This window comes from Aedes albopictus, chromosome 3 (genome assembly GCF_035046485.1).
Source record: "Aedes albopictus strain Foshan chromosome 3, AalbF5, whole genome shotgun sequence".
In the NCBI taxonomy this organism is placed as follows: domain Eukaryota; kingdom Metazoa; phylum Arthropoda; class Insecta; order Diptera; family Culicidae; genus Aedes; species Aedes albopictus.
The window spans coordinates 402977031-403121209 of record NC_085138.1 but is presented as its reverse complement, the minus strand read 5'-3'; the positions used below and the strand labels follow the sequence as shown (position 1 = coordinate 403121209).

Genomic DNA, 144179 nt, shown 5'->3' with positions numbered 1-144179 from the left:
TCTTGAAGGTATTCATAAAGTAATTTCTAGAGGATTTATCGAATATATTCTTGAAGGAATTTCCTTAAAAAACCCCTGGAGGTATTTCTGGCGAAATTTCTGAAATATTTTGGCCACGAGTCCTTCACCCCTGGTGAAATTCTTAGAGAAATCCTTGTAGGAAGTTTTGGAGGAATTCCTGGAGGAATTCTTGGAAGAATTCTAGGCAGATGTCTTGAAGGATTTTTTTTTTGTCTGTATTAACGAGATTTTTAACCCTAGGCTAGTTCATCTCGGGACCCACGTTTTACTTCCCTTCCGAAGGAAGCACCCACATTTTGTGAATATGTCGGAAGTGGGATTCAATCCCAGGTCCTCGGCGTGATAGTCAAGTGTTCTAACCACCACACCAGGTCCGCTCTTGAAGGAATTCCTGGATGAATTCTAAGAGAAATTTTTTGAGGAATTCTTGGTGAAATTCCTGGAGGAACTTCTGAAGACATCTGTTGAGCAATAGCAGTTGTGAATATTTTTTTCCATCTGTTTAGTCTTTGTTTTATATGAACTTTTGTTTACGTTGCATGTGAAATTTACCTAAACAAGTTAACCAAAAAGTGGTCGAAAATCATAAAACATGAAAAAAGTTTTTTCTTGCCGCATTTTTTTCATTTCTGATTCTAGGAAGTCAAAGCTAGAAATTGAAAGATGAACAGTAGTTCTTCCAAATGAGGAACGACAATTGTTGTTTTTTTTTTTTGGAAATTTAAGAGTTCTGTAGAGCCAAAGATGAGCAATTTGTATGGAGACTTCATACTCCAGATTTTAATTTTTAGGTAATTTCTGAAAGTTATCTCGGATTAATCCGTAGAGTAATTTTTGAAAGAATTTCTGGAGGATTTCATACAGAAATTTCTTTGGGGGAATTCTTCGAAGAATTTCTGAACAAATTCCTGAAGAGATTCTTTGAAAATTCTTGGAGCAATTCCTTGAGGAATGCTTGGAGAATTTCTTGGCAGAAGCATTATAGGAACTCTTGGAGAAATACCTAGTGGGGTTCTTTAAGAAATTATTGGCAAAAGTCTTGGAGGAATTCCTGAAGACCGATGATGTGAAGAGATACAAGAGTAGTGTTACAAGCTCTACTCTTATAGGTCTTAGTTCCAGAATAGTTTGTATGACCTAGATCACCAAGTGAATGCAATTCTGATAACTTAGAATTGCACTCTGAGGCTCCAGAATAGGTTGGATGACCAAGATCGCCAAGAGGCTCCAGAATTGGTGAAGGTTATATTCCGCAAGCATTCGTTACATTAAAAATATTCTAAGATTTACAGATTTTGCGACCCAGAAGTAGATAGAACCTGTAAACCTTGAAGGTTCTAATTCCAGAATAGTTTGGAAAGCCTGGAATATCCCCTGAATGTACCAAAAGCGCCCATCGCGGTGAACGCTGTTACAAGCTCGCGTGTGTTGCCGCAGCTTTGGTAGATGGTATGATTACCTCTAAACGATCGTTTCATGGATCTACACACACCTCGTGCAGTGTTACGATTATTAGCCCTCGGTCCTTCAGTCGATCGGCGAGTATGTGGATTGCGGGTGCTCCCAATGAAGTTCAAAGAACGGTGGTAGCTACATCCACCTACCGACTTTCCAATTACAAGTCCTTTATGTTCTCTGAGGTCATTGCCATTGGTTTTGGTTTGTATTTCTCTGGTGCTGATTTTTCGCTACAATTCTTTTTAACGGCTGCTTCGCAGGACTGGACATCTACCCCCTACATCATTGACAACCACAGTGCACAGAATTGAACTTAGAACCCATCCCTAGCACTCGGGCGTCTAACATGACAAAATACGCTGACGTGAGCTGCTCCTCCTGGATAACCAAAGTTCCCACTATGGTTAGTTAGCCCACCTTCCCTTAGTTGCCGACTGGTAAAGGTAATAACGGTAACTACGGCAACGGCGGCTAGAGGGTGTTTATAGGGGAGAGCAAAAGAAGGTGGCAGGGGCGTTACATAGGCGGGGGGGGGGGGGGGGGTGGTGGGTGGTTCAGGGGTGTTCCAGGGGGACTCATGAGGGTTTTAGGAAGTCTCAGCGGCGTTTTAGTGGATCCTAGAGGGTTGGAGGTTTGTGGAGTACTAAATACGAAAAACCCTGAAAAAAAATCCGCCAGACTGAAACATTATCAAGTGGCGGATCAAATTATATCCAATGTTGGCCCACTGTTAGGCCCACATAGGAAAACTGTTGGATCATTGGGTTTGGAGGCCAAAATGAAAACATATCGGGCTATACGTCTTCAATGACGAACAAAGATTTAAACCTGCGACACCACAAATTATGCTTGCAAGCTGGGGTTCCATTGAATGATATGTGCCGTTCAACAGTCGTCGGAAAGCCTCGGTTATTACATACTGGTGATGGTTTCAATTGAATGTTCAGAGGCCAGTGAAAAGATAGTTCGATAGAAAATAGAAAAATGAGCGGTTGCTTGTCTCAACTTCGGTTTGGAATATCGATTGATATGAAACTTCGCAATACCGCTTCAGTGGTCTTGGGGGTTTCAAGGGATCTCACGGGGATTAAGGGCTCTCATGGGGTGTTTCAGAGGGTCCCAGGGGTACTCTGGGGTTTTCCAAGGGAACTTTGAGACACTTTAAGGGGTTTCAGGGACGTTTCAGGGTGTCTCAGAGGGGTTCCAGGAGCTCTCATGGACACTTCAGGGGATCTCAGGGAACTCCAGTGGTTCTCAGGGGCGTTTTAGGGAGTAACAGGTGAGTTTCAGGGGCTCTTAAGAGGTTTCGAAGGGGTACCTGGAGGTCTCGAGAGCGTTACAGTGAGTCTCAAGGGCGTTTCAATGAGTTTTAGGGAGTACCAGGGGGTCTCTATTGCGGGGGTTTTGTTTTGTAAACTAATGTAACAAGCAAATTAGCCTGATTTTTTGTAAGTAATGAATGCACTTAGCAATACGAACACCCAAAAATTTTTAAGTAGGACATTCCAAAGGGCATGAATTGCAAACTTTTCTACTAGATATTTGGTTAGAGGTTTGGATAATGTTCACGAATATTCACTATTTACTGAATCTTCCTAAAACGACAAACTAGGGGAGACTGGGGAGACTTGATCCCTTTTTCTTAATTTGCCTGTAACTTTAAGAAAAACCACAAAACTAGATCCATTTTTCGTACAGAATGGCAGGTAAACATGTATTGCAAGCTTACACACAACAGAAGGACTTTAAATTATTGTTAAAGTTTTCAAAACTGAGTTTTTATGGAGGCATGTCTTATGATGTATTTTTCAAAAATGGGTTACAATTGATCCCCTTTTGAGCACATGGTTATTTTAAAGGGAAAATAACTCCAGAAGCTTCCTATTCGTTTTCTTTTCAAGTTTTCTTGCATTTTTGATGAATACGGTGTATTTGAAATTATAAGATTTACTTAAATTGTTAAGGATATGCCGTATTTTGAAAATGGGGAGACTTGATTCCCCTTTTGATGGTGTGTAATAAAATAATAATTATCTGACACGTTTTATCATTGAATATACTAGAATTCCGAGTAAATAGAGGCTTCCAAATAGAATTTTATTTTTCACATGTATAATGTGTGTGTAATCCTCGAGGGATCAAGTCTCCCCATGTCACTGTTGAGTATACTAAGCTGAATTAATTAAAATGTGTTAACAACAGCCTTATTTGGATAAATAAGTTTGAAAGTATTTTATTCAAACTATGTGCTGTGAAATTTTGACACGATTTGGTTCAATTTTCACAAAGTTATTGAGATTTTTCGGAATCGCCTAGAAGATTTCTGAAGGACTGAAAACAAACCATCAGCCATTAAAAAATAATGCAATACATAATTAAAATCAATTTTGGCCAAAAAGTTGTCGTCTGTCCAGATGTTGTTTTAAAAAAAATATGCTAGAAGAAAACTGTTTTCGATTCCGAGAAAATATGGGGGGAACAAGTCTCCCCAGGGATCAAGTCTCCTAAGTCTCCCCTACTATCGAATAGCTGATATCGGATATACATACAAGAAAATGATTGATAAAAGCCACGTAGTTATCTTCGACGTTTTTTTACAATTTCATTATAGATTTCAATACACTAATAGTTCGATTCCCATTTAGACCGGATGAAAATTGAAACGTACTGAAGCCGCTCTTTAAAAAAACTTAACCTCGCAATTATATTAACCTCGCGTTCCAAACCGTCATTTCTCAACTTGGCGGCGGTCCCACCAATCAGCAAACCGACAATCACACATCGGGACACGTGGAGCGCACGTACCCTCCTTCCCAAGGTACGTGGCCCGAATGGCATAAAGTACTACATACGAACGTGTTTGTGTGCCTTGGTCCTCGGATCGGCCCTCGGAGGAGCAACGAAACCAAAAAGATAGCCTTTCCGCTGCCTGTGGGGAAGCAGCAGCATACTACAAAGAGATGCCACTTGAATCCGGAAACGTTCAACTCTTGCCATTTGCCCAGGGTACTTTAAGACACTGGGTGCACCACACTGTTACCCGAGATAAGTGGGTCAGGGGTGACCAAACGATCAGGTACAGAGTTAGTTTGGAGTTCATGATTGAACGAGACAAATATGTCCTCGAACTTGGGTACGAATTTGCATCGTCATATGCGCTAATTTCCGTCATATCAGGCGGAAAATAGGCAATAATTACACTCAACTTACGAATTGAATTTTTTTCTTGTTTTGCGTACGATGAAGGCAACCCCACCGAAGTAGCAACTAGCCGGATTATTCTTCATAACTGTTCAATTTTCACTTCGCCGCATTCACTTGTTGAACTAACCTTCAATTCGCATTCCACAAAAGCTCTGTGGCATTTCAAAGTAGGATTCCACTGCTGGAGTATGCAGCAAAAGCTGACAAAATATTCAAATCAATCGCTTTTTCCCGTCGGTAAAGTGTTTGTTTACAATCGTCTTCGTTTAGGGAGGATGCAAGGAAATGTGTGCGTGGATTTTCTGCATACGAAACATCGTATTTCACAATCACAGAGAAAGATTTGTTCGTTGCACTGTGATGGTGTTTTATGACTTAGTGGGCAAAAATATTGATTAAAAAATTTTGGTCATTATCCTAAAACTACTACCATCACAATTCAAAACTTTCTGCTCAATCGTACTTTGAACACATGAAGTGATTTGGATTGCGATGAATTTGTACAACTTTTAGAATAAACACCTACGGTCAAATCATAATTTTTGACCATCCCATCACGTAGAAGGTGTGCTGGGAATTGAATTCAGGTTGTGCCCGGAATAGACGTGAACTGGACGGGAACAGAATTCGTGGAACAATTATTCAATTATGTTATAATTTTAAGGAAACTGTAGTCGTTTTACAATATTTTTTACATGTTATTTATAAACTAGTAATTGACTAGGTATTCGATACCAATTGGCCATGAGGCGTTAGACGAGGTGCAAGAATAAATTCGACCATTATTGCTAGGTGCTTGGATAGACGGGAATTAGATAAAACCCGACTGAAATAACCTTGAGAACCACACAACGTTTATGGATGCAAAGATTGACTTTCGTTGATAGATGTAAGAGTTTTTGAAAGGCGGCTTGAGTTTCAGCGTGATTCTGAAAGCCTGATTTTGATTAACATGAGGGGCCGTTCATAAACCACGTAGACTTTTTGGGGGGGGGGGCGGTCTGGCCAAAGTCTACGCTCCATACAAATTTCAAAATTTTTGTATGAACAAAAGTCTACGAGGGGGGAGGGGGGGGTCTGAGATTTCCAAATTTTGGTCTACGTGGTTTATGAACAGTCCCTGAGGAAACCAGGAAAAAATGGTGCCTGTCTGACAAAATACTTGTGGATGTGGAAATGGGTAAGGAAGTGATGATGCAACCGCTCGCCCACGACAGGCCATACATATTACTTTAACCCGTAGACACCCGGTACGATCTTCTTTTGGTAGAAATGCAATATCTTCTTTGTTTTAAAACATTTTATAGTCAAGTGGAATAGTTGTGCTAAGAAGTGCATGGTACCTCCCCCTTGCACCCTCCTCCCTTCTGCTGGTAGCCAAAAATACGCGGCTTTTTATGTTGTTTTGTACATGATTTTGCTCAAATTTCTTCGTTTTGCTAGTCATTAATAGTTTCAACTGATCCTTCACAATGCAATGCATTATTACCCATCATAGTCTGTTGAAGTTTTGATTCCAGAACTATTTTAAGGTCTCCAAAGTACTCCGAAGTTTGTGTCACAAATCCAACAATCTAAACCAAATTTTATACACGATGAATGATTACAAAACATAGTCCACGGTAATCAAAAAGCTTCAAAGCACCCCTAGAAAATTCATGGTACATGAATTGGGTGGTCTAGGTCATCCAAAGTACACTGGCATTCATTTTCTTAAGATCATAACATCTACCATCATATTGTGGATTGTGGATATTGTGGAAGCTGGACATTCCGTGAAATACAAATGGCCTCTAAATTATTTTGAAGATTAGGTTACAATATCTACATACTGTATCATGCTTGAATAGTTAAATACATTCGTGAAATAGACTACAACTGCTGATGCAGCCTCAGTGCACAACTATAATGCTTTTGGTACATTCAGGGGATATTCCAGGCTTTCCAAACTATTCTGGAATTAGAACCTTCAAGGTTTACAGGTTCTATCTACTTCTGGGTCGCAAAATCTGTAAATCTTAGAATATTTTTAATGTAACGAATGCTTGCGGAATATAACCTTCACCAATTCTGGAGCCTCTTGGCGATCTTGGTCATCCAACCTATTCTGGAGCCTCAGAGTGCAATTCTAAGTTATCAGAATTGCATTCACTTGGTGATCTAGGTCATCCAAACTATTCTGGAACTAAGACCTATAAGAGTAGAGCTTGTAACACTACTCTTGTATCTCTTCACATCATCGGTCTTCAGGAATTCCTCCAAGACTTTTGCCAATAATTTCTTAAAGAACCCCACTAGGTATTTCTCCAAGAGTTCCTATAATGCTTCTGCCAAGAAATTCTCCAAGCATTCCTCAAGGAATTGCTCCAAGAATTTTCAAAGAATCTCTTCAGGAATTTGTTCAGAAATTCTTCGAAGAATTTCTGAACAAATTCCTGAAGAGATTCTTTGAAAATTCTTGGAGCAATTCCTTGAGGAATGCTTGGAGAATTTCTTGGCAGAAGCATTATAGGAACTCTTGGAGAAATACCTAGTGGGGTTCTTTAAGAAATTATTGGCAAAAGTCTTGGAGGAATTCCTGAAGACCGATGATGTGAAGAGATACAAGAGTAGTGTTACAAGCTCTACTCTTATAGGTCTTAGTTCCAGAATAGTTTGGATGACCTAGATCACCAAGTGAATGCAATTCTGATAACTTAGAATTGCACTCTGAGGCTCCAGAATAGGTTGGATGACCAAGATCGCCAAGAGGCTCCAGAATTGGTGAAGGTTATATTCCGCAAGCATTCGTTACATTAAAAATATTCTAAGATTTACAGATTTTGCGACCCAGAAGTAGATAGAACCTGTAAACCTTGAAGGTTCTAATTCCAGAATAGTTTGGAAAGCCTGGAATATCCCCTGAATGTACCAAAAGCATTATAGTTGTGCACTGAGGCTGCATCAGCAGTTGTAGTCTATTTCACGAATGTATTTAACTATTCAAGCATGATACAGTATGTAGATATTGTAACCTAATCTTCAAAATGTTTTAGAGGCCATTTGTATTTCACGGAATATCCAACTTCCACAATATCCACAATCCACAATATGATGGTAGATGTTAAGATCTTAAGAAAACGAATTCCAGAGTAGTTTGGATGACCTAGACCACCCAATTCATGTGCCATGAATTTTCTAGGGGTGCTTTGAAGCTTTTTGATTACCGTGGACTATGTTTTGTGATCATTCATCATGTATAAAATTTGGTTGAGAATGTTGGATTTGTTACACAAACTTCGGAGTACTTTGGAGGCCTTAGAATAGTTTTGGGATCAAACCTTCTACAGACTATGATGGGTAGTAATGCATTGCATGTCAAAGATCAGTTGAAACTAATAATGATTAGCAAAACGAAGAAATTTGAGCAAAAACATGTAGAATTTAAAAAAAAAGTACATTAAAAAGCCACGTATTTTCGGCTACCAGCAAAAGGAAGGAGGGTGAAATGGGGGAGGTACCATACACTTCTTAACACAACTATTCCCCTTGACTATAAAAAAAGACTCCAGGAAAAAAAGTTTTAAAATAAAGAAGATATTGCATTTCTACCAATAGAAGATCGTCCCGGGTGTTAACGGATTAAAGTTATATGTGAGCGATTCCAAGCAACAGCATCAAAATTAAGGAAATTTTTTAATTCATGATTTTCTATTGAACTGAAACTTTGCACAGTTTTTCAGTTCCATCTAAATCGCCATTTTTCGATATCAAATTTTTATTTTGAATCACGACTAACTTTTCGAAAGGGTGTATGTGAAAATGGTTCAATAATATTCAAAAATCTGTACAGCCAAAATGGTTCGTTCGATTGCTATGAATTTTTCAGCAAAGTTAGATAACTAAATGGTGATTCCTATGAAAATATACACTGTGAAAAAAACATCTTTTTTAACATTAAAAATATCATTTTTGTCACAAAAACTCAAATATCTCAAAACCCTATCTTTTTACCAACGCAATTTTTTTAGGGAAGACGGTCCATTGTATTAGCAATCTACCATAAAAATTTGGTGATGGTAAACTAATAAACAAAAAAGTTATAACATTTCAAACATTTCACAATTTTCACATTTGGTAAATATTTTTTTCTGTGTAAATTATTTCGGTCAGAAATCGCAGTTTGATGCTGATTTTATTGTTCAGCAAAGTTAGATAACTAAATGGTGATTCCTAAGAAAATATACACTGTGAAAAAAAATCTTTTTTAACATTAAAAAATATCATTTTTGTCACAAAAACTCAAATATTTCAAAACCCTATCTTTTTACCAACGCAATTTTTTTAGGGAAAACGGTCCATTGTATTAGCAATCTACCATAAAAATTTGGTGATGATAAACTAATAAACAAAAAAGTTATGACAATTCAAACATTTCACAATTTTCACATTTAGTAATAATTTTTTTTTAGTGTAAATTAGGCTAATACAAATTTCGATTTTCTCTTATGTCACCGCCCCCTCGGAAAATTTTGGTCGGAATTCAACATTTTGAGGGGGCCACAAATAAAATGTTCAAGAAAATCAACAAATTTAAGGTGTAATTCGAGTTCCACAGAAACTTTCTTAATAAATCCGATGAGTTTATCTATGTTGCCTAATTGTTTGGATATTTTTCCATCGAATACATTTATTATTTATCATCCTCCCCCTTAACGAGTCAACGAGCGCTGTGACAAAAGAAGAAAATGAGATTTGTTCCTGCCTTTATTTCGGCCGGAAATCGCAGCTTGATGCTGATTTTATTGTTAATGGCCTTGCGTGAGTAAAACAAGCTGTTTTTATTATGTATTATGTATATTATATGTACAGTAATGTTCCGATTTTATCACGCCCTCCGCGCATTAGTCGTTTATTCATTATTTGCTGTTACATTTGAGGACAAGTGTTTTCCCTCTTCTTCAAAATGAATGTTGAAAGCGTGTTTTGCAACGTTAAAAATATTGAAATGGGTATAGATGTTGAAGTATATATCAAAGCATTTTTGAAAAGGGGCGTGATTAATTGTTTAAACTGATGTCGCTGATGGTACGGTGACATGACTCTCTGCACTTAGCACTTCTGGCAATTTCTCAGTTGTTGTCGTTTTCGAACTTCCTACGCCCTGCTTTACCGATGATATACAGATGGCTCGTTTGTCAAAGTCTAGACGGCAGGACGTGCAAATGCGTAAATTTGGATTCAATTTGGGCATAACCAGTCTCTTTCAGATTATCTATGGTGCTTTCGGTGAGATTTCGTAACTCCTTTGATCATTTTTTTTCATCAAACGGTCTACAAGAGAGAGTTGAGTTGAAGACCTTTGAGAAAGCGACTGTTCATGTTGTTCGTTAGATTATAATAAACAAAATCACTTATTAGTTTTAACTGACTAGTTTGGTGTTGTTTGCTTGGCTGAAGAAAAAATTTACTATTTAATATCCATAGCGGTAGTATTTTTTTTTTGCTTTTTCGTGAACATTGTCATGGTATGTATAAAGACAAACAAACGTAACACTGACGAAATTTTCATTGACCACGCCTTTAACGATCATTTTGAACCTTGGTTGTGGCTTTCATAACCAGAAGAGTGCCCATCATTTTTCTTTGCGCTTGACGTTTCACACTAGCGCCTTCTGATGACGATATTGCACATCGCAGTATTTCGTGAAACATTTCCACCAGGTGGGGGTAGTGTGAACTGGGCGATGGATTTTCACGTGGTAGGTAACTCTCATGCATTTGTTGTTGTTGAAGTTACTCGCATTCTTCCGATCATAAAGTCTGTTCTCTAAGAGGTATTTTTTTGAAGATAAACTAGACGTATACGCGTATATAAAACTTTTATTATACAGCTTTTGTCTTAAAAATAAGTTTTATTCCATTTTTCTTATAATCAACAGCTTTTCAACACTATCAAGGGATTTTTTCACCAGTCACGTACAATAAAAAGTATGACACTCTCAATATTTTTGATCAAAACACTGGATCGCGTCTAAGTTTCAAATAGATACTATAGAAATTATGAATAATCAAACAAAAGTATCATGAAAACAACTTGTTTAATTCAGGCGGTAGCCTTTACAATAAAATCAGCATCAAAAAATAATTCTCAAAATAATTTACACAGAAAAAAAATTTTTTTTGTTACTAAATGTAAAAATTGTGAAATGTTTGAAATGTCATAACTTTTTTGTTTATCAGTTTACCATCACCAAAATTTTATGGTAGATAGCTGATATAAAGGGCCATTTCCCCTAAAAAATCAACGTTGGTAAAAAGATAGGGTTTTGAGATATTTGAGTTTTTGTGACAAAAATCATATTTTTTTTAAGTAAAAAAATAAATTTTTTACAGTGTATATTTTCTAAGGAATCATCATTTAGTTATCTAACTTTGCTGAAAAATTCATAACAATCGAAAAATCCGTTTTTGCTGTACAGCTTTTAGAATATTTTTGAGCTGTTTTAGCATACACCCTTCTGAAAAGTTAGTCGTGAGTGAATATGAAGGTTTGATATCGAAAAATGACGATTTAGATGAAATTGAAAAACTGTGCAAAGTTTCAGATATTTTTGAAATGGTCGCTCAGGATCGACTGACATGACTCCGTGGAATTCCTCATGTATGGCATATCGTGGGCAAGCGGTTGCATTATCACTTCCTTACCCATTTCCACATCCATAAGTATTTTGTCAGACAGGCACCATTTTTTCCTGGTTTCCTTATGTCAATCAAACTCAGGCTTTCAGAATCTCGCTGAAACTCAAGCTGCCTTTCAAATACTCTTACATCTATCAACGAAAGTCAATCTTTGCATCCATAAACGTTGTGTGGTCCTCAAGATTATTTCGGTCGGGTTTTAGCTAATTCCCGTCTATCCAAGCACCGACCAATAATGGTCGAATTTATTCTTGCACCTCGCCTAACGCCTCATGGTCAATTGGTATCGAATACCTAGTCAATTACTAGTTTATAAATAACATGTAAAAAATATTGTTAAAGGACTACAGTTTTCTTAAAATTATAACATTATTGAATAACTGTTCCACGAATTCTGTTCCCGTCCAGTTCACGTCTATTTCGGGCACAACCTGAATTCAATTCCCAGCACACCTTCTACGTGACACTATGGTCGATAGGATGGTCAAAAATTATGATTTGACGGTAGATGTTTATTCAAAAAGTTGGTCAAATTCATCGCAATCCAAATCACATCTTGGGTTCAAAGTACGATTGAGCAGAAAGTTTTGAATTGTGATGGTTGTAGTTTTAGGATAATGACCAGAATTTTCTAATTAATATTTTTGCCCACTAAGCTTTTGTGGGGTATGAATTGAAGGTTCGTTCAACAAGAGCATCCGGCGAAGTGAAAATTGAACAGTGATGAATAACAATTCGGCTAGCTGCTGCTTTGGTACGGTTGCCTTCGTCATACGCAAAACAAGAAAAAATTTCAACTCGTAATTATTGGCTATTTTCCATCTGATATGACGGGAAGCAGTGCATATGGCGAAGCAAATTCGTACCCAAGTTCGAGGACTTATTTGTGTCGTTTAATTCTGAACCCCCAGCTGATACCGCAAATAACGGTTTGCTCACCCCTGACCCACTTATCTCGGGTAACAGTGTGGTGCGCCTAGTGTCTTAAAGTACCCTGGGCAAATGGCAAGAGTTGAACGTTTTCGGATTCAAGTGGCATCTTTTTGAAGTGCTGCAGCTTCTCCATCCCACAGGCAGCGGAAAGGCTATCTTTTCGGTTTCGTTGCTCCTCCGAGGGCCGATCCGAGAGGCACACAAACACGTTCGTATGCTGTACTTTATACCATTCGGGCCACGTACCTTGGGAAGGGGACACGTGCGCTCCACGTGTCCCGATGTGTGATTGTCGGTTTGCTGATTGGGGCCGCCGCCGTCAGGTTGAGAAATGACGGTTTGGAACGCGAGGTTAATAAAATTGCGAGGTGAAGTTTTTAAAAGAGGGGTTTCTCAGTACGTTTCAATTTTCATCCGGTCTGTATGGGAATCGAACTATATTAGTATATTGGAATCTATAGTAAATTGTAAAAATCATTGAAGATAACTGCGTGGCTATTATTATTCATTTTCTTGTACATTCGATATCAGCTTTTCGATAGTAGTTTGTCGTTTTAGGGATGCTCAGTAAAAAAATGAATGTTCGTGAACGAACATCATCCAAACCGCTACACCAAAACCTCCATTTAGGTAACGAGCCGGGGCTGCCTAAATAGACTTTTAACCTAAATGGATTCATTACCTAAATAGATTCTGTTTATTATTTACAGGGGATACTCAAAATAACTGGGACAGGTAAAATTTCCACTTTCCAAAAAATGTTCAACCTGCTATAACTTTTCGAAAAGGGCATCAAATATTATCAAATTTTTATTGTAAGTTCATCAACTAGTTGTGTATCAGTTGTCCAATTTTGGAAAAGATCGGGCTATTCTACACGAAGTTAGAAATATTCTAGAAAAGGGTATATATATATCCGATAGCCAAATTTGAACCGAATGCAATAATGCCCACATAGCCGAGGCGGTAAACGCACGGGTATTCAGCATGACCATGCTGAGGGTGACGGGTTCGATTCCCGGTCGGTCCAGGATCTTTTCGTAAAGGAAATTTCCTTGACTTCCTTGGGCATAGAGTATCTTTGTGCCTGCCACACGATATACACATGCAAAATGGTCATTGGCAGAGGAAGCTCTCAGTTAAAAACTGTGGAAGTGCTCATAGAACACTCTAAGCTGAGAAGCAGGCTTTGTCCCAGTGAGGACGTTACGCCAAGAAGAGAAGAGGAGTGGAGGAGCAATAAAATTTTGATCATTTATGACTAATACCTATAATGAACTTTGAAAAACATTTGACTTAGTTTGAAATTAATAATAAGAAAAAAAAGTTATAGCAGTTTATTTTTTTCTATGTTTTTTTAGTAAATTTATCTATTTATGCAATTCAGTATCATAATTTAAATTTTATCTATCTCATTTTGATATCATAATGGCCAATTTTTCCACACTGGTTCATTATGCAACTGTAATGAGTTGCATAATGAAAAATAGTTGTATAATTTTCATAATGCAACTCATTTGAGTTGCATTATGAACATTATGCAACTCAAATGAGTTGCATTATGAAAAAAAATCATTGCATAAAATTTTGTATGGAACTCGTTGCAAAACTCGATTTTTTCAGCACTCTTCGTATTTATCCAACTCGGCGAGCCTCGTTGGATAAATGTACAACTCGTGCTGAAAAAATCAACTTTTTGCAACTCGTTACATAAATAACTATTATCATATGCATCCCATTACTTTTTCAATTCAATGTCGGCCATTTAGTTGCTTCCCTTCGAAACATAAGTATATTCAAGTCAATTAGAGGAAATTTAAATGAACTATAATTACTATCCCGAATTTTGAAACGATGATGAAGTTTTTTTTATAAATTGGTGTTATATTAGAAAAATAAACTAATCGTTATAATTTTCTTTCGTGTAAAGAATTTTAAGTTTAGTCAAAAGTTTTTAATAGCTCATTATATTAGTCAGAAATGATCAAAATTTCATTGCATTCGGTTTGTTGAATCCAGAGATGTAACGGCTCAAAGTTAGCTATCGTATAATTTTTCTAGAATCTATCTAAATTCGTGTAGAATAGCCCGATCTTTTCCAAATTTGGACCACTGATACACAACTAGTTGATGATCTTACAGTAAAAATTTGAGCCTTTTCGAAAAGTTACAGCTAGTTGAACCTTTTTTGGAAAGTGAAAATGTTACCTGTCTCAGTTATTTTATGTAAGTATCCCCTGTAAATGGATTTGAATATTGCAGAGAAGGTTAAGAAGGGCGAGGGCCTGGAGATTTAAAGGGGGTCTTGCGGGGTTTCAAAGGGCTTTCTAGGTAGTTTCAGAAGGGGGGTTTGGAGTGGCGTTTTCGGATGATTTCAAAGGGTCTCAGATGCGTTACATGGGATCTGAGGGGGTTTCAGGGGGATTTTGAAGGCATTTTTGAAACCTTCAGAAGATATTAGGGCCTTTTCAGAGGCATACGTAGGCGTTTTTGGAGGATTCTGTGGGTCTCAGGTGCGTTACATGAGGTCCGGAGAGTTTAAGGGGGATTTCGAAGGCATTTCAGCAATCTTCAGATGATTTTTGGCGAGTTTCAGAGGCGTTACTCATATGTTACGTAGGCGTTTTCGGAGATTTCTGAGGGTCTTAGCTGCGTTACCAGGGGTCCGAGGCACAATGGTCCAGATTTGAAAATACCAGGCAAAAATTGCCAAATCATAGTAGTCTGCTGGTTTTAGCCTAAATGAATGTATTAGAACATGATTTAGTGCTCAATATCATATTAATGGCATTTTCATTATTTTTCGATTTCTTCGAACGAAATCGGAACAAAATGGATGTTTTTCATACAATTTGACTATACACATATCATCATGGCACAATTGTTTTGGCAGCTCTTGGCAGTTTGTGACATTGTTTCCTCATCGATTCTGCATACATATAAAAGCATTTGAACGGGATATCCCCGCGGGGAGTAGCGGGGAGCGATTTGTAAGACAATTCGAATTCAAAGTGTAAGAATTTTTCGTACTAATGACATGTAATGTCATTTTCGAAGCCAGAAGTGCTATTTTGATCTCTTGATCCATTGCAGAAATCTGATATACACAAGCAGTTACTAATAAACTTTCGAAATGATTTATATTAAATGGAATTTCTAGTGGTTGAACTTGTTTATGTTCTTTACCATCACCAGCTATTCAGTGCTGTAACAAAATACAAATCATACAGTCGAGACTCTTATAAGATCACTGGTCGGGGGGCGCAATAGGAATCCGCTTAATAGGAGACTAAGAGCATATGGGATTTCGGCATTTTGGGGGTGTGGCCTATTATCTCGGGTGTGTTAAGAGTTAACGCAATACTTTCTTCGGCAAAGTTTTAGGGCTTGATAAGATCTACCATTTAGAACTTTGGTTCATATGATTAGTTAGCAATTTGGCCGCTAGAGGGACCATCAACAATTTGATGCTAAATTGCACTGCAGGAACCATATCAGGTTGTCAAGCAAACGTTACGATATGCGACAGCTCAAGACCCTGATCATTTGGAAGGATAGTGTCTTCGGGAAAGTTGTTGGGTACGCCAATAACTTACTGACGATGAGTTGCGAAGTTCGAAATTTCTCCACTGGGCGGCGCTAGTGAGCAAGTAAATTTTCAAAACCTCATATCTCAGAATCCCGATAACTTAGGAAGTTGGTGTCTTCGGCAAAGTTGATCAGTATGACATAAACTTACATAAAAATAAACACTAGTTTCGCAATTCTGCCACTATGCGGCGCCAGTGAACATGCAAATTTTAGAAATCCCATAGCTCAGAATCCTGATAACTTAGAAAGTTGGTGTTTTCGGCAAAGTTGATCAGTATGACATAAACCTTCATAAAAATAAATACTTGTTTCAAAATTCTGCCACTAGGAGGCGCTAGTGAACTTGCAAATTTTAGAAATCTCATAGCTCAGAATTCTGATAACTTAGAAAGTTGGTGTTTTCAGCAAAGTTGATCAGTATGATATAAACTTACATAAAAATAAACATTTGTTTCGCAATTCGGCCACTAGGCGGCGTTTACCGGTTTTTTTCGTCTTTTTTCGACTTTTTTGGTGGTTTTTCGGCTTGGCAAAACTACTGTCGCTCCCCTCGATAACTTAGAAAGTCGTTGTCTTTGGAAAAGTTGATCAGAGTGACATAAACTTATATAAAAATAAACACTTGTTTCGCAATTCTGCCACTAGGCGGCGCTAGTGAGCATACAAATTTTAGAAATCTCATAGCTCAGAATCCTGATAACTTAGAAAGTTGGTGTCTTCGGCAAAGTTGATCAGTATGATATAGACTTGCACAAAATGGGACACTTGTGTCAGAATTCTGCCTCTAGGTGGCACCAGAAATCACGCTAATTTTGAAAATCTCATAGCTCAGAACTCTGCAATCTTGGAGAGACTGTATTCTTCATTGATGATATACTTGGTTTGAAATCCTGCTCCTGGGCAGGATGCATATTTTATGAGTTGTATACCTTGATGTCAGTCGGACTCAAAAGGAATCCTCCGTGGAATTTTTAAGAGTATGCCAGCTAAAACTACTAGACGAATTAAAAGAATTAAAAAATTAAAGAATTGCGAAACAATTGTTTATTTTTTATGTAAGTTTATGTCATTCTGATCAACTTTGCCAAAGCCACCATCTTATTAAGTTATCGGGGGGAGCGACACTAGTTTTCCTGAGCCGAAAACCCCCCAAAAAAGTCGAAAAAATACGAAAAAAGCAGTAAACGCCGCCTAGTGGCAGAATTTTGAAACAAGTGTTTATTTTTATGTAAGTTTATGTCATACTGATCAACTTTGCCGAAAACACCAACTTCCTAAGTTATCAGGATTCTGATCTATGAGATTTCTAAAATTTGGAAGTTCACTAGCGCCTCCTAGTGGCAGAATTTTGAAACAAGTGTTCATTTTTATGTATGTTTATGTCATACTGATCTACTTTGCCGAAGACACCAACTTCCTAAATTATCATAATTCTGAGCTATGAGATTTCTAAAATTTGCAAGTTCACTAGCGCCTCCTAGTGGCAGAATTTTGAACCAAGTGTTTATTTTTATGTAAGTTTATATCATACTGATCAACTTTGCCGAAGACACCAACTTTCTAAGTTATCAGGGTTCTGAGCTAAGATTTCTAAAATTTGTATGTTCACTAGCGCCGCCTAGTGGCAGAATTGCGAAACAAGTGTTTATTTGTATATAAGTTTATGTCACTCTGATCAACTTTTCCAAAGACAACAACTTTCTAAGATATCGAGGGGAGCGACAGTAGTTTTGCCAAGCCGAAAAACCACCAAAAAAGTCTAAAAAAGACGAAAAAACCCGGTAAACGCCGCCTAGTGGCAGAATTGCGAAACAAACGTTTATTTTTATGTAAATTTATGTCATACTGATCAACTTTGCCGAAAACACCAACTTTCTAAGTTATCAGAATTCTGAGCTATGAGATTTCTAAAATTTGCAAGTTCACTAGCGCCTCCTAGTGGCAGAATTTTGAAACAAGTGTTTATTTTTATGTAAGTTTATGTCATACTGATCAACTTTGCCGAAGACACCAAATTCCTAAGTTATCGGGATTCTGAGATATGAGGTTTTGAAAATTTACTTGCTCACTAGCGCCGCCCAGTGGAGGAATTTCGAACTTCGCAACTCATCGTCAGTAAGTTATTGGCGTACCCAACCACTTTCCCGAAGACACTATCCTTCCAAATGATCAGGGTCTTGAGCTGTCGCATATCGTAACGTTTGCTTGACAACCTGATATGGTTCCTGTAGTGCAATTTAGCATCAAATTGTTGATGGTCCCTCTAGCGGCCAAATTGCTAACTAATCATATGAACCAATGTTCTAAATGGTAGATCTTATCAAGCCCTACAACTTTGCCGAAGAAAGTATTGCGTTAACTCTTAACACACCCGAGATAATAGGCCACACCCCCAAAATGCCGAAATCCCATATGCTCTTAGTCTCCTATAACGCTCACCCCTGTCTAGTAGGAGTTCGTTTAATAGGAGTCCGTTTAATATGAATTCGTTGAGTAAGAGACTCGACTGTATATAGGCCAATCAGTGCTCCTGGTATTATGAGTTTAAAATTGAGTTTCTGCCAGCTTTTCTCAAAATTGGACCTCTGTGCGAGGGGGTTTTAGGGGAATTTCGAAGGCATTTCAGAAACCATCAGATGATTTTTGGCGAGTTTCAGAGGCGTTACTCAGGCCTACATCGCACAGCACACATCGACCACGTTCTGATTGACGGACGGCCCTTCTGCGACATTATCGACGTCAGGACAGGACCTATCGCGGCGCTAACATCGACTCCAACCACTACCTGCTGATGGTCAAACTGCGCCCAAAACCTTTCGTCACCATTTATGTACGATACCGGCGACCGCCACGGTACATCTTTGAGCGGCTGAAGCTACAGGATGTTGCTTCAGCATACGCTTTGAATCTCGAGGCAGCGTTGCCAGACCAGAGCGAGCCCGATGTGCCCCCACTAAAGAACTGCTGGAGTACAGCCAATGGAGCCATCAACGAGCCGAAAGCGCCATCAGTAACGTGTAAAGGAGTAGATGGAACGAATGATTCGAATAAGAGTGCAGAGCGACTTTGGAGGAGAAGAATGCAGTGTGGGTGGTAATACTGCAGTATAGAACGTGGAACGATACAAGCAGAAGCGGAGACAGCAGACCCGCCTCTTTCGAGAGAATAGAACGCCGCCTGGAAGCGAAAGCGGATTGAGAGCAATTGGAATCTATCAAGCCTGTTTCATGGACGGCCGGTCGAAAACAGATCAGCTCATCACCCTTCGGCAAATTCTCCAGAAATATTTCGTGGGGTCCTAGGGGGATTCAGGGGGTTTTCAGCGGCATTTCAGGATATTTCAGAAGATTCTCAGCAAGTTTCCGAGGCGTTACAGAGAAGTTTTCGGGGGTGTATGAGGGTTTAAAGGGGCGCTACAGGGGGTCCGACGGGTTTTCGGTGGCATTTTTGGAAGCTCCAGAAGATTTTCAGCGGTTTTCAGAGACGTTACCGGGGCGTTTTCGGGGGCTCAAGAGGGTCTCAGGTGCGTTACAGGGGTCCAAGGGTGTTGCAGAGGTTTTTAGAGGCATTTCAGTAAAATTCAGAGGAATTTCATGAGATTTAGAAGGTGTTACAGAAGCATTTTCGGAAGTTTCAGAGGTTTGTCAAGTACGTTACAGGTGGTTTCAGGGGTTTTCAGACCCATTTTAGGATGTTTGGGGGTTTTTCGGTGGATTTCAGAGGCGTATTGGAGGACTCTGGTGGGTCTTAGGGGCGTTACAGGAGGCTTAGGGGGGGCTAGAGTTTTTGAAAATACCTTCCGGATCACTGTTCTCAGGTGAGTTACAGGCAGATTTAGAGGCGCTTAGAAGCGGTTCATAAACGTTTCAGTCGGTTCCAGAAGCGATTCAGAAGACGTTCCAGACTGATTTCTCTTGTAGATCCAAAGACCTATATTCAAGGGAGCTGTTGAAGACTCTAACCTACTCTAACCACTTGACAGCACATAATTGCATGAGGCTGTGCTGTGCAAGCACAGACAAACAGACGTAACACTTCGAACATTTTTCGATTCAAATCATAGTCACGGAAACATATTCGCCCAATGCTAACAGGACTAAGTTTTGCCGACCATCAACTAGGTGGCGGTAGTGAGCAAACGTCAAACTCGAACAAAAACTAAGCCAGCGCCACGGGTGGGCAGTTGGCCAACTATCATATTTTGAAAAAGACCGATAAATCGGTTTACGATGGGAATTATCAGAGTGTTACGTCTGTTTACTGCGTCTGTTTATTGCCCACAAGTTATGCATGTAGATCGATATTTTATGCTCAATGAAGTTTCTAGGGAACCTTAAACAGCCTCTCGCCCCTGAACACGCCCTAAAATCCCTTTGACACCACACGCAACTTCTTTCCCGTTAACCAACCTTACCCCTGATCTTGAGTACTCCAACTGCTCTGAACACAATCACATTCCAATGGATTATAAATGGTGATACCTAAATAGATTTTACCCAAATAAAGGTTTAGGTACACCAGGTCCGAACGCATCACCTGTTCATCGACTTCTTGACAGCATACGACAGTATACAGAGCTATGAAAAATCAGGGTCAAAAATGACTTTCCTGGGAAGCTGAGCATCGTTGCGGACGGTGTGAACAGCTGCGTAAGGGTTGTGGGCGTGAATTTATTAAGTTCATTCAGATCTCCCCGCGAATTGGGACAACATGACGGATCTCACACTTACTGTTCAGCATCGCTCTGAAAGGTGTAATTTGACGAGCTGTGCTCAACAGCCGGGGTACGATTTTACGTCAATTTGTGTGTCTTGCGGATGACATGGATATTATTGACATTCATTGTTGGTCATTCATGACCAACTGAACACTGGCATAACCTAAACTGTAAGAATGAGTGCCATTTCCAGGGGTTTCAGGGGCGTTCTGGGGATGTTCCAGGGGGTTCCAGAGGGTTTCAGCAACGTTTCAGGGGGTGTCAAGGACTTTCCAGAGAGATTCAGAGGGTTAAGTGGGTCATAGGTGTTCTAGGGGTTTCAGGAGTGATCCAGGGAATTTCAAGTGGTTTTAGGGGCGTTCCAGGGGTGTTCCAAGGGGTTAAGGGCGTCCTATAGGTTTCCAGAAGTGTTTCAGGGGCTGTCAAAGGTTTAAGACTTTCGATACAAATGTTCTATTTTCTCTTTTAAAATTGAGCTTGAGGGAATTCAAATTCAATGGGACGTATAATCAATGTGTGGATCTAGACGTTCACTGGATAGGGTAACCGATATAATTTGGACCCCCATATATTTTGGACCCCCTGTGTCCTATTATCACAACTTACACAGGTTTAATGATGAGATGACGGAAATTTTTAGAATCATTCGCTAAATAAGATCGCTTTCCACGGGCAGCAATCATTTCCTCACTGTAAATATCCTTATTTGCCTTGAAATTTGTTTTTTGCCAATCTCGTCATCCGTGCGAGTGTCGCATCATGTTTACAAAAAGAGATTGCGATGCTGAGGAAACTTGCATATGTGAACAAAAACGTTTATCATTCTAGCGCATTAAATTCGGCAAAGTTCGTCTAATCAGCCTTTGTCAATCAAGTAATTAGGATGTGATTCAGCATATTCAAGCGACAAATTCTTCCAAAATAGTTTCAAACGAGTTTAAACACCGGGTGTCCAAAATATATACTGAAGAGGGTCCAAAATATATTGGGGTGTCCAAAACAGTGAAAACTGATGCTTCAAAAATCAGCTATTTTCATCAAATTTTCAGCCAGAAATGACCTTGTGGGTATTTTTAACGGACAGTGGAGGCTTTTACGAACATACTAACATCATCATTATGTGTAGGGTGCCTGTACCAGTTATCGCACCACCTAAGAAAAACTATTTCTAAAAAAATTAGAAGAAGACCGACGAATGTTTCCAATATGTCAAATGATTGTGTGGTTTCCATATTTTACATGAAAAATAAACTGATGGAGCCAAAACTTCTTTTAGTATATTTTACGGCTTGTGCCAATGATAGGAACCCTGTACCAGTTATGGACACATTTGTTAATTTGGGTTCCACTTCGCACTATTTACATGCATTCCTTATGGGATTTGTCATAACTGGTACACTATGGCGAAATAGGGTGCAAGGAGGCCGAAAAGTTAAGGAAAATTTTTTATTTCTACCATAATTTGAGCAAATTGTGAAGTTTGAATGATTACAATCATCTTTTGTGATCGTGATCTGTTGTTCACGAAATTTTTCTTGTTGATTTGTATCTTTAAAGGTTGAAAATCAACTATGGCGAATTTGAGGTACTATAGCCATAACTGGTACACTGAGCCTAAATATCCTCTGAATCTGTTTGATTTTGAATTAAATTCAAACCAATGTCCTCTAGGGGTCCAAAATTCAACCGTTACCCTATGTTTCAACTACCGTCAAGGCACCATTCACCGTGGATCTAACAGGATTCGGGGCAAATAAGGGCTGTCATTTGACACCAGTCTTATAAACATTGTTGGTGCCGCTTTTAATTGCCTTCATTATAGGTTAGAGTTAAAGCAATATCCACAGAAGTAGAAAATATTTCACAAAATTTGGTGATATAGTACAATTAGTAAAGGGTAGTAGGGTCGCCTAATTCCGTGGTAAGTCACCATTCACCGTGGTAGTAGGGACCCATTCACCGTGTATGAGACATTTTATTCTACTTTGTTTAAAAATGATCAAAACAACCCAACCAAGGGAATTTTCTTCGTTTAAACTCATTTCAAGTAATAACTTGCAAGATTTTATTAGAAAAACGAATGTTCAAATTTTCGATTTTTTCTAGATATATGGGACAGTATGGGGCACGGTGAATGGAGACCATTGATTTTTAGGGTACCCATTTACCGTGCCTTTTTGTTTCAATTAAAAAGTACGAGTAATCGTACTTTCTTGTTAAACTTACTTCGGTAATGCAAAATACATACCTGATATGTGAATTTAATGGCTTCTTGGTGGAATAAAAACGTTACTACATTTAGTTTACCGCTTAAATCACCTTAGCGCAGTTTTCGTATTTTCACTATGAATGCAGTGAACGAGCAGAAACCCGCTTCATGTAAACACACTTTAGTGTCAAAATGATACTTTTAAATGTTTCTAATGAGCGTTTTGACATGGTAACAATGCATTAGTGTTGTATTGGTGAAATTGAAGGGAAATTGTCATATCATTCAATCATAATATGGAAATAATGAAAAAATATTCGAAGGCACACGGTGAATGGAGCCCCCACGGTGAATGGCGCCTTGACGGTACAATGGAATTATGCACTGAAATCAAATGAAAACAAAAGTTTTAGTACTAACCATTCAACAATTGGCGACCTTAGTGTAGACCTTAGTCTTATGATAATATTCATGACTTTCTTATAACTATGTTTAATGAATGAATTACGAAGATAGTTTTTATGTACGGTTTTAAATCTATAAGTAACCTAAAAGCACGCCTTAGTTTAGAGATAGCTATAGCAACATTTGTGACTTCAGACAGCCGATCCTTTTAGCTGCAAATAGCATTTCACCTTGTCTTGATTCCCACACGTGTGTTGTGTATACCTTGCCTACGTATCGTCTCTTACCATATTGCATCTTCAACTGACTGGTTGGCCGTCTGCCGCCGCTGTCTATTATCTCTAATGAATTATTAGACCATAATCCTTCATAATACACTCATCGTCCCTTGTGTTAGCTCCTTCCCTTTCGCATTCCATCCGCCCGCGCGCATCATACATACATGGCAGATTAATGCTCTCATATTTCAACGTAAATTAAATTGAAAGTGCAAATCCCTCTTCATCCGAAACGGGGAATGGCAACGGAGGAGGTCGACGACGACGAACGAAGTCGTTGGTTGGCTAGCTGCTCTGCCTGACCACAAGCTAATGCTCCGGATAACTTGGGTTGAACGCGTCGGATAGGAAGAAAAAAATCCGGATGATGGTGACCAGCAAGCGGCCAGGACGTGTGCCAAGTTTCGCCACCTCGCTGTGTCCCCTACGGGGACGGACACCACTGGACGGCAGCGGTAGCTGCGGTGTGGCGTAGCGCGACGGCGGTGGCATATGTGTGCGGATGGGACTTAAGATAGCTCCTGGGTATCCATATCTATATGCGCTACCCGGTCTGGTCTGGTGAACCTGTGCATCAGCCATTATCCAGTAGAGATAGTAGCTTGTGGCAATATGGCAAGCAACATTGTTTTTTCCGCTTCCCGGGAAGAAGAAAATAAAGCGTGAAGAAAGGGTTGATAACTTTTTTTTTAAATCAAGCCTTCAGTTCAAATGTGGTCGGGCCTCATATTTTTTTTGTATTTTTACCATCATATTGATATGTTAAAGTACAAATTTGTCTATATTTTTAATTTTCTTCTAAAAAAAAAATCTAAAACCAAAAGGAATCAAGGAATTTTTATTTACTTTAAAGTTCCAAAAGTTACTTTTTTAATGTAACTTTAAAGTTCTTCAAAGCTACGAAGAGCTCACGCTGAGCCTTCTTGGAACTTCTGCCCGAAGTTGCGGCCTAATTCACTGTGATCATCTTATAACTCCTAATGCTACTCCTAACTTTATATAGCCAGAAGTTACTTATTAGTGTGTTTTTGTTAAAAGAGAGTCAGACCTCAATCTGAACTTCATGGAACTCGAAAGTGTATTTGGCAAGGGAAGTGGAACTTTTGGTTACCCGGGTATACACAATCAGGATCTCCTTTTTTCTCGGGTTCGCACCACCCAGTCCATGACATCTGCCAGAGGCAGGTGGTGACCCGGACGCAATAGTAGAACAAAGATATCGCCACGAGCCCGAGGGTGGTTGTGTGTGGGCTGCCGTTGTTGGAGTGTGCTGCCAAATGCTAAATGTGGAATGGAAAACTCGACGATGATGACGATTCAATATTCCAAGCCAAGTGTAAATTGATATTTCCATTATGTTGATTGTGGCTATTTATATATGCATGCACACCGCACCGTTGGCGTTGTTGTCTCCAAAGTCCAAAGGGAGAAGGCAGATTGAGGACCATTGTCGTCGCTGAGCTGCCAGCAGCGCTGCTCGGCCAGCCACGTAATAATGGCGTGTGTTTTCCATTCGATAAGGTGAGGTGGGAAAGTGACCTACCTTTTCCAGGATAATGGGCGCAAGGAATGAGCTATGCGGTGTGGAACGGTGATGGAGGGTCTTTTAAGTTCCGTTCTCTATCTTTATAAAACAATAGAGTAGATGGAATATATGAATAAATGATCTGTCCATTGGGGTTTGTTTGATGATTTTTTCAACAAGAAGAAAATGTGTATATAAAGGTGAAAAACCAATTCAGGAGAAGAAAGTTATAGATAGAAATGGTAAAAATTTTAAAAATTTATGTGAGAATTGCAGCAAACGGAAAGAAGATCCAGAAATGTTGACAGATTTTGCACATTCACGTAATCACGAAATTGCCAATCAAACTAGAGCGTAGATCGTCAACATGATTCACAACTAGGTAAAGGGTGGTATGGTCAAAATTTGGTCATACATTTTTTTTTCATAACGTCCGACTGCGTTCACTAAAACAGCTGATTTTTGGACCAGTAATGGTACATTATGTGTAGCTTATGCCATAAAATTTTCATCAAAATCCATTAAGTATTGGTTGATATATACATAAAACCATCGACCTGCCTTTTTAGAATTTTGTACAAAGTCGCTCCATAATAAATCTTTGACAATTTAAGATCAGTAGAGCACCCTTTTGGTTATAAAACAACTAATACTGCTCCGACTCATATGAAAATTTTACAGTATTATACTGCCGTGTGCAGCATAGTTGTCCCATGTTACATTTTGTCGATTTTGACTTTTTTTCGCCAAACGGTCTATTTTTACGTATTCTTTTAGAAACTGCCCTCGGTTAGTACACTTTGTTCGGAAAATCTATAAAAACAACATCAAGTCAATTTGTCCCATGTTCATTTTTGTCATCATAAGCTGTCCCATGTTCCAATTTTCAGCATAAGCTGTCCCATGTTCAATTGTCCAGCATAAGCTGTCCCATGTTCAATTTTGCAGTAGTCCCATGTTCTATTTTGCAGCATAAGCTGTCCCATGTTTTTTTTCTCAGCTTTTAAAGCTAAATTGGAGTAAGCTATGAGTAACCAGTGGAGGGTATAATCAGTAACCAGTCTAAAGATGGCGACCAGAATATCCAAGATGGCGGTCTACAATCCAAGATGGCGGCTCAAAATTCAAGATGGCGACTGTTTAATGGAGTTTTAGGCTCTAAACCATGCAATCTATATATATAAAAGTCAATGTATGTATGTTTGTATGTTAAATTGTATGTTAATGTGTATGTAAATTTGTATGTTTGTTTATTTGTTTGTTAAAGAGGTGGTTATAAGGGTATTGGAATTCAAGATGGCGGCTTAGGTTCCAAGATGGCGGTCAAAACGTCAGAGTGCTTGCTATTTAACGGTGAATCTGTTACGGATACTATGCAATATGGGTATCTATCGATCGGGTTTGATGAGTAGAAGTCAAAAATCAATATCCGACCCCATTTTGAAATCCAAGATGGCGGACCATCATCTAAGATAGCGGTCACGGAATGGTCTTTTGAGCAATGTTTCCATGAAATATGGGTATCTATCGATCGGACTTGATAAGTAGAACTCAAAAATGGATATTTGACACCATTTTGAAATCCAAGATGGCGGACCATAATCCAAGATGGCGGCCACGGATTGGTGTTTTGAGCTATGATACCATGCAATATGGGTATCTATCGATCGGACTTGATGAGTAGAACTTAATAATCGATATTTGACGCCATTTTGAAATCCAAGATGGCAGACCATAATCCAATATGGCGGCCATGTAATGGTGGTATGAGCTATGATACCATGCAATATGGGTATCTATCGATCGGACTTGATGAGTAGAACTTAATAATCGATATTTAAAGCCATTTTGAAATCCAAGATGGCGGACCATAATCCAAGATGGCGGCCATGTAATGGTGGTATGAGCTATGATACCATGCAATATGGGTATCTATCGATCGGACTTGATGAGTAGAACTTAATAATCGATATTTAACGCCATTTTGAAATCCAAGATGGCGGACCATAATCCAAGATGGCGGCCATGTAATGGTGGTATGAGCTATGATGCCATGCAATATGGGTATCTATCGATCGGACTTGATGAGTAGAATTCAAAAATCGATTTTTGACGCCATTTTGAAATCCAAGATGGCGGACCATCATCCAAAATGTCGGCCACGGTATGGTGTTTTGAGCTATGATACAATGAAAAATGGATATCTATCGATCGGATTTGATGAGTAGAAGTCAAAAATCGATATTTGCGCCATTTTGAAATCCAAGATGGCGGACCATAATCCATGATGGCGGCCATGGAATGGTGTTTTGAGCTATGATACCATGCAATATGAGGATCTATCGATTGGACTTGATGAGTATATGTTAAAAATCGATATTTGACGCCATTTTGAAACCCAAGATGGCGCACCATAATCCAATATGGCGGCCATGTAATGGTGGTATGAGCTATGATACCATGCAATATGGGTATATATCGATCGGACTTGATGAGTAGAACTCAAAAATCGATATTTGACGCCATTTTGAAATCCAAGATGGTGGACCATAATCCAAGATGGCGGCCACGGAATGGTGTTTTGAGCTATGATACCATGCAATATGAGGATCTATCGATTGGACTTGATGAGTATATGTTAAAAATCGATATTTGACGCCATTTTGAAACCCAAGATGGCGGACCATAATCCAATATGGCGGCCATGTAATGATGGTATGTGCTATGATACCATGCAATATGGGTATCTATCGATTGGACTTGATGAGTAGAACTCAAAAATCGATATTTGACGCCATTTTGAAATCCAAGATGGCGAATTATCATCCAAGACGGCGGCCACGGAATGGTGTTTTGAGCTATGATACCATGCAATATGGGTATTTATCGATCGGACTTGATAAGTAGAACTCAAAAATCAATTTTTGACGGCATTTTGAAATCCAAGATGGCGGCCACGGAATGGTGTTAAGAGCTATGATACCATGAAATATGGGTATCTATCAATCGGACTCGATGGGTAGAAGTCGAAAATCGATATATGACGCCGTTTTGAAATCCAAGATGGCGGATTACAATTCAATATGGCGGTGGAATGGTGGTACAAGCTATGATACAACAGTCGAACCTCCATGAGTCGATGTTCCTTGACTCGATATCGACTCATGGAGGTAAATTTTTCCATACTGAATTTTTTTTTTTTTTGATTGCTATGATGGTCCCTTCAAACGGCTTCCTAAAGAATATCGTAGGACTTGGAAAGATATACGAAGCTTATTTGAAATTCAAGATGGCGGACCATAATCCAAGATGGCGGCCGTAATTTCAATGCTGACATCCGATAACATTTTGTAATACATGCAATGCTGCTGTATAATAAAGGTTTTCATCGATCGGATTTGATGCGAAGAACATAAATCGATATCCGATGAGGTTTGGAACACTAAGATGGTGAACCGAAATCGGTAACGGTTGCTCAACATCATTTTAAAATCTAAAAAGGAAGAAAACTATCCCAAAGAAGTATGTAGTAGTTTTACCCATGTTATCATGCAATATTAATATTTTTTTGATCAAAATGTTTTGAAATAACAAACCAGTACTGGATCAGATTACAAATACATATTTTATGTGGAATAGTCGATATTTACTTATGAGTATTGTGTTGTTCTTTGCTGTGCATGCATCGCTTCTGTAAGGGGTGAGTATGGCAGCATAATCGATCGCGTTCGCTATTGTCTCGAGTGAAAATCAAAACAATAGATGCGCGGGTGTTTAGTGTTCAGTATTGTGTTGTTCTTTGCTGAGTATTGTGTTGTTCTTTACAGAGAAGAACATTAATCATAACAATTAGATGATCGGCATTGAACCACAAAACCCCCACAACAATTGGTAAGATCTTTCCAATACTATTTATTTATAAATAATTCTACTTCAGTATATTTAACTGCATATAAGTTGAAAATTCGCTATTTTCAACATCCTTTCATCTATTGGAAGATGCTTCAGTTCTGGGCTCTTTCTAAGTTGATGAAGGGATTTATAAATGCTTGCAAGGACTTGGCCAGGTGTGTGGAGCTGAGTGAATCTATGACATTGAAGATAGTAGCGACATCAGCAATGTCAATGGAAATATTCAACTTTGCAACTCCATCCAAGATTTGTGCAAGTATTCATGCTATGCTATGCTATGCTATGCTAATAGTCGATATTTACTTATGTTTATGGGTTCTTCAACAAAATAAAAAAAAAAACATTTTTATTGTTTCTTCTACCACTTTACATCATTCAATTTGATTTTTATTTAAAAACGTTTTGTAACACTTTTACATAAAGTTTTGATTTTTAATTTATAAACTTTTTCTAACACTATTACATCAGTAAGTCTTGACTTTTAATTTATAAACTTTTTGGGTGGGTTAGGGGTGTTGAAAAATCGTGAAAATTCCCTTACGTAATAAATGGATAGCCCCTTACAGTAGGTACTTCGTCCAGAAGCGACCAAATGGAAACTACCCCCCTCAATATCGACCTAATCAACTCAAAATTAGTTTCCCGCACGCACCTCTAAGTTGGGTGGTACTTTCTTTCTCCGTGTATGCAATGTGATACCAGTGACGTCATACTCGATTGGCTGTAGTGGTAATCACGTCTAAATGTGTTAGTGTCAGCTGAATATATGTGGTTGTGCAATGTCATGTAAAAGCTGTTTATGTTTTCCCCACGATACCCTTAAAATTCCACGCGTCGATTGTTTACATCGTTTTCTTCTTTCGGATAGTTTGTATGGACGCTGCAATGCGTTTCAGAAGTGGATGGGTGAAAAACATTTAGGGTCGGATAGTAGATCGCGCCCGGAACTAGAAAACTATGAAAAAATCTATTGATACGGGTTGATTTTTTAGGTTATCGTGGGGAAAACATAAACAGCGTTTACACGGCATTGTATATGTTAGTGTGCGTACGCCAAAACGTCACTCATCTCTATACACTGGGAAAAAAATCTTCATTCCTTCTATGTACCCGGGACATGGATATTTGCAATGGGGGTAAATCAATGCTTTCCATATTGCGTGGGTTTCCATGGATTTCCAGAAACCGGAAGCCGCCATCTTGGATTTCAAAATGGCGTCGGACATCGATTTTCAACATCTGCTCGGCGAGCCCGTTCTGGAAATATCCATATTGCGTGGGATTCCATGGATTTGCAGAAACCGGAAGCCGCCATCTTGGATTTCAAAATGGCGTCGGACATCGATTTTCAACATCAACTCGTCGAGCCCGGTTCGATAATACTCACATGGATTTTTAAAAATTATTTTGGCAATTTCATGAAATGGTACGTTTCACCCCTCCCTCCTCAAAGTCCTCCAGAAATCCTAACAATACTACAGGGGCTAATCTAATCTCTAATCTAATCTCATACTAACGCAGCCATTACTTGAATGCATCCTGGAAAATGAAGACTTTTCAGGTCTATCATTTTTCTTGTCTAACGGCCAGGCCAACTGCGCAGCATGTACCGCAGAGAAGATTTCAAGGGATAGAAAGATTTCAACATAGTCAATATTTGAAAACATTCTACACCTTGAAATCGAGGGGAAAGATGGAAGCGTGGACCTCCCGTACCAAACGCTTCCATATAACGATATAGATATTTAAACATGTTCGCTTGTATTAATACGGTGATATATACGGTGATTTGCTAAAAAAATATTGATTAGTGCGCCAGGAATGGTGGTAAGATTCTTCACTGAAAAGAGAATAAAGGATTAAGTAATATATACTGAATAAGGCATAAGTGATACGCTCGTTACAGTTACTATTTTTTAAAACATGGTATTATTATACAATAAAATTACCTGAATCCTCCTGAAACAAAAAGGTTTATTAGCTGTTAAAAACAAAACATAAATTGAAACATGACCGTTACAAAAATACATCAAATTTTAATCTGGTGCTACCACTTTAGGCAAAAAATAGCAAGATTAAAATTTGATGCAATGTGGTAGATCTTACACCGTAACGCACCGTTCTAAGGTGATCTACTCACGTTACGGGAATCGGAGAGAACATAATCCTTTTTCCATGTTTTTAGAAAATATTGCCCTCAACATTTCCACAATCCTCGCGTATTTTTTTCAAGTGGCGGTAATTAGCGCCATGTCTGTTGTTTTTTTAAATATTAATTCGCGCAACTGTATCACTGATGGTTTGTGATAGCCATTAAAGGTTGAATAAAATAGCCCTAATGCTAAACCTTCAATATTGAAGGTAAGCTGAATAAAGAAATGTAAAGTAGATGGATAATCTTCTATTGAGTATCATATTCATCATACGATGGCAGGCTGTACAAGAGATGCGTTATACACTCAAAAAGCTACCATTCAGCTTTATATTCAGCTTTCATCTTATTCAGCTATTGACACCATTAACCCTCAGAGCCCCAGGACAAACTTTTAATTTTTGATCGGCTGATACTCAAAATCTGTAAAATATAAAAATAAGCGGTTTTCAGTATGATCGATGGGAAGAGTTGTACTTCATGCGAGGGTAGTTGTCAAACCGGAAGTCACACAATACTACAGGGGCTGTTCATAAACCACGTAGACCAAAATTTAGCCAACTCAGACCCCTCCTCCCCCCTCGTAGACTTTTGTCCATACAAAAATTTTGTAATTTGTATGGAGCGTAGACTTTGGCCAGACCCCTCCCTCCCCCCAAAAAGTCTACGTGGTTTATGAACGGCCCCACATGAATTCCAAAAATTCGCCGGGAATGCCGAGAATGTCTGTGTGAATCCTGGACATTCTCCGGGAATCCTGATAACATCCAACATGGGACAGCTTATGCTGAAAAATTCGACATGGGACAGCTTATGCTGTAAACTGAAACATGGGACAGCTTATGCTGAAAATCTCGCATAACATGGGACAGCTTATGCCGATAAAATCCCGAAATTTGCTAGATTTATCGGCATTACAGTCCCACCAGAGTTTTTATTTAAAAAGTTAAAGTAAATCTAATACCTATGAAATTTTTGGTTCATACTTCAATGATAAATACCAATTCTAACGCTCTCCTGATGAATTCACTTTGATTTTTTATTACACTTGTTCGTAGAGAGGGAAACAAGGCTGGAACTTAAAACGCGTTTTTCTCGGTTTGCTGTTTTGTAACATGGGACAACTGGTCGGGGTTCTGCTAAACCGAACCAAAGACCATTTTTTGAAAAAATGAGTTTTCTTAACCATTGGATGAAGAATATGATGATCTACCTTCAGTGTAAAAATCCAGCAATTCTTACAGCTCTTTGTGGAGTAAATTCAAAATTTCTGTTTGGCAGAACATACAAAAAATCAAATTGCACCCAGCCAGAGTGAACTGTAAACCATTTCATAGAATCAGCGAAATATTTTAGTATTGATCTAGATGATGAACATTTCAAGTTTTCTTCATCGCCGTCAGATTTCTAACTTCTAACCGACTCATAGTAACAATCTGTGAGAGAATTGAACACGTAATTAGAAATACGGGTGTTGGAGGATCCAATTATATGTCGATAAACCTGATCGCCGTTTTTCCAAATCACATTCAGCCAGAGTGAACCAAATCCACTGTATTTTAGAATCAATTTATTCTCAACAATTCAAAAATCAACTGGTTTTGAATACCTGCGTTATGTCGATACACCTTATACTGATACTTTAACACAGAAGCCGTCATTGAACAACAAGGATAATAAGAACAATAAAGGTTGAAAAAAAAATCAAACACTTGGTTCGCTTTGGCTGATCGAAAAATGGCGTTTTCACGAAAACCATCCTTGAGAAGAATGTTTAGAACTTGATTCTGACTTAACGACTGACCTACAGCCAGTGCTGAAAAATTCATTTCGTCATATCTAAATTCAATCATCTACAGCTCGTTTTAGAAGCTGAACCTGAGAATATGGTATATGAGAAACTTGTGCGGCTAGACCAGTTCTGCAAGAAAGTCACGGAAAAAACGATATTTTTCGAATATTTAAGATAAATGTCACGGACTAGCTTCGAAAAATACCAATGATATTCACGGTGAATATCATTTGGCAAAGGTAGTCCGTGACATTTACCTTAAATATTCGAAAAATAGCGGGTTTTCCGTGACCTTCTTGCAGAACTGGTCTAGCCGCACAAGTTTCTCATATACCATATTCTCAGGTTCAGCTTCTGAAATGAGCTGTGGGTGATTGAATTTAGATATGACGTAATGAAATTTTCAGCACTGCCTACAGCTAGGTAAAATGACCTAGAGGTAACGCGCTTGGTTATCACTCAAATGATCCAAGTTCGAATCTCTTTCGTATTTTTGAAATTTGTTTTGTCTTGGTTCACTTTGGCAGAACATTTTCATGGTTTTCTTCGACCAGCATAATAATTTAAAGTACACAAATTGCTCCACTTTTGTGAATGCCGGGCAACTCACTGGAACAATCCGTTCCCAGCCATCTTAGCAAACTGCAGTAGAATCACTTGGCATAATACGGAACCTCACGGTGATGGCGACTTGCTCCGCCAACAGTCCACTCGTCAAAGAGGCAGCATCACACTGACGACGACCCCGTCATGGTGCTGGCTGTCACTGATGCTTGCTAGGGGAAATACACGCATGGGGAATGCTACTCAGCTTTGTTCATACCCCACAAGTTTCACATCTTAGGACCTCAGGACATGCAAGGCATCATTTGACATAATCACTCTTGCTCTGTGCCTGCACAATGAAAAAAAAAACATGGGTGGCAATTGCTGAGCTGGGAGGGCTTCCGCCGTTCATATTTCAAACTATTTCGAGACCTCCGTGCTACTATACTATACGAGTCCTCTCTGATTCATGTTAAGGATTGTGAGTGATATCGACTTCAACTTCAGACGATGAAAAATCGAGATTTTTTTCACAATCCGATTGGTTTTCTCTAAAACGCAGAAACACAGTCAGCCACACTGAACTATATACCATATTCCAATGTTTTTGTTCAGCCAGAGTGAACTGAGTGCAAAGTACTGAGAAATTAAATGTAATTATATCAATGATTTCAAATAATTTACATGTATTCTTCATCTCTTATGGGTAATAAAGGCTTGTAAGCTACATGTGTGCGGAAAAGTTTCAAATTATCTTAGCTGTTGTTTATTTGTGAGTTGTTGAACTTTAAACTCAATTATCTCAGAATAAACTTTTTGGCGCTTAGTTCGGTTTAGCAGAACCCCGGCCAACTATGCTGCACACGGCAGTATACTATTATACAAATCAGGCCAAACATTTCAATAGGTCCTATCTGTATTTGAGAGGCTCTCTTTGTTCACTTTCTCTTTCAATTAAGGCAATCTAATGGTACACTTTTCAACTATTTTTGCAGTACAAATCAAAAGGCGATTGTTTTGACCATCGTTCAATGCTAGGAGACAATCATAATATAAATAAACAGCTGAGATAATAACGAAAGAGAGGAAAACCAAAGAGAGCCTCTCTTCTGCAGATAGGACCTTTAGACATGTTTGGCCTGAATATGCTCTAAGTAAAATTTTGAGCCATTATGTATGAATACTTCCAAAGTTGTGGCAGTTTGAATATGAAAAAAACTAACTTTGAATATGAAAAAAATATAACTTTGAAACGGCAAAATCAAAGTGAATGAAATTTTTACACAACATTCGGACATGCATTTTTTATATACAGAAAAAAAATCATTGAATTCGGTTCAGTATTTCTGGCTCTATAAATAAAACAGTAAAAATGTGTTCTTATTTTTGAAGCCTCTTTGTACAAAATTTTAAAATTGCAGATCTCAGGATTCAACAATATCTCCGCAAAAACTAAACCGATTTTGATGAAAATTTTATGGCATTAGCTACATATAATACACCATTACTGGTCCAAAAATCAGCTATTTTGGTGTACGCAGTCCAAAGTTATGAAAAAAATTGTTTGACCAAATTTTGACCGTACCACCCTTTACATCAGCAAGACAAAAATTGTAACACTGACTCTCAAGCGCAGTTCTGCAAAAAGGCAGCAGCTTCCTGAAAACTTCCTCTGCCAATGACCATTTTGCATGTGTACAGTGTATCAACCAATTGTCCGTACAGCAAATTATTGGTCAAAATAATTTTTCATTCAAATGTTTAGAACTTTTTTATACGTCAATCAAAAACGCTAAAATCATAAACCATATATTGAAGCTCCATTGGTAATTTTTTTTTAGTAAAACTTATAAGATTTTTGAACACATTTTTAAAACATTGTATCTCAATATGTACTGGATGAAACTTTTTCAATCTTTTTTGTGTTAGAGCTTTTCATATGCTATATGGCTTTCATATGCAGCTTCGCTTGAGGTTTTATATTCACTAAAAAAAATATGAAAAATCTGTACATGTTCAGAGTATTTTTTGGAAATTTATCATATTTTGATCAATAAAAGTGCCGAGTGTTTTCAACTTTTTTAAACTCTCTTAATGTAATATTTTTATACAGGACCTACTAAACTACATATCAAGAGTAGGTCCTATGCATTTTTCGTTCAGATAATAAAAAATATGGAAATTTTTTCAAATATCGTCAACTGCATAAGCATATTTTTCTTTTTTTTGTAGTGAATATAAAGCCTCAAGCATAGCTGCATATGAAAGCCTTAGGTTTAAGCTGTAATGAAAAAGTTTCATCAAGTACATATTGAGATATAATGTTTTAAAAATGTGTTTATAAATCTTATAAATTTTACTAAAAGTTGTATAACTTTCAAAAAACTTATTCGATCTGGCTCAAAATTTCACCATATATGATTCATGATTGGTCAAAATTTCAGCGATTTTTATTGACGTATAAAAAAGTTATAAACATTTGAATGAAAAACTATTTTGACCAAAAATTTTCTGTACGGACAATTGTTTGATACACTGTATATCGTTTGACAAGCACGAAGATACTCGAAACCGTCACCCTCAGCATGGTCATGCTTCATGCTGGATACCCAGGCCTTTACAGCTGTGGTTAATGTACCCGAAAATATCGGAAACTTTAGAATATTTATTCAAAATTATGATGCCATTCAAGTGAGAATTCCGGTGAATTTTCGATAGGTTTACAGATAGACGGTGTTGATGTTTCGGTTAGAATTTGGACCGAAATTTAAAAACAAATTGTCATGAATATTATTTGACTGGTGGCTCATCCTGGACCTTTAAGAAAAATCAAGAATATGTCAATTACTGTTATTTTTTTTTTTTTTTTTGTTCTAATACAAGCAAAGACTACTTCCATCTGTAACTAAGGTTCCAAGAGAAATTATTTTAAGATTTTTTTTCAGTATACTCAGAAGGTGGGCAAAGCTGGAAAAATATAGTGTGTTGGGCATGCTTTAAAAATGCAAGACGTGGCCACTGATGTACATCCAACAAAATTCTGTAAATTTCGATATATCGGACGGCACAAAAATAAAATAAATCGAGAATGACAACCTGCTCCGGGACCACCACGTGGACAATGTTGTTTCCAGTTGCTGGCTTGATTACTGATGGATTCTCTTTGAAATCCTACGAATTTTGATGTGTCACACCCGCACTGCATTGTCAGACAAAATGTGAGAATTTGCCACATTCCAATGTTCCAGGGAGCCGTCTAGTCTAGTGGCAAATCCTGTTTTTGACATTTGACATGACCACTGATTTATTCGCCTTAAAATTTTGCAAATTTTGATATATTGCATGGCATAATCATAGACAATACGAGAATTGACCACATTTGCGAGTTCCGGGAATCGATTCTAGAACCACCATTTGAACAATGTTGTTTCCAACATTCTGCTTGCTAAGTTTGATGTATCGGACGGTATGTACATTGAAAACGTGAGTTTTTTCCGCACTCCAGGAGCCCAGGGAATTGATGCCGGAACCGTCTGTTTGCCAATTCTGTTTTTACCATGACCAGTGATGTATTTATTCCATAAAACCTACAAAATTTGATATATCACACGGCATGATTATCGGCAAAATGAGAATTAACAAAATTTCCAGGGTTCTGGGAACTAGTTCGAGGACCACCAGGTGAACAAAGTTATTTCCAAATCTTGGCTTGATAACTGGTGAATTGTCGATGAAGTTCTGCGAATTAAGATGTGCCGCACTGCATGGTCATACAAAATGTGAGAATTCGCCACAATTCGCCATTTGACATGCCAATGATGTATTTGTCTCAAAATTCTGCAAATTTCGATACACCGCACGGCAAGATCTTCGACAATGTAAGAATTGACCACATTTCCAGGATCCTAGGAACCGGACCAGGGACCCAGTTACGCGACCACCGAGTGAACAATCGTGTTTCCAGTACCAAACTGGAAAACTGATAAATTCTTTATACAATTCTACGAGTTTTGATGTTCCAGATGGCAAGGTCATGCAAAACGCGAGAATTGGCCACATCTCCGGGTCATCGAGAACCGATTCCGGGACCACTAAGTGGCTAATCCTGCTTTTGGTATTTGACGTGACCACTACTTATTCTTCTTCTTGATGGCTCTACGTCCACAGTGGGACTTGGCCTGCCTCGTTTCAGCTTAGTGGTTCTGCGAGTACTTCCACAGTTATTAATTGAAGGGTTTTCTTTGTCTGCCATTGCATGAATCTGTATATTGTGAGGCAAGTACAATGATACTTTATGCCCAGGAAGTCGAGAAACTTTTCCCGTCTGGAACGAGAATCGAACCCGTCGTCTCCGGATTGTCGATCCATAGCCTTAATCACTAGGCAAACTGGAGACCACTATAATTCTGCAAATTCCTGTGTATCGCATGATCATAGAAAATGCGGAAATTGACCACATCTCCGGGGGCTGGAACCTGGTCCCGGGAAGTAGCTCTGGGACCACCAGGTGGATAATGTCGTTTCCAGGTGCTGGTATGATAACTAATTAGCTATCTATGAATTTCTGCGAATTTTGATGTGCCACACGGCAAGGTTATACAGAATGCCAGAATTGGCCACACTTCAGGGGTTCCAAGACCACCAAGTGACCAATCTTGCCTTTGACGTCTAACATGATCGCTGGTGTATTGTCTAAAAAAATCTGCAACTTTTAATACGTCGGACGGCATGAATTCAACAAATTGGTAAAATGGCCACCTCTTGGAAGACTCCGGGAATCCATTTCGGGCACTCAAGATTAAGTCCCGTGGCCACCTGAGGGCCAAAACTCATCCACTCAGTTTACTTAGTGATTGGGTCACTTTACTACTGGTTTTTAAGGTGCTCAGCACTTCAAAGTTTCAAATCAGCAGCATTTTGCAAAATTTATTGCGAAAAATACGCTCCTGGAAAAAAGGACCCTTTGGCGTCGGTTCCAAGTGGTCCCATCCGATCAAACCTTAGTGTTTTGAGTCGGATCTACAAAATTTAAGCCATAACGATAATTTTGAGTACATAAACTTTATTATTATTTTTTTTTTTTGCTAGGTTTCTAGCTGCACTCTGAATAGAGTTGAAACCTCTACACTAGACCCGAAGATAGGAAAGAGTACGTAATCTTTCAGAAGCAGTTTGCCAGCCGTACGCGGAAAATGATATCCATTAAGACACTGTTGCAACTGACTCAGAAAGATACGGTAGAAGATTGGAAAGTTTTCAATTGGTCAGTCAGTCAGGATTTGCCTATGTAGTGTTATGGTCACACGGTTTATGTTTGTCTACTTGTTTGATTTTGTGGTATGGTTAAATAGGTTTTTCTCCTCGTTAAGTCAGTTGTCGTATGTGGTTTTTTTTTCATCGAATCAATCGAACCCTGTATGTTAAAATATAGTCGATCTTGTATCAAATTGTTTTCTTGATTTCGCTAATCGTTTTCTACTTGTGTTCATCTCTTGTGTCCTTAAATTGTCATCGGTCCAAAATCCACAGAAACATGTAACTGAACTTCTGAACATCTAAGAGATAATCAAAAATACGCCAAGTTGGTCAGTTGATTGCAATAAAATTTTAAAATAATAAAGATTTCATGTCAACTTTCATCCCGCTACAAATAGTATTAAAAATATTCAAATTCGTTCAATTGTCCTTTCGGTCCTACCTAGATGAACCATGTCATTTTCTCAAGCGTAGCCTAGAAATGTCAACCTAGTCATACACAAGTAACGTTGTTCAGTTAATATAAAGCAGTCAGTTTTTGTCCAAAATGTCACGTCGAACGCATTGACGTCAACAATGCGTTTAAGTGTTCGCACGTTAGCTTCGAATCTATCAGCACAATTAAGTGCTACAAATCTCCTTCCCAGTATTGATTCTTCGTTCGATTTTTATTGCTTTATTTAAAGAAAATATGACGAAAAAGCGACTATGACATTAATAAATTACTATGTAATAAAATCAACCGAGAAACGTGGGAAATAGAGCCCAAACAACATTTTGAAGTCAGATGGCTGTAAAAGGTTCCAAAACCTGTCACAAATCCTATAATACTTTTATTAGGATTTGTAACGATCATCAAAACCTTCTCAAATCCAACTGACTTGGAACTATTGCTTGGGAATAGACTCTACTGAGCCCCGGCGGTTCCTCCTGTTTATCGAGCATGTCTGATGCATATGATCAGCCATACTCCATCTGCAGCAGCCGGTTCGTGATGAACCGTTGGAGGCGCATTAAAGTGTTAAAAAGGTGATATGTTTCACTAAAGAACACTACATTACAATAATCAAAATGAAACTCCTTCACTTTAATACCGTCAACCCCTGCGAACTTGGCCAGGGTCATAAACTTTATTATTATTATTATTTTTTTAGAAATGATTGTGAAATCGTTGTGCTAAATCCGAATCAATCTGACTCGAACACCTTAAGGAGAAACATCAGAGAGTACAAATATGCTTGCTACTCACGTTTTCAAGAGCACCAACCTTTAAAGTTCGTGAACAAATGCGCTCGATTTGATAAAGCTGCCTCTTTTTGCAAGTGAGCAAAGCCAGGATAAACAAGTGCGGCTTGGTTCGAAGCTTTGTTCGTCAGATTTGTGCCTCTAAAGTTTGTATGCAACATTGCAATCAGATTTCTTGACGTTTCAACTTAAACGTAACTTTTTTTTTCAGGATATGATATATTCATTTCCAATTCAAACGAGCATTCTCTTAAAAGGATTTACAAATCAAACCTTCAAAAGTTTCTTCAGGTATTCTTGCAGAACTTTGTTCTAAGATTTTTTCTGGACTTCTTCAGAAATGTCTCTAAGCTTATTTAATAGTTATTCTGAAAGATCTTCAAGATAGTTCAAGACTACTAACTGTTGAACTGACTATAGTTATACCAGGAGTGAGTTTAATAATATATTCCGGTAAGTCTTTCCAATGTTCTTTCGAGGAATTCCTCAAAGATTTTTCCATTTTATAATAGACATTTTCGAAAATTCCATCGGAAATTTCTCCAAGAATTCTCAGAAAATAACTTTGGAGTTTGTCTCAGAAAGTCTTCTGAAGATTTCTCCAAGAATACCTTCCAATATGTTATAACCAACCCCTCCAAGCAATCTACCTGGAATCCCTTCTAATATAGTTCCTGGAATTTGCTCTAAGAATTCTCAAAAATATGTTCCAACAATTTTTTTTTTCAGATGATCTTGAAATAATGGAAGCCTTCATTTCCATAAAGTAATTTTGCAAAATAATGGAGGCAAATTCTTAATAAATCAGAAAAAAATAATTCATGTAAAAATCAGAAGAAACCGAAAAGATTCGTGGAGCTTTTCTGGCTAAATTCTTGAAATAATTCCTGGAAAATAACCAAGAATAATTTCAGAATAAATCCCAACAAAATACAAATAGTAAATGAATTTGATAAAACAATGCTCGAACAAATAGGCAATATCATAAAACTCATCAGATTTGTTAGGAATATTTCTGAGTAACTCACATTTCACCCTAAATTTTTCAAATTTCAGCATACTTATTTTTGTCCCCCATCAAAATGCTAGAATCCGACCAAACATTGCTGTCACATAAGAGAAATTCAAAATTTGTGCCTAAAGTGGGGATATTGGGAGAAAAGTAATTACATGGTAGCTGTTTTGGAGGGCCTCATTTGTCATTTTACAAAAACGAATAGACTAAAATGCGCCAATTACCAAAAAAGATCACTCCTCAAGGTGGTGTACAAAATCATGTCACATATTCTGTTCTACAGGAAGAAGGAGTCCCAGACAACCAGGAGTCGTATAGAGAAGAAATACATGCATTACATCATATAAAGAATTGTTTTAAATTCATATCACAGATATGTACAGCGGAAGGATAATTTGCATCGTATATAATGTTTTTTTTTTTAACTTATTGAGATGTATCTAGTGAAGTTGTATAAGAATACAAATCAACTATTATAAGGTATAACTTCAACGTAGTAAACGATATTCTGAGGTTTAATTGCGATAAACTTTTGGAATTTTCGACTCTCAGTCTAATAAAATGCGTTGATTACTCTTCTACATATCATCGCCGACGTTTCGGTCCGGCTATTGGACCATCTTCAGGGTTCGATACACAAATCAGCAGGTCACAAAAATTTTGCAAATGTTCAAACAGTCGGGTTGTAAAGGGTCACGCCGTCTGGTACACTTTTGGGCCATTCCACAATGGTCGGAAAAAGATAAAGTTCGGCCAAAACTCTTTTTATGTGTTTAATCGAAGTTATAGGTTGCCTAGATATGGTATATAGTGTTTTTAGTGTTTAAAAAGGGGTATTCAAAAATTACGTAATTTCAATAATTTCAAAAACGGTAAAAAACAGTGAACCCCATATTTTTTGCGTTTTTTGTTAGAAAATCAATTCAGATTTAAATAAATGATCATCTTTCGATCAAATCCAATCAAATTTGTTCAAAACGTGTGAAAAATGTGGAAAGATAATTTTTATTTCAGTAAAAAATGGAAAAATATCGTAAAATATATGAAAAAACATGACTTTTTTAAATAGCTCTAAATTGAAAAACAGCAAATTTCTGCAAAATATTTAAACGTTTTTAGGCAGCTCTAAGCATGATGTTTCAGATGTACTATTCGAAATTGCGGCGACACGTGACGACACGAACCGTTTTTTAACTTAAAAAATCCCAAAATTTCTAAGGTACAATATATGAAAATTTGAAAAGTTTTGTGACATATTAATGTTGCTCCATACGTGCATTCAAACAGTCCAATAACAAGCTTTCATATGCCTGATAACTTAAAACATTTATTACATTCTCAAAATATTATTATTTTACTTTTTTCGAATAATTCATTTTTCAATATTATGACTTGGGTCACTTTGGCAGTGAAAATGTCATTGAAATACAAAAGCTGGTATTCTTTTAATTAAGAATCATAAAAGTACAGTACATTAACTTTGTTATAAGGTGAAATAAAGTTTAAAATTATCAATTTCGTTTTTCGAGAGTTTTGGCCGCCCCTTTGTATGGAGCCCGACCAATGTGCATTCGTTCCGGTTTGGTTTAGGGATTCCCTAGCTGGTGTACGGATACTACCTACTATCAGCCGGTCGGTACAGAATATTTCCGTAAATATTCTGTACCGACCGGCTGATAGCAGGTTGTATCACAATAATCACAATAAAGCACACTGCACATCTCATAAAATACCGTTTCAAGACATAAAGCGTTGTTGTCCCGCCAATGCACGTATATCTCCTCCAGTTTTGTATGCATAAGACACATCGTACGCGATGTAACTTCACCGTACAAAAAATGATATTTGTTTGTTTGTTTGTTTGTTTATTTTCGACATTTGACACAAGGGTGCAATCGTGTCGCAGCAAAAGATGATGATTGTGTTGATCATAAATTTCATTATATGTCAAATTGGCAATCCAAAGCCTTATCCACAAGGCCCCTTGCAGATCCATTGTTGATCCATTTGTGTGTTGATATCATAGCGGCGTAAGATTCAGTGAAAGATAAGTTATGGTAGAAGCTGGTAGAACACGGTTCCGACAAAACTTCGTTGATCAAAATCCAATGTACATGTAAGGACAGGCGAAGATAACATTCAGTGGAGAAACAGGGAGAAACCGGCTTCTTTGTGGCAGGCCACGCACAAGATACTTGTTTGCGATTGAAGAAGACCTATAAACGAATGCTCAGCGTTCAGGGAACTAAAACCGATTGACCCAGGACTGGATCCCGTGGAGAAGAATACTTCATTCGGCGTATATTGAACGGAGTGAGTTTTAATCCACGAAATATTCGAGGTAGTAACTTGTTGTAAAACTTTGCATGCGCCTTTGATAGTTAGTTCAGAGACGCGTGTTGACAAGCATACATGTTCGAAGCATATCATGCAAGACATTCACAGAAGTTCTTATAACCAAAGCAAAGTTATTGGGTGGATTAAACGCTGTACCATTTTGCGTAAATCTGGGAATAATGATCTCAACTGCCCTTTTATATTGCACATTGATCAAAGTTATCGTAATGTTAGCCCTTGCCAATATAAGTCAGATTTGAATAGCAAAAGTATTCATAATTACAGCACAAGAACAAAAAAAAAGAATCGATTTAACCCTGTGGAGCCGGATAATTTCTTCACTGCTGCTACAACCTCGCAAGCCTCGAATACGTTTGTTATGCTCGGTTTCATCGCCGGGGTCATATCGACCCCTTCGGCTCCTAAGGGTTAAACTAAAGATTCTTGCGTAGTTTACCCAAGTTCAGCAGATTAACTCGGTTAAGTCTGCACACTTCAACTCAGTGCTCCATGCAATGTTCCGCAGTATGTGTTCACTATCGAGTTACAAACTTCAACAAGGCCAACCTCGAAAGCTTCCATCCACAAGTAGATTTTCGCTGTATCAGCTACTTACGAAGACAATGTATACATCTCAGTCTCACAGCTGTGCAGCAAGTCTTACATCACAATAGGATCACTATTTAATATTAAATCTTCATAATGCAATATCGGTAAGTATGCAATCCTCCCTTTTGTTGGAAACGGTATAGCAACACTTGAGAAGTGCCATATTGATACAAAACACTCCACATCCATCCCACATCCAATTAGCATTTAAAGCCTCACCCACCCACCGCCACGAAGCGAAATGAACAGGCAGGAAGGCGGAAATTGCTATTAAATTAAATTCCTCCTCTTGCAACACGCGCATACCGTAGTCGCTATCGAAACGGCTTTCTTCTTCTTGTTGTTGGTTGTAGTATCCAACTGGAACTCGGCCTGTCTCGTAAAATTGGTGTTCTTACGAATCAAGGAAATATCCAAGATGGAATCAGCAAACGAACTCGTCACTTCCAAGTTGGCAATCTCACGCCCATCTCACTAGCCCACCCCCAACACTCCTGAAACGATACAATCCCCGTACAAAGGATCGAATCCCGATCCCGCTTCAATGCACCGTATCCAATATCGATAAACTAGTACACACACATGTGAATGGGTTGGCTATTTGCAGCCCCGATCGAAGTACTCTCCTTCGCAACTTGCAATCACAGCATAATTCAGACTTTGTCCATTTACCTGCACAACGCAGCAGCATGGAGAAGCATCAAAAGCGTTATTAATTTGTTTCGCTATTTGGCAAACACAGTAGCGCCACTCGCCACCGTCGTCGTCGTCGTCGACGATGATAGTGAATTACATACCTCTACCCTAAACCCTACTGGTTGAAGGGCCTTTATTAAAAGTTACTCGAACGTGTTCCCTAATACCTACAGCTAAGAGAGGCAAACAACAATCTTGAGATGCAGAACTTGGCGAACACTGTATGTATGTAGGTACGTGATTACTGTTACTGCTTACTCTCGGTGGTGCGCTGCTAGCAGCCAGATTACAGAACTCCAGCTTCTTGAGAATATAATGGAAACTTGGAATGCGTGCAGGACTTCATATTATATGGTCGGCAAGGCTGACTGAGGGTTTATCATCATCGTTCTCGTGTGGGTCAAGATAAACGAATGTAAAGTGTAGAACACGTGTACAGTAATTATAAGCCAGCCGGCACACTCTACGGACTGGATGCTGGACGCTTACTGGCAGGATGGGGGTTCAGTGAAGTTATATGATGCAGCAAACGAAACAGTCTTCTCCGATGGTTGTTGCTTCATTGAGAAGAAAATTTCAGAACGGCAGACAAGGTTGCCAAGTAGATTGGACGATTACGTGGAACTTCTTAATCTTTTGATCGTACTCAAGGTTGTATACATATATTGAACTTGGAACTATAAATGTCACATGATCATTTATAAACTGCTTCATATGAAAGGTTAAATTTATTTATTTTAATTTTTTTTATATAGTTAATATTTGCTACATACTGTGTAAATAACCAGAACAATCGATAAGACTGTACAAGGTACCAATACTTAGAGCTGTATAATAGTTTGCCATCCTCAATGTAAACTTCTTAGAATCCCATTTTTTTTCTTAGTCAATTACAATGTCGGCCATGGGATGGAGTTTTTGTAAGTGGAAAGAGGAAAACAACCAGATAATCTAGATTAACCTTAACGCAACTCACGTAACCTCAATTATTGAAATTGCAGTTTACAAAAACCTGAAAGAGTTCGACACGTGGGATGACGTTTATTCATAGATTTGTAAATTAAATGGAAAGAGCTCACCAAGTTATATCAGTGGTGTCATCGAGGTCACTCCAAGTTGGAGGCTCGACTGTGAAGCATCAACTTTCACTTAAAACCGGGTACCTACACAGTCTTTTTCATTTTGAAACTATGTTATTTATTTTCCCAACGTTTCGACACTGAGTTGGTGCCTTCTTTAGGGGGTAAATTAATGTGAATTTTAATCTTTGTTTCCTGTCCTGTAAGAAAACCGCCTCTATGACTTTGAAACAAAAGTGTGACACTGTTATAGCAGGAAATATCTCCACGTAACAGAACAATCTCAATCAAGGTATTTAAAATTTTGTATTCACCTCCTTTAAAAATAAATAATAAAAACCTTTTTAAATAATAGATAATCGAATTGAGTTCTGAAGGAGTTCCGGAAAGAATTCTAAAGAATTCTCGTAAGGAATTCCGGAAAGAATTCTAAAGAATTCTCGTAAGGAATGCCGGAAGAAATCCTGAAAAGAATGTTTGAAGTTGTTGGAAGGAATTTCAGAAGAAATCTGAGGAAGAATTTCTTATTGAACTCCAGAATGAACTCTTAAAGCAATCTAGCAAAGGACTGCTAATGAATTTCGGAAGAAATCCCTGGTGAAATTATTGAAGAGATCCCAAAAGGAATTACTTATGGTAAGAACCCGTAAAGGAACTCCTTGAGGAGAATTACCGGATCGAGTAATGGAGAAATACCAGAAGAAGTTCCAGGAGGAATCCCAGAAAATTTCATAGAGAATTTCCAAAAGGAACTCCAAGAGTAAGCACAGAAGGAATCAAGGGTAATCAAGGAAAGAATCCAAAACAGGACTTTTCAAGGAACCTCCTCCATGAATTTGAAAAGCAACTCGCGGTGGAATGACTGAAAGATATCCTGGACGAATCTTAGACAGAATAATTGTAGAAATTCCTTCAGGAATGCCTGAAGGGGTGGGATCTCTAGAAGGAACTTCTGGTTAGTCTTAAAGGAAAACCAGTGGAGGGACTTTCAGAAGAACCTCGGAAAAAGCTCTTGAGATAATCTTAGAAGAAGGAATCCTCAAAAGGAGGATTCCCAAAACAAACTCTTTGGAGAGTTCCAGATGGAAATCTTATAAAAATCCAAAGGGAACTCCCAAGAAAGAAGTCCTAGAGGAATCTTAGAAGAAACTCCTTGTTAGTCTTAGAAAAACAACCTGGAGCAATCTCCTGAGGGAATCCTCAGAATCTCAAAAGGTGAATTCCGGAAGAAACTCCTAGACCAGGTTCTGGAGAAATTCAGGGGGAATAATGAAAGAACTCGAAGATGGCTCTGGAAGGAAATCCTAGAGGAAACTCTGGAAAACTCATGGGAAAATCCTAGAAGCGATTCCTATAAGAATTTCAACTGAGGGAATTCTCAGGGATTCCCGGAAGGAATTCCTGAAGGAATCCCGAAAAGAATGTCTGAAATAATCTTGAATAAAATTCTTGAAGCAATGTTGGAAGGAATTCTAGAAGAAATATGGGAAAGAATTTCTGAAGGCACCCCATAATGAATTTCAGAAACAACCTAGGAAACAAATTCTGAATGAAATCCGGAAGAAATGCCGGGTGATTTTTTTTTTTTTGAATGATCCCAAAAGGAGTTATGAGAAGACCCCGTGAAGGAACTCTTTGAGGAGAAGGAGGTCCTGGAGAATTCCCGGAAGGAGTTAAAGAGTAATCCCAGAAGAAGTTCCAGGAGGAATCCCGAAAAATTCCATGAAGAAATTGTGAAAGAAACTCCCAGAGTAAGCACAGAAGAAATGCGTAGAGGAATCAAGGACGGAATCCAAAAGAAGACTTCTAGAATCCCCGAAGAAATTAATGTATGAATCTAAGAAACAACTTCTGATGGAATGACTGAAAGATCTCCATGACGAATCGGGAGTCCCAGAAGGGATCCCAGAAGGGACTTCTGGTTAATCTCAAAAATCCTGGAAGAATACCAGAAGGAGCTCCATAAGGAATCGGTGTTTGAACTTCTGGAGTGAGCTCAGAAAAAGCTCCTGCAGTAATCTCAGAAGTAGGAATCCTCTAAAAAATTTCGGAAGAAACTCCTATGGAAATCCAACAGGAACTTTAATATCAGTACTCGAAAGAAGTCCTGGAGAAATTCCAGATTCTCTGAAGAGGGAATACCAGAAGGATATATTTGAGAAATTCCAGATGAAACTCCTTGAGGGATTTTAGAAGAAACTTTTGGATAATTTACAGAAGAAACAACTAGGGGAATCCAGGAAGAATTATGAGAATGGAATTCGGGAGGAATCACAGAGGAAATTATGAAGGAATCCTGGAAAGGTTTGCCAGACGAATCTTACTGAGAATTCCTGGTGGAGCACTACAAGGAACTTTTAAGGAAATTTTGAATTGAATACCGAATAACCCCGACGTTTTTGGAGGAATACTGGAATTCCTCAAGCAAATAATTCATTTAAGATTTTCGAAGAAGTTTTTTTTTCAGAAATAACTTAAAATTTTTGAGAATTTCTCTAAGAGTGCCTTGCGAGGTTTCTCCAAAAAATCTTTCTAAGATTCCTACAGAAGTTGCCACGATGAGTTCCTTCTGAGACTCCCTCTTTTGAGGATTCCTTCAGCCGAGATTCTTCCAGGAGATTTACAGGGTTTTCTCCAGGAATTTCTTGCGAGAATCCTCCAGTAACTCCTTCCGGAATTTCTCCTAAGTTCCTCCAGATTTTTTTTTTCATTTTTCCAGGAATTGTTAGTGGGATTCAGCTACGATTTTATTTTACAAGATTCTTTCTATGATTTGTTTGGGTGTTCCGATAGTAATTCCTACATGAGTTTTTTTTTTTTCGAGAGAGAGTCATCCAGGAGCTCAGTTTGGAAAACATTTCTGGGATTTCTTCAAAAACTTCTCCTCAGGATTCCTCTAAGAATTCCTTCTGTAATTTCTGCTGATTTTTATGGAATACCTCTGGAAGTACATTTTGGAAGTGTCTCAGATGTTCCTTAAGTGATGATTCTAATAGAATGATTGCAGGAGTGCCTAATGAAATTCTGCGCTTTTTCAAAAAAAAAATTCTTCAGAATCATTCAATGATTCTTTCAAAAAAAATTTAAAAAACTTTTCATGGATTACTTCAGAAACTCCTCCGTGGATTCATTTAGAAAATTCTCAAGACGTTCATTAATAAATTTCTCTAGAATGGCTGTTATGAAGTTTTCCAGGGATTTCTTTGGAAATTAGGCTTAGGATTCCTCCGTGAACTTATCCAAGGATTTCATCCAGGACAATTTTCCATATTCCTTAAGAATTTTCTAGAAGGGATTCTTTCAGAAATTTTCTTCAGAATTTTTTGATATTTTTTACAAGGTATACTTTTAAAAACTCGTTCAGGGGTTCATTCGGAAATTTCTCGTTAAAGTTAACTTAGAAAATTGACGATTGATTGCTTCAAAAATGCCTCCAACGATTCTTCCAAAAGCTCTTTCAGGGATTCATTCAAGTTTCTCGATGGCTTCTATAAGAAAATTTTCCACAAAATGCTTCAGAGGTTTCTGCATAATTTCTTCGAAAATTCCTTCAGAGCTAAATCCTGGAATACTTCTGAACATTCTTTCAGAAGTTTTTCCTGCCTTCCTGAAATCTGCTACATATACATCCAGAAAATGTGTTGATGAAGAAATTGCTCCATGAATTTCATCAGCAATTTCTCCAGATTCAGAGTTTTTTTCAGAAATTTCTTTCAGAAGTTTCCATTAGATATTGCTCTATAGATTCTTTCATAAATTTCTCCAATGATTAAACTAGAAAAGCTTTCATGGATCTCTTCAAAAAGTCCTTAAGCGGTTCTTTCAGAAATCTCTACAGCTTCTATAAGAAATTAGTGACTTTTTTTCAAAGATTAGTTTGGAAACTGATCCAAAATTTGAGAAATTCCTGCAAAATGTTCGTTTCAAATTTTTCTGTGGAAATTCCTCCAGCGATAAAATCAGAAAATCTGCCCCAGAATCCTTCAGAAATTTCTCCAGAGGTTCTTCCAAAACTCTGTCAGGGATTCATTCGGAAATTTCTCGATAACTTCTTTTAGAACATCTTCAATGCTCCTCTTCAGAAGTTCCTGAATGAAATTATTGGGAAATTCCTTTAGAACTTCCTACAAATACTTCAGAAATATTACCAAAGAAAGCTTTTAGAGATGATTTTAAAGATTTCTTCAGTAATTCCTTTATGGATTACTTTAGTAGAATATCTTCAAGGAATTCCTGAGCATTAGGCCGTCCCTTATTTTGCAAAAATTGGAAATGTTATAAGTTCGTTAGTGGAAAATGATCGTTTTAGCTGAGAAATGATCGTGTCAAAATTTGAAGTCCATATCTCAAGGCTAAGTGGTCCCTCAAGGGGCGTAAAGTTGTCAAAAATGGTATGGGACCAAAAAACATGATTTTTTTTTTCGACGAAAGAATACGCTATTCTACTAAAACCGGACCCAAAAGGACCGAAAATGCGCTTAGAATTGCGATATCTCTACTCGTTTTTGAGTTATTGAACAAAATAGGGTAAGTTTCCTTCGGGATCTAAAAAAAGGGTAAAAATGCTGATTGGACTTCAAATTTTGACACGGTCATTTCTTAGCTAAAACTATCATTTTTCACTAACGAACTTATAACATTTCTAATTTTTGCAAAATAAGGGACGGCCTACTGAGCATTCAAGCAATTTCTGAGCTTAAAAAAATTCTTCAGAAATTCTCTCTGAATTTATAAAATCTAACACAGATTTCTTTGGGAATTTCCCCAAAGTATGCATCCGGAACTCTTTCTTTACGAAAGTCTCCCTGGGATTTATGTTAAGATATCATCCTTGGATTCTTTCAGAAATTTTAAGAATTTTGAGAAAATTGTAAATAGATTGCTGAAGAAATTCCTCCGCATTTTTTTAGAATTTCCTCTGGCTTCGGAGTTTTCTGTAGATTTTTTTCCAAGAATTTGCCTAGAAAATCTTCTTTGAATTTCCTCAGAAAAAAGTTTTCCAACATTTTTTTCAAAAATCTCTCCGGGGTTTCTATGGGAAAATATTCTCCGGATTCCATTAGAAATTTCTACAGCAATTTCTTCAAACAGTCAGAAATTTAGGAAGCCATTATGAATTCCTGAAATAATTGCTTTAAAAAGTATTTCAAAATTCCTTTGGAACTTTCTCCCAAGTTCTAAATATTTCTAGAATATGTCCGTTTTAAATTTTCCTTCAGCGATATTATTAGAAAATTTTCCTCGGACTTCCTTCAGAAATTCTACCAGGGGCTCTTTCAAAATTCTTTCAGGGATTCATTCCGAAATTTCTCGATGACTAGATAACAATCTACCATGGATTACTTCATAAATTCCTGAATTAATTTCGTCGGAAATTCCTTCAGACTTTCCTTCACAAATTACACCAGAAATTTCTTCAAAAAAAACTTTTAGAAATGCTTTCTAAGGTTTCCTCAATAATTCCTTCATGGTTTCTTATTGTAGAAAATCCTCCAGGGAATCTTTCAGAAATTCCTTCAGGAAAACTTCCTAGGATATGATCCTTTATTAAATCTTCCACAGATTCCTTTGGAAATTTCTCCGAAGTATCCTTCCGAATCTCTTTCATGTATTCTTTGAGAAATTCCTTCAGTAATTACTGTCATTATTCTAAGCATTCCTTTAGAAATTTCTCCGCAAATTCTTTTGGAAAATAGCTAAAAAGGATTGCTAAGGAAATTCCTCCAGATTCCGAGTTTGCTTCAGAAACTCCTCTATAGATTCTTCCATAAATTTCTCTAGAAAATCTTTCATGGATTTCTTCAAACAGTGCTCCAATGATTCTTTTAGAAGTCTCTGATTTGAAAAATCAGAAATTCAGAAAGTCAGCAGAAATTTCTCAAATCATTCCTTTAGAAAATCTTCCATAGAGTCCTTTGGGAATTTCTCCCATGTTTGAGAAATTCTTACAAAATGTCCGTTTAAAATCTGTCAAGGATTCTTTGAGAAACTTCTCCAACGGTTTCGTTATAAATTTATCCAGAAATTATTTGAGAAGATTCTTCACGGAATTGTTCAGACATTTTGGGAATTTTTTACAGAAAATCCATCTAGAATGTGTTAGAAATTTTACAGAAATTCATACGAATATTAGTTCACGAGATCTCTAGGAATCTCTTCACAGACTTTTTAAAAGTTTCAGAAATTTCCACAGGAGTTCCTCTACTAATTTCCCACGAGGCGCTCAAGGAATCTTTACCAGGTTGTTCTCCAGATATTCCTCTGAGAATTCTTCCAGAAATAGGTCCATGGATTTATGTAAAAATGTGTTTCAAGATTTATAAAATAATTTCTCCAGGAATTCTTCTATAAAATTCTCAAAAGTTCTTTTTGGAATTTTCCAAAATCAGTTTCTTATCTGAAATTTCAGTAATTTTTGATGGTTTTTTATCTTCGATAGATTTCCTCAGTCATTCCTTTTGAAAAACTCTCAATGACTTCTTTTGAACTTTCCCCAAGAATTATTTTGGAAAATCTTCCTGGAATTCGTTTAAAAATTCCGATTCCATAAGAAAGTTTGTCAGGATTGTTTAAAGATATTTATCCAGAGATTCCTTCAAAATTTTCTCTAGGAATTTATTTGGAAATTTCTCAAAAGCTTCCATGGAAGAAAATCTGCTTCAGAATTTCCAGCATAAATATCCTCGGAAATTCTTACACAAATGACTTTAGAAATTTCTTCATATCAAATTAACTTTTATAAAAGCCTTTGAGGATTTTCTGAGTAGTTCTGATAGGATTTCTTTAATAGAAAATCCTCCGGGGATTCCTACAGAAATTCAGAACTTCTTCCTGGGATTCCTTTATAAAATATTCTATAGATACTTGGGGAAATTTCTCCAAAGTTAACTTCCGATATTCTTTCAGGGATTTTTTAGTAAAGTCCGGAGATTCCTTTCAGAATTTTTCCATGGATTCATTCATATTTTTTCCAGGAACTCTTATAGATTTCCCAAGAAATTAGTCCATGAATATCTTCAGAATTCCCTCAAGATTCATAATTTCTGCGAAAATTTCTAAAAAGTGTTTTTCAAAACATCTCTATAGATACTTCTATATTTTTTCCAAGGATTTTTCTTCCATGGATTTCGAAAAATATTCTACGGCATTCATTAAAAGTTTGTATTTTTTCCAAAGAAACAGAAATAAATAAAACTGAATTCAGAATGTCATCAGAAATTTCTCAATTTATTCTTTTAGAATATCTTCTAATGATTCCTTTGGAAATTCCGCCTTAGTTTGATAACTAATGATACTACATTCATTTCATTTTTTTTTTCAGAAATTCATAACAAGCTTTAAGAAAATTCTTCAATGGATTATTGAGAAATCCTTCTAGGGGTTATTTTAAGAAGTTCCTTCAAACTTCTTAATAAAATTTTTAGTAAGCCATTTAGAAAATCCATCAGGAATTCGTTCATATATTCAGAAATTCATACAAAGATAGCTCAAGGATTTCTCCACGAATTCTTGCAGGAATGCATTCAGACATTTCTAGAGGAATTGTTTTACAGTTTTCTCAAAAGGTTATCAAGGGATCTCAACCAGTTGTTTCTCCAGATATTCCTCGAACGATTCCTCCAAAAATACGTTCACGGATTTTTGCAAGAATTTGTTCAGAAAATGTTTCAGGATTTTTTTAGAAATTTCTTCAGAAATACTTCTAGAAATTTCTGAAAAGATTCTTTTAACAATACAACCGGAATTTCTCCAAGTATACCTTTAGGATTTTCTTCTGAATTTAGAAATGATTATAACACAAAAACATCACGTCATAAATAAGTCTAGTCTAGTCACGTCATAAATAAGTCTAGTCTAGTCTAGTCTAGTCTAGTCTAGTCTAGTCTAGTCTAGTCTAGTCTAGTCTAGTCTAGTCTAGTCTAGTCTAGTCTAGTCTAGTCTAGTCTAGTCTAGTCTAGTCTAGTCTAGTCTAGTCTAGTCTAGTCTAGTCTAGTCTAGTCTAGTCTAGTCTAGTCTAGTCTAGTCTAGTCTAGTCTAGTCTAGTCTAGTCTAGTCTAGTCTAGTCTAGTCTAGTCTAGTCTAGTCTAGTCTAGTCTAGTCTAGTCTAGTCTAGTCTAGTCTAGTCTAGTCTAGTCTAGTCTAGTCTAGTCTAGTCTAGTCTAGTCTAGTCTAGTCTAGTCTAGTCTAGTCTAGTCTAGTCTAGTCTAGTCTAGTCTAGTCTAGTCTAGTCTAGTCTAGTCTAGTCTAGTCTAGTCTAGTCTAGTCTAGTCTAGTCTAGTCTAGTCTAGTCTAGTCTAGTCTAGTCTAGTCTAGTCTAGTCTAGTCTAGTCTAGTCTAGTCTAGTCTAGTCTAGTCTAGTCTAGTCTAGTCTAGTCTAGTCTAGTCTAGTCTAGTCTAGTCTAGTCTAGTCTAGTCTAGTCTAGTCTAGTCTAGTCTAGTCTAGTCTAGTCTAGTCTAGTCTAGTCTAGTCTAGTCTAGTCTAGTCTAGTCTAGTCTAGTCTAGTCTAGTCTAGTCTAGTCTAGTCTAGTCTAGTCTAGTCTAGTCTAGTCTAGTCTAGTCTAGTCTAGTCTAGTCTAGTCTAGTCTAGTCTAGTCTAGTCTAGTCTAGTCTAGTCTAGTCTAGTCTAGTCTAGTCTAGTCTAGTCTAGTCTAGTCTAGTCTAGTCTAGTCTAGTCTAGTCTAGTCTAGTCTAGTCTAGTCTAGTCTAGTCTAGTCTAGTCTAGTCTAGTCTAGTCTAGTCTAGTCTAGTCTAGTCTAGTCTAGTCTAGTCTAGTCTAGTCTAGTCTAGTCTAGTCTAGTCTAGTCTAGTCTAGTCTAGTCTAGTCTAGTCTAGTCTAGTCTAGTCTAGTCTAGTCTAGTCTAGTCTAGTCTAGTCTAGTCTAGTCTAGTCTAGTCTAGTCTAGTCTAGTCTAGTCTAGTCTAGTCTAGTCTAGTCTAGTCTAGTCTAGTCTAGTCTAGTCTAGTCTAGTCTAGACTTTGTAGAATACAGTTATCCGATCTAGCATAAGTGTTTTCAGTACCATGAATAGTAATGGCAACTCTTCTCGAAGTATTCCTCAGCTCAAACCGAGATAGTACTGTTTGTATCCACTACCCCAAAGCCTCTCGCTTATCCTGCTTCGAGTCTTTAAATCCATCACACACGTTCTTCCTGCGGCCTCCTGTTCGTACTCAACCAAACGTGTATGCACAACAAGTGAGCATACACACACCGCTCACATTTCGTTTTGCTTGCCTACTAGTAGAAGGCCAAGGAGAAACTTTAATGAAACTTTACTGCATAATGTGGAAATTTTCTCTGCTTCATCTCGTTTCGTTATAATTTAATTAATTACGCTCTCGTTCTCGTTTCTGCCTGAACGTACCTACCTACCTAGTGCCTTGCTGCAGCAGCAGAGAGAGACTTCTGCTTGGCTTTCTCGGGTCCTGTTTCCTGTCACTACTGTACGTGTACACTAGGGTTCCCTTTCTGCATCATCGGATCCCCTTCTCGATCCCCTGTCCGATGAAGCGCTCCTTTTAGGTGTCATATGACAGGACGGAATGCAATACACCCACTCTAGGCTCATATCGCACAAACTCGGCTCGAAATATCAACAGTGTCGTGCAAAAAATCCTTTCTAGATTTTTTTTTTAAACATGACTAAAATACTGAGTGGGTTTCCAATTCGTAGGCGCAAGATGATGCAGCTCAGTTCACTAGTAGCCTAGTTTTAGGCTTAAAATTCAGATAGTTTGAACAGTTTAAGAATCTTAACTACGGTGGAGCGGACCTGGTGTGATGGTTAGACCTCTTCACTATCACGCCGAGGACCTGGGATCGAATCCCACTCCCGACAAACTCGCAAAATGTGAGTTCTTCCTTCGGAAGGGAAGTAAAGCGTGGGTCCCGAGATAAACTAGCCTAGGGCTAAAAATCTCGTTAATACAGATAAAAAAAAATCTTAACTACGTATTTGGTCTTATCGGATTCCTATAATACTGATGCTGAAGAATTCCTACAGTACGGATGCTTACTATGGAAATACAGGTGACATATGATATTTGAGATAATTGAAAGGCATGCCTACAGTATGGATTCCCTCTGTATGGAACCAATAAACCTCCTCCTCTCTCTCTCCTCTTCTCGGCGTAACGTCCTCCCTGGGACAAAGCCTGCTTCTCAGCTTAGTGTTCTATGAGCACTTCCACAGTTATTAACTGAGAGCTTCCTCTGCCAATGACCATTTTGCATGTGTATATCGTGTGGCAGGCACGAAGATACTCTATGCCCAAGGAAGTCAAGGAAATTTCCTTTACGAAAAGATCCTGGACCGACCGGGAATCGAACCCGTCACCCTCAGCATGGTCATGCTGAATACCCGTGCGTTTACCGCCTCGGCCCTTGGTACCAATAAACCGTACTATATGAATCGTGACTGTACTACGCTGTGGTGAAGTTAAAAAGAAAGAAAAACAACTTATTCAATGCGTTTCTGATTCCAACGAATATATAGAGAATGGGGAGATATCATATAGAAAGTTACAAAGTAGGAGAAAAGGATTTGTCCAGGGATCGAGCCTAGAGCCTTTGCGTGCGTCTGTCCTTGAAAAAAACACTCTTAGTAATTAAAAAAGAAGATTCCCATCTTTAAAATACTAACTTGTAACTTGGTGATCGAAGCATGGACATCGAGACAAATCAGCAGTTTATTATTAAACAGGAAGAAAGATAAAGTATTGTTAACCAGATTCTGAACGCAACTGTACCTTCCAACGACCGGACATAGCTAACTGACTAATGCCTTTGCACATTCTTATCCTTTCTTTCCTCCTTCCACACAGGTCCGGGGCAACAAGCACAGTCTCATAATCCGGAATGTGACCCGCTCCGATCTCGGCAACTACACCTGCCAGGCCTCCAACAGCCTCGGCAAGGACCGTGGCACCCTGAACCTGAGCGGTCTGCCGACGGTTTGCTACTTTGATTCGGTATGTGGTTTTAATTAAAATTTAATGTGCTCTCGTGTGGTTACTCTTTCTCTCTCTCTCTCTCCGTGTTCGTCATAATCATCGAGAATCGTGACTCGGTATCAATCTTGTATCCTTTGTACTTTCAAGTTGTGTTTTTTCATCGATAGTTTTTTTGTTGTTTTTCTAACCGATTTTTAACTTTCCACCACCGCTGCAGCCAACGCTGAGCAGCTACCGGGACCAGTACAACATCTCCTGGACGGTGCAGAGCTACTCGCCCATCGAGGAGTACCGTCTGTTCTATCGGTTGCAGTCCGGATCGAAACACAACCTGCTCCACTCGCCCGTTCACGATAAACCGCTGGACAACCACATCTACTCCCACCAGGGCTATGGGATGCACAGTGGGGGCAGCGGGTACAATCCGAGTGGCAGCCACCACGGCAGTGAACAGTGGGAGAACGTAGTCATTCCGGAGATGTTGGGCAACTACCATGGGATGCGTGGCGGAGGCAGCATGTACTATAACAGTCCGTACAGCTATCAGCCCGGAATTCGGCACCGGACGAGCTTCCAGCTGAAGAACCTTCAACCGGGAAGCAACTACGAGGCACGGGTTCAGGCGCGGAATGAACACGGCTGGAACCGGCTGTCGAGCATATTCCATTTCAGCACGCGATCGGAAGGTGAGTTATTTATGGAACTTGGCATTGCATGAATTTGTATATTGTGAGGCAAGTACAATAATACACTATGCCCAGGGAGTATAGAAAATTTTCCTGACCGGGACGGGAATCGAACCCGCCGTCTCCGGATTGGCGATCCATAGCCTTAACCACTAGGCTAACTGGAGACCCCATATTGGATTCTATGACATTTTTGAACTCCAAACAGGTGTTCAAAAATATATCCATATTCCATAGTTTTTTAGCTCAAAACTCCATAAAACAGGTGCCATCTTAAAATTTGTGCCACCATATTGGAGACCAAAAATTCCATTATTGGACTCCGATTACTTTCCCCATACCATAGATATCCATATTGCAGAGTTTTAGAGCTCAAAACTCCATAAAACAGCCGCCATCTTGAATTTAAAACTGCCATATTTAATTCTCTTGTCAAAATGTTTCGGCTCCAAACATCTGTCCTCCATACCATGGTAGCTTTTAGCTTAATTCTAAGAAAGTTTCGAAATAAATATTTAAAAGATATTTTATTAGAATTTTCAAGGTATAGGATAGAAATTCACTCCGTCATATGCGTTTATTCCCATCATATCAGACAGGAATTTGCCAATAATTACAGATATTCTAGCTTACCTTTGCCAATGGCTCATCAGATAGAAGCAAATAGTGTAGACTATTAATAACCAATCCCTAAAGCACTGGAAATCGAATAATTACGGGAAATTTCACGTTTCAAGCGAGGTGTTTTTCTTTTCTCGTTTTGCATACGATGAAAGCATCATCATCAAATCAGCAGCTAGCCAAATCGTTCTTCGTCACCGTTTAGTTTTCACTTCATCAAATTCACTTGTTGAACCAACCTTCAATTCACATCCCACAAAAGCTATATGGCACGTCAAAGTTGGATTCCACTGCAGCAGAATGCAGCAAAACCTGTGCAATTATTTGAATAAATCATTTTTTTTTCGGTGGTAAAATGTAATCAACAAGTTGTCTTCGTCTAGGGAGAATGCGAGCAAATGTGTGCGTGAATTATTCGTATACGAAACATCGTATTTCACAACCACGGAGAAAGATTTCTCCGTTGCACTCTGATGCCGTATCATGATCTGGTAGGCAAAAATATTACAAAGTACGTTGAAAAACTAAAAAGTACGTTGAATACATGATTTGATTTCGAACGCTTCTTTGACATTTTGATACGACGTTCCTGAAGGTGTTCCACTGAGGCAGCCCATTATTTTGCCAAAATCTGCTGTGAGGTAGCACTATAGGCGCATATACGGCCAATTAGCATTAAGTGCCTTGTCGTAAGGACTACTATAATGCTGGAGTAATGCTATTTTAAATGCTTACTGTTTACTTGGGCACCTACAGTGTCGGACAAAACAATAACACCACCGGTCTTACTTCATACAAAATAGCCAAGTTTGACGATATGGTACTCGGAATCTAGTACACCGATATGGCCGGAATCTTGATAGCTGACTTGGAATTATGGGAATATTGATTTTTATTAAATTGATTGAGTTCTGTTCACTACTTCCAAAGTTATAGATATACGGTGCGACAAAATTCTAACACCAGATTTTCATGATGGTTATTTATAGTCAATTCAATAAAAAATGTCCCCAAATTTAAATGGCATCCTTAATTTTAGTACTTGTTTATCAATCATCAAGTATCAGATACTCTCATATATCCTTTGATCATGACAATCAGAAAGTGGTCCTATTATTGTGTCGTTTCGTATATCTGTAACTTTTGATGTAGTGAACAGAACTAAATCAATTAAATACAAATCGAAATTCACATAACTCCATGGGCACTGCCAAAATTTCAGCCAAATCGATTCCCTAAAAACCGAGCATCACATCGTCAAACTTGGCCATTTTGTATTAAAAATGGCTGGTGATCTTATTGTTTTGTCCGACACTGTATGTGCCTGAGCCTTTATTTGCACAAAATTTAAAAACTGTAAAATTGTTGTTTTCAGCCTTTTTCAAAGAAAATTTGTGAAGTTTTGACAGTTGATCACAAAATTCTTCTGGAAACGGAATCAAGATTACGTATTTTACCTTTATTTCGTATTTATGACCAGGGTTCTGGGGTAACCTCCTTAACAGATATAGAGGTGTAACCTATAAATCACCTCCGAAAACTAGCTTGCGACATTCCAAACTTCATGATTTATAAAACAAGAGTATTGGAACATGTTTGTAGAGACTTTGGAAATATTGGTAATTTTTCTATATAAATTCACCAAACAACTTACGATATTATGATATTTTATTTTGAATTCCTCCTAAAAACATCACAATTTCCCCGCTTTTATGCCAGACCACACTCCAACAATTCAACCCTAAGCCGTTAGAATGCACTAGTTATTCCATCTAATACGCATTCATATTTAATGAATTTCAATCATGATTTGTGTTTACCTCCTTTTTCTTGTTTTTGTTTTGAATATTTTTCCCACTCTCGTCCGTCAATGAAACATTAGTGGAGACTGGGAGACACTACTACTCGACCGCTGCTGATCGCGCGTAGGACCGGTCATACTGTACAGCGTTGTCGAAACAGGAGTCTTTTAGTATTACATGCAGTGGTGGAAAGCATCATGCGCTTGACGTGTTTTTTGGTTCGCATCAAACACAATCTTTGCTCACGCGCTCGCGAACTCAAAAAGAGAGAACGGTTCACGATTTCCCGGATCGACGAACCAACACGAAACAAATGTCGAACGAGCAGAATCGCAGTTGGTTCGCCAGAAGGATCACAATGTAGAAAACTTGGTTTGATGCCATTTTTTGTACACTTAAAGGTAATTAGTTGGGTGTTTTTTGATTATACTGGTCAGGTACCATTCCAATAAATTATATCGACGAAAAAGTTTACCAACATTTGATTTCATTACAGAAATATCGGCCGCGAACCTCTAAAATTAAAAAGCATTGCGCTTGCAAAAGATGCGATGTACTCGTTGGCGTTCGTGTCGTACGAGCGCGAGCCACAGACGTACGAACACCATCGCACAGCAAAGGTTTGCGATGCCATGGCATTTTTTTGTAGCGCGTAAGCACACGTTCGCGATCAATTTCCACCACTGATTACATGGCGACCGTGACAACACGTATGAAAAAAAGGAAACCATATCTGGGTCATTCGAATTTGGGGTGCCTGTACCAATGAAAAGTAGACCATTTCAGCATACTTCAGCCAACTGAAATGTTCACCTTTTCACAAAATAATTGCAAAAAAATCCTTTCCGTAAAAATTTTACTTTTAAAATCACTTTTGAAATCATTTTTGTATCCCTCTCCCATTCGCCATTTTAACTGTTGTCAGAGACAACTCAACTTTGACAGATCGATGCGGAAAGCTAAAATTGAGTAAGTGGCATAGTATCAAAAGTTGAGTTGGATTGATGGTTGGATAAAAAAAAATTTCGACTCTAAGTACTTTGTCTGCGTCCGCGCTAATGGAAATCGCCACCTCAACATCGATTCCATTAACTCGCACTCATCCACGAAGTTGAGTGGATTGAACTCGCTTTTGGGTACTTTCATTCATCCATGAAAGTTCAAAATAACGGATAACGCTTAGAAAAGAGCATAACTGATAGCAGAACTTGTTTCGAGTTTCCACAATGTCAGTTTGATTCCTTTTTTTTACATAGATTCAAAAGTCTTTAATAGCGACTTGCACACCAAGCCATAACATAACATGCCAAAGCTTTTTCGTAACTCCGAACTAAGAATAAATCTCAGTGAAGAATTAGCTTTACCTCTGCCTTTATTAAAGGTTTGTCCGGAGAATAAAAAGAAGCAAAACTAACAAGGCTCAGTGTTGCCAAATGTAATAGAATTATAAAAAGGGAATTTACGACTCTTGCTTGATAATTTGAATTGAGAATGAAATTCGATAACTGCAACAAAGTGTCAGTTGCTGAAGATGGGAACACTTCAACTATATGGCGACCGTGATAGCACATATTAAAAAATGAAATCATGTTTTCTATGATGGTCCGACTGTAAATGGAGATTGAATGTAGTTTCGGATTTGTTGTCTAGTAGAACAAAGAATTTGATTCTGTCCGACGTTTCAACACTGGATTCGGTGTTTTCTTCAGAGAAAAATAAACATTTTTTTTTCTTGAAGATGGAAGTGAGTCCTTTGTTGAAACGTCGCACAATGGGAAAAAATAGGGATAAAACGCGAATAAATTCAATATCTCTGCTCGGAGTGGATGGATTTGAATGAATTTTTGACACAAACTGTAAAATTATCTATAGTTTCAGATAAGGAACGTGTCATTTGCCGCACGATACTGGAAGTCAATGTATTTAGCTCGTTTTACCCCAATCTCTCTCCTTTTCGCCTTTTTCGAAAATTTCTGAATTGCAAAATAAATTATTTTTTTAAAGTCGTGATTGTGTAAAAACTTCCGTAGTATCGAATGGAGCTGATTTGGCTCACCGCACGGCTTTAAAAATTGAAATATCTTCAAATAACCCCGATATCCCCTATTTCTTTGAAATTTCACATGTATCTCCGCCAGGAGTGGAACGCAATCGATAAGAGCAGGACCAACCCTATGTTAAATTGTCGATACTATGGAAGTTTTTACACAAATACGAGTTGAATGATTTATTTATTTTGTGCTCCAGTCGGGAATAGATGAGGATTTTCTCAAAAAGATGTATGATAGAGAGAGTGGGGTAAAACGAGCTAAATTCACTGATTTCCAGCATCGTGCGGTGAATGCAGTTTGTTTCAAAAATTCATTCGAATCCATCCACTCCGAGCAGAGATATTGAATTTATTCGCGTTTTATACCTATTTTTTTCCACTGTGCGTCGGACAAAATTAAACAGTTTGTTCTACTAAAACAAGAAATAATATCTTTAATCTGTACACAGTAGACGTTCGAAAACTGCAACATGTTTACGTTTCACTTATCGAATGAAATACGAAACTGCAACAACTGGCATACGCCAAGAAACTGTCGGATGCTGCAGAATGCAGCTAATATGTACTTGGGAAACATCACACTGCAACTAAAGTGCATACAAAAATCATTGCTTTGTTGTAGACGTTTTGTTTTGACAAATAGTGGGGCGATAACTGCAAAGTTGTTTCATTTAGCAAACTTTCCGTTAAGAAGCATTGTAGTTAAAGCGTACATGTACATGTACAGTAATGAAAACACGAACCCAAAGTTAAATATGGAAACACTTCAATATTACATGGCGACCGTGATAGCACATATGAACAAATGAAACCATGGTACTATAAATAGAGATTGAAGATAGTTTCATGTTTGTAGTCTAGTAGAACAAACTATTCAATCCTGTCCGAGGTTTCAACACCGGATTTAGCGTTTTCTTCATAAAAAAAAAAAAACAAATTTTTGTTTCCTTAAAGAAGAGGCCGATTTAAAGCCTGTATCGGGACACAGAAATGCAGCAGTAACTCTGAAACAGATACATTAAAAATGCTCATACTCGGCCTAATACCATCTTAAGATGTGTGCATTTCATCTACAAAATTTCATGTGAATCGGTGCAGTACTTTTTGTTGTACCAATTAAAGAGTAGAATGTGTGCCTTTGAATTTTGTACAGTCCCCAGTTTTGCTTGGCAGCGCTGTAACTAATGAATTTGGCAAAGGAAGTAGCTGACATTTTGAATACAAACCTCTCAATCTACGTTTGTTTTATAGGCAAAATTTCAAAAACATCGATGCACTATCAACAATTTTATAGTCGAAACATGTATTGGGACTGAACGTTATTTTAGCCCCTCAGACAGCAATTAGTCACCACCCTTTATTGTTTCGATTGTACTGTTGAAAGTACTATACCAATAATCATAAAATTTTGCAGACATAATATACACATAATCAACTACCTTCTGTGAAAATTTTATGAAGATTGGCAGAGAAATTCAAAAGTTATGAATAGGCAAACATCGTACATGAATAACACGAAAGTTTTTCACTAACACTCACCCCTATCAACACCAGTAGCTTTCAAACCAATGGATAAAAGTTGATGAAATTTTGCAAGAAAGTGTCTCTATAAGTATCATAACTGCTAACGAAATTTCATAATTATCATCACAGAACTTTGAACTGTAGCGTAAAAGAATAATTTACTATGCGAATGAAAATTGGTCATGATTGTACAAAATACTTAAAACCACGTCTGTTTGTTTTTCATCCACAGTTAAAAGTACTGTATCGATTTTTAAGAAATTTGGCACAAATAATAAACATACACCAAATAGTTCTCAGTCAATTATTTGGCTAATTTTACCGATTTATTGCAGAGCTACAGCCTTACTTCTGTGTCCCGATTATTACGGATACAAGCTTTAGGTGTCGAAACGTCAGATAAAATTTTACAGTATACTCTACTACAACATGAAATAATATCTTTATTCTGTACACAGTAGACGTTCGAAAACTGCAACATGTTTACGATTCACTTATCGAACAAAATTCGATATTTGCAACAATGCGAATGTGTACTGCAACTCTCATCAACTAAACGATGATTACCAAGAATGCAAGCGTACCATTAAATACAGTAGACGTTCGGTCGGTGCAAACGGTTTAACTGCAATGCTTTTTAACTGCAAGTCCGGTAAGTGCAGCAAATTTGCAGTTATCGCACTGCTATCCGTCAAAACGGTGCACCAAGTTAGCCCAAATGAACAGTCGAATGAATTTTGTGTTCATTTAATGTCAATGGATTACCGGCAGGGAGTGCGTTCAATGTTGCTCAACTGGAGTGAAATCATTTTATTTTGTATGGCGAAAAGCATCTAAACTCGAATTTCTCGAAATAAAAAGCTTTTATCGAAAAAATATTTGGTAGGCATCAAACCGGTCATCATTGTGCACAACCGCTACCAAATATTTTTTCGACTAATGTGTTTCACTTCGATAAATACGCCATTAGGTGCTATTCGCCATACAATGTTTTTGCGATTTACTTTTAGCGATCTTTTGCGCATAGAAGCTAGCGCTACATTGGTCGATGCGGAGAGTAGGAAAACAGTCAAAGCATTTAATTCATTGATGGGTTGTTGGCGTCTATCTGACGTTGCAGTTATCGAATTTTGTTCGCTAAGTGAAACGTAAACATGTTGCAGTTATCGAACGTCTACTGTACATGCATGAGAATGTAGCATGTGGGAACTTACGATATTTTGAGTCACATTCAATCTAGTTGTACTGAGAATATATTCGATCGTATTTCAATCATCAACCAATGTAGAGAGTCACCTTATATGGCGACCGTGACAGAGCATATGAGAAAACGTTGTCAAATCTTCAATCTACACATTCCGAAGCCTGTTTAAAGATATTTGAAGACTTTCACATTAAGTTCTGAAAACTTATTTTCTGAAATTCAATCAATCGAAAACGTTGTTCGGAGTTCTAGGTAAATTTTTGGTAAAATTCTTGCATTTTCTACACTTTTCATAGTAGTTAAATACCAGTTCCATTTTGAAGCAATTTCAGATAATTTGAAATTAATACCCATTACACATAACAAACATTTGCCCAAAAATAAATAAACCATGGCAGCCTGGGATAAATGTCGACTTACTATGTTGAACATTTGTCCATTACTGGTATAGAATGCAATAAAAGATTTTTGACAGGTTAATAAAGCAAAACTACATTCAGAAACTCTTCTTATGGCGATGATTTCTAACAAACAATCGAATATGATACAATCAGAATAATTAAGAAACATTAGTCTTGTCAAAAACCGCTTTCCAATCACACAATCAGCCTACTTTGCTAATTCTAGCTTTTCCCTTCTTCTCTATTTTCGCCCCCACACTAGACATGGAACTGGAACCGTCAGCCCAGCCGGCCGTCCACGGTGCCGGTCTACTGGACAAGGGCCTACTGGGCCTCGGTAGTAGCGACGCGGCAGCGCCTTATTTTCATAAATCATCCACTGGCGGCGCTTTGCTGCTGGTCCTACTTGCTTCGGTCGTGATGGCGATGTCGGCGGCATTGCAGCAACCTCCATTAACTGGCGGCAGCGGCTTATCGGCATGATTTGCATTGTTTCCGTTTTCCATTCCAATAAATCACTAGGCGATCTACGCACCTAATTAAGGCTAAGAATATAGTGGCAGGCAGAAAACATACCAGCTGCCGAACAAACTCGATTTTCCGAAATAAGAAATGACCAGCACCACCACCATTTTACCTAAATATTCCAGCTCCTTTAGTTTATCGTCGAATTTCCCGGTCAGTCACATTTATGAAGCCAACCATGCACGACACGGCATCATATTCGTTTGAAACAACTACTTATGATCGCACATTCAGTCATTATCTACCTTTTATTCTACTTTTTAACTTGTGGACAATTTTTACCACTTAAACATTTCAGAATCTCTTACATAACACCGACGAAGCGTTTCTTTTGACGATTTTGAGGTTACATTTTCTTGATTTTATCAATCAAGTAGCCATATATTTTGTACCAAAGAAATGAGAGAAAATGCGAAGGAAAAGTATGAAAAAATATGAGACTTTAAGGACAAGGTATTTGGAGTACATTGCTCAAAATTTCTAGAGCACCGTTTTTTAGAACCGTTGAACGGATTTGGATTAAAATGCATCACGCTGTTGACAACCACTGAACAATTAGCGTGATGCATTTTCATCTAAATTCGTTCAACGGTTCTAAAAAACGGTACTCCAGAAATTTTGAGCTATGTACTCCAAATACCTGGTCCTTAATGGAAAAGAAAAATGCTAGCTTTGGACAAGAAACCCATATTTATTGCGTAGAAGAAAGATAGGAGGAAACAATTATTTTTAAAATTGTAAAAGCACTCATGCATAGAATGTAAACATTCAATAGTGACAAAAATGGAAGTGTAAACCGAAACCGATGTAAAAATTGTTTCACGATCAGTCTAATACTGGGCGTTATTCTTATTTTCTTAAAAAAAGAAGATCACAACTATTGCAAGGTTTTTTAGATTTAAGTTCAACTAATTTAAGTATGCACAACTCATAAGTCCTCAAAAATAGAGTTCCACGCGAGCATTATTATATCATTCCAAACAGAGAGCAAAGAAATTGCTATGATTTATTCAAAGCGATTCATTGAATGTTATCACATAACAATCACTGAAAACCACATGAAAATATAAGATAAGTAAAGAAATTTTATAGCTGGGTAAGATCAACAAAGAAATCATCAAAATAAGCGAAACTTAAACATAGGCCTTTCTAATCACACAAGAAACATCAAACAAAGCATGCCATGACAGAAAAACGGCAACACGCACCAAATGTCAGATTTGTCCGCTTGATGATATAAAAAAAAAACAAAATCTATGTGTGTTTGTGCCCAGCAAGTTTTAAACTCAAAAACAAAATCAACTATTTTACCGCCGATTAGTCACAAATTGATATTTTCTGTACATAGCAAATGTCACCTGACCATATGAGAACAATTACGGTTAGGGCAACTATAAACGATCAGATTATCACCGAACCGTTAAAAAAAAGAACGTCGAGTGCATTGCCAAAACCTCACTATCAAGTTGTACTTAAGGCTCAAGCATTCGTCATCATTTTTCGCAAAATAAAAAGCAGTTTTCTCGTTGCAAATCAAAACAAGGATCATGAAAATATATTCACTGCATTATATTCCTCATGTGGAGTACAGTGAATATATTTTCATAGTAAACACTTTTGTTTTGAACGAAAAAACTGCTCTCAAATGTTTGATGATGACGATGATTTCAATGACGAAAAGTTCAACGTTAACTCAAATAATCAATCCACCAGTGAATCAACGCCACGCTTGACAGATGTAGAGAACCAACATACGCAAATCTGATTGATTTCCATTGGTTTGTTTTGTGGGACCATATAAAAAAGAAAACATAATAAACTGATGTGAGTACAGAATAGCAGGCAAGCACCAAAGAAAGAAACAATGGCGGTTGCCGCCATTTTCAGTCTCCCCGATTTTCCCTCCGTTGATACCCTGCCATATGCGATGTTTGCTGTCGGTGAAATGATGCATGGCGAACAAATTGATAATTGATGAATAATTACCACTTGTTCATCAATGCACAAACATGCAAACACAACATCAAGACGAGGCGTCGCCGCCAGATCGGGATCCCATGCATAAACCAACCTATTATCGTCATCAGGCAGCAAGCCATGCCACCACAACAATTAAATCTGATTTTCCACTGTGCGCCGGTAGATGTCCGTCACCTTTCTTCCGTGCACCGCCTACTATGTAAACATTTTGCCTGTCAGTTTCCACTCCATATCAGCTCCATCTGGAGTGCAGTAAAAACCGAAAATTCTCTTCACAGTCGAAAAAAATAAAAGAACAACATAATGAAGTAATAAAACAGCGGGAAGAGTATAAAATTTTAAAACAAAACCCATTATCGAAAACATGCGAGAAATGATCCGAAATCCGGATTCAATGCTGGCAATGCTGGCGAGTGCGTACGTACTTGCCAATAAGCATTCTTCCCTGCTGTATGACAACAAAAAACGAACAAATTGATTTTATTGCGAATGTTCGATGCTGCCTCCCTGTGCCCTGGAAACAAGGGATTTTCCTCTCCCAACTTTTCTGCATATTACTTTCATTCCCGAAATCCTGCACCGAAACGGCAATAATCCATGCTTTAAACCGAAAATAAAATAAAACGAAAAAAATGAGGACAACCAACGGAAACGAAAATCCGAATGCAACTCTCAATTAATTGTCAGATTGAGATTTTTCCCGTTTATTTACTCAGCCAGCAAATATATTTTAGCCGATGACATTCAGGTGAACGCGATAGCGAGCGAGAAAAAGAGCGCACTTCAGTAAACAAAAGGCAACAATGCATGAACGTGTACATACAAACATACATACGGAAAACAATTACTCTGTCATATTTTTTTCGTCCTTGCCGAACAAACGAACACACGAATGCACGAACGGGGAGTACCTAAATAGCTGAAATACAAACAAATGAGATGAAATTAAAGCAACGGAAACCAAGAAATTACCATTTATGGCTTTAGGAGAAAATTTAAGACAAAAACCAGAGATGAATATGTAGTAGCGATCGAGTAGAGATAGTGTGATGCGGTTAGATCAAACAAACAGCATCACGGAAAAGATCAGAACAAGAAGAAAGTATGGCGGATAGTTTAAGAAACAGATCAAAGCTATCTACAAGTAAGTAAGCCTATTAGTAAGTCATATAAGGATGAAGGAACACAGAAAGTATTGTAAAATATATATTAAAGAGGTGATTAATAAAAAAAACTGGGAAATGTGAAATAAACAGTGACGGTGGTGTATTTGATTTACCGAAAGAATCACACTTGGCGACCGTCAAATGGGCCGTGACTTGGAAAATGCTGAGAACCCTTGAAAAAAGACCATTATGTTGGTTACTTCCTTTTGACAGTAAAGAATATAAATGAATTTCTTTGTTGTTTCAACTGCCATAGGCCGTTTGTTTTTAACAAATTTTGGTTTATTTTCTACCTCCATTTACAATTTAAAACAAACCAAACAATTACTTGAAACTGCAAACCCCTCCGGTCGAAACTATCTTCTATGCTTCTATCAACGACCAAAATTTATGATGTATAATTACGTGCTGATTTTGAGGCCGTGTTATAAAAAATAAGTAGAATAATTTTTGAGGTTTACATAACGATCAGGCTAAAACGTCATTCTGTTCATGGAACGGGGTGAAACGGAACGCAGAATCAAAACAAAAAGTTCAGCAAAAATGGTATCCACCCGTATGTTTTTCGATGCTAATAAGGGGTCGTACACAAATTACGTCACGCTTTTATGGGGAGGGGGGGGGTGTAGGGTTGCAGAACGTGACGACCCTTACAAAAAATATTGAGGTCCCATACAAAAAGTGTGACATAGGGGGGAGGGGGGGGGGGGTTGAAAAAGGTCAATTTTTGCGTGACATAATTTGTGTATCACCCCTAAGGTTACTAAAAGTTCAAATTAAAAATGAACCCCGATGGCTTGCATGAGGTTGCGTTCAAACCAACGGGGGTAGACGGTAGAATATTCGATTCGACCATCTGAACATATTTTTTCCGTCAGCGTTATGAAAGTCCACCCAAATGAAAAATACAGTAGAAAAACCGAACGTTGTATTGTAACAGTACTATTTAAAACCATATTTTTACTGTAAAAATAAAAATACAAAAACAATAAAATGTAATGTAGACACCATACAGTAAATTGTAAATAAGATTTTTACAATATACTATACGGGTTGTTAAGTATCGTAACAATATAAAAAAATATTTTTCTCCATATACATATTTTTGAAAAACCATACATTATATTGTAAATGAATTGTTCTAAAAACTGATACGTGGGTTTTAATTTAATATACCGTACATTGTATGGTACACGTACGGTTTCAAACAGTAAAATGTATCGTAAATATATTGTTTTTAATTGTAATTTCACTACTGGTTATACATTTAATTAAATGGTTTTGGAATGGTTCTCTTTTGTTATGTTGTATTGTTTTACATTACATAAACCATATAATGTTATATCAGTATTAAGTCTATGGTTATATTATCTTGTCATTTTCCTCCTGTTAATGGCATCTTAGGCTTACTAACATTATGAGAATGAGCTTTAGGAATTCTCCAGAGCGTTTTGGATAACTCTTCATATATTGGATCGCCCGCGTCTAAGTCTGAGTAGTCTCTGATTGCATTAACAGTTGAAGCCAGGGCCGGATTTAAGGGGGGGCCAGGGGGGCCATGGCCCTGGGCCCCCACAATTCAGGGGCCCCCACAAAATGTTACTTTTAATGGGAACCGAAAAAAAGTAGAAACATCTTGATTTAATTTTTATCACAAGTACTTGATGATGTGTTTGAAATATTGTGCTTCAAATGAGGAAGAAGCAGATATCTGCCTTTTAATAAAATTTTAAACTTTTCCAGAAAGTTGATTTTTATTGTTTGAATTGATCACTCTCGTGAATTGCACAAGTTATTTTAACGAAAATACATGAGAAAATCTTCACCTGAGTTCTAAATGAAATCTTAAACGCTATGGAATAGGGAGTCGAAAAGTTTCTGCTGAAAATTCGTGTTTATTTCTGTCGAAAATTATTGGTGTTATTTTTAAAAATTTCCTACATAGTTCTTTGAAGATTTGCGTGTGATTCTATCAGAATAAAGAAAAGTTTTTAGAATTGTAGAGTTTGATTTCGCTTACCAAACTTATAAATTATTCAAATCGAACCCCAGAATTGTTGAAATATTTCTTTGAAGGAACAAGCAAGAATTTAAGGTCGGATTTAGGCGGAGATCTGATCCTATTTTCTTCAATGTGATTAAATCCATGATGAATTTTTCTTCCTGGCTTGAATGTGTGATTTAAGGCGAACTCTTAGCAAATCCATAGGTTCCTTATGAAAATTGCAGTAGATATTTGTGGAGAAATTATTGAAAAATTCTGAAATATTTAAAATTTTCCAACCTTTTTTTGTTTAAATTGGCTAAAAATTCGTCCACCAAAGATTATTATAAAATTTAACTTATAATTCTATTCAGAGTAAAACAGAAACTCCACCAGGAACTCATTATGGATTTTCGATAAAATTTCTTCAGCAGCTTTTAGTAGAATTTCCGCTAAAAATTCCACTATGGATTTTTTTGCCTCTTGAAGTTTCACAAGCAGTTTTTCACAATTATTCTGCGCGTTCACCAGAAACTACTCTCGTTAAGTGGCGTTTGGAATGTTTATGCTTAAGTTCCACAAAAAAAGGAAACCTGGTAATCGGTCAGCAACTCTATAGATTTCATCAATGATACCGCAAGAAATTCTATTTGAAGGTTTTGCAATAACGGCCCCAAAGATAGCGCAATTTTTATCTGGAATTTATCAAAAATGTCTCCTGTAAAATCTATTTTTGAATTTCTTGAAAGACTTTCTCATGAATTTCAACTTGATCAATGGAATCTAATATTTTGAACACTCTCGGATAAAGCGTTATTTACTTGATTAAACTTCTTTTACAATCCTCTTTAGACTTCGTATCTAGACTTCATAGCTAGATTAAGTCTTTAACATATCCGATGAGTTTTAAATATTGATCAAATTAAATACTTTATTATTTTTATCCGACCAGCCAAACAGTGGTGGGACAAAAAGTATTTGTATCGGCCTAATTTCTTCAATAACAACCCTAATTTTTGGAAGAATTTACCATATTTTCTGGATTTTTCTACAATGGAAAAAATATCCTCTAAAAGAGGGCCCCCACAATACTGTGGCCCCGGGCCCCCACATTTGTAAATCCAGCCCTGGTTGAAGCTTAGGCTCCCATGCCCCACCAGCCAGATAACCGGGTTTCGCAAACTAAGCATAATTTGTGGCAACACTTTGAGCGGCATGATGGAACTATGCCGAGCGCGCTAAGTATTATTAGACCACTAATGTAGTTGCATGAAGTGGGTGACGAGGTACATAAGTATCATTACAGCGTGCTTAACCGTGATTGCCGAGGTTATTGCAATATTGAGGCTCCAGTTTGACTAAAGTTTGAAATACACGGGGAAATACATAACAACTCATGAGAAAACTGTCAAGTTCGATTCAAGTATAAGTTAGGTTGAAAAGCGAACCCACAGACGAACCTATATTAGAATTTCTTTCAGTATTCAGTCCAGTCCATATGTTAAAGATGGTTCTACGTCTTTGGAAATCACTTTTGATTCGAAAATTCCGATACGATTATTGCTGACTGCACCCCAAATAGGATATATGTACCATTCCTTGGCCTAATTTGCAAGCCGCATTGACAATTTTGACCATAACTCATGAATTAATAGCACTAGAAATAATATGTTGACCCTATTACACACTCTAGGTAATTCATGATTCCCCAATTGGAAGTAAACGAACGTAAATATTCAAGAATTTACTTTATTAAGTTTAAAAGACTCGATGCGATGGTATGCAACGTTGGTCTATGGTACAAAAATTGGCCTATTAGTGGATACAACGTTGGCCTATTGCTTTCCATGCACTAGAACCACTGATTATCTCATTTTTTCAATATTTCTGCTGAAGTATTATCTCTGTTTGTTCACCAATCTTACTTGTACATTACATTTTTGGAGACAAATTTTCAAAAAACTGTAAATAAATTACTTAAACTTAAGTTCTTTCTTAATTTTTTAACGAAAACAACGCAACCCTATTATTGTGTTATATTTTTACAGTCACCGTACACAAAATCTTTCTTCCTGTTCGTTCTGTCTGGTTCTTACGCAAGCAATGTTGTTGACGTCACTTTATCGGTGTTGTTGACGTCACTTTACTGATGGGCCAAGATTTGGGTACATAGTGAAAAAAATGTCCCCAATATTCGGCCCACATTTAATTTGTAAAATATTTATTATTCGTTGAAAACAAATATACAAGTTCAAAATAGCGTCTTTGACCGTCGCATCAAATGTCCAGTTATTGAAAAGTCAGTTCGAAATGTTCCAGAATCATGTCATTTATGATCATGTGTATAGACTACCCACTAAAACGAAGAATCATGGCGCCTACAAAAGCTAAACAAAGTGACATTTTCATTCATTTTTAATGCTCAAAAGTGCTAAAATTGAAACGAAATGTTACAGTTGTTTGCCGCATAGCTTTTCCGATATCCAGTTATGCGTGTTTGTTTGATTTTTGGTTAACGTTGAGATAGGCCGAACGAGGGGGCTAAGCCAACGAAGCATCCCGATACCCTAGATCGACATTCCAAACAAAAAATATAACAGATGGCACTTTTTTTGTGTGGTAGTAAAATCGAATTTTCTCGAGGAAGAAGTTGTTCCGGAACATGAAGTAAACACTAAAAGTTGCCTTTTCAAACCATTCTTGAGTTCTTTTCACTAACTTTTCACAAAACTATCCCGTTTTCTAACAATTAACGTTTTTCGCGATTTTTCCATACGATTTGACAGTTCTTGACTACCATGCTTCCGTGAGCTTGAGGTGAGAATTCGAGAAAGTTGAAAACCGAGAGTAGCACGGACGATGCATTGAGTACAAGTGATGGTGTCGCCACCGGGCTGTCAGCGCTGGAAACTAGATGCAATAAAAGTTCTTGCATGCAATTTTCACTACTGGCGTCAACTGAGAGCAATCAATAAAAATGTAAACAACAATCATTCTATTGGACTGACATAACAGAATAGAAATTCACTAGAACTCCAATGGCGCTGTAGTCACTTTTCCTAATTAATTATTTTAATAACTTTAATTGTTATAATTGACTATTTTTAAGTGTCCATCTTATAGAGGATCTTTTGTTTTGATAAACACTTCTAGTACCGCTAGTAACGATGTAAGGGCGAGGCAAACTATAGATGTTAGTCACACGAACAGTCGCGACATTGGACTTCTGTGGTTAGTTATTCTAATCACAATAGTGTGCACACACCTTCAAAGTGTGATTACAGCGCAGGGATACGTCGGGTCGAATTTAGGTCTTCGGTGCACTTATTCTTTGTTAATGGAGGAATAAGTGCACCGAAGACGTCGAGACGATCCGAGGCAAATGTGCACTTTTATCACACTTTTTAGGCGTACCAAAAAAAGTGTGATACAGGCATACCTCGATAGTACGTACACCCCCGCTTCGTTAAGTGTAGGGTAACCAATATAATTTGGACCCCCATATATTTTGGACCCCCTGTGTCCTTTGATCACAACTTACACAGGTTTAATGATGAGATGACGGAAATTTTTATAATCATTCGCTAAATAAGATCGCTCTGCACGGGCAGCAATCATTTCCTCACTAGAAATACCCTTATCTATTTAACTTGAAATTATTTTTTGTCAATCTCGTCATCCGAGCGAGTGTCGCATCATGTTTACAAAAAGAGATTGCGGTGCTGAGGAAACTTGCAGTTGTAAACAAAAACGTTTATCATTCTAGCGCATTAAATTCGCAAAGTTCGTCTAATCAGCCTTTGTCAATCAAGTAATTAGGATGTGATCCAGCATATTCAAGTGGCAAATTCTTCCAAAATAGTTTCAAACGAGTTTAAACACCGGGTGTCCAAAATATATTGGGGTGTCCAAAACAGTGAAAACTGATGATTCAAAAATCAGTTATTTTCATCAAATTTTAAGCCAGAAATGACCTTGTGGGTATTTTTAACGGACAGTAGAGACTTTCACGAACATACTAACATCATCAATATGTGTAAATACTCTCTGAATCTGTTTGATTTTGAATTAAATTCAAACCAATGTCCTCTAGGGGTCCAAAATTCAACCGTTACCCTACGTACTATTGAAACGTACGTACTATCGAATCACAAATTTTTCATCCACATTTCATTTTCAAATCAAAGAATGTTATTTCTAGAACGTCAGGATTGTCAAAAAATTACATGTGGCCTAAGGGTCCGTTTATTAATTACGTAATTTTGCTTGTTTAGGATCCTATCTTTATTGGAAAAATCTCCTTGTGCTCTGGGAATGCTTCGTAGAGGCATCTCGTGTCTGGGAATTTTTATTGATTTTTTTTTTTTTTGAATTATCTTTTAGAACCATCCAAACTGATCTAGATATAATTAAATCGATCTAGATCAGTTATACCTTGTTATAGAAACATTCTAGAATTATTTTCTCCTGCAATATTTATTGCCGTCATATTTTCAAAATCTTCTGAACATTGCTCCTTCTAGGACACCTCCAAGAGTTCAAATTTTTCACGAGAAGGGATTCCTAGAGGTATCCCGGAGCTCTTGGAGGAATCCCGGAATTCTTGGAGGAATTCAAGGAAAAATATTTGATGAATCTTAGAAAGAATTCCTGTAGGAATCTCGGAATGAATTTCTGGAGGAATCTTGGAATGAAAACACTAGTTTACAGCATTTTTGAACTCGGTAAGCTGATGATCATTTTTGGTGTAGAATCATGCCCTGAGTTCGAAAACGCGAAGGAAAAAAATTACAGTAGAGCGGAATTTTTTTCGACTTTCCATACAAGGATGATGATTTGAAATCGATTTTTGTTCTATTTTTAAGCAACATCACTCACTTCACACATCTCATTCTCCGTAATCAATGCTCCGAATGAGCTGAATTTTTTACAGTAACTCGCCTACATATGATATGTTGAAAAAACGTTGAGAAAGAATTTTTATATTGTTTTTTTTTTTAAATACATTTCTTCATATATTTTTGGAATTTTGGCTAAAATTTAAGGAGATCGTCCCTAAAATTCTCCAATATCTTGAATTTCATCAATCTGACGCAAAACCTGCATTCAGATGATCGAATGGTATTGTATTCAGCTTTTAATTTATGGAAAAAGATTTGTAATTGAATGAACAAAACGCAAGATATTTGAATTTTAGTAAATTCCATATTTTTAAAAGTTGTTAAACTTGATATTGAGCTAAAACTCAAAAGCCGCTCTACTTAAAATTTTTTGAAGCACTGTTTCGAAATCAGTGCTAAATTGTGCTTCAAAAACTTTGGTCGTTGACAGAAGTTCACGACTTTCATTTTATTTTGTAAACTAGTGAAATTAATGGAGAAATCCCGGAACGAAATTCCTAGAGGTATTCAGGAAGAAATTCCTGAAGAAATCCTGGAAGTCCCGAAAGTATTACAGAAGAAATTCTTGGTAAAGTTTCGGAAGGAATCTCTGGGGAAATATCTGAAAGAGACCCTGGAATCTCATTAGGAATCGCAGAAGAAACTCCTGGAAGAGTGAGTCCCTAAAGAATCCCAGAAAGAATTCCTGGAGAAATCTCGGAACCAACACTTAGAGGAATTTCGGAACTGAAAGAAACTTGAAACTTGAAGAAATCCCTAAAGCAAGCGAGAAAGCGAAATGTCTTTCCTCGAATCCCACAATTAGGATTCACCCAGAAACAATTGAATTGGTACAACCTATAGGACAATGCAAACCGCGGTTGCTAAAGATTTTTTTTCTAAGTTTTTGATATTTTGTGACCTTTTTGTTTACGTTCGGACTTCAAGAGATTTCTTCCAGAATTTCTCAAGAAGTCCCCGGAATCCTCCAGGAATTTCATCCGAGATTCTCCGAATAGTTTCTTTTGAGATGTCTCTGGATTTATTTTTTTGGGCTTCCAGATGGTATTCCTGTAAATTCTAGCAACTTCACCCACAATTTCTCTAGGAGTTCTTTCGGAAATTGTATCAGAAATTCTTACCGAGATTCCTTCAAAAACTCCTTGCAACAATCCGTAAGGATTTATTCCTGGAATTTCATACGAGATTCTTCCCGGAGTATGTTCTGGGAATTCTTCAGGAATTCCTTCTGAAACTCTTCCAGAAATCCTACAAGATCCCTGACAAGAACTTCATTCAGTATTCCTCTAAAAGCTTCTCCGAGATCCCTCCAGGAACTTCTTCCAATTTTTTTTCGGGAGCTACTTCTGATTTAAGTATTTCTTCTGGGATTCCTATAATAATTTCACCAGGTAAACTTTCTGGGATTTTTCCAGGATTCTTTCGGAAATTCCTTCCGAGATTCCTCCGGGAATTTCTTCTGGGTGACTGTCAGGAATTACTTTCCGGAACTTCTTCCGGGATTTTTTTCAGATACTGATTCCGGGATTTCTTCGAGAACTTTTTCCAGGAATCATCTAGGGACTCTTTTTTGGCTTCTACCAAGAGTTCCGTCAGGAATTCTTGCAAACGCTTCTGGAATTCTTTCAGATGTTTGTAATGGAACTCATTTTGAATTATTTGGAGCGAGATTTGGAGTATTTTGTCTTTGAAATTCCTCATGTAGTTTCTGTAAGATTTTCTTGAATAAACACAGGAAAAAGCAACTTAGTTAAAGCTTCCTTCTAGAGGAATTCTAGAATAAGTTTGTGGAGAAACCACAGAAGGAATACCTGGAAGAGTTTCAGAGAAAAATACTAAGGTAATCCTAGTAGGGGTAATGCTGAAGGAATCTCGGAATTAATTTCTATAGAAATCCAGGAATCTCTGGAAGAATCGCGGGGAACTTCCTGTAACAATCCGAGCTTCTGACGGAACCCCAGGCGGAACTACTTAAGGAATCTCAGAAAAAAAAACTCCTGAGAAACCCTCAGAGGGAGCTTCTGAAGGAATCCTAAATAAACTTCCGGAAGAATTGCGTTAAGAGCTTACGGAATCCCAGAAGAACGCTCTGGAACAAATTTGTGGACAAACCACGAGGGGAGTCCCGGATGGAATTCTTGTAGAATCCCAGAAGGAACTCCATGAGGTGAGCCACCAAGCCACCATCAAGTTATAAAACACCACACGCACGCATACCCCCCATTTTGAATCAAATCCAACCACTCATGATAAGCTGGCATTTTTTTTTATGCGAGAGCTGACGATTTTTTTAAGTTCGAATCGTAAACAACAAAGCCACGAAACGTCAAAAACTAAGAACATTTTCCTTAGCAACCGCGGCTTGCAGTGCCCTACGGCACTCAAAGTTTTTTAAATTTCCGAACTCATGGAAAACTGTCAAATATTTTAAATGTATCGCAAATAAAAACGTTAATTGTTGGAAAACAAAAAAAAATAAGAAGTGAGTGAACTGAAATCAATGGTTTGGATAAGTAACTTGATGGGTTTGATTCTTGTTTTGGAGAGCAATCTTCACCGAGAAATTTAGAAATAGAATCATCATGTGCCTTTTTATTTTATTAAAACGTTCTATTGGTAAAGAAAGCGTTTAGAACTGTGCAAGTGCTTATAGACCACTAAGCTGAGAAGCAGTCCTCCTCAGTTGGGATGTAACGCCAGAATGATTATGCCAGATATTATGACTGACAGAAAATATCTCTGTGAAGCGAAGAATACTGCAATCATTACATCAAACGTATTCGTTCATGTCTTTCATTTCGCTACATTTAAAAACTGCTTACAGGTTCCCAAACTTTTTAGGTGCGCGACCCCCTTTTGCTAGTTGACGTGCTTTCGGCGACCCACCATAGAAATTCCCTCATTTGTTGTTTGTTACAGTAAATTATTCAAATGACCCTCGCGACCTCCTGGATGAAGGCCGGTGACCCCCCTGGGAAACCATGACTGAAAATCCGTGTTATAGGAGTCTGCATAACACAAATTCATAGTACTGGAGTCTCTGCTATACGTGTACTAATGATTCGAGCTCATTTTTGTAGATTAAAAATTAACACAATTTTGGTGTACGTACTATCGAGGCAAATCAAAAACGATCAAATCTGACTATACATGTCAATGGTTGCTACTCCATGATTGATCTGAGCTGGTTCCAATTGCACTGAGATCCAAATGAATAAGGGCTGGGACACTCCACTTATTCTCAAAGTGCAATTTAAGCAGCTCATACATTTTGGATCAATAACGGCGCCGGCCACGTTTTTATAGTCAGTTGGGAAGGGAAGGGAATGTTAGAGTGTGCTGGTTGTTGCTACTAAAGACCGAGATCACCTCTGTATCCCCACAATCAGCACGGACGGGGGTATTTGTTAGATGGAAAGGATGGGAGATCTGGGAGTCACCGTTGGGTCGTGTAGGGTTCATACTAGCATTCATTTGTATGATTTGTGTTAAGTAGGTAACTCAGTGGGTAAGGAGTGTCAATTGAGTTGTTAGGCATCAACGTGTAGTGTGTGACAGGAGGAGAGAGTGTGTTTTGGGAGAGAATGGAGCCGGAACCGGGAACTGTGCGTGGAGTAGGTTGGCTGGGAATCGGGTAAGTTCTGCCGCTGCGGATGTCCATCCCGACTGGGACCCTACATCTGGCGACGAGGATGGGATGGACATTCGCTTTTGCGGTGGGTGCACTCTTGTTATTCGGTTTGCAGTTGATTTGTTTTTCGTTTGGATTCAGGGATGGTTTTGGCAAGTGAGTGAGAGGAAGAGATGGCAATAATTTGTCATGTATGCAGTGTGAGTGTATGTTGGAAGATTGGATTAATAATGACTACACTCTGGAAAGTAGGAGATGCTTCCTGCGCCTGCGAGTCGGTTGGTTTTTCGGATAAAAAAAAAACAAGCTGTGGCGTACGTATCATGCGAGGGACGGCTGTTTGGAAAACTTTCAGTTTCATTTAGTTGGAAAGAGGAAAATAAGGAAGTGGAGTTGAGATGTAGTGAAGTTGGAGGAATTCGAAGAATTGTTGCGTCAGTGGGGGAATAGTTTTATTTGTGACCGTCGCGGGTTGCCGGTCTTGAAGACAATTTTGATCGTGCCGGGAGCCGATCAAAAGAAGAGTTGTGACCGTTGCGGGTGCCGGTCAAGTCAAAGTATGATCGTGGCGGGAGCCGATCAAAAGAATCATTGAGACTGTTGCGGGTGCCAGTCGAACGATGATCGTGGCGGGAGCCGATCAGATGAAGGCCGTTGCGGGTGCCGGTCGAAAGACGATTGTGGCGGGTTGCCGATCATAGAAGAGATGAGACTGTAGTGGGTTGCCGAATAAGAATTGAACCGTGGGGAGTAACTAGTTGATGAAGATACAGTGCGTGAGTACTACTCATTGAGTAGCTTGCCGTAAGAGTTCCCACGTGTAGAGTGCTTGGAAAAATGGTGTATCCATGGCTTGAGGGCGCCAGGAAAATGACTCGTTTGTTTTCGCAGATAATGCAAGCAAAAAAATCTTGGAAACTGATACTTCCATGGTTTAAGAACTCCTGCAAGAGGGCAATATACCTTGATGATTTCGGAAAATAGGGTGTTTGGAAACAAGGTGATTTTTTAGATTTGGCGCGGTTTGGAGAAGTTGTTTGGCTCATGATTGGATTTGTAACGCCAAATTCTATCGCCGATGTGAATACAGTAAGAATTACTCGAAAATTTGAGGGTTTGGGTCACGACTTCGACCCGATTAGTGAACCTGCATTTGAAAAAAATGGAAGAGGAAGCAGAGGTCAGTCGACCACACTCTATTACGCAGGAGCTGAAAAGAATTCTGCAAGAAAGCGTTAGCATGGAACTCAGCAGAACATCGCAACAGAAGCAGGCCCAGGAGTCGATGTAAATTTGTCCAGGTTAGAGACGATGGCGAGGAGTCAAGATGGAAATCTTTCCCGTCTGCTTTACCATTGCCGTGGGTTCACTATACTGAAAATAGTAACTAGAACGAGTTATATCGTTAGGGAAGTTTGAGCGAACAGGCTGCTTATTAGTAAGAGAATGTCTCGTGGCTTGAAGGAGTCTGGATGCAGATTTATGCTGGGAAACAAAGTAGTGTTTTCAGTCATCTCAAGGCAAGAGAGTACCGGAGTTTTGGTATAAAAGGGGAACTTTTGAGTTTTGGAAATGTAAAGGAATAATTGAAAAACACAATTACAGGTATTTAAGGTTAGATAATTTTAACAATGAGCTCCGTGAGGAAGAGAATCAGAAAAGAAGAAATGAGATATTGACGCAGGAGTCGGTAAAATTTATCTTTACAACAACTACTGCCAGATTAGTGTAACATGTTCAATTCAATTATACGAAGGACTAATAACATGTGGGACGTGGGTACAGTAGACGTTCGGTAACTGCAACATGTTTACGTTTCACTTAGCGAATGAAATTCGATAACTGCAACAACTGACAGACGTCAAAGAACTGTCAGTTGCTGCATAATGCAGCCAAAGTGCATTAGAAAAACATCGCACTGCAGCAAAACTGCATACGAAAAACATCGCATCGCCGTTGACATTTCGTTTTGAAGGATAGCGGTGCGATAACTGCAAAATTGTTGCACTTAGCGGACTTGCAGTTAAACCGTTTGCACCGAGCGAACGTCTACTGTATACATTGGCGTATCTAGGATTTTTTCCTAGGGGGTGCCTTGGGGGTTCCAGTTTCAGTGGCTTCCAGGTTGTTTTGCTTTTTTTGTAAAAGGAAATACCGATTCACCCTTAATTTCTTTCATGTATGATATATGTAGGGTGACAATAGGTATTATCGGCAGGTTTGTTCTCTTCGTCATATAAGGTTTTTGTTGGTCAAATTTCCTGAAACTTGGTCGTATAATTCAGCTAGGTTGGAAAGGATTTGAGGCCAACTCTGAGTTCAACAGCTTTTATTTAAGTCTTCTTTTGCAAATCTATCATTTTTCCAATTACTCGTCAGGCGATTCTTTTGCGAATATTTTTAATAAATCCTTTGGTAATTCATTCGACAATGACTCTGGGAATTTCCTCACAATTTTTTTTGGAAATGTCTTCGGCAAATTATTCTACATTTTTTTGGGATTATTGTCGATTTTTTGGATTTTCATTATCTATGATATTCGCTATTTTTTTCGCGAATTCCTTTGAAACTCTTCGGAAATTCTTTTATAATCCGCTTCTATAATTTTAATGAAAATGATTTAGACAACTTCTTCTAGATTTCTTGAGTAATTATGTAAGGAATTCCTGCAGCAATTCCTATAGGAATAACTTTCGGAAATTCCGATGTTACTTGCATTGAAAATTCATTTAGGAATTTCATCAGCATTCCTTTGGAAATTTTGGGAACTTCGATTATTACCTTGGGAATTTCTTCGGTAATTTCTTTGGAAATTTTTTCAGCAAAATTCTTAAAGATTTCCTTCGAGAATTTATTTGAGAAAAAAAATCTTTGGTGGTTCTTTAAAATCTCTGTTACTGTGATACCACGGCAATTACTTTTGGAATTCTTTCTAAATTTTATTCAGAAAATCCTTTGATGATTTCGGAAAATTCTTTGGGAATTTCTTAGAAATTTGTTTTGTGAATGTTTATGGAAATTTCTATAAAATATATTTTGGCAATTTATTTTTAGATTGGATTTGACCAATTTCTTTAAAAAGCCTAAATATTTTCTTCAGGAATTCCTCTGGTAATTCTTATGTGAATTCTTTTGGCAACAGCTTTGAAATTTCTAAGGTAAATTTATTGGAAAATTATCGTACAATTCTCTGGGGATTTGTCAAGAATTCCATAAAACTTTTTTCGAGCAAGCCCAGTTGAGAATTTCTGGATTTCCAATTAAGCTTTTTTCGGAAGCAATAAATATAAATACAATTAAATCATAAAGAAATACAAAACGATTCAATTGCCTGAGCATTTAGCAAAATAACTGAAAAAGAAATTGTTGAAATAATTTCAGAGGAATAGCCATTGAAATTATAGAAAAAATACGAAGAAATTGATGATTAAATTCTAATAAAACTACCACAAAAATTAAAATAAAACCATGCCGAAGGAACCCTCAAATAAATGGCCATACTAGCGAATACAAAGTATTTGTACCCAATACCACCAGGACGCGATTTTTTTTTTAAATTCATCTATCAATTTGTTAATTAGCAATATTCTGTGCCTTCTAATTAATTACAAGTTTTTTTCGTATATTTCTATAGGATTTAACTAGATATTCCCCCAGTAATACCTCCTAGCATTTTTCTGGAGTTTTCTACTATTCCCGGAACTTGTTTAGGGATTCCTCTAGAGATTTCTATTGGGATTTCTACAGCTGGAATTCCTTAAAGAAGGCCAAGAGGAGTTCTGGGAGTAATACTATGATTAATTTCTAGAGTAATCCATGAATAAAAACTCTAGAGGAATTCCTGTATGATTCTTTAGAAAAATCTCTGGAAGAATCAACAGCATTCCTGGAAGTATCATAGGAAAAATGCCTAGAAGAATCCCAACAAGAATAGCAGGAAAAAACTCTAGAGGTATTCCTGCAGGTATCATAGTAAGAAATTCAGGTGGAGGCATCGCTGAAACATTACAAGCAGCAGGAGCCGCTTATGAAATCCCAAGAGGAGTTCCGGGATGAAAGCCAAGAGGAGTTCCTGGAAGAATCCAATGATAAATATTTGGAGAAATCCCAGGATCCTTTAGGATTTCCAGGAGGATACACCGAAGGCAAGGTTCCCAGTAAGTTTTTGAATGAATCTCTGGAGAAATTCTTAGTAGAATATCTAGAAGAATTCCGAGAGGTATTACAGTAAGAATTTCCGGAGGAGTCCTAGGAGGAATTGCTGGAAGAACCACAGCAGGAATAGCTTGAGAAATCCAGTTGAAGTTCCTGGAGAAAGACCAAGAGGAATTCATGGAGGAATCCCATGAGAAATTTATGAAAGAATTCTTGGATAACATATTTTGGATAAAAGTTCCTGGAGGAACCACCGGAGAGCTTCTGAAGAAATCACAGGAAAAATATCAGAAGGTATTATTAGAAGGATTCTGGGATGTATCATTGTAGAAATCTCAGCAGAAATCCTAGAAGGAATTGCTGGAAACTATACAGGAATTTCTAGAGAAACCCCATCAGGAATGCCTGAGAGAATCCAAAGAAAAAATCCTTGGAATACCCAGAGAAGTTCCTGCAAGAACCGGTAGAGGTGTTCTGGAAGCATCTATAGCGAAGGCCCTGAAGGAATCGCAGGAGGAATTTCTGAAGGAACCTCAGGAAGATTTCCCGGAAGACTTCCAGTTGACTTCCAGCCACAATGGTAGAATAAATTCGTATAGGAATCACTAGAAGAATTTCTTTACGTACCATAGTAAGAATTTCTGTAGGAGTTGCTGGAAGAACGGGGCCGGATCACAACGTCCGAGGCCATACAGTCCCGGACATTAAGTCGCGTTTTTTTGCGAAATAGCGTCCAAAAGTTTGGATGCGTCATAATATCTTATGTGCCTTCTTTCCTTGGACTTTTTGGCGTATCTGCAAGTTCGGACGTTATGCCCCGAAAAAATGCGCCATAAAGTACTGGGACTTTATGGCCTCGGACGTTATGATACTGCGCCTGGAAGAACCACAGGAGAAGGTGTTTGAGGTATTCTTGAAGGAAGGCCAAATGGAATTTCTGGAGGAATCGTTGGATAAAATCTCTAAAGAAATTCCTAGATGAGTGTTTGGAGAAATCCGTGGTAGAACAATCAAAGGAATTTCTGCAAGAATTCCAGGATGTTTGCCTGGAAAGATCCCAGCAAAAAGCCAGGAGAAAGCTCTAGAAGAATCCGTTGCATAATTTTTGAAGTACCACAATTTGAATTTCTGGAAGAAGAATAACTGGAATAAACGCAGGAATTGCTTGAGGAATCCCAGCTGGAATATCTAGAGGAATTCCTAGTTTTCCGGTAGGAGGAGTTATTTCTAGAGGAATCCTAGAATCAGGAATGCCGGGGGAATATGTACAGCTCTCCTTGAAAGAGTCGGTAGAAGTATACTGGAGGAATCCCTGATGGAATCGCAGGAGGGATTTCTGGAGAAATCTCAGGAAGATTTCTCGAAAGTATTGCAGTAAGTAAGTATGCCAGGAGAAATACTGTGGATTTTTTGGAAGAATCTCTGGAGGAAGTCCTGGATAAATCCTTGAAGAAATCTCTGGAATCACCGATGGGATTTTTGGAAAAATTCGGGGAGATTTTCCGGAACAACTTCCCTAGTCGAATACCTGAAGGTACCACAGTGAGCATTGTTGGAGGAGTTCTAATAGAAATTGATAGAAGAATCGCAGCAGGAGTTGCTTGAGGAATCCTAGCAACAACTCCCGGAGAAAGGCCAATATAAGCTCCTGGAGGAATTCTTTGAGAAATTTCTGGAAGAATCTCAGAATAAAATCTCTGAAGAAATTCCTGGAAGAATCACTGGAGGAACTTCTGAAAGGATCCCAGGAAGATTGTTTTGAATGATACCACCAGTATTTCCTGAAGGAATCCCAAGTATCAAAGTAAGGATTTTCAAACAAATCCTATGAGAAATCGCTAGACCAATCTTTGCAGCAATTTTTAGTATGTGCCTGGAGAATCCTAAGGGAAGTTTATTGAAGAAATATCGAGAGGAATCCATACAGCAAGCCTAGAGAAATCACTGTATTAATAGATAGAGGTATTTTTGAAGGAATCCATGGAGAAGTCTGTTGATTGTTTTTACCAATATGTATTCAAAACGCCAAAGTGTGCTTAAGGATTGTTCAAAGGTGCCATTTAATAATATAGTATTATAGTATTAAGTTTTAAATTTTAGGTGACTGTCAAGGAAAAATTCTAGGGGGTGCCAAATTTGTTCTAGGGGGTGCCAGGCACCCCTGGAACCCCCCCTAGCTACGCCAATGACTGTATATGCACTGGTGAGTATTGTGTACACAAACTGGAGGTTTGGTATAACATGATTATCGTTGGTACTTCTTAGTCGTTGGATCGCTCTATGATATCAATACTGGACGTTTTGAAGTAAGTACGTAAGGATCATTGGCGTAAATAGAGGATGGCCAGGGAGGCCAGGCCCCCTCCAAAATAGTCCATTCCGAAAAAAAATCACGAGATTCAGGCGATAAGGCTCTTTTGGAGCAGTTCAGGAGTATAAAAAAAAACTATATCAACATGGCCTTGGCCGTCCTAGACCTATGATCTAGTAACGCTTATGGTAAGGATTCGGTATTCGGTTCGGTATTGTAAGCTTTTGGTCTGAATTGGATACCATTAAGTTTAATCAGGGTGCGTTGTTGAGGGTCTTGAAGTTCCATGTTTCCATAAACTGACTATTGTAGTAGAGATGAAAATGTCATGAATTTTGTGTTGTATGACCAGTGATGCTTCCTTGTCGTTTTTTGGAAATGATGTAAATTTATATGACCGATTGAGTGGAATAAAGGGTAATAGCCTAAACGAAGCTAAATAAGTCTTTGCGTATGCTATTGTACAGGGGTTCTTATGAGACTTATTTTTTCTGTGGCAGAGGTGTAGTTTTTGTACATAGATGTATATATGTCATAAGGTGGGAGTATAAAGTCCCAATTTACTCAATATTTTCCAGTGAAGTATGAGTGGTTTTACAAAGACATGTTTTTATCGACCAATCAAGTACACCGAAAGGTTTCTGCTTGCTTATTATCCACGCCTTCATAAGGCAGGTTTGTTTAGTGTTATTCATTGACAATAACAAGTGGATCTAAGAAGCGTAATGATTTCAAAAAGATGATTTGAGTAACTGATCACTCACTGCTGGGAATACAAAAAAAAAATAATAGTTCATATGTGCAGCTTCAACATTTCAAGTTTTCGCAATTAAATTTTCATTCGGTTTTGCTTGGAGGGTTTACCACAAAGTTATATGTTAAAGTAGATAATAGTAAGTATTCTGCCCATCTGTTTGTACATGTTCGAGTAGGGAAATGCTGAGTACGCGTATGCAGAAATTTTGTATATGTTTCTACCAATAACTTGTTATGTGCGGATAATTACCATCGCCGGCGTGCTGAATGTGACAGATTGATAATTAGTCAACCTTAAGATAACAATGATAGCAATGTTCTGAAAAAAAGTAATTTAAGTTGTAAGGACCAGGATGAGGATCTAAGGTTGGCTTAGAAGATGGTCTGAAGAAGTGACCAGTGCTCGGACCAGAGGCTAAAAAAATATATATAAAGAAATTAGGACTTTTGTGTTTTGAAAAGCTTATTTAGTATACTTTGTTTTGGGTTTTGCAACTGCGTCTAGTCTAGTGTGGAAGGATTGTGAAAAAATCAAGATCTATCAATATAACGCCAACCCAGACGTATCGTATGCTATGTGTCCGAGGCAGTTTCACCATCTATGCTCGACCGAATAGGAAAAAGTTGAATTATATTTTCACTTGTTAATAGCAGAATTTTACATACAGTGGTTGTGGCATATGCAGCGATATATACTCGGATATATATGACAACGGTTCTAAAAAAGGGGGAAAGAGGGTCCACTTGGCAAGCTTTAGGTGTGATTGGACTATAACAGGTATTGTAATATTGTCAATTATGGTGTTCACGTCAGCCGTGGAATATTCAGCATATTTATGAACTAAGAAAAAAAATAAATAAGATTATTCGCACAGGGTAGCCCAAAGTTTTTGGGAGGATGAGTCACCCTAGACCAAGCCCTACCCGCATAAACAATAACCATAAAACGTGCTTAACCACCCATTCGGGATACCATTCGAACAGTATGCGGTATTGTTGAACCGTCTACATTACGGTCCGTGTATGGTGTTGGTTTAAAAGGGTAAACCTGTTCAATTAAAGAAAGATGGGGGTGTAGGGTTCATACTAGCATTCATTTGTATGATTTGTGTTAAGTAGGTAACTCAGTGGGTAAGGAGTGTCAATTGAGTTGTTAGGCATCAACGTGTAGTGTGTGACAGGAGGAGAGAGTGTGTTTTGGGAGAGAATGGAGCCGGAACCGGGAACTGTGCGTGGAGTAGGTTGGCTGGGAATCGGGCAAGTTCTGCCGCTGCGGATGTCCATCCCGACTGGGACCCTACAGGTCGGTGATGCGATCCATGGATTGGGGGTTATTTATAGTGTTCGTAAGGTGATACATTGTGTGGTGAATAAGGTGAAAAGGTCAAGCGGCACAGCACGCTTTGGTTGCATAACTTGTAGGCGTTATATACACTGTGCTATGAGTGGAAGATGGAAGGGAGGGAAACGACTTTTTTCCAATTCGTTTCTGGTTCTAGCGATGGCTATGAACATATGAATATACATGAGTTGTATGTAGAGAAGAGAGAGAGAGAGAGAGAGAGAGAGAGAGAGAGAGAGAGAGAGAGAGAGAGAGAGAGAGAGAGAGAAGTGGATAGAAAGATACAAAGTAGGATGAAAGTGACGGGCCAGGGATTGAAACCATGACCTTCTGCATATGAATCAGAAGCGGTAGCCACTAGACCACCAAGCCCGTCATGTACGTACTATCGAGGCAAAATGTACGTACTATCGAGGGTACGTACTATCGAGGGTACGCACTAACGAGGGTACGTATTATCGAGGTACGCCTGTATTCCAATTTGAGATGTAATCTGCAATATTTTTGGAGATTTCTTAGACATTTTTATGGAAAACTATTCAGGCAATTCCTTCAGAATTTTCTTTGTTAACTCTTCGTTAATTTTTCGACAATAATATTCGTAATTGATTTAGTTTATTATTTTAAAAAATCGTTACTTTTTAAAATTCTTTGGGCTATTTCTTTGGAAATTTATAATTCAACACTTGCGGAAAAAGTGGAATTTTACTAGATCGCTCTACTTGGGAACAGGAAACTTAGCCTTAACATCATACTATACTGCAAACTGCTATAGATAGTAGAGTAAACATAGATCCGTGTTGATGAATCCGTTGTATTCAAACGAACTGTCAAAATCTGTATCCAAACGAGCATGACGTCACGATTTGGACAACATCAATGGAGCGCATGACGTCATATTCAACCGTCACACTCTTGAAAATTACTACTTACACGCTTGAAACATTTAAGTCAGCGGTGTCCGCGGATCTATGTTTACCACAGACAAACAGACGTAACACTCTTCAAAACGATTTGGCACATGCATTTAACGATCAATTTAAATTTCATTTGATTTGCGCGATCCTTCCACCAGATGCACTAGTGTTCGATCGCTTTGACGTTTGCCAATGTACACGTTGCTGAATGATGCAAACGAAAATTACAGGCCATTTGTTTAGTAGTGTGCGTGTTAGACAAACGACAAATCGAAATCCATCATGGCCGCAGTGTTGCGCACGGTTCTACCAACAGGTGGCAGTGTGCTCATGAAAAAGACATCGGGCAAAAGTTTTTGAGGAATTTCCTTTAAGAATTACATCTGTTTGTCTGTGACTCTACTATCTATAGGCCACTGCATGAAATTCTTTCCTTCTCTTTCACTCTTACAGAAATCTTGTAAACAACAAGGCCAAGAAACGTCAAAACCCCATATAAAATCACAACAATGCAGTGCCCTATAGTAGCTGCCATTTCAAACTAGTTTTAACGCCTCTGGATATCCAATTTGGTTCGCGTCTTTGCTTTGTCATCGAACACGCTAATAAGTTACTAATAAATACGAATTTGGTATCCCGAAAACTTTCCAACCATTCAAATTAATCGAATTAAAAGTTGACCTAAAATGGAAATATTTGTTATCATGAAAATAAATGCGAATCAATCACTTCTTTTAAATATTTACAATATATTATGGTCATATTATTTTTGTTGGCGATTAAATTTTAACACTTTTGCTACGTGAATATGTTATAGCGTGGAAGCAACAGTTCTATGTTTTCGATGTTTCGGAACGCCCAGCTCTATTTGTCTCTTTGACATTACTGTCAAAAACCGTCATCAGATCGTCATCATTCTTTTTGATTGTACACACCTACAGTCGAGTCCCGTATAACACGTCGCATACAAATAAATCCCTCATCGACGCTGTTAAACAAAACTTTTCTCAATACAGCTGATTTTAAATTGTTAACTTGTAAAATTGTACACAATAAGCATATGGTTCACTGCACGAATTTATGCTGGCCTGCTTACTTATTTCGGCGGGCTGAAAACGAATTATAACGTCTTCGTTGAGACCGAACTGTACACTTCATCATCATCATCGTCATTAGCGCCAGTCAGCCATCAGCCATCAGCCAGCCAGTTTTAGTTCCGTCAGCAGACGAAAGGAAGAGATTCACAGTGTTGAATGTGTGGCGCTTTTCTGGTGAGGAAAAACTCGATTTTTTGTGTAAAATTGTCGCCCAAAGTGTGAAATTTTGTGTCTCAACAGCGTTACCGTGTGGAGGAATGTGTTTTTCGTGTTGCAGCAGTAAAATTTAGGCCAGCGAAGTGTGAAAAGAAGATTTTTCGCTGCACGGTCTGGTTGAGTTGTTTCGTCGTCTAGTGAAGTGCTGGATAAAAAAAAAGTGCTAAAGAAGCTGTGGCTTCTGCTTCATTTTGAAAAAGGGTTTCCACGGCGAAAAAATCGCTTCCATATCGTGTAGCTAGTTGTATTGTGTGGATCGTGCTTGGTGCCAGGTGAATCAATCAATTCGTTCAAACTGGAACGGAACAAAAGAACGTCGACCACCAGCAGCAAGGACGCCCGAAAACATCACGGTTCCGTGGGGACGATTTCTGCTGGATCAGCGGACGGTGGTGGTGGGGGAGGAGGAGTCGCCGACGTCGGGAGTTTAACGACAACAGCAGCGACGGAAGCAGTCGAAAGCAAAAAGAAGATGAACGGGCTCAGCTTTAGCGAATTGTGTTGTTTATTCTGCTGTCCGCCCTGTCCGGGCCGGATCGCGTCCAAGTTAGCCTTTCTGCCCCCGGAACCGAGCTACGATCTGAAGGCGGACGATGCCGCCAATAGTAAATTTACGCTGAACCTGCTGGATCGGGCCGACTGGCAGTATGGCGACCGGGAGAAGGAGTGCTTCGAGGCGTTCTTTGCTCGGTCCTCGCGGGGAAACCGGATCGCCTGCCTGTTCGTCAAATGCAGCACCAATGCAAGGTAAGAGCTTTGTGAGCAATCGGAAGTGAAACTCATCCTTCTGCAGTGTTTCCACGTTAATGGTTTTGTCTGACTGTTTCCGAATTATTGTGTCTAATGGAATGGGACAATCGGAATGTTTCATCTTTCGGGCTGATAAGGAGCCCATGCAGAGCTCGTGTCGTGCTGGCAAGATTATGCAGCGTTGTGGCTGCTGTTGATGCGCAACGAAACTGCGACAACGACGACGACGACTAGTCTGACAAATATTATTGTTTACTCTCAGCTCCGTAGTTGCTAATTAAGCAAGAAATAGTTTGGTGGGGCAGTTTCCTTTGTGGCAGGCCTTTTGATACGCTTTTGTTGATGTGTGTAGGTGCAATATTTTACCGAGTTGTTTTGAGGAAATATTACAAAAAAAGTGGAAAACGTAGCATACAGCTGAGTTTGTTACTACGTACTGCCACCTATATTATGTCAATCACATTTTCTAGGCTCTTTTGCATCCGAGTAAATTGATGCTTAGGGGTGAGTTAAAAACAGTAATTTGCCTTTTGAAACTTGTTATTTTACTGAATTTTGTTGTTTTTTAATTTGTCTGTTTTATTGCGTTTACAAATTTAAAATGTGACACGTATTTTCTCCTCAAATTTTTGCTTCCTCGACCTAATTTGAATTTTCTATACTGGCAGGCTATCATATAAATAAATTAACAAATTATTAAACTAACGAAAAAAACTGGCTAAAATACAGTCGTGAAATCGCTGTGGACAAGACATAGAATAGACGAACGGTGTAGTACCTAGATTTCTAAAATTCAATGGTATTCCATCAGATCAAAGCTTTTTTGATCCCATTTCAAGATCCAAGTATCAGTTGACAGCCTACACTCGTAGCCTTCAGACGTTTTCATCAGAACTCCCGTGCTATTAATTCGGTGAAATGAGTGGTTTTAGAAAAAACACACTAATTGTTGATTTTAGTGTTGTTCCCGGGCGACCCGATGTTCGCAAAGTCGAACACTTTCTAGAAAGTGAACTGCAGTTAAATCTTTCTGATGTGAAAAGTATCCAGTTGCACAACACGCGCAACTGTGTATATATTGAAATGGTGAACCACGATACGGCGCTGCGCTATGAAAAAGCGCACAACATCAAGCGGGCCTTTGTCTGGAAAGACAAACCGTTTAAAATCCCGGTATATGTGGACAGCGAGGCAGTGACTGTTCGTGTGCATGACCTGCCCCCTTCTGTCCCCCATACCACTGTTGCTAACTTCATGAAGAAGTACGGAGATGTTTTTTCCATCCAAACGGAACGATGGAAGAATTATTTTGTCGGCATACCGAACGGGGTTCGAGTACTATTGATGCGGATCAAACACCCGATCCCTTCATATCTCACGATAGCCGACGAGGTCTGCTATGTGGAGCACATGCACCAAATTAGAACCTGCAGGTGGTGCTCCAGGCCGGTTCATCCCAAGCAGAGATATTTGGAAGCGACCGCACCACAACCCGAAACAAGCACAACAGCAGCAGCAGCAACAGCTCAATCAAGCGAGCAAATATTCTCCGACGCCGATTTCCCACCGATGAGCAGTAGTCAATCGACCCCATCCTCCCCTGGAGTAGGTGAAACGTTCATCGAAATAGTGGCGAGAAGTAAGCGTGCGCTTATCGAGCAAGAACAAAAAACAATTGTGCCTGCAAACCAAGCCGATCAAGTAGACCAACAGAGCACGAATGAAGACAACGACGACGACGAGGACGACGACGGACACGACAGCTCATCTTCACCATATGAGACCAATGACGGAACCAACAAACGGCGGCTGTCAACCAAGCGCGCAAAGGATAAGAAGAAGTTATGCGGTACTCAGGAATTACAGAGTGGCTGTGATTTTATTAGTTTATCTTTTAAAAATTAAAATGGTTCTATTGGCCTCGTAAAGCCTTCGGGTGTCTAGGCCTTTCAAATAAAGAAATTGATAAAAAAAAAAAAAAGATCCAAGTAAGTGTGCAAAATTTGGGCACGATCGGTTATGTCTACGTTTTGCGCATCGCGTTTGAAGTTTGTATGGTGTTTTCCATGAGAAAGCACATTTTTTTTGCATTGCTCTCACAACAAGCTCGAATTTTTCTAAAACCATGTAACCGATAAAGTGAAAACATAGCCTAGGATGTCCTGAAAAACTTTGTCGAAGACCGCGAAATGATCTGATGCTTATGAAAAAAGTTATAGCGTTGGCATTGCTTGGCAAAACAGCATGATTTTGTTGCTATTGTTATTCCTTTACATGTTAAAACATAAACACATGCATGCGGTTCGTTGGTTATAACTATTTTCACAAGCATCGGATCGCTTTGCGGGTTTCTACAAAGTTTTTCAGAACATCCTAGGCTATTATTTTACAGTATCGGTTAAAACGTTTGAGACAAACTTTTTCAACTTCTGACAAAAATGCAAAAAAGTATGTTTTCCCATACAAAATCCCAAACAAATTTCAATTGCAATGCGCAAAGTGTAGACGCAACCGATCGTGCTCAAATTTTGCACAGATACTCAGGACCCGATATTCAACACACACCTCGTTGTTTCCACTTTTGGTGAATTGGGACAAAGTTGCCCTTGCCCCAAGTGGATTTTTTTCCACGATATTCCCTTCTCGGGAAGAGTGGACATCTGAATATCTGGAGAGAAGTATTTCAGACGGCATCGTATGTTACATTGATGGCTCCCTTCTCGGACTGCAATCAGCACTTAAGCAACACGTAATTGGCAAAGTAATATACTTCTGTTCAGATAGCCTGGCTGCTATTAAAGCACTTGCTTCGGCCAACTCCAGGTCGAAGATAGTTATCGCTTGTTGAACTCAAGTCGAGGGGCTAAATTCAGCAAACGCTGTTCATTTTGTATGGTAGCTGGTCATTCTTCCATCGCTGGAAATGAATTCGCTGATGAGTTAGCTCGCACTGGACATTAGAATAACCAGCCACAGAAATCCAATGTCGCGACTGTTCGTGTGACTAACATCTAGTTAGCCTCGCCCTTACAGCGTCGGTAGCGATACTATAAGGGTCAAATAAATTTTGTTTACCAAAACAAAAGGTCCTCTACAAGATGAGAACTTAAACATAATCAATTATTACAACTAAAGTTATTAAAATAATTAAATAGGCAAACCGGTAAAAAGCGCCATTGGCGTTCTAGTGTATTTCTATTCACTGGACCATCACATGACTTCATTGGCCCTGAATTAGCTATACAGGTATCGAAGTGTTGGGTTAAGCTTTAGATTGATAACTGGGCTGTTTGTTACTCAACACAAACAATACTGGCATAGTTTGGAGTCATTTGTCAAACAAGATTGTACTGCATACTAAGCCATCTGCAAGGGTTGCGAAGTACATATCTTACAAATCTGTCAAAGCAGAATTGCAGTCTGCTGGTCAAAGCATTGATTGGCCACTGCCGACTTAGCTATCACATGGTGAATATTCAGCAACGTGATTTATTTGTATGTGATAGCTGTGAAGTTCCATAATCGGAACTTCGTATCATTTGATATGTAACTATCCAGTTTTTGCGCAACTGCGTTTCCGAGTACTCGGTTGCAAAAGGTACATGGATGTTATTAGCTGAGAGAGAGGAGACAGCTGGCTTCGATTGCGTGCTACTTAATGTCAAGGAGGACCTGTCACAAACTGTCACGGCGAACCGAGCTGAAAATCGCACATTGATGGTGTGGAGTGGCCACCATATCCAAAATATCTTATTAAAATTTCGCTCCGTTTGTTGAAATTAAAGAAGATGAAATGATGATGGTCAGTTTTCCTCAACCAGCGCAAAGAATCCATTTATTTTCCATGCTTTGTCGCAGCTAACTCAATATGCAAAACAGTTTTGACCAATAAGAAATTTTTCAAACCATTGTGCGTCGCACAAAATTGTAAAAAGAAGTAAGAAGAAGAAATGTAAACATCGGCGCTGTCAGTGAGCTGTCTCCTCTCTCTCTCTCAGGTTGTTAGTATTCAATCTACGAAGTATACCGTAACTACGCTAACGCTAACGCTAACTGCGTTTCCGAGTACTCGGTTAACACTTATGAAGTGAAACTTACTTCAGAAACCAGAATCTTCAGAATGTTCTGTTGTTCTCAATCCGATGTGGTAGAAACTATAGGCTCTCTTTACGCTTTATGCATCGCAGTACTCTTTTCAGGGCGCTGTTTAAACCCATTTGTGGTACGCTAATGTGTTAGTCCCCCTTCTTCACTTACCGATCAGGCTAAGGCCGGGGTGGCCTCTGTTGTACATAGTAGCCGTCTCCATTCCACTCGGTCCATGACTGTTTGTCTCCAGTTCCGCACTCTGCGTAGGGTCCGCAGATCGTCCTCCACTTGGTCGACCCACCTAGCTCGCTGCGCTCCACGTCTTCTTGTACCGGTCTGATGACTCTCGAGAACCATTTTAGTCGGGTTGCTATCCGACATTCTGATGACGTGACCCGCCCGTTCGAAAACTCCAAGGGCGCGTTGGTCCTCTGCACGTAGGGTCCATGTTTCGTGTCCATAGAGGACGGCCGGTTCAATCAGCGTTTTGTAGATAATTAACTTCATGTTACGGCGAATTTTATTCGATCGTAGAGTTCTGCGGAGTCCAAAGTAAGCACGGTTTCCTGCCACAATGCGCCTCTGAATTTCTCTGCTGGTGTCGTTGTCGGCGGTCACCAGTGAGCCCAAGTACACGAATACTTAAACCGCCTAGATATCATCACCGTCGTGATAAGTTCGGGGTAGCGGGCGCGGTGATTCCTCCCTGGAGCCCTTTGCCATCATGTACTTTGTCTTCGACACATTAATGACTAATCCGATTCGCCTAGCTTCACTTTTTAGTTGCATATACGTTTCCGCCATCATCTCAAATTTTCGAGCCATAATATCAATATCATCAGCGAAACCAAGCAGCTGAACGGACTTCGTGAAAATGGTTCGAGGCTGCAAAACGGTGAGTCAATAAGGAGAGCGTCTAACATAGCTCTGGTCCTCACAAGTTCCTACCTCATGCTTCCACGGGTCAAGAGATGACAAAGACCGCCAGCTAAGAGTTGTGTGCTTAGCTGGTAGTGCAACCTGGGCACTGTTGTCCTTTGACTTCATCTAGATTGAGGAGGTACGACCCGAGCGTCTGTTCTGGCATCCAGCGGCTGAATAAGAAACGCTGCACCACGCCCAGCTAGGTCCAAGGTGGTAGCCCCATCAGCGTGGTCGTCCCAGCCCAAGTAACATTTTGATGACCAATTAGTCTTGAAGAGGTTTTGAGAACCGCCATATAACATAATACTTTATGATGGTTCTAAGAATCTCTTCTAGTTTATTTGACTAAATAATGTTACTTGGGAGGGTTGGTTGGGACATTAAACTGAACTGGCACGATGGCCCTCCGGCGAGACAGGAGTGTTGGCGTAGGCCCAATAAGCCACCCATAAAAATCCCCATTGCGAATAACATACGAGAAAATACGACTCGATACAATCGGCAAAGACCCACGCGACAAAATAAGGACTACGATTGGAAACTTGGAACATTGAATTGCAAGTCACTAGGTTTCGCAGGATGTGACAGTGTCCTCTTCTAAGGTAACGATATTTCCCCCACTTGTCCACAGTGGTTGAAATTGCGAAAAAACACATTCGTGGTCAGTTTTCAACACACAATTTAAGCATCAAAGAGGCAAGGAACTAGCAACCAGTTGGCCTGTATAAGATAGCAATTTTATTCAACTTTCCATCATGCTTTGACCTTTTTGGGTCTTTTTGCAACTTTCCTTGAGAAAAAAATATTATTTTTCATAGGAAAATCAAAAAAAAAATCACATAAAAAATAAGAATATGGCAACACTGTACTCTGAAAAAAAAGATGCACAACAACATGCTGAAAAAGTCTTCAGAACATTAGAAGCCAGGAAAACCTCATCCAATAAATGTATAAAACAAAAATGTCTTGTATTATTTTTTGTATGATGGTCCAATAAGATTTCCCAAAACAAGGTTTTTTGCAGGTCTTGCTTTGGTGTCTATGAATCGATTGACCTGAAATTCGAGCAATTCCATGTTCAGCGTATTTCTATTGGTTCCATTAAAAAAAAATAACAATTGAACACCCACCATAACTCAAGAACAAAACTAATGATCGTTTATACTCGGATTGCTAAATACCATACTGTGCGAATTTGGGTTCAGTATCGAAATTCTGGCCGGATCTGGTAAGTTTCAGTGTTGCGACGTCTGAATATTTGCAGCAACGGCCTTTTTTCTGCTGGAATCTCACATTAAAACATTATTGATGCCTTCTTATCGGGGTACTTATTGACAAACATAATAATGCCACTAGTCGGAAAGTTCAAGTGCCATTTGACTGATGGCCTCACCGATGAATTGCCAAACTATGTCACGTTACGCGTTGATAAGCTGCCCAGAACAAGCATTCTCAAACGAGTCATTAAACACACTGTCGAGGTTGTCATTTTATGGAACCAGACCAACGGAACACTTCAAGTTAAGGTTCTCATACGATCCAAAATGTTTGGAATGTCAAACAAACTTTCTTCTTATTCTTGGTGTAACGTCCCAACTGAGGCTAAGGCTAATAAATTAAGAAACGTAATTGTTTGTTGGTATCTAGGCGCATGGGAATACTTGGCTGGTTTAAGAACAAGCTATTTGGAGTACATAGCTCCAATTTTCTCGAGCACAAATCTAGAGAACCGTCAAACGTATGTGGCTGAAAATGTAACTTAATGCTTACTTCCGCACAGTAAACATTAAGTTACATCTTCAGAAAGAAAATGTGAACTGTGTACTTGAAGGAACCCAAACAGTCAGCATTTTCTCCTAAAAGAATTGGGCAACCGTATAGGTGGAAGGGGAACTCCACCGCTGAACCGAGTTTTGTTTGCTCTGAACGTCCAAAGCATACACGGTTGTCCGATAACAATCGCGCTCATTAATTACACCGAATTCAGGTTCATACCTACGACGTATAGGCAAAAGTCTGTATCAGCACGCCGGTGATTCAGTGTAAACGGGGCGGCGAATCATTTTTTTTTTTTTTTTTATTTGAGATAATGACTCATGTTAACACGACAAGCCCATCAATAGCCTGATAAAGAGAGCCTCCTGTACAAAAGTACCTACTGCGAAAGTTACGGTTTTTAGGCATGCTACGTATCAAGGGATAATCACAACGCACTTGTTTGGCTGATACAGGGTGTTTTGAAGGAAATACAGGAAACTGTAAATTTAATGCTGTGTCAAGAATTCAATCTCTGTTTCTCTAATTTTTTTTAATTTTTGAAATTATTTCAAATGCAATTGGTGATTTATTTCACAGATGATTCAAATTATACACTACAATTATTAAAATAGTTTGTGAAATGGGTCCACCAAGCGCGACTATCATAATTTAAGATTTAAATTTGATTGCCAAATAGTTACCTTCTTTTGTTTTTAACTTTTGAAATGCTACTTATTAAATTCAACATTTACAGAATTTTCAAGCATGCTCTTGTATGATTATCCAAACAAATTGCTCTTCTTTCAGTCACATCCTGTGTGCGTTCGTACTGCGTTATGTATAATAACCTGTCGGCGCACTCGTGATCATCTAGTATTAGGCCTTTTACATGATCATCTGGTTCATTGACCATGCTGTACGCAAATTTTCAATGTACATGATAGCTGGAACGGTGGTTGTTCAATTGCATTCGTTATCGCTGTTGGATTCCGTGTATATGACTCAGTTTTATCGACAATCGGAAGGGATAAGTAAAATCGATCAATATCGTCGTCACAAATAGCAAAACAAGCCGATACAGCATTTTATTGACTACTACAATCTGCTTGCAAAACCTCAGAAAGATGACTTGTCATGATAAGCTGGTATAGTTCAACCAACTCCTTCACATCAGCACAAGTGGATCAGACTATCATGGTGGTGATAGAACTTTTTATATTCTACTTCCGCTGTGTGCCCCCATTCGTTGTTCTGAAAATGAAAACATGTAGCAAACCTTCATGAACGTTGCATACAGACACATAACCACGTAACTAGCTCTCAATACGGTTTTTGTGAATTGTCACGCTTTTTGTTTGTCTACATTGCTTCCACCATCGCACAACCACGGAGGGAGGAGGGTTTTGCTCTCAGCAGGTGCTCCAATTTTTGTGCGCATTCCCTGCACAACTGTTTTAAGTGGTGGCGGAGATGAATAGATAAAAATCCGCTCGATGTCTCCCCTTGCACTCCAATCGGTTGGGATGGGGTAGCTGACTAGACGACAGAATCCGACAGTGCCGTATTGAAGTTTTTGTAATAAGCGTTAAGCCTTTGTAAAACTGACCAGTAGGACAGATCGGTGAAGTACTAGATTTGTAGTAATGAGCTGAATTTTAGTATGGTAGACATTAGACAAGCTAATTTGTTGCAAAAATTCAAGGATTTACACTTGTTGAACAGGTAGATTTGATGTTAGGGAAACGCAATTGCATTATACGAATGAAATCGCGACCTAAATCCACTCCTTTGCATCATGGCTTCCTCGACACCTGTGGGATGATAGAGTGCAACCGTCTACCCATCTCTCTATCTCTCCATATCTAGATTGAGTTTAAATAAGGGCGAAAGTAACATGAGAGAGTTCTCTTCATCGACTCTCTCTTCTTCAAATTAAAGTGACAAGATGCAAGTATTGTTGAACTTTTTGGTCATAAATCGCTAGGTTGCGATGCAATCTAGCGTCTAAGTGTAAAAAAGTTCGATTGCATTTGCATCTTGTCACTTTAATTTGCAGAAGAGAAAGTCGATGAAGAGAACTCTCTCATGTTACTTTCGCCCTTATTTAAACTCAATCTAGAATATGTGTTCCCAGTAGATCAAGGTCTCCTGACGGGCCAATGCAGAAAAAATCGTCGAAGGCGATTTGACGCTCGTAAATGTCGCTTTCGCTAGCGCCCTCCTTATTCCAGAGAGTCCGCATGCTCATTGCCAGGAATCGAGCAATGTGAAGGGACCCAAACTATGGAGATTATGTATGAACGTTTGGACAAATCACTCAAGGCTTGGCGTATTCCATTCAAGAAGTACGCTGAATGCTTCATTAGTTTCATTGATTGATCAGCCAGAGAGCTCAGACTGTCGGTAAAAAATAAGTAGTGGTCAGGTGGAAGAGTGCTAATGTGCTCAGACTCCGCAAAGCGGTCTGTCAGAGGCTGTACTCCAGCAAGTACCTCTAAACTCATTGTGTGAGTCGAGTTCATGCAACCTAACGCGATCTGAAGGCAACGGTACTGAAGCCGTTAAAGCTTCAGCAAATCAATGTGTTTTCGCTGCGGATTGAAAACAAAAGCTACCGTATTCTAAAACGGAAATATCATATCATCTGTGCAAAATTTAAACTCGATCGGAGAAACTATCTTTTAGCGCTAGCCGTTTTAAGTTTTCATACGATTTACTATGGGGAAAATCACTTTTTCAAAGAAAAATCGCCACAGGTTGCCCCTTAACCCTTAAAAATATATCGATGAATGATTTCTGTTTGAAATTTTACGAGGAGCAAACTCTCTGAAGACCGCAAAGCGATGTAAGGCATGTGGAAAAAGTTATTGACTGAAAACCGAATGGTATGACAATGCTGTTTAAAATGTAAGTAATAACAATAAATAATAAAATCTCGTCATTTTATCGATCGGGTAAAGCTTGATAACTTTTTCCACGAATGTCGCATCGCTTTGCGGTCTTCGATGGTCTGATTCCTCGTGGAGTTATCTACAGAAATCATTCAACGACTTATTTTTAGGGATCAGTGGGTGACCTCAAGCGATTTTTCTTTGAAGAAGTACCGTGCGAGCACCATATTATAGACAGCTCCATATTCTGAACAGTTGACTAACGCAAAATAGATTTTCCTTTTATGAAGCATATATTGCATCGAGAGTTGAGGTGTCAATTTTATTAAGCCCCTCTATTATCAAATCGTTACAAAACATATCGTTTTTGACTGAACTTCGAACGTAGAGAATGTGTTTGTACTTTTTTTTTATTCCTTGTTGGGTATATAAGTCACTGCGACCTGTTTTTAGATCTATTGTGACAAATGCCCCAGTTTTGTTTAGCTATGTCAAGTTGACGTATCACCATTGGAGTTAGCAATAATCAAACCTTGACTGTAAGCATGATCCCAACACGGTGCCACAGTTCGGATGAACTGTACTACCGCATTGGCGTTTGTTCTCCAGACATCAAGGGGTTCTATCAGCCCCTTGTCGAAGAACCTAATTCTTTTAGCTGCAATTGCCGGGCAACGGCACAACAAATGCTCCGAGTCTTCTGTATCTATGCCGCAAAAGCGACATACATCATCTTGAAGTTTTCCAATTAGCTTCAGATGATACCGGCTCGGACAATGACCTGTTAGAAGGCCAGTAAAAGAACTAAGATCTTTTTTAGAAAGTTCTAGAATTTTACGAGTACTTGAAACGTCCGGCTTTATGAAACGTTTCGACTGCCTCGCAATAGTGGTGTTTTCCCAGTTGGATTTTATTTTCTCATGTTCTTCTCCATTGTTTTTCTCCATTCTGAGAAAACAACCAGACACACCACAAAATGGTTCAGGCCCTATGAATTGATGAGACGATCCAAGTCTTGCTAACATATCGGCTTGTTCATTTCCTTCAATTCCACAGTGCCCTGGAACCCAAAATAACTTCACCTGATTACGGCAAGCTAACTGTTGAAGTGACTGAATACACTCCCATACAAGTTTAGAAGAGCATGTTGCTGATTTCAAAGCATTTAGAGCTGCTTGGCTATCAGACATCATGCAAATTGTTGAATGTCTGTAGTTTCTGCGTAAGCAAATATTACTGCATTCCAAAATCGCCTGGACTTCAGCTTGAAAAACTGTAGGCCACTTGCCCATAGGAATTGATATGTTAATCCCGGGGCCAGTCACGCCTGCCCCTACTTGATCGTTCAATTTTGAACCATCAGTGTAAAATACGATTGATCCTGGGTGTAGTTCTGGGCCACCATTTGTCCACAGATTTCGCCCTGGATTAATCACTTCAAAAGAGCGTTCAAAATTGTATCTTTTGCTCATCCAATCACTATTATTTACGACGAGAGAGCCGATACTAATTGTTTTCAGAATACTAAGATGCCCTCTCAGGTCACCATCAAAGAGTTGCGTAGCTCTTTTGAGCTTCAATGCACTCTTTGCAGCTTCTGATTGAACAAATTGATGCAGCGGAAGTAGGTGAAGTAAAGTGTCAAGCGCTTTAGACGGTGTACTTCGCATTGCACCAGTAATTGAAAGAGTAGCTAATCTTTGAAGTTTTTCTAGTTTCTTCTGTGCTAACCTTTCATTTGTTTTAGGCCACCAGACCAGTGACGCATAGGTAACTCTGGGTCTCACAATTGCCGAATAAATCCAGTGGATCATTTTCGGTTTCAATCCCCACTTTTTACCAAAAGTTTTTTTACTGATCCATAGAGCACTTGTAGCTTTACCAACTACATGCTCAAGATGTAAATTCCAATTTAGTTTGCTGTCAAGATAAACTCCAAGATACTTGACGGTATTTGAAAGTTCCAAAAGAGTTCCTTTCAGTTTTAAGTTAGTAATTGCTATTTTTCTCCATCGTGTAAATGGTACGATCGTGGTTTTAGAAGGATTTATGTTCAATCCTTCCTTATCGCACCACGAGGAGACTAAATTTAAGGCAGTTTGCATTCTGTTAGTGATAACATTGTCATATTTACCACGAACTACTATGACTATGTCATCAGCGAAGCCAATTATTTCGAAGCCCTGTGCTTAGTGCTTCCAGTTTTTTTAGAAGATCATCAACTATCAAAGACCACAATAGAGGTGATAGTACGCCTCCTTGTGGGCACCCTTTTACTGCTCTAACGGTAATAAATGAATTGCCAAGGTTAGATGATATCTCTCTTTTTGATAACATTTCTCCAATCCAATCAACAATGCATCTATCAAAACCACGTCTTGACATAGCATTCCTCATTGAATCGTAAGATGTGTTATCGAACGCTCCTTCAATATCAAGAAACGTAGCAAGTGAAATCTCCTTTGCTTCAAAGGATCTTTCCAATTTTGTAACCAGCTTATGAAGTGCTGTTACCGAAGATTTGCCCTCTTGATATGCAAATTGATTTTGGCTCAATCGTCATATTTAGATTTGATATACTCGCCTAGTATTTTTTCCATTATTTTCAACATAATGGACGATAAACTTATGGGTCTGAAGGATTTTGGTGATGATTTATCCTTCTTATTTGCCTTTGGGATAAAAGTGACTCGCACTTCTCTCCAAGCTGTAGGGATATGGCTTAGTGATAAGCTTAATCGGAACAACTTGGTTAAAATAGGTGCTAAGATTTCTTTGCCCTTCTGGAGTAGTACAGGAAAAATTCCATCCCTACCCGGCGCTTTGAAGGGTTCAAAGGAATCAATTGCCCATTTAACCTTTTGTTCAGTAATAATTTGATCGCCCAGAATGCATGCATCACTCCTGGTGCCTTCTAACACAGTTGATTCATCATCTTCATGAATATATCTCCTGGTTTCATTGGCCTCAGTTTGCGATACAGATGTATTCTGGTCTTCAGTGAAAGCAACAATGGAACACGGAAAGTGTGTTTTCATCATTGTTTCTAAGATTTCTTCGGAGCTCTTTGTAAAAGAACCATCTTCTTTTTTTAGAGTTCCAAGACCTATAGAATGATCTTTAGCGAGGACTTTTTGCAATCTAGCAACAATCGGAGTACTTTCAATGTTTTCACATGTGTGCCTCCAATTTATCCTCTTCGATCTTCGAATTTCTCTGTTATAAATTGTGAGGGACTCTTTGTATTGTTCCCACTGTTGTGTTCTTTTAGCCCGGTTAAATAACTTCCGGGTTTTCTGTCGCAGTTTTTGCAAGTTACTATTCCACCAAGGAACATCTCTATTTGAAGAGCGTTTCTTTGGTGCACAACTGTCATGAAAAGCCTGTTTAATTATGCTCGAAAGTGTCGAAGCGCTTTCTTCAAGCCCATGACGAGAATTTTGAATGGCATTTAAGTTATCCATTCCCGATAAAAGTTTTGAGGTGTACATATCCCAGTTAGTCTTCCTGGGATTTCTAGTAGTTTCTATGAGTTGACAGCCAGCCTCATATTCAAACAGTATATGCTTGTGATCAGATAAAGAAATTTCATCTGACACATGCCAATTTTTGATTTTTTCCGAGAGTGTAGGGCTACACAATGTCAAATCCAAAACTTCCTGCCTAATAGCATTTGTAAAGGTAGGTTTATCGCCTCTGTTACATAAATCGATTTCATTTCTTGAAATGAAATCTAAGAGGTGTTCTCCCCTACTATTAATGTCTGTGCTAGCCCATATCGTATGATGAGCATTTGCATCACAACCAATGATGAAAGCTTTATTTAGCTTTCTGCAATAAGAGATAAAAGCTGCTACTTCTGGTGGGGGTACATCATCCACATCTCCCGGAAAGTATGCCGAAGCTACACAAATTTCCGTTTTCCCGTGGATTGTTGGTACTTCCATCATAATTGCAACAATGTCACGATTAATAAATTGTGTAATTGGAACTGCATTCACAGTCCCATTCACTAAAATTGCAGATCTTGGTGGTAAAGTGCCCTACTTTATATATTAATTTGGAGGAATCTGTATGGATTCCCATTATCCTACAATTGTTCGTCCATGGTTCCTGGATAAAAGCTATATCCAGTTTACTCTCAGCAAATCTTTTGCAAAGTACAGCTGTTGCTCCCTTTGCGTGATGAAGATTTACTTGGATGAACCGTAAAATTTTTAGTTTGCATTTTGATCGTTAGGATCCAATAATTGTTGATTTTTACACGTTAGATCAACAGAACTTGTAGTCTGGCCAAGCATAATAGGGTTCTCTGTCCTCTTAACTCCACTCAATCCTAGGATTTTTACGTACTGATCAATGATCATCACGATATCACGCCAGCAATATTGTGAGTGTTTGCATCTCACTTGCCCATAATAGACTCACTTCACAGTTCGCAAGCCAAAACAAAGGAGTATTTGAATGCATCCAAATATAACCGTTTGCAATTAATTTGCGATCCGGTGGTTTTTTGATGCCCAAGTTGCCGTATAGGCTGTAGATTGTGGATGTCGGCTATTCTTTTCACATACGCATATGCGAACGACACTAGCCATCACCACACATTTGATTTTTAAGCACTTTTTGTTCCCTCTATTTTGGAGGGGAACCGAACTTGCATGCGAGATCTCATTCATGCCTTCGTCCTACGTACAAAAATGTAATTCTTGGCACTCGTAAACTACGTGCACTAATCACTCGCGAATTATAAAATCACTTTTCTCTGCTAATTTTATAATTTAATCGAGCCGATACAAACCGCACTTTTGTACTTAGCAGCAGTGTTGCCGACTTTGTACTTAGTACATAACACTATGTGTTCAGAATTAGGACCACGGCTTCTTATGGTGTCCATAATTAGGAACACGTCGTCCACCAACAAAAATATGTCTAGATCAAAGACTGGAACATATTATGAGATTTAATTTATTTTATACATTTAGCTAGACAACAAACACACTTGATGGTAATGTAAAGCATTATATCTAGCAACAAGAACTTCCATTTATTTTAGTGTTTGTTGTGAGATTCCCTTAACCGTTCAGAATATGGGTACCGCACGGTAAGTTTTCCCCATAGTAAATCGTATGAAAAACTAAGAATGGCAGGCGCTAAAATATAGTTTCTTTGATCGATCTGAAATTTTGCACAGTTGATATGGGACCAAAATGGAACTCTAAAAGTGTACAGCAGTTGGAGTTTTTCCATTTTTTATATTTTCCCATATAAACCGTGTACCGTAAAATGGGGTGTTAAAGGACGGACATTTTTTTCTTCCCCATTAATTCATGGGTTCTACTTCTTAAAACTTTCAGGAAAAGCAGTCCGATCATTATCTTGCTGCCGCTACGCATATAGATTACAAAATTTGATGATTTTTTGGAGAAATTGAAGATATTTAACAAAATGTGAGATTTTTTGGAAAAATATCAAAATGGGGTGTTAAGGAATTTAAGGGAGTGCATGTAAAAGTTCGCATATTTCAAAGAAAGATAAAAATTGATTAATTGTTAACAGTGACTGTAATATTTATTGAACATCACCGAAAAAGATTATCATAGTCCTGAAGGTGCAGGGACAGTTTCATTCATCTACCTTTGTATATGAAGCTTTTTTGTTAAAGCCTCGAAATCTGAAAAAATACCGTCAATTGTAACTGAGTGGTTTCAATTTTTAAGAAACACATTATTCACAGTTACTATTAAGAGTAACCAAATTGAATAGTTCAGGCTGACCAACAGGTTGTAAAGTAAGGATGTGTATTTACAGTTTTTTGTTCACTTAAAAACTCATTGATATTGAAATGTTTTATATGCAAGCATCATTAGATGGCCTAGGGTGTAAACTGTGTATTCAATGTTGATATTTCTACTCTGGAGCATCGCTGATAGGTCGTATTTTAGATTCTGAGATATTTTAGCAGCGACTCATGGCTTCATAAATACTTTCTTTTGCAAGAGTTAGTGGCAGTCGGTTTACATAATATATGGAACAAGTGAGCATATTCCACATTTTCAAAAAGCTGTCACGTTTTTGCGCCAATCATTAATAATATTTGAATAATAAAACAGACGGAAAACCTATTTTAAAGAATACGCCTTCATTAAAACATAACAAAACACCTAAAGAACACACTTCTGTAAAGAGGGGACTACTGCGGCATTGAGTAATAAATATTTGACCAATTTTCTAATTATATGTATCAATCTAACACTTGTTTCTTAAGATCTATATTGTATTAGTTGAATTTATCATCCATAAACTGTTGGGATTTCTATGACCCAAAATGAAATCCGTAATACGTCATTCAGAGTAGTAACAGCTATACAATGAATCAATCGCCTTAAAACTTCATGATACAAATAAAAAAGTTATATGAGAAATTTTATCCCCTAACACCCCACCAGTTTATGAAACTAGACTTTTTTCACAAAAAATGTCGGTGTTTGAAAACCACCTTAGTTACATTAAATATTTTACCCTAGTTTCGTTTGAAATGAGTTGTAGAACACCTTACGATTACTCACATATTTTTCCTAATAATATTTCCTGCAAGGTCATAATGTTTCAATGGTAGCGAAATTGATAAAAAGCAATGCCATTCAGTTTTTGATGTCTAGTGTCCAGTCAAAGTCGTATTTTAATGAGTGGTGATCTTTATAGTATGCCTTTATTTCCAACACACATTTGAAGCGAATTTGGAAATTGTAAATCAATTTTTATACGGTTTATCGATTTTTCAAAGTAGTATGTGAAGACGAATCCCTTAACACCCCATGAGTTCTTAACACCCCATTTTACGGTACCAGGCTAATACCCAGCTTGAAAGCCCAAATTTACCTGTAGTGGCCGTTGCAGATCGACTGTTGTTGATCCCGTTACAAAAACAACGTAGTCATCCGCAAGTTGTCTTAACGTGCAAGTTTCCGTGAGACAATCATTTATGTCGCTGGGGTCACCCCCATGGACCAATTCGTGGAACTGTCAAGTCGCCATGAGCAAAATTTATCTACTTCTCAAACAGCAAATTATACAAAAAGTTGTTCAAAATTAGTGAAAGGCCACTTTCGTGTAGTTTATCAGAAAGGGCATCGACACAAACTAATTCAAAAGCCCCCTCAACATTCAAAAACACTGAGCCCATTTGCTGCTTTTGAGAAAAAGCAAGTTGAATTCTGAAGAAATCATCGCAAGTCAGTCCTTCATTCATATGTCTCTACGGAAACCAAACTGTGTATCTGACAACATGCCATACGATTCAACCCATTTGTCCAGTAGAAAGACTTCCGTATGCAAGACTTTTGGATTACAATCACCCTTACTGCCCTCCAATCATCCGGGAAAATATTGTTCTCCAGGAAACGATTGAATAAGTTCAACAAGCGCCTCTTTGTCATGTGTGCAAGTGAGAATTCAGCCATCGCATACGGCCTATCCATGTCGTCCCTTCCCTATCTTCGGAAACGTCACAAATTATTCGCCCCACGTGTACGGAATCTGGACAACCTTTTTTGCGAACTTGAGGATCCACCGAGGAAGATCTTTCTTGATTCTTGTCAACCGACGACGCGTTACGCATTCTTCTCTCGATGTTCCAAAGAGTTCTCATCGCAGTCTCGTACAACAAACCCTCGACGTACCAACGCCAGCTCTTGAATATTTGATGGTTAAAAAATATAGTTCCTTGAACCTTCAAATAACTGGGGAAAAGAAAGTACCGATGTGCTCCTGCATCTGGGGATATCCGGGTACTCGTACAAGATTCTCGGAAGTTACTTCCAGAATAAAATCTAGTTTACTACATAATTGTGGGTCTGCAGTGCTTCCATAATATAACCTTCAGGAATCTTCTAGAACTCCCGAAGCACAGACAAACAGACGCAACACGCTTCAAAACTCTTCAATTCAAATTTCATTTGATTTCCGCGATCCTTCCACCAGAGGCGCTAGTGTTTGATCGCTTTGACGTTTGCCAGTGTAGATGTTGCTGAATGATGCAAACGAAAATTACAGGCGATTTGTGTAGTAGTGTGCGTGTTAGACAAACGTTAAATCGAAATCCATCGTGGCCGACAGTGTCTCGCACGGTTCTACCAACAGGTGGCAGTGTGCTCATGAAAAAGACACACCGAGCAAAAGTTTTTGATGAATTTCCTCTAAGAGTTACGTCTGTTTGTCTGTCCCTGAAGGTTATGTGAAAGCACATCATGGGTCGGTGTTATGAAATGGCATTTGCGACGAGGTATCGATCTTAACAGACGAAAGCTTCGGAGGTTAGCTCTCACGGCCTCTTCTGACTCCGCACACTGGGGCAGAACGCAGTTTTGGACAGACAAAACCTCTAGTGCTCTGGATATCCATCCTAGAGGTTTGGTGTCTTCAGAGAAGTGTCTTGTAAGAGTTTGCACTAAAATCTGGTTACATGATATTTGATCATCAAGACAAGTTGCAACTGAAGAAGAAAATTTTCTTCTGCAAAGTTGTCCATTCTGCTTTTTTGACATTTCTTCCGAAGACACTTATACTGTAAAATGCACAAGAATATGGACATTTCACATCCAGAAAAGTGTGAGAGCTGATTTCGTGAATGTGTAGTTCTTACACATTTTTTGTGTGGTCTGAAAATCATGTACTTATGAGTAGGTTCTACACATTTAGTGCTGAGCGGGTCTAGTGTACAAATGTTTGATGTATTTGCTTCAACCCATTCAAAGTCTAAAATGAGATGGAACATTTCGTCTGGGATTTCAATCCATCCAGTGTTGCTCGTACAAGTTTAATATGTTTCGCCGGAAAACCATGTCAACTTTTTCAGCTAGGACTTGTCCCACTTTTGAGTTGAGACTGTGTAGAAAGTCATATAGTTTACCGATTTCTGCAGCCATTTTAACATGCAAATTATTGTTTGAAAACCCGAAGGAAAAGAAAAATGTTGTCCCAAACTTTTGCACAATTGTGTACATTTCTCTTCTCAGTCATGCACCTGACGATGACGATGAAAGCAAACTGCCGATGGTAGTGCCAACCGAAACCAATTTGTCTCATACGTTCTGTTTTTGTGCCCGTTTTCTCCCCTGCAGATTCACATTGCTGTTCTCGCACGGCAACGCGGTGGATTTGGGTCAGATGACGAGCTTCTTCATCGGACTAGGCCAACGGATAAATTGCAATATCTTCAGCTATGACTACTCAGGATACGGTATGAGTACCGGTAAACCGACGGAGAAGAATCTGTACGCCGACATCGATGCGGCGTGGCACGCGTTACGGACGCGGTATGGAATCAGCCCGGAGAATATCATATTGTACGGACAGAGTATAGGTACGGTACCAACGGTGGATCTGGCCAGTCGGTACGAGGTTGGCGCTGTCATTCTACACTCACCATTGATGTCCGGTATGCGGGTAGCATTCCCAGCGACGAAAAGGACCTGGTTCTTCGATGCTTTCCCAAGGTAAGTGGGGACGATTTGGGAAGAATCCGTGACAGTTGATTCATTTCTCTTTTACTTGCAGTATCGATAAAGTACCCAAAGTGACCTCGCCGGTGCTGGTGATACATGGCACCGAGGACGAGGTGATCGACTTCTCGCACGGAATGACCATCTACGAGAAGTGTCCCCGAGCGGTGGAGCCCCTGTGGGTCGAAGGGGCCGGTCACAACGACGTAGAAATGTACAGCCAATACCTGGAGCGACTGAAGCAGTTCGTCTCGGTGGAACTGGTCAACTGACAAAAGTTGAACAAAGGCGGTGGTGGTGGTGGTGGTGGCAGTGGAAGTGGCGATGACAGAGGAGGAGGAGAAAAAAGTGGCCGGAAGAAGCGAAAAGCAGATAAGGATAAGCGCAGCAGCAAAGACACGCCGGATGGGAGCGGTGGCGAAATGGCAATTGACGATGTACCGGAGGAAGATGAGATCGAGGACGATCTTAATACAGGTGAGGGTGGTGTGATTGATAACAAACATTAAAAAATAGGAACCTAAATTATGTTTAACGATACGCGTCAATAAAAATTTTAGAACTGCTGGGGTAATTTCTAGCTATCTGAGTGGGCTTCGTGGCCGTGCGGCTAGCGGCGGCAGTCGTTTAGGCGTATCGTAAGCCTCGGAGTGTGGGTTCGATTCCCGCTCCAGTCGGTGGAAACTTTTCGTCAAACGAAAAATTCATCACTGGGCCACTGGGTGTCCTGTGTGTGTTGTCCGTTGTCTAGTGTAAGTAATGTGTGCAGTCTGTGCAGCCTCTGGCTGAAGACGGTGTGAATTGTCTTTTAAAAAAGACTGATAAAGCCATAAAATGATTCAATCCTATCTATAGCATGTGTTTATTAATTGAACATCGGCTCATAGGCTTAACAATGCAGATATGGTTTTATACACAGCATCCCTGGAAATAACTTACTTAAACAATTCTTACAATATCTCCTCCTATTTACCTTCTTTCAGACGACGAGATACTGAACGCATCAATAACTATCAGCTCGAATTCGAATGTGTCGACAACGGAGAAGCTTCTCTAGCATCAGGGGTCGGACGCTGGTAGCGTCGATCATTTGGCTGCCAGCGTCCCGATGCCACCCACCGCCGCCGACGTTCCCGCTGCCACCGCATTCAAGCTGCCCCATGAAAATAGCAATAGCCACACCAACAGTCTCAACAATAGCAAACGAAGCAACAACTCCGCTCGCAGCAGCGGAAACACCAAAGCCACGGTCCACATCAACGGGATCGCGGTCGATCACTTCCAGCAGAACTCGGATGTCGACGAGGACCGGAGCTCATTGGCAGCGGCGTCCTGTCCGAATAACGACATCCACGGGTTTATTTCTTATTCCAGCGACAGCAGCATGATTGAACTTAACCTGAAGTTCAAGAAGTGTGCCTGCAATGAAAACATCATTAATATATCCAAAGAAAATCTTCAGCAACAACGGACAGAACAACGAAACTCGGAATCGTCGTTGGCCATCGCTACCAGCATGTCTTCTGCCGGGGGGCTGCTGAGTGAGTCCACGGCGGGAATCGAGGGGGCTTCCGCTACTGCCGCCGCCACGTCGTTCAACAAAGAAGGTAAAAGTAAGAAATTACTACAGTTAAACAAAGACAATTTAAATAGTTTAGTAAATAAACTGAACGATACGAATAGCTCATCCTCATCGTGTACAAAGTGTAGATTATCGTTAGATATAAACAATATTTTAAATCAAATAGTAGGCGATGGAAAGCTCAAATCCGCAGCCCAGGCTAATGCTAATGCAAAAGAACAAACGCCAACTGAGATCGCAATAGGCAATGCCGCCGGCGGTTCGGCGGAAAAACAGTGCAATCGAACCCTGAAGGTAGTGAATAAGCTCGGTAGTCCTTCCAACAAGGCTGCCAGTTGGTCCCCTTTGCTTCCTTCTCCTTGTTCCCATTCCCCTTCTCCCAGCGTTTCCACCGATGACCCGAATCGGCTTCAGAGGCGACACAGTGAAACCGTTGAACGACGCTCAATCGGTATACAACACGGATTGAAGTCCGGCTACCGCAAGAAGCATCAGCTTCGGAAGGGTAAAACACAAGTAGAGGAAATTATCGTCATTTCCGACGAGTTCCGAAGACAATCACTATCGGACCAGAAGGTCAGAATCCAGAAATCCAAAAAGTACTCCCTTTCGATGGAGAGCATCGACAAACAAGTGGACGAACAATCGGGTAAGATTGGAGGTGGGGTATTCGAGTGTCTCCACCTGGAAAACGACACCCTGACAGTAGTGGTCGATTCCAGCGCCGCAACGAATGGCCACAAGAAGTCCAACAAGTCTAAATCCAAATCCGTTGACGACATTTCCCTCAGTTCCAATCACAACGAGGAAGAATTCCCTCCAACCGGCGCGCTCTCCAACGCAGCCAACAGCGTTGAGCTGGTGTTCATCTCCGATGAATTTGTCCAACGCAAAACCCGCACCAGCTCTGACGTCATAATCGTCGATGCGAACAAAAAGAGTCTCAAACGGCGCAAGTCCACAACCAGCAAAAACGTGATCATCATAACCGATGACTACAAACAGAAATCGTCCACCGCCCGGAGCGATGTCCGGATTGTCAAAAGCAATTCGCTCAAATCCAAAGACCCGCGCCGCAAAACGACCATTTCCAATTCGAACAGTTTTCTCACCTACGAGGAACCGTTCTCGCCGGAAACGCTGGAGAACAAAGACATCGGAACGATGTTTGCCGAAGCGAGCGCGGCAGCTGCCTCCAAGTAGGACGATCGTAGTAGCACCAATTAGCCACCTAGTACCGAACCACGTCCCCACTCTTTTTCAGCTTAAGAATTTTAAGAATTTGGCACAACATTTCTAACGCTGAACGCACAGAACACGACACAACTAGAACCAGTCTGAATGGGTAGTCGTTTGCATCGTGGAAAACATGCACGGATTTTTTATGTAATTTATGTGTTCGTTCTTTATCTTGTTGCTTTATGAGCGTATGTTGTACCTTTAGAGACAGTTTTTTTATTGCTGTTTGTTTATTTCTGTAACTGTGTTTCTTATTGTATAAGTGTTTTTAACTCGTGGATGTTGCTTTTTTTTAATCAGTGATGAAAGTTCATTGAACTAAACAAGAACTGGTATTTGTATTGCCGTATTGCGTTATTGAGTTGGTGACCATTTGCTGTCTGGGCCGAGTCTGTCTGGAAGACCTTTAGAGAAATTTCTTCTTTGTCAGAATTTGATAAATCCGTAAAAACTGAAATTGTGATTTTACAGCTAAAAATTCCTCCAGAAATTTCTCTAAAAGTTTCGTCTGACAAAATTCTACAAACTCTTTTTTACCTTGTATTTGCCAAATTTAGGATTTCGTTCAATTTGCTGGATATGTTATTAGATATTTGTACCTGGAATTATTTTTGGAAACCTAGGAAAATCAAGAAATTTTGTAATTGTTAACAGATAGGCACTCTGGAAATTCTTTCATAAGTTCTGCAATATGTACCTCTAAGGCCTGAATTAATTTCTCCTGCAAATTTCTGTCAGAAATGCCACCATTTACCTATACTCTAAAGAATTTCCCAGTACATTAGCAAGTTTTTCGCAGGCAAGCCGTAATAAAATACATTTTTTCGTATTTTTAAATATTTTTTTTAATATTTGGAAGAATGCTGTAAGAAATTCCATCAGGATTTTTCTCTGCTTTAGAACTTCTTTAGAAATTCCTCTTGGAATAAAAGATTTCCCACAGGAATCCTTCTGTATTTTCCATGCCGTTTTCCTTGGTATTTCTTTTTTTTATTTCTTTTGAAGATTCCTCCGGATCCCCATTGGCATTTTTCCAAGATTCGGATCCTTTTCTGGATTCTTGCTTGAAATTTTTCCGAGATTCCTTTATTTTTGTCGATTTCTGCTGAAGGTTTTCACGGGGATCATACAAAAAAAAAATCCAAAGGGTTTTTCGGTATTGCTTCCAAAGTTTCTCCTGCGTTTTGCCCAAACAAAATTTCACGGGATTTCTTTCATGATTATTTACGAGATCTCCACAAGAGTTACTCTCATTGCAGATGTTTTCACAGAATTTCTCCTAAAGTTTATCTCGGGATTCCTCTTGCAGATTTCTCGCGATTGTTTAAGTATTTCTCATGAAGTCTACTGGAGATGTCAGTAGATCTTCCCGGGATTTTTTCCAGAGTTTCTGCAGAAGTTATTTCTAGGATTTCTACTAGAGCTTTCTTAAGGAGTTTTCCTGCGGGAGCTCTTGCCGGGAGTACACCCCAAGTTTCTCCTGCAATTTCTTCAAGAAATTTCAATGAGCTTTCTTCTAAGTTTCGCCCTGTATTTCTACAGGAGTTTCAGCTGGAATACTTCTTAAAAGTTCTTACGAAATTTCTTTGAAAGTTTCATCTGAAATTTCTCTCGGAGTTTGTCCCGGTGCTTCTTTCAGAGCTCTTTCCGTGATTTCTTTCAGAGCTTTTTCTCGGCTTTTCCTCATATTATTCCCTGAGATTTTCTTGAAATCCTTACCGAAAATCGTTCCAAAACTCTGGATGCTTATTTTTGGGATTTCTTTAATAGCTGCTCAAGGAGTTCTTGCAGAGATTTTTCAAGGAGTTTTTCTCGGAATGCCTTCTGGGATAAATTTCTAAATTTCTTGTAAGATATTCCCGGAGAAATATCCGAATAAATCCTAAGAAAAACTGAGAAAACTCGGATCGTGGGAGAAATTTCGGGCAAAATCTCGCGTGAATATCCAAGAAAAACATCGGAATCTTTAGAAAAATCCCTGGAAGAACTTCTGCAAGAACCTCGTAAATATTCTGAGAGAAACTGTTGGAAAGCTATACCGGAAAACTACTTAGAGATATTCCTTAAAGGATTTTGGATAAGTTTTGAAACGATCGGCGGGATGAATCCAGCGAGAAACTTGAGAAAACCTCTGAAAAAATCACGGGAGGTACCCCAGCAGAGACCTCGAGAAAAACTTCTGCAGAAATTCTGAGAGAAACTTTGGATGAAATCCCAAGATCAATTCTCAGAAATCCCAAAAGAAGACCAAAACATCTCTTGGGAAGTTGTTCATCGGAGTAGTCAAAATAATCAATCGGTATCACCAGTTTTACTTAAAATTGTTGAAATACTATCGTAATTTCAAGTTTTCCATTGGATTTGGAATTACGGATTGGATTTCCTGAAAGTTTTTTTTCTGATTTTCTTGACATTTCTTATAAAACAAATTTCGATGGCATTGTCGAATCAATTTCTTGCAATCAACCCAATAGAATTCTGAGAAAAATGTAGATATATTCCAAAGCCGATCTTTGTTTTATTTTCAAAGCAAAACTACTTGGAAGAATTCAGCTATTTGGAGGGATTTCTTGGAGGAAAGCTTGCGCATTTTACTTCCTCAAAATTTTTGAGGATATTTTTGTATAATTTTCGAAAAATATATATATTTAACTAAATTTTTGAGGTATTTTTTAATTTTTAATGGATTAAAATTCTCCCTTGGAAAAACCTAGCAAACCTAGGGAATTTTATTTTGTCTTTTGAGTAGACACCTTGAATTTCAAATTTATTTTCATGGACAAAAGTCTATCAGGGGGAGGGGGGTATGAGCTGGTCAAAATTTGGTCTACGTGGTTTGTGAACAGACCCATAATAAGTTTTTAGTAATAGTAATGTTAATTGTTATAATCGATTTGCCAGTAAATGGTCACTTTGTCAAGCAGCTTCACATCGAGTTATCTCTTCAAAAACAATGTCCGTGCTTGTTGAACTTCAACTTAAACTCATTGCTTAAAAGTAATAATTCGTATTAAGGCAAGTAGGGTATTATTTAATATTCCTTACTAAACTGCGATTGAGGTTAAGTTCAAACTGAAATGCGACTGATTTAGCTGCAAACAATGCCCATAAGCAAATCAACGTTTATTAGCAAGCTGATATTTTACAAATTTCTAGAAAATTTAGACCAAACCAATTCTCGGTCAAACAATGGGACGTATGCACCCTCGAAAGCACAAATCTAAAACAGAAGTAGCAGTTAACACATAAATCACACATCAGCACCTGAAGACAAGACTAAAAACTAATCGCAAAGTAATTAGCAGCAACAATGGCTTTTGCACGTTACCCCAGAAAAATATGAACCTTTAACACCACACATACCCACTCTCTCACATCATCAATCCTTAACCCAAGTTCTGCCAAATCTGACACCATTGTTGTTTTCTCCACCTCTATTGCAGATCTGATCTGAATTCACCTTATTGCCGTCCCATGTAGCACAAACAAACAAGTAAAAAAGAACTAAAATTACAAGCATATAACTGTTGTAAGACAGCAGACTCACACTTAACTGCTAGAGTAGCCACGTAACTGGTAACGAGAGAATATTTGTACAATATTCGTACTCCTCCTCACCGGATGCTTCCTACTAAAATATTTACTAGAAAAATAAAACATTTGAGAGCACTGTGGAAGCGGAATTCACCACCCAGATTCCCTATTTTTACAGCCGTAGTTTACCGTAGCGATCGTGTGGCCGCTTCCCACCGTTTAGATGATTTTGCATTCCTTTTCTAGTAATGACGTGATCGTAGCTTTTCCACTTAGGAAAATGACCCTTGCAAATCTAAGAAAAAATCCTGCATTTATTTGTCGTGTGCACATGAGATAATATGGGTACATACATACTATTATCCCTCAGTTCCTGTGCAATTCCATTATGTAACTATCTACATCTTCCTTTCGCGCTAACGCAAACGCAAAAGTCTTCTAAGAAAAATTCTGAAACAGAAAGCAAATCATACCGATGGAACCGTTTTTTGCTGCAAGTAGTTTTACAAGATCGAATACAGATAAAAACAACACTCAACAGTAGATGAGGAAGTAAATCTAACGAACACACTCGTACAACCAAGGACTGCATAAAGAAGTAATCTAATCAAACTTAATAAAATGTGACTGTACTGTAACAAGTAGGAGAAGAACGATAGAACGATCACCTTTTTGTCCCGTTTTTTCCGATCTTCGAATCTATTATACATACCCCGTGTTAGACGAATCTTTAGCGACTGAAAGGGACAGGAATAAAAAGTCTGTCATCGTATCTTGGTATAATAGGAAAATTGTATGGGAAAAATAAAGCAAATCTACTAGTGTAGAATCTAAAGCAAACAGAAAATAATTCTACGACTAAGGTGTTTTATATATAGGCGGAAAATGACTTCATCAAATTATTCCTGTGAAACTTGTTCAATAAATAAACCGACCACACAGACTATCACACAAGCTACCCATTTTTTTGCAATTCTTCGCAAACCTCGAACATTTCTTTTCTTTTTTAGCATATTTTTTTTCGGAAGTGTGAGAGTAACTGGAGTGCGTTTAAACGAGAATTCCCTGTATTTGTTTCGTCAAATCTCTACATGGTGAATGAATATTGCCCCCTTTAGAAGTACGAGTCCGTATGTGTGGTGTAAAAATATTGTCAACAGTGTAATACAATACTAGCGATTTATTATGATTGTGAGCATTGCAAACGCAATGCGTTTTTTACCCAATTATTAGTCCAAGTGAGAAGAAATTCGAAACATGAATATTATTATAATTATTTAAATGGTATAAACATAGTATATATTAGTTGTCAGTTGTCATAAAATTATACAAAAAAAGTGAAAGAAGTAAATATGAAAAAAAAGAAATTATATAAACCCAACTGTTATAAGTCAAACCCAACTAGGTTGCCTAAGCTTGGTTCCTCTATATCACAGCCATGATTGTTTAATTTTCTACCGGACCTTACCAGACTAATATATCTACCTGTTTTGTTTCTGTCGTTTCATGATATCACCGAACGAGATGGCGCGTTCAACTTGATTCCGTTTGTGAGCTTATCATTAATTATCCGTGCTATGATGTCATCTGATTCTTTCGAATAAGGTAAGTGTTTTATCTGAAAAATATATTTATCTGTGGGTTCTATGTAGGGTCATACGCTTCCAAAATCATCCTATTCGAAAACAAAGCGTTTCCAACACCGACTAACTCTGTGCTTTTCAGTTTTACACGTGCTCACTTCTAACAAAAAAAAAAACAAACAGTGCTTCAATCCGTCGTTTTAGGTAAGATGAAATTGGGAGTACTGTCACGGTCGCCATATTATGCTTCTGGCGCTTATTCCGTGGATTTATTTCAAATCACACACCGAACCGACACTGTCAGAGTAACTATAATAACTATCATATCTATTATTTCATTATTCACTTTGATCTCTACTCCCTTATACTCTGAGTAGAAAAAGACCGATATAGCCATAAAATGATAAAGTTAAATATAAAATACGGTCGATAAATCAGAATCTGATATAAAAAGTTTGGCTTAAAAAGAAAAGTGTTCTATCCAATAAGATCGAATAAAGCTGATAGGAAGAACATGCCGCGATATAGGCATACCGCTATGAACGGAGTGCGAATTTCGAAAAAGCTACCGATCGATAGAACTTGTGATGAAAACAGAACAATACATAAGCAGTCGGGTGCCTGAAACTTTTGCCAGTCTTGGTAAGGTGGTATGAACTACCAACCTAGCCGATCTGTTTAAAAGCACAGGTCGTACGGCAAAAGTTTCACGCATTCGATGTATTCGTTCAATAGATGGCCTACTTGCCTAATTTCACCTTCTATAAATTTTCATACTTGTTCGCAACTTAGCGAATACTATCATATCTATCATTTCATTATCCACTTTGATCTCTACTCCCTTATACTCTGAGTAGAAAAATGCCGATATAGCCATAAAATGATTAAGGTAAATATAGAATACGGTCGATAAATCAGAATCTGATTGTAACTATAGCTTTACTCAGATTTCTTTTAGAGTTTCTCCCGGGATTTCTACGGGAGTTTCAGCCGGGATATTTCCAAAGGTTCTCGCAGAATTTCTTCTGAAGTTTCACTTGAGATTTCTCTTGAGATCAGAATCGCGCAACAATATTCATGGTTCAGTCGTTTTTCACGGTAGAGCGATATTCCTTCCCGTGACAACTGTGGGGATGCTCCATTCCACGGTTTCTAGTAGCAACGGTTGTCGAACTAACATTCCTTCCCTTTCCTGATGACCGTAAGGACGTGGCCGGCGCTGTTATTGACTTTAAAATGTTGCATTCTCGAATTGTGCACATTGAGAATGGTTAGCTAGTCCCAAGCTTTCACATTCATTGGTTCTCTGTGCAACTTCGATTGTTCTGGTCTATCACGAAGTAGCAACTACGATGTGTACGGTTATCTTTGCTTTGCTTGCTTTGAAGTTTCACTTGAGATTTCTCTTGAAGTTTCTCCAGGTTATGTCAGAAGATAACTTCCAGTGTTGGTCCCGGAATGTCTATCAAAGTTTTACTGGACTGTCTCCTAAAATTTTCTGAATTTCCTGAAGTTCTGTCACTGTTTTCTTTCAGAGCTTTTTTCCCCGTATTTGTTTACAGTATTTCTTGCAGTGATTTTCCTAAGATTTTTTTGCAGATTTTCTCAGGAATATTCCCAGAACTCTTCTCGGAAACCCTACCGGAAATGGCCCCGAGATTCGGGGTGCTCCTGCTGGGATTTCTTTAATAGTTCCTGCCGGAGTTCTTGCAGGTATTTTGCAAGATGTGAAACCCTATAAAAAAACTGGGATATTTCAGAAAAAGTTCTGTGAGTAAACATTTGCCTATTCATCATTTACCCGAGGGAGAGGGAAGAAATAAAATATGGGATAGGGAAAAGAAGGTAAGGCAATCCTATTAATAGGATCGTCTTAAACGCTTGAGCGTACCACAATGAATTCAAACGTCGTGAAGATTCAGGTTTTGAAGTCATTTACATTCACTTAATAAGTGTTGACCGAATATTTACTCGGAAACGCAGTTGCCAATCAATGTTTTGATCAGCATACTGCAATTCTGCTTAGACAGATTTGTTACCCCTGGATATTGTTTATGCTGAGTGGCAGTTCTGGTGTCAATCTGAAGTTTTACCCAACTCATCGACATCTGATAAGCTAGCTCATCGTCAAAGAAGTAATGTAATGCTCCAGTACGAGCTAACTCATCAGCCATTTCATTTCCAGCGATGGAAGAATGGCCAGGTGCCCATACAAGGTGAACAGCATTTGCTGAATTCAGCTTCTCGATTTGAGTTCGACAAGCTATAACTAACTTCGACCTAGAGTTGGCCGCAGCAAATGCTTTAATAGCATCCTATCTATCTGAACGAAAGTATACATTTTACATTGCCCATTACGTGCTGCTAAAGTGCTGATTGCACTCGGCACATAAGAGCAAAGATTTCGGCCTGAAAAATGGTGCAGTGTCTAGTCTTAGCTCACAAGAGTGAACACCAGCACCAGCTCGACCTTTGAGAAGGGAACCATCAGTGTAACATACAATGCCGTCTGAAATACTTCCCTCTAAGTAACAAGTAACTCCGGGAATAGATTATCTTGGAGATTGTCCTATATGCAAAATTACAAGCAATTGTAAGATCACTTGGAGCAAGGACCACTTTATCCTAATTTACCAAAAGTGGAAACAACTAGGTGTGTGTTGACCTGCGATTCACAGGAATTTCTTCTAGTAAACCGAGTACCCGTTTACGGTAGATGCAAGAAAGAGAACTTCGAGCGCTGCCGTGGGAGTTGAAGAGAACGCTCCATACATCGCCATAAAGCACATCCTTTGGAGATGACCTAATTTTGATTGGATTATTCTCACTTCTCCCTTTTACCACCATACAAGAAATCCATAGGCCAATATGGAAGCGGGACATTTGGCATAATGTACATTTGGAATAATCTAAATACACCCTTCTTTATTATGCCAAGTGTTCATTATGCCAAATGTTTTTATGCCAAATGTTTTTATGCCAAGTGACCCAGTTATTGTGTAAGTCCATTGTATATACTTGGGTTTTAGACCCCAAGTTTTACCAATGGTTCGCCGGCATTGTCCGAAGGCCATACAAGCTTTCTTGATTCTAACCTCAATCTTGTGTTGGTGATTTCGGAATATGTTTTTATCTCAGCTCCATACTTAAGTTTCCTCGATACAAATAGTAAATAATATCTTTTTATTAACAAGCACTGTATATAAAAACCATACCAGGTCTGCAGCATCATTTTAACAAAATATCACTTCCTTTCCCGATCAGCGAGCTCCTCGACATACTCCATTTCAAACTTTCCACCATCCACCACCCGAAACACATCATTCCGGAAACCCCTCAGATCCTCGTTCTTCCTCCGGTGGCTCGCTATGTGCATGTCGATCATTACCGGCGGAATAGGCTCGATCCCAGCACTTTCGGCCACATCGTTATAGTAATCCCTTTGTACCTCGCCACCCATCATGTGCGCCTGTCGCTTCTTCAGTCCCCGCTTCCAGCGATCGTTCATTTCCCTTTCGAAATCACTCATCATCGCGTCCTTCGGTGGGAGAGGACTTTCCCCGGAATAGTACTTTATGGCGAATCGGGACTGCAAATCAAACATCAGAGTTGTGCACACCAGGAATGGTATCCCAATGAAGGCCATCGTTGGATGGTTTATGTTCAGGATATGCTTGTACAGTGGCTTGACCCAGTCGTCGTCCAGTTCGATGCCACAATCTTTGTGCAGAAATGGAAAATTGAAGTGGTAACCAGTGCAATAGAGGATAAGGTCGATTGAGTGTCTTGATCCATCGACAAATTCCACATCAGCTTCATGGAGTTTTGCGACGTCAGGAACTTGTACGACATTGTCGGGGAAAACTGCATCCTTCAGCTTGTGTGGCACATGGTGGCTGAAGTAAACGTTTTTCGCACAGTTTGCTGCAGCGAAAACTAAATCTCTGCCACTTGGACCAGCCCCTATGATCAAAACGTTACGGTTTTGGAATACATGAGGCTTTCTGTATTGATGGCTATGCAGTTGTACGCCTTTGAAGTGTTCTTTACCTTCGAAATCCGGAAACACTGGATCAAAGTAGTGTCCATTGCACACCAAAACGTAATCAAAGACCATCGTGCTACATTCTTCTTTCCTAAGATTTTTCACCCGAACTTGCCATTGTTCGTCTCCGTAAGGTCTCACCTCCTCAACCAAGTGCTCAAACCTCGTATGCTTATCCACTTCAAAATTCCTAGCGTAATCTTTCAAGAACACCAACACTTCACTCCAGTGGATATACGATCTGCGCTGTTCCGGCATATCGTAATCCGCATAGCCCATGATCTCCTTTGGCAAATTCGTCCACAGGCTATCATACATGCTGCTATGGATGTCCAACCCAAAGCGGTCCTTCCCCACGGCATCGGTATACGACCAGGTACCGCCTATCTGGTCAGTCTGCTCGAACACCGTCACATCTCCGCCGGCTTGCAGTGCATATTTGGCTGCGCAAATTCCGGCAGCCCCAGCCCCTATGATGCAGTATCGTTGCTGTTGTTGCTTGCCCTGGAATTATATGATGTTTGCTGTAGGAAATTGGATCCGATGCAAGCGCAAATTAAAAATTACCATCTTTTGTGGTGCCACCAGTTTTGAGAGCGTGATAAATTATTCCTATCAGTCGCTATTATCGTTGCCTGTTTGTGACTGCTATTCCCTGATGTGATTGTTAACAGCGACTATCTGCTACTGAGAGGGACGTAGTCTAACGGGATTGGAGTAAGCCAATATTTATCAGCTGTTTTGGTTTGTTTATTAAGTATGTATGTGTGCGAGAGAGATTTGGAATATTAACACTTCTCGATTCTAAACTCGGAGAAGAAAGCTCATCGTCTCAGGTAGAGCGTGGGGTAAAATGTATCATAATGGTACGCTCTAGAAATATAGGAAAAATCTCGCCACTGCACAATGGTCGGAAAAAGATAAAGTTCGGACAAAACTCTTTTTATGTGTTTAATCGAAGTTATAGGTTGTCTAGATATGTTATATAGTATTCTTAGTGTTTAAAAAGGGGTATTCAAAAATTACGTAACTTCAATAATTTCAAAAACAGTAAAAATCAGTAAATCCCAAATTTTTTGCGTTTTTTTGTTAGAAAATCAATTTGAATTGAATAAATGATCATCTTTCGATCAAATCCAATCAAGTTTGTTCAAAACGTGTGAAAAATGTGGAGAGATAAATTTTATTTCAGTCAAAAATGGAAAAATAACGTAAAATATATGAAAAAACATGACTTTTTTAAATAGCTCTAATTTGAAAAACTGCAAATTTCTGCAAAAAGTTTAAACGTTTTTATGCAGCCCTAAGCATGATGTTTAAGATGTACTATTCGAGATTGCGGCGACACGTGACGACACGAACCGTTTTTTAACTTAAAAATTACCAAAATTCCTAAGGCACAATACATGAAAATTTGAAAAGTTTTGTGACATTTTAATTTTGCACCATACGTGCATTCAAACAGTCCAATAACAAGCCTTCATATGCCGAATAACATAAAACATATATTCCATTCTCAAAATATTATCATTTTACTTTTTTCGAATAATTCATTTTTCAATTTTATGACTTAGGCCACTTTGGCAGTGAAAATGTCATTGAAAAATAAAAGCTGGTATGCTTTTAATTAAGAATCATAAAACTACAATACATTATATTTGTTATAAGGTGAAAAAATGTTTAAAAATATCAATTCCGCTTTTTGAGAGTTTTGGCCGCCCCTTTGTATGGAGCCCGACCAATGTGCACTGTTGAAATTTACAAATGTAAACTTCTGGATTTTATTGGCAATTCCAGTCATAAAAAATAGCAGCGAGGTAGGTCAGGGTGTCTACTACCTGGACAAACCTGGAAAACCAGTTATCCTCAGGGAATTTTATTTAACGGGAGAAAATCTGGAATAGTCAGGGAATATCGTGAATATTCAGGGAAAAATTGCACCAATGAAAAAAACAATAAAACATTGGATAGTTAAATAACAAAAAGCGAATTTTACTACTTGTAGATCTACTCAAGAATAGAGTCCACAGAGTTCACTACATCATGGGTCTGAACTCTGAATATAAAATTTTTGGATTAGTGTATCCATCTAAAAAATCGGCTACAACGATTTTTTTTTTCAGATATTCTGTCAGAGTTTCTTTCAGGAATTTCTTAAAATTCCTCCCAGGGTTTTTACACGATTCCTTTTGTATTTTTTCATGCCATTTGACTTGGTATTTCTTTTCGAATTCCTTCCGGAGATTCTTCCCGAGCAGGGAATGAGAACAAAACTATAACAAATTGATAACTAAGTTTGTTATTGATAACAATATGACATCAAAACGAGTTTTCGTTTCGATTTTTTTTAAATTGAATATCAGATTGAGATATCATTTTGTAATCATATCAAAAACTCAATGATAACAAGATTTGATTTCAAAAATCCAAAATAGGTTTAACATGTTTTTAGCATTAATTTTACCGTGGAGGGCCCATATTATGCGCACCTAAGACCTTTTCAATTTCATTGAGCAGTTTTATTGCATTTCATTGCAATGGGGCACGTTCGGTGTAGTACTAGATTTGTAGTAATGAGCTGAATTTTAGTATGGTGAAAAGGTCAGTTCTCCGTTTCTGCAATGAAATGGTGCAAAAAGCGTGGGTATTATGATTCCTTGTCTAATTTGATGCTGTTTGAGCAAAACTTCGGGCAACAGTGTTGTTGTTTTCTCCATTTCTTGCAACATAAACAACATAGTTATCCGAAGTTTTGCTCAAACAGCATCAAATTAGGCTAGGAATCATAATACCCACGCTTTTTGCTCCATTTTTTTTTACAGAAACGGAGAATTGACCTTCTCACCATACTAAAATTCAGCTCATTACTACAAATCTAGTACTTCACCGATCTGTCCTATTCGAACCGATTTGTCTGAATTTTTGACAGTGCATAGTAACAAGCCTTGGTAATAAGTGAAAAATATGATGTTTTATGTAAAATTAAAGAAATTCTAAATTTGGTGTGTTTCTATTTTTGCGCACCCCTTTTAGCAAAGTTCCCAATTCTGCGCACATGAAATGAATTAAAATTTTTAAATCATAAATGAAATTCAATTGAATTTCACATTTTAAACTTTTATACGAAATTACGATCTTACTGGAACATGTACATTCTGGAGCAACATTTGAAAAGGGCATATGTACAAGCATTGGTAAACAATGACTTCACACGTCGCTCCTGAGCCACCCTCAGCTTATTCACAAAAATTAAGACCATTATCTAATAGAGCAAACATCGATCTTTTGTATAACGTTGTTCATTTTCGTGGGCGGGCTGCTGTTATGCCCTACGGAGCGTTTAAAAAAAAAGACACAAGACCTCTTGGGCCCTTTTCAAATGTTGCTCCAGATGTACCCAAGAAGCCCCTTCTTGACAGCTTTGCTAAAGGACACAGACTTCAGGGAATTTTCAGAACTTTCATTATTTTTTTTAACAAAATAATGGTTGTTAGTTTGAAACATTTTTCTTTACATTTTTTTTTTCATAACAATGAAAGCAATATTTAAAAGATGAAGCTAACATTGAATTAGCATTCATGTGTCGTACTGCCCCTATTCGCATAAGAGTCCCATGTTTGTTGGGTTTCCTATAGGACAGACCGATGAAGTACTAGATTTGTAGTAATGAGCTGAATTTTAGTATGGTGAGAAGGTCAATTCTCCGTTTCTGCAATGAAATGGTGCAAAAAGCGTGGGTATTATGATTCCTTGCCTAAATTGATGCTGTTTGAGCAAAACTTTGGGCAACAGTATTGTTGTTTTCTCCATTTCTTGCAACATAAACAACAGAGTTATCCAAAGTTTTGCTCAAACAGCATCAAATTAGGCAAGGAATCATAATACCCACACTTTTTGCACCATTTCATTGCAGAAACGGAGAATTGACCTTCTCACCATACAAAAATTCAGCTCATTACTACAAATCTAGTACTACACCGAACGTGCCCCATTCACATGGGATTATTTTGCGAATGGGGGCAGCGTAGTTGAGTCATAATATCATATTTTTTACATTCTTCGTGTGTTCGCGTTCGGTATTGCACATTGTCAAGTTTATATCTATCATCGTATCTAAAAGCTTAATAATTTATTGTCCAATTTTATTGATTCATTCAATATTGCATCAGTAGTCAGGTATCAGAAGGCCGGCTCCAGAGGCACGTTATCCTCCATTTGGGACATTTGTGCCATCAGTCAACAGAAAACTTATTCTAACACCGTACAGAGCCATATGTGTTTTAAAAGGATACCCAAATTTTGAATGCCAATCAAATTTTAAATATTTTATTTCGGAGCAGTGGCAAATACGGTTTATTATATATTTTTTGAAATTTGAACTACAGAGTGATTATTTCCAGTACAATATTTTAAAACTGCTTTGGTACGAAAAAAAAACTACGAATTTCACAGTGCTCCAAAGTTTCTCACAATTTGACATAAATTAGTGATTAAATGTACATGAAACGATATATTATCTTAGCGGTAAAAACGCTGAAAGTCTTTTAAAAACTGTTTGAACTTATTTCACATTTCTGAATTGATCCAATGGTTAAGTTTTTATCTAACAGTGGAAATATAGTAAGATGAAGTCGATAATGCTTCGCCATTGATTGCAGTTTTTTTTAGCAAATTTCAAAATGAATACTAAATTTGTTATTAAATTTTAGTTATTACCCTATGGAATTGAAAACTCCCTGAGAACTGTGTATGATATCAAATGGAAAAAAATTGATAACATAATGAGATATCAAATTGTTATCAATTAGAACTCATTTAGTTTTCAATTAGATATTTCAGTACATTCTTTTGTTATCAGTTTTTGTGTTAACTTAAGTCATACAAAATGAAAACTCATTTTGTTATCAAAATTCGTGATATCTAAAATACTCAATTTGTTTTCAATTAGTTCTCATTCCCTGCTCGGGTTCCGGACTCCTACCAGCATTTTTCCAAGATTCGAACATTTCTTTCCAGGGTTCTTGTAAAAAAGCTCACCTGATCTACACAAATCAACGTATGCTGGTAGCGGTGACCAATTTCTGGAAGATTACGGATTTTTATTCATTCGTGCATTATTTTGCTCTGATTTTAATATTGTTAATGTCTACAAAATATTCATTAGAAATTATAGCTGAAATCTTTTGAAAATAACAAACTTTTTTGAAGATTAACCTATAATTTCCTGGTTCCTGTAGGGGAGACTGGGGAGACTTGATCCCTTTTTCTTAATTTGCCTGTTACATTAAGAAAAAACACAAAACTAGATCCATTTTTCGTACAGAATGGCAGGTAAACATCTATTGCAAGTTTATACACAACAGAAGGACTTTAAATTATTGTTAAAGCTTTCAAAACTGTGTTTTTATGGAGGCATGTCTTATGATGTATTTTTCAAAAATGGCTCACAATTGATCCCCTTTTGAGCACATGTTTAATTTAAAGGGAAAATAACTCCAGAAGCTTTCTGTTCATTTTCTTTTCAAGTTTTCTTACATTTTTGATGAATATGGTGTATTTGAAATTATAAGATTTCCTTAAATTGTTAAGGATATGCCGTATTTTGAAAATGGGGAGACTTGATCCCCCTTTTAATGGTGTGTAATAAAATAATAATTATCTGACATGTTTTTTATCATTGAATATACTAGAGTTCCGAGTAAATAGAGGCTTCCAAATAGAATTTTATTTTTCACATGTATAATGTGTGTGTAATCCTCGAGGGATCAAGTCTCCCCATGTCACTGTTGTATACACTAAGCTACATTAATTGAAATATTTATATAACAACCTATTTGGATAAATACGTTTGATAGTATTTCATTTATACTATGTGCTGTGAAATTTTGACACGATATGGTTCAATTTTCACAAAGTTATTGAGATTTTTCGGAATCGCATAAAAGATTTCTGAAGGACTGAAAACAAACCATCAGCCATTAAAAAATAATGCATTACACAATTAAAATCAATTGTAGCCAAAGCAATGTCATCTGACCAGATGTTGTTTTGGAAAAAATATGCTAGAAGAAAACTGTTTTTGATTCCGAGAAAATATGGGGGGAACAAGTCTCCCCAGGGATCAAGTCTCCTCAGTCTCCCCTATGCATCCCTTTAAAATTATCTTCCAATATCAGTCACTGTAGGAACTCCTCCACAAATTCTTGAAATGATTTGAAAAACAAACATCACGAAATCCTGAAAAAGTTATTGGATACATCTCTGAAAAGATGCTTGAAGGATTTCCAGATATTCCGAAGGAACTCCTGAATGATTTTTCGAAGAGAACCTGAGAGGAATTTCTGAAGAAATCACTTGAGGAATTCCCGGAGAAATCCCTGGAAGACTTCCTGGATAAATCCCCGAAGAAAAACCTGGATGAATTCCTCTGGCAATTCCTACAGGAATGCCTGGAGGAAGCTCTGTAGAATCCCTGGAGGAATGTTCGGAAAAATTCCCGGAGGAATCCCTGGAAGAATTTTTGAAAGTATGCCTGGAGCAATCCTGTAATAAATTATGGAAGGAATACCTGGAGAAATTTCTGAAGAGATCTCATGACCATGAGGAAATCCTAGAAGAAATCCTACATAAATTTCTGGAGGAGAAATCCCAGAAGGGATTCCTGGACGAATCCTTGAAGCAATTACTGGGAAAATCTCTAGCGAGAATCCTGGAGGAATGCTTGGAGAAACTTCTGAACAAATTCCGTGGGTAATTTCTGGAGGAATACTTGGACAAGACCCAGCCGGAACTCCTGGAGAAATTTCTTTGATGAATTTTGGGAAATATTGCTGGAGAAATTTCTGAGAAAAATCTCTTGAGAAATTCTAGGAGGATTCCCTGGAAGAATCCTTGGAGGAATTTCTGGAGAAATCCCTGGGGATATCTCGTCGGGGAATTCCAGGAGGATCCTGGAAATCCTGGAGGAATCCTTGAAAAATTCCTGAAAGTCTTCCTGGAGCATTTCCAGGAAGAATCTCTGAAGAAATCTCTAGAGAAATTCCTGTAAGAATTGCTGATATAATTTCTGAAGGATGTTCTGCAGAAGCAATTCCTGGAACAAATTCTGAAGAAATTCCTGGGGTATTTCCTGGAGAAGTTCATGGAGAATTTCCTGGATAAAATCCTGCAGGAATGCCTGGACGAATTCCTAGAGGTATTCCTGTGGGAATTGCTTGAGGAATCTGTACAGGAAATCTTGAAAGAATTACTGGATGAATTTTTAGATAAATCTCCAGGGGAATTCTGGAAGATTGCTATTTCTATTATTTTTCTATTTCCATAAAAAATCCCTTGAGAAATCCTCGATGGAATTCCTGATAGAATCCCTGGAGGAATCTTTGAAGAAATTAGTGGAGAAATCCTTGGAGGAATCTGGGGAAATTCCTGGAGATTCCTGAAAGATTCCTGAAGGTATTCCTGGAATTATTTCTGAAGGTAATCCTGGAGGATTTCCTGGAAGAATCCTTGAAAGAACTACCGGAGGAATCCTTGAAGGAATTCCTGGAGGAATTCTTATAACAATTACTGAATAAATTTCTGGGGGATTCTGTAGAGGAACCCTGGGAGAAATTTAAAAAAAAATCCCCTGGGAAATTCCTGGAAGAATTTCTAGAGAAATTTCTGGAGGAATTTCTGGAGAAATCCTCAAAGGAATTTCTGAAGGAATCCCTGGGAAATCATTGTAGAAATTCGTGGAGAAATTGTCAAAGAAGTTCCTGGAGGCATTTTCAGCGGAATTCCTGGAGGAATCCTTGCAGCAATGCCTGGAGGATGATCTAGAAGAATTCTTGGTGGAATTCCTGGAAAAATTCCAAAAGGTATTCCTAGAGAAAATCCTGGAAGAATTTCTGATAGAATCCTTGAAGGATTTCCTGGAGAAATTCCTGGATGAACTGCTGACATAATTTATTATGGAATTCCTTGATTAATTCCTGGAGGAATGCCTGCATGAATTTCTGGAGGAATCCCAAAAATAATTCCTGAAGCAATCGCAGGTGTCCCTGAAGCAATTCGTGGAGGAATATCTGATGGAATTCCTGGAGGAATCGCTGAGAAATCTCTGCAAGTATCCAAGGAGGAATCCATGAAGGAATGCCTGGAAAATTTCTCGAAACAAAGCCTAGGAGAATTGCTGATGGAATTCTTGGATGATTCTCTGAAGTAATTCCTGGAGAAATCTTTAGAGGAATTATTGTATGAGTCTCTGGAAAAAATCCTTGTAGAAATCCCCTAAAGAATTCCTGGATAAATTTCTGTAGGAATGCCAGGTGGAATTCTAGGAATTATTCCGGAAGCAATTTCTGGAGGCATCTCTGGAGGAATGCCTGGAGAAATTCATGAAGGAATGCATCGAGGAAACCTTGAAGGAATCTCTGAAAAAAATGTAAGTATTCTTAGAGGAATGTCTGTAGGAATTCCTGAAGGAATCTCCAAAGGAACTCCTGGAGAAATCTCTAGAAGAATTTCTGGAGGAATTGTTAGAAAAATCCCCGCAGGAATTCTCAGTGGACGCCCTAGAAAAATTGCTAAAGGAATTCCTGAAAAAAAAATCGTGGATATTTTGTTTAAGGAATTCATAGAAGAATACCAGGAGAAATCGCAGATGGATTTCTTGGAGAAATTTTGGAGGAATCCTTAGAAGAGTTTCTGGAGAAACACCAGAAGGAACCCCGGAAGCAATTTGAAGAGGAATTGGTAAGGGAAAACAGTTCCTGGAGGAGGTACTGAATTAATTCCTGGAGGAAATCCTTAAAGAATATAAGGAGGAATAATTGAAGAAATCTTAAGAAGAGTTCCTGGGAGAATCTTTGGAGGAATTTTTAAAATAAGTTGTTCCAGAAAGAATTACAGAAACAATTCCCGAGTTAAGCCCTGCAAAAATTCTTCGCACGCCTCTGGCTACGCCCATGGCATATTCTAGGATTCCGGAATTCCAATTCATTTCTTCTGGATTCTTTACATACAGATTTCACATCATACAGATCATACAGAATTTCTCTTGTGACTTTCACCGCATTGCTGCCAGAGTTTCCGTGGGTTTCTACCAGGATTTATCCCGAGATCTCCACTAGAGTTTCTCTCATGATATACCGTAGATGTTGTTGCGGAATTTCTGTTAGTGTTTCTCTCGGGATTCCTCTTGCAGGCAGGGATGGCATTTATCACTGAAAATGTGCACAGTGCAGCTCATTTTCATATTAAAACCACGCACACTTGCACTCACACTGAGGAGCATGCCATCCCTGCTTGCAGGTGTTATTCCTTGGATTTCTACTAAAGCTCCTCCAACAGTTTAACCCTTTGGAGCCGGAGGGGTCATATATGACCCCGGCGATGAAACCGAGCATAACGAACGTGTTCGACACCAGCGAGGTTGCGTCGACAGCGGCGAAAAAAATCGGCTCCAAAGGGTTAAGGAGTTTTTCACTGATTTTCTGCGGGAATTAATTCCGGGATTTCTCCCTAAGTCTCTCCTGTGACTTATTCAAGAAATTTCCGAAAGTTTTCTTCTTGGATTTCTAAAGAAGTACATTTCTCAAAGGTTCTCGCGGGATTCCTTTTGAGATTTCGCTCGGAACTTCTGAGAGGAAGATTCCTTCCGGTGTTGATCCTGGGATGTCTCTCAGAGTTTTTCAGAATTTATCCTGGACTTTCTCATAACATGTTTTAGAGAGTTTTCTGGGTTCCTGCAGGAGCTACTGCTGGTATTTCTCATAGAGTTCGTATTTTTTTTTGGATATTTATCAAGAGCTTTCCTTGTAGTTGATTATCTAATTACTTGTAGTCATTGACCTGAGACTATTTTCTTAAAGATTTTCTCGGGATTATTCCCAGAGATCTTCCCGAAAAATCTTAACCAGAAGTTATCCCCAGTTTCTGGATGCTCATCTTTGGGATTTCTTTAAAAATGCTCATAAAGTTCTTGCAGGATTTTTCCAAAGAGTTTTTCTCGGAATATGTCCTGGGATAACTTACGAGATTTCTTGTTGAAAATTGCCGGAGAAATATCTGAAGGAATCCCGCTCAAGTTTTGAGAAAATCTCCGCAAATACTTATTGGAGAAATCTCTAGAGGAACTACGAAATAAATCCTGAAAGAAAGTGAGACATCTCGAAACAAAAAAAGTTCTGGGACTAATCCCAGGAAGAAATATTAAGGAAATTGAAGGAGAAACTTTGAAAACCTCTCAAAATAATCCCGGGAGAAACTACGTGCGAAATCCCGCAAGGAAATTTACGAGAAATATCTGAAAACTGTCTCTAGAAGAAATACCTGGAAGAACTTCTGCCAGAATCCCTAAGGAAACTCTTGGAGAACTATCCCGAAACCAATAAGAGAAATTCTTTGGAGAAGAACTTTGGAAATTTTTTGGAAAGTTCTCCGGGAGGAATCCAACGAAAAACTCTGGAGGAAAATCCGGGGGGTACATACTTCGATAAACCTGAAATCGTGAAAAAATCTCGGAAGGAGCTATTTATCGAAGCAAATACGTGAAAACCTTTGCATATACTTGAAAAAAAAAATTGGAGCAAGCCAGAACAGAAAAATCTGATAATTTCAAGGAAAAAATCTGCGAGAAACTTGAAATGAATTCAAAGGAGGATTTGAAGGAAGAATTATAAGTAGAATTTTGAAATCTCGACATTACTACACTACCAGCACATATTACAAACATATATGTTCAAATTCAAAACTATGTATGGAACTTAACGGTTATATGGTCTGTGGAATTACTGATTGAACTCCTGAATGTCAAAGCAATTTCTTGCAAATTAACCCAAAAGAACTTTGGGAAAAGTTTAAAAATAATTCTCAACCGATTTTTGTATTCGAAAGAGTTTTGTTAAACAGTTCTTGAAAGAATTCAGCGATTTTGTGGAATCTCTTGGATAATAAATGTGGGGCATGTTTCCTTAAAATTTATAACTTCGGGTTTGAGGATATTTCTATATAGTTTTTGAGAAGTATAAAAATTTGTACATAAAAAGAATGAAACTCGTGTTTGTGTCATTTGTAGTGTATTTCATAATCTAAATATGTTACTGCTGATTCCTCATCCTACACTGAAAGACGGCTTGTGGTTGAAATTACTATTCCGAGGGTTAATTTAAATGCACAACGCTACTAAATTTGTGCAGACTGAGTTTCAGTTCAATTCAATAGAATAATACAGGGTGTTGGGTTCCTTACCCAGAATATTTTAGGGGGTGATTAAGGATGATATTTGATGAAAAAAATTGTTCTACGCATATGGTCAAATCTCAACCATTACGGAGTTATTGAACTTTTCATGATTTTGACAATGCTTTCAATAAAATGGCTATAACATGAAAACGGTTAAACTTATTTAAGATCTCTCAGCACCGTTCGAAAGATTGTGAAATTTGCTATTGAACGTCATCTTCGAACATGCAAGTTTTTGTTACTTACTCACTTTTTAAGAGCAAATAAGTGGAAAGTAAGTGGATTTTTAGCAGTTTTTGTCGATTTACTCGGAAAAATGCGTAATTAACTTATTTTTTTCCTTAGACAAAGTTGAGCGCCTTGAAATGCTCTACAATTCGTTCTTTGGCACCAAACTCCTAACTCTTGTCATTTTCCCGCAATTTTGATTTGAATGCACTGTTTTGCATCATAAATTTGCTTCAGCAAGTGCATCAGATATTAGCTCTCTTGACCCCACTGTGACTGCGAAACAAGCGTCATGTTTACTTCGCGCACACGGCTACTTGATTCCCAGCGCCGAACAACAACAACAGGATGGCGCGCTGGCGCATGACCGAAAAGAACGACGCCGCTGCGTGTTCGGCAAGGTGTTCAGTTGAATGCTTTTTGTAGTCCCAATGATTCTGGGATGCTCATGATAATCCCGGGAAGAGGGTTGGATTTTGGTAGACAGTAACTGGGGCTATCAGCCTGAGAGGCTTGGTTAGGGTGCTTTATTATTCCGGCATCGTTTTGGGGGATGGGAAACACCAGAATAAAACTGTTGTTGTCGATATCTGGAGGTTCGCGATGATTTTAAAATTGAGCTGGTGATCCCGGAAGTAACCTTGTCGGCTATAAAGTAACTAATGAAGCTTTGAGCGTATAGTACAGCACAATCTTCGTCAGGTTTGGACGCTGTTCCTCCTGGTTTTCCAAACATTTCATATTCTCATGTCTTTTTCAACCACGTGAAGCCAGCGTGTTCGCAGACGTCCATGAAGTCACCGACCATTAAACCTGGTTCCATGCTGAATATTGTTTTCGTTATTATTCTTTCTTTTGATATTCGCACTACGTGCCCAGCCCACTGAAGGCTGCCGCAATTTATTCGTTTCAAAAAAGTGTTTTTTGGCGAAGTAGGTTGACGTTGATCGATGTTTGCTGCTTCCTGCTCTTACTCATTCGCCAACAAATAGGTAAGAGCAGGATTTAGTAACTTCGATCATGTTAAATCTATCTCATTGAACATGACTGATATTCACAGCACTTTGTGCTCTGGCTCTGTCTCCACTCGGGAGCTTGTAGTTTTGTAAAGTTTCAAAAGCAACAACGCCATACTCAATTAGGATTTCTGAATGAAATTAAGTTTTCCATAAGAATTTTTCCATCGATTCCTCCAAAATTACTTCGAAGATTCTTCTAGACTTCTTCCAGAGATTCCTCCAGGAACTCCTCCAGAGATTCCTCTAGGGATTCCTCTAAGAATTTCTCAAAGGACTCCAAAGGACCGGCCATTTGTCCACAGATAATTACAGGAATTACTGCAGAATTTCCTCCAGGAATACGTCTAGGGATTCCTCCATAATTCCTCTTAAAGCTCCTCCAGGAATACCTCTAGGAATTCCTCCAAGGATTTCTCCAGTAAATTCTTTAGGGATTTCAACATGAGTTCCGGTAGTATTTCCTGCAGGAATTCCTCTAGAATTGCCCTTACAGTTCCTCCAGGAATGTCTTTAGAGAATCCTCCAGAAATTCATCCAGGGACTTTTCCAGAAATACCTTCAAAAATTTCGTAAGAGATTCCTCCAAGAATACCTGCATGAATTCTTCAAGAAATTCTCTTTCCAGGAATTCTTCAGAAATTTCTCTAAGGGCTCCCGCGAGAATTGCTCCAGAAATTCTTCAGTGATTTTTCAGCAATTCCTACATTAATTTCTCCAGTGATGCCTCCAGAGATTTTGTTAGTAATTCCTGCAAGCATTTTTCAAGAAATTCCTTTAAAGATTTCTCCAGGAACTCTTCCAGGGATTACTTGAGGAGTACCCTCAAGAATTCCTCTGGCGATTTCTATAAGAATTTCTCTAAGAATTCCTTCAGGATTTCTACCAAGAATTGCTCCAGGAATTCCTTCAGAGTTTCCTTCAGAAATTTCTCCAGGGATTTCAAATAAAAATCGTCCACAGGGATTCAATCAGGAATTTCTTCAAGGATTCCTCCAGAGATTCTTTTACTAGTTTTTCCATGGATCCCCCAAAGAAATCCCCCAGGAATTCCTCCAGGGATTCACTGAGGAGTTCCTTCAGTTTCTTTTTGCCATTGTTATCTCTGAAGGAATTCTTGGAGAAATCCCAAGAGAAGTTCTTCGAGGTATCCCTGGAGAAAACTCTGGAAGAATTCCTTGAAGAATCTCTGAAGGAATTTCTGGAAGAATTTCTTCTGGAGGAATAACCGAAGTAATCTAGTAATCCCTGGAGCATTTCCTAGAAGAGCCCCTGGAAAAACTCCTGAAGAAACCCCAGAAGGAATTCCTGAAGATTTCCTTGATGAAATCTTAGAAGTAATCCCTGGACGAATCTCTGGAGAAATCCTTGGAGGAATCTCTGAAGGAATTCTTGGTGAAATTATTGCAAGAGCCTCTGGAGAAATTGATAGCACAATTGCTTGAGGATTTTTTTTAAGAATCCTTGGAAGAATGCATCGAAGTACGTTTGAAACGAACGTTTCCTGGAGCAATTCTTGGACGCAGCTCTAGAGGAGTCTCTGAAGAATTCCTGGAATAATCCTTGACAGAATCCTTGAGGGAATTCTGGAGAAATCCCTGGAGGAATCCTAGAAGTAATCCATGCAAGTATTCTTGGAGGAATCCCTGGAGAGATTTCTGAAGGATTTTTTGTTTAAATTCCTGAAGAAATTTGTGAGGACAACTTTGTAGGAAACCTTGGAAGAATCCCTGGAAGAATCCACGGAGAAATTTCTAGTGTAATCACAGGAGGAATGTCTGAAGAAATCTCTAAAGAAATTCCTACACGAATCCTTGAAGGAATTCCTAGAGGAATCCTGAAGTAATACCGTGAGCATTCTATAAAAGAATACTTGGAGGAGTTCCTAAAGGAATCCCTGGAAGAATCTCTGCAGGATTCCCTGAATTAATTCATGGAGAAATTCGTAGAAGAAATCTTGAAGGAATCCCTGAAGAAATCTCTGGAGGAATCCCAGGTGAAGTTCTGGAGGTATGCTTGGAGGAGCTCCTGGAGAAATTAATTGAAGAATTCGTGGAGGAATCTCTTAACAAATTAATGGAGGAACCCCTGAAGGTATTGATCAAGGAATCCTGGAAGGAAACCAGGAAGAATCCCTGGAACACCTTCTGGAGGTATCCCTGAAAAATCCTTGGAGGAATTCTGGAGAAATCCCTGGAATCCTAAAAGCAATCTCTGGAGCAATTCTTGGAGGAATCCCTGGGGGAGATATTCCTGAAGGAATTTGTGAACCTAACTTTGAAGGAAACCTTGGAAGAATCCCTGGAGGAATCCTTGGAGGAATTTGTGATGTAATCACCTGGAACATCCTCCTGAAGTAATTAATATCTGGGGCATTCTCTGAAAGAATACTTGAAGGATTCCCTGGAGGAATTCCTTGAGCAATTCCTGGAGGAATATCTGATGGAATCTCTGGAATTTCTGGAGGTATACCTGGAGGAGCTCCATGAGGAATTAATCTAGGAATTGGAATCCCAAAAGCAATCTCTGGAGCAATTCTTGGAGGAATCCCTGGGGGAGATATTCCTGAAGGAATTTGTGAACCTAACTTTGAAGGAAACCTTGGAAGAATCCCTGGAGGAATCCTTCGAGGAATTTTTCCAGGGATTCCTCCGGGAATTCCTCCAGGGATTCCTACGAAAATTCGTCCTCCAGGGACTCTATCAGGCATTCCTTCAAGAAATTCCTTCACTTGTTTTCCATTAATCCCTCAAGGAAATCCTCCAGGAATTCATTCAGGGATTTCTTGAGGAATTTCTCCATTCCCTTTTCCCATAGTTATCCCTGAAGGAGTTCTTGGAGGTAGCCCTGAAAAACTCCTCAAGTAATCCTCGGAGGAAACGTGGAGAATTCCCTAGAGGAATCCCAAGAGTAATTCCTGGAAGAATTTGACAACCTTCCTAATTAATTACGTTGGGAACAGCTCGCTGACGTAGTGTATGTTTGAGGTCAAACATGATCCTAATGCACAATGAGGGTAAAGGAAACCTTATAAGAATCTCTTGAGGAATCTAAAGAGGGATCCCTGAGAGGATCTTTGGAGAAATTCCTGGAGAACTTTGTGCAATACACCTTGGAGTAACCTTTGAAGAATTCTTAAAGGAATCGCTGAAGGATTTTTTGGAGAAATCAATGGATGAATTCCTGGAGGATTCTCTGAAGGAAATCCTTGAAGGAATCCCTGGAAGAATTCCTGGAGGAATCCCTGGAGAAGTTCCTGAAGGAGTTAATCGAGAAATTCGTGGATGAACCACTGGATGATTTGAGGAGAAGCTTCTCGAGGAATAACGGGAGGAACTCCTGAAAGAGTTAATCCTAGAATCTCTGGAGGGCACCTAGAGGAAACCCTGGAGGAAACCCTGGAAGAATCCCTGAAGGAATTCACGGAGGAATCCCTTGAAGAATTTCTGGAAGAATCCCTGGAGGAATCCTATAGAAAACTCCAAAAGGAGTTCATGAAGGAATTCTCGGCGGAATCTCTGGAGGAATCTCCCTGGAAGCAGTTTAAATGGAATTTAAGGGGAGATTCCTGGAAGAATCCTTTGAAAAATTTCGCGAAGAATTCCTGGAAGAACCCCTAGAATAATCCCTGGAAGAATCCTTAGAAGAATCCCTGGAGGAATCCCTGGCATTCTGGAAGATACCCTTGAAGAATTTCTGTTGAAGTTTCTGAAGGAATTTTATGGGAATTAAGTAGAAGGGTAGTATGAGGAATTTTTGGAGGAATGTTTGAAGCAATCCCTTGATAAAATCCTGTAGTTATCCTTTGAGGAGTTCATGGAGGAATCCATAGAGAAATTCTTTCATGAATTCATTGCGGAATCCCTGAAGAAATACCTGGTGCAATTGCTGGAGGAACACCTTAAGGCATCACTGGAGAAATTGATGTAGGAATTCCTGAAGTCTTTCTGGAATTTCTAGGGCAATCCTTGCAGTACTCCTTGGAGGAATTTCTGTAGGACTCTCTGAAGGGAATTCTTTGAGGGGCTTCTGGAGAAATCCATTAAGAAATAGCTGTCGGAATCCTTGGAGAAATTCTTGGAGAAATTTTGAAGGAATCTCTAGAAAAATTCTTAAAGGAATCTCTGGAGGAATTCTTGAAGCAATCTTTGAAGGAATTTCAGGAGGAACTCGTGCAGAAATTTCCAAAGATACTCGTGAAGTTATTCCTGATTGAACTTTTGAAGACGTTCTCGGAGAAACTTCTGTAGAATTTTTCGAATAAAAATCCTCTAAGTATTTATTTTGTATAAATTCTTTCAGGATCTTTTTCAAAGCATTTCCCCACGGATTCCTCCAAGGATTGTTGCAGGGATTTCTCAAAGGATTCTACCAGGAATTCCTCCAGAACTTTCACTAAGCTAAGGATTACTCCAGGAACTTCCCCAGAAATTCCACTTAAAATTCTTCAAGGAATAATGCCAAGGTTTCCTCCAATTATTCCTAACGAAAATCCTCTAGCGATTTCTCCACGAATTCTTCGAATCCTCTAGAAACTTTCCAACCTGGGATTACTTCAGCATCTCCTTCAGAGATTCTATCAGAAACTCTCCCAGGGATTTTACCAAGGTTTCCTCCACAAATTCCTTCAGTATTTTTTCCAAGACTTCCTTCAGGGATTTTTCCAGGCATTCCTTCTCAATTTCCCCCAGAATTATTTGGCAAAATCTCGAGAAAATCATTTTATGTAGGAAAATCGGCAGGATTTCTTGCACTGTTGAAAATGCTTTGACATCCATGTGCACAATTATTCTTTCAGAGAATGCCCCAGATATTAATTACTTCAGGAGGATGTTCCAGGTGATTACATCACAAATTCCTCCAAGGATTCCTCCAGGGATTCTTCCAAGGTTTCCTTCAAAGTTAGGTTCACAAATTCCTTCAGGAATATCTCCCCCAGGGATTCCTCCAAGAATTGCTCCAGAGATTGCTTTTAGGATTCCAGGGATTTCTCCAGAATTCCTCCAAGGATTTTTCAGGGATACCTCCAGAAGGTGTTCCAGGGATTCTTCCTGGTTTCCTTCCAGGATTCCTTGATCAATACCTTCAGGGGTTCCTCCATTAATTTGTTAAGAGATTCCTCCACGAATTCTTCAATTAATTTCTCCAGGAGCTCCTCCAAGCATACCTCCAGAACTTCACCTGGGATTCCTCCAGAGATTTCTTCAGGGATTCCTCCAAGATTTCTTCTACGAATTTCTCCATGAATTAATTCAGGGAATCCTGCAGAGATTCTTCCAGGGATTCCTTTAGGAACTCCTTCAAGTATTCTTTTATAGAATGCTCACGGTATTACTTCAGGATTCCTCTAGGAATTCCTTCAAGGATTCGTGTAGGAATTTCTTTAGAGATTTCTTCAGGCATTCCTCCTGTGATTACACTAGAAATTTCTCCGTGGATTCTTCCAGGGATTCTTCCAAGGTTTCCTACAAAGTTGTCCTCACAAATTTCTTCAGGAATTTAAACAAAAAATCCTTCAGAAATCTCTCCAGGGATTCCTCCAAGAATACTTGCATGGATTACTTCTAGGATTCCTCCAGGGATTTCTCCAGAATTCCCTCAAGGATTCTGTCAAGGATTATTCCAGGAATTCTTCAGAGACTCCTCTAGAGCTGCGTCCAAGAATTGCTCCAGGAAACGTTCGTTTCAAACGTACTTCGATGCATTCTTCCAAGGATTCTTAAAAAAAATCCTCAAGCAATTGTGCTATCAATTTCTCCAGAGGCTCTTGCAATAATTTCACCAAGAATTCCTTCAGAGATTCCTCCAAGGATTTCTCCAGAGATTCGTCCAGGGATTACTTCTAAGATTTCATCAAGGAAATCTTCAGGAATTCCTTCTGGGGTTTCTTCAGGAGTTTTTCCAGGGGCTCTTCTAGGAAATGCTCCAGGGATTACTAGATTACTTCGGTTATTCCTCCAGAAGAAATTCTTCCAGAAATTCCTTCAGAGATTCTTCAAGGAATTCTTCCAGAGTTTTCTCCAGGGATACCTCGAAGAACTTCTCTTGGGATTTCTCCAAGAATTCCTTCAGAGATAACAATGGCAAAAAGAAACTGAAGGAACTCCTCAGTGAATCCCTGGAGGAATTCCTGGGGGATTTCTTTGGGGGATCCATGGAAAAACTAGTAAAAGAATCTCTGGAGGAATCCTTGAAGAAATTCCTGATTGAATCCCTGTGGACGATTTTTATTTGAAATCCCTGGAGAAATTTCTGAAGGAAACTCTGAAGGAATTCCTGGAGCAATTCTTGGTAGAAATCCTGAAGGAATTCTTAGAGAAATTCTTATAGAAATCGCCAGAGGAATTCTTGAGGGTACTCCTCAAGTAATCCCTGGAAGAGTTCCTGGAGAAATCTTTAAAGGAATTTCTTGAAAAATGCTTGCAGGAATTACTAACAAAATCTCTGGAGGCATCACTGGAGAAATTAATGTAGGAATTGCTGAAAAATCACTGAAGAATTTCTGGAGCAATTCTCGCGGGAGCCCTTAGAGAAATTTCTGAAGAATTCCTGGAAAGAGAATTTCTTGAAGAATTCATGCAGGTATTCTTGGAGGAATCTCTTACGAAATTTTTGAAGGTATTTCTGGAAAAGTCCCTGGATGAATTTCTGGAGGATTCTCTAAAGACATTCCTGGAGGAACTGTAAGGGCAATTCTAGAGGAATTCCTGCAGGAAATACTACCGGAACTCATGTTGAAATCCCTAAAGAATTTACTGGAGAAATCCTTGGAGGAATTCCTAGAGGTATTCCTGGAGGAGCTTTAAGAGGAATTATGGAGGAATCCCTAGACGTATTCCTGGAGGAAATTCTGCAGTAATTCCTGTAATTATCTGTGGACAAATGGCCGGTCCTTTGGAGTCCTTTGAGAAATTCTTAGAGGAATCCCTAGAGGAATCTCTGGAGGAGTTCCTGGAGGAATCTCTGGAAGAAGTCTAGAAGAATCTTCGAAGTAATTTTGGAGGAATCGATGGAAAAATTCTTATGGAAAACTTAATTTCATTCAGAAATCCTAATTGAGTATGGCGTTGTTGCTTTTGAAACTTTACAAAACTACAAGCTCCCGAGTGGAGACAGAGCCAGAGCACAAAGTGCTGTGAATATCAGTCATGTTCAATGAGATAGATTTAACATGATCGAAGTTACTAAATCCTGCTCTTACCTATTTGTTGGCGAATGAGTAAGAGCAGGAAGCAGCAAACATCGATCAACGTCAACCTACTTCGCCAAAAAACACTTTTTTGAAACGAATAAATTGCGGCAGCCTTCAGTGGGCTGGGCACGTAGTGCGAATATCAAAAGAAAGAATAATAACGAAAACAATATTCAGCATGGAACCAGGTTTAATATTCGGTGACTTCATGGACGTCTGCGAACACGCTGGCTACACGTGGTTGAAAAAGACATGAGAATATGAAATGTTTGGAAAACCAGGAGGAACAGCGTCCAAACCTGACGAAGATTGTGCTGTACTATACGCTCAAAGCTTCATTAGTTACTTTATAGCCGACAAGGTTACTTCCGGGATCACCAGCTCAATTTTAAAATCATCGCGAACCTCCAGATATCGACAACAACAGTTTTATTCTGGTGTTTCCCATCCCCCAAAACGATGCCGGAATAATAAAGCACCCTAACCAAGCCTCTCAGGCTGATAGCCCCAGTTACTGTCTACCAAAATCCAACCCTCTTCCCGGGATTATCATGAGCATCCCAGAATCATTGGGACTACAAAAAGCATTCAACTGAACACCTTGCCGAACACGCAGCGGCGTCGTTCTTTTCGGTCATGCGCCAGCGCGCCATCCTGTTGTTGTTGTTCGGCGCTGGGAATCAAGTAGCCGTGTGCGCGAAGTAAACATGACGCTTGTTTCGCAGTCACAGTGGGGTCAAGAGAGCTAATATCTGATGCACTTGCTGAAGCAAATTTATGATGCAAAACAGTGCATTCAAATCAAAATTGCGGGAAAATGACAAGAGTTAGGAGTTTGGTGCCAAAGAACGAATTGTAGAGCATTTCAAGGCGCTCAACTTTGTCTAAGGAAAAAAATAAGTTAATTACGCATTTTTCCGAGTAAATCGACAAAAACTGCTAAAAATCCACTTACTTTCCACTTATTTGCTCTTAAAAAGTGAGTAAGTAACAAAAACTTGCATGTTCGAAGATGACGTTCAATAGCAAATTTCACAATCTTTCGAACGGTGCTGAGAGATCTTAAATAAGTTTAACCGTTTTCATGTTATAGCCATTTTATTGAAAGCATTGTCAAAATCATGAAAAGTTCAATAACTCCGTAATGGTTGAGATTTGACCATATGCGTAGAACAATTTTTTTCATCAAATATCATCCTTAATCACCCCCTAAAATATTCTGGGTAAGGAACCCAACACCCTGTATTTTCAATTTTACCATGGACCCAATTTACAATTAAAAAAGCTTCTGTTAGCAACCGGATTCGAACCAAGAACCTTAAGATTACCAGGCTCGCACGCTACCACTCATCTATCGAACCGGTTGATATGGGAGGAAACAAAACGCACACAAGAAGCGTTTGTTGGTCGACGATAACTTTTTGCCATGCCGTCTTTCAGTGTATCTTCCCATAAGTTCGTACTGGTCTGGGGCTGTACCACCTACGAATTAGTGCGACTCGCTTAACGCATTTGCCCAGAAGACATCGTCGTAGAGTGTTGGTCAACCTCTGGTCATAAATAAACCCACTGCTTATCATTAAACAACTACCATGAGCAAAACTAGATCCGTGAAACAAGGAATGAGAAAAGAATATGGCATTCGTCATTATAAATTTGCTCTGCCGTACAAACAATGATTGTTGTACTGTGAGTTGAGTACTGATTAACTCGTCTCATACCCCCTGGACTATACGCTTCTGTGCTTAGACAAATTCGTGTTTGTCTTATAATTGGCGAATTTTGCTTGCTCATTCAGTAAGTAGCCGCTGATTGTGATGGAGTGTAAACCCAAGTACTGCATCATCGGAGCCGGAGCAGGAGGACTGGCATGTGCAAGACATGCTCTGGACGCTTCAGTAGAGGTCACGGTATTCGAGCAAACCGATAGGATCGGAGGCACTTGGGTTTACACGGACTCCACTGGCCGGGATCAGAATGGAGTTCCAATCCATACCAGCATGTACGAAGGCCTACGAACCAATCTACCTCGGCAGATCATGGGGTTCCCGGATTGGCCAATCGAATCGAACGTGTCGTACGTCAAACAGGAGGAAGTTCTCCGGTGGTTGCAGGATTACGTGGAGGAATTCAAACTGCGGAAGCTCATCAGGTTCGAACACCAAGTGATAAGGGTGTCACCGACCTACAACGATGGCAGCAAGTGGGAAGTGATTGTAAAAGATTTGCGAAACGAGCGATACGATACGTTTGTGTTCGACTATGTGATGGTTTGCAATGGTCACTACTCGTATCCGATGGTTCCGGAAATTGTCGGCAGGGGCAGTTTCCAAGGTTTGCAAATCCACAGCCACGATTACCGTAAGGCTGATCAGTTCCAAGGACAAGATCTACTCCTGGTCGGTGCAGGTTACAGCGCGTCAGATATTGCCATTGCGACTGTTAAAGTGGCAAAGAGTGTAACCATCAGTCATCATAACCCAGATAAGGTTGATTTCGATATTGAGGGTACCATCTCCGTTAAGCCTGGTATTTCAAAACTGACACCAACAGGGGCTATATTCGTTGACGGAACAGAGAAAAACTTCTCGACGATTATCTACTGCACAGGGTATAAGTACACTTTTCCATTTTTGAGTGCCGATTGTGGGATACGTTTGGAGGATAATCATGTGCAGCCACTGTACAAACATGTAATCAACATCAATCACCCAACAATGGCCTTGATTGGCGTAC

The 144179-nt window shown here is 38.7% G+C and overlaps 4 protein-coding genes across 5 annotated transcripts in view; 3 read left to right on the top strand and 1 right to left on the bottom strand.

Annotated features, from left to right (window-relative positions):
* The first annotated feature begins 56459 nt into the window (after positions 1 to 56459).
* Positions 56460 to 68666, top strand: LOC134289732 (uncharacterized). Its single transcript, XM_062856143.1, has 3 exons — positions 56460 to 56632; positions 56832 to 57300; positions 65165 to 68666. Exons 2-3 carry the CDS (start codon positions 57012 to 57014, stop codon positions 65383 to 65385), a joined length of 510 nt encoding a protein of 169 aa, XP_062712127.1. The 5' UTR covers positions 56460 to 56632; positions 56832 to 57011; the 3' UTR covers positions 65386 to 68666.
* A 21111-nt stretch (positions 68667 to 89777) lies between these two features.
* Positions 89778 to 117554, top strand: LOC109426473 (alpha/beta hydrolase domain-containing protein 17B). 2 transcript variants are annotated; one of them, XM_029875510.2, is made up of 5 exons: positions 89778 to 90630; positions 109418 to 109792; positions 109854 to 110275; positions 110782 to 111405; positions 116063 to 117554. In XM_029875510.2, exons 1-3 carry the CDS (start codon positions 90356 to 90358, stop codon positions 110068 to 110070), a joined length of 867 nt encoding a protein of 288 aa, XP_029731370.1. In that variant the 5' UTR covers positions 89778 to 90355; the 3' UTR covers positions 110071 to 110275; positions 110782 to 111405; positions 116063 to 117554. The 2 variants fall into 2 exon arrangements, with proteins under 2 accessions (XP_029731370.1, XP_062712125.1); XM_062856141.1 differs by lacking the exons at positions 89778 to 90630; positions 109418 to 109792 and having other exon boundaries at positions 110018 to 110275; positions 110782 to 117554.
* Positions 117555 to 120898: 3344 nt separating this feature from the next.
* On the bottom strand, positions 120899 to 122505 carry LOC109426474 (senecionine N-oxygenase-like). The gene is made up of 2 exons (XM_062856142.1): positions 122349 to 122505; positions 120899 to 122285 (listed from the first exon to the last, which is right to left on the bottom strand). Exons 1-2 carry the CDS (start codon positions 122349 to 122351, stop codon positions 120981 to 120983), a joined length of 1308 nt encoding a protein of 435 aa, XP_062712126.1. The 5' UTR covers positions 122352 to 122505; the 3' UTR covers positions 120899 to 120980.
* Positions 122506 to 143192: 20687 nt separating this feature from the next.
* Positions 143193 to 144179, top strand: part of LOC109426475 (senecionine N-oxygenase-like) — a 1356-nt gene continuing 369 nt past the window's right edge. Inside the window, exon 1 of the mRNA XM_019701994.3 lies at positions 143193 to 144179. This exon is cut by the window's right edge and continues 369 nt beyond it. Coding sequence (XP_019557539.3) covers positions 143261 to 144179 — 919 coding nt within the window. The 5' untranslated portion in view covers positions 143193 to 143260.

Bases quoted from the DNA above. Each gene is read 5' to 3' on its own strand.
- LOC134289732 (XM_062856143.1), top strand. From the start codon at position 57,012: ATGCACAGTGGGGGCAGCGGGTACAATCCGAGTGGCAGCCACCACGGC. The intron at 57,301-65,164 runs GTGAGTTATTTA...CCCCCACACTAG, and splicing joins TTTCAGCACGCGATCGGAAG to ACATGGAACTGGAACCGTCA.
- LOC109426473 (XM_062856141.1), top strand. From the start codon at position 110,907: ATGCCACCCACCGCCGCCGACGTTCCCGCTGCCACCGCATTCAAGCTG.